Consider the following 144,179-nt stretch of genomic DNA (forward strand, 5'->3'; position numbering starts at 1 on the left):
CTTAATAGCCAACAATTCCCGGTTACCCACGTCATAATTCATCTCGGCAGGCGAAAATTTACGGGAAAAGTAAGCACAGGGATGAAGGCGATTATCAGACACTCCCATCTGAGAAAGCACTGCCCCAATACCCATCTCAGAGGCATCCACCTCCACCACAAAAGGACGCTCTGGATCTGGGTGTCGCAGCACCTTGGCCGAAACAAATGCCCTTTTGAGACGGGCAAAAGCCGCTTTAGCCTCACAAGACCAGTGAGCAACATCCGCCCCTTTCTTAGTGAGTGCCACCAAGGGCGCCACTATAGACGAAAATCCAGCGATAAATCGTCTATAAAAATTCGCAAAGCCCAGGAAACGCTGAAGCGCCTTCAAACTAGTGGGCTGCACCCAATCCAGGACTGCCTGTACCTTGGAACCCTCCATTTGGAAACCTTCTGGGGAGATAATATATCCTAGAAATGCGATTTGCTGAACTTCAAATTCGCACTTCTCCAGCTTCGCCCCAAGCCGGTGGTCTCTGAGTTTCTGGAGGACTAAGCGTACATGCTTCCGATGTTCCTCCAGGGAATGGGAGAAGATTAGGATGTCATCTAAGTATACAACTAAGAATCTATCCAAATATTCCCTGAGCACATCATTCATGAAATCCTGGAAGACTGCCGGGGCATTACAGAGCCCAAAAGGCATCACCAAATATTCATAATGCCCTGAGTGGGTATTAAAGGCAGTCTTCCATTCATCCCCCTCTCTTATTCGGATTAGATTGTACGCACCGCGTAGGTCAATCTTAGAAAAAATGGTGGCAGTACGAAGCTGGTCAAACAAGACCGAAATGAGAGGCAGTGGGTATGAGTTTTTAATCGTGATACGGTTCAATTCCCTGAAGTCGATGCAGGGTCGCAACGAACCGTCCTTTTTACCCACGAAGAAGAACCCCGACCCAACTGGAGACTGTGAAGGTCTGATAAATCCCTTAGCCAAGTTCTCCTGAATGTACTCTGCCATAGCCTGAGTCTCAGGACGTGACAGGGAGTACAACCTGCTCTTGGGAAGCTTAGCATTTGGCAACAAATCAATGGCACAGTCATAGGGGCGATGGGGAGGTAGTACCTCTGCAACTTTTTTGGAGAACACGTCCGCAAAATCTGCATAACACCCTGGCAATCCTGGCAAACTTAGCTGCGAGAGCCTGACTGGAAGGCTCAAGCAACTCCTGAAACAATCAGTACCCCAACTAAGAATCTCCCCAGAGACCCAGTCAAATTGAGGATTGTGGGCCCTTAACCAGGGTAACCCCAACACCAATGGGGCAAAAGTACAGACAGTCACATAAAAGGACAATTTTTCAGAGTGTGTGGCTCCAATAAACAAAGAAATCTGGCTAGTGCAAGAGGTAATTTTACCTTGGGATAATGGTTCCCCGTTTAACCCACAAATCTCAATTTCCGATGCCAAGGGTACTAAGGGAACAGAGTGTTTTAGGGCGAATTGGCGGTCCATAAAAACCCCGTCGGCCCCACTGTCCACAAAGGCCTCAGTCTTGACAGTTTGACCGAGGATCTTCAAGGTCACCGGAATGATAAAAGTCTTCTTGGGAAATTCTGACTTCTGGCCTGACAGGATATTTCCCATCACCCTCAGGCCCTGAAGTTTTCCGGCTTTTCTGGGCATGATACTACCACATGACCTTTATTCCCACAGTACAAACACAACCCCTGCTGTCTCCTCCGCGTCTTCTCACGCGAGGAGAGGCGGGTAGCCCCAATCTGCATAGGCTCCTCAGAAAATTCCTCAGAGTCTGAGGTTCCCTTGGGAAGGAAGGAAATCTCAGTCTCCCTTTCAAGCCTACGCTCTCTCAGCCGTCTATCCACCCGGATGGATAACTGCATGAGCTGATCCAAGCTATCAGGCAAGGGATATTGTACCAGTTGGTCCTTTATCTGGTTAGAAAGACCTCTTCGGTACTGGTGTCTCAGGGCTGGGTCATTCCACTGGGTATCATGGGCCAACCTCCGAAACTCCGTACAGTAAACCTCAACTGGCCTTCGCCCTTGCTTAAGGATCGAAATCTGAGCCTCGGCTGAGGCCGTCTTGTCAGGGTCATCATACAACATGCCCAGTGCCGTAAAAAAAGCATCAACACTTTTAAGCGACGGACAGTCAGGCTGCAACCCATATGCCCAGACCTGTGGGTCTCCTTGTAGCAAGGAAATCACTATGCCCACCCGCTGAATCTCCGACCCAGAAGACTGAGGCCTAAGCCGGAAGTATAGCTTGCAGCTCTCCTTGAAACAAAAGAACTGCGAGCGATCTCCAGAAAAACGATCCGGGAGATTTACTTTCGGCTCCTTAACCCCTGCAGGTGCTGCTGCTGCGGGAGCTCCGCCAGCAGCCTGGGAGGTGTGCATTTTAATGGACAAATCATTAAATTGCCGAGTCAGGACCTGCACCTGATCGACCACCTGTTGCAACGTATTTTGAGGGGTATGCTCCATATTCCCACAAAATTTCAACAGGAGTATTAGGCTGCTGAATATGTTGTGCACACCAGTGCCTGCAGGAAAGTACTAGTGTCAGAACTGTTATGCACTCCAGTGTCTGCAGGAATGTACTGGTGTTTGAACTGTTATGCAAAACAAATGGACTCACAGACAAACTGGGGAATATGACATAACGTACACAGAAGGTGATAGGGTAACAAAATACACACACAGTGAACAGAGAAGCCCAGAGGCTAAGGAACTGGGTATCTCCCTTGTATTAGAACTGCTCAGATGTAAAAAGCAAGATGTTGTGTTTTAATACGTAGAGAACCCGAAATGCTGTTGCTAAGGGCAACAGCAAAACCCTAAAGGGTTACCAACGGGTGTGGCAGTAAACTCCTTGGTCAGAGATGGAATGATAGACACAAGGAGAGCCTCCACAATCCTGATTCTCACTTGCAGTGCACAGGTTTAAGCTTACTGCCACTAAACTGACCCCTGACACCTAGCACAGTGAGACAGGATTAGACAGGCAAGTGTTAGAATACAGCCGCAAACTTGCTAAGTTCTCAGAGTAATAACAGAACCCCAGCAAGCTAAACGACTGACTCCAGTCTTACTGCTAGGTCTGGATTGGCAGAGTGTAATACCAAATCCCCAGGCCTATTTGCAGTAAGCAACAAACAAATACAAAGCTACACAGTACTGGCTAACTTTCATGAACTGACTAACCAACAGAGATTCAGCAGCATCTGCTTACCCTGAAAAGAGGCCTTATAAAGCAGGTGCTGTCCACGCCCCACTCAGACCTCACAGACTGTGAGCACAAAAACCAGCACCGGATCCCCTGCCGTGCACAGAGCCTATAACCACTGCACAGCAAAAGACCCGAACCGGAGTATCAGCTGCGCTCAGGTTACTCCACTAGCACTTGTCTCCCGGTTGCCATGACGACGTGGCAGCACAGGGCAGGAGACCCTAACAAGCGCCAACTTTGTTGGCTGCATACAGGACAAACAGTGCTTCTGTTTTCCTAACTCGAGCTGTCCTGGCTACATATATTTTTAAGGCCCTGACTACATCCAGGAACTTGGAATCCTCCAAGTCACACGTAGCCACAGGCACCACAATAGGTTGGTTCATATGAAATTAAGAAACCACCTTAGGCAAAAATTGAGGACGAGTCCTCAACTCTGCTCTATCCACATGGAAGGTCAAATAGGGGCTCTTGTGAGACAAGGCCGCCAATTCGGACATCCGCCTTGCAGATGACAAGGCCAACAACATGACCACCTTCCAAGTGAGAAATTTAAATTCAACCGTTTGAAAAGGTTCAAACCAGTGAGACTTCAGGAACCGTAACACCACGTTAAGGTCGCAAGGTGCCACTGGGGGCACAAAAGGAGGCTGGATGTGCAGTACTCCCTTTACAAAAGTCTGGACTTCTGGGAGAGAAGCCAATTCCTTCTGAAAGAAAATAGATAGGGCCGAAATCTGTACCTTAATGGAGCCTAATTTTAGGCCCATATCCACTCCTGTCTGTAGAAAGTGGAGAAAACGGCCCAGATGTAAATCTTCCGTAGGAGCATTCTTGGCTTCACACCAAGAAACATACTTCCTCCAGATACGGTGATAATGTTTTGCCGTCACCTCCTTCCTAGCCTTTATCAGAGTAGGGATGACTCCCTCTGGAATATCTTTCCCAGCTAGGATTCGGCGTTCAACCGCCATGCCGTCAAACGTAACCGCGGTAAGTCTTGGAACATGCAGGGCCCCTGTTGTAACAGGTCCTCCCTGAGAGGAAGAGGCCATGGTTCTTCTGTGAGCATCTCCTGAAGATCTGAATACCAGGCCCTTCGAGGACAATCTGGAACAATGAGTATTGTTTTCACCCTTTTTTGTCTTATGATTCTCAATATTTTTGAGATGAGAGGAAGAGGAGGGAACACATAGACCGACTGAAACACCCACGGTGTCACCGGGGCGTCTACTGCTACTGCCTGAGGGTCCCTTGACCTGGCACAATACCTCTGAATCTTCTTGTTGAGGCGTGATGCCATCATGTCTATTTGAGGAAGTCCCCAAAGACTTGTTATCTCTGCAAAAACTTCTTGATGAAGTCCCCACTCTCCTGGATGGAGATCGTGTCTGCTGAGGAAATCTGCTTCCCAGTTGTCCACTCCCGGAATGAAGACTGCTGACAGAGCGCTTACGTGATTTTCCACCCAGCGAAGAATCCTGGTGGCTTCCGCCATTGCCACTCTGCTCCTTGTCCCGCCTTGGCGGTTTACATGAGCCACGGCTGTGACGTTGTCTGATTGAATCAGAACCGGTAGGTCGCGAAGAAGATTCTCCGCTTGTCATAGACTGTTGTATATGGCCCTTAATTCTAGAATGTTGATGTGTAGACAAGCCTCCTGGCTCGACCATAGTCCCTGAAAATTTCTTCCTTGTGTGACTGCTCCCCATCCTCGGAGGCTTGCGTCCGTGGTCACCAGAACCCAGTCCTGAATGCCGAACCTGCGACCCTCTAGAAGGTGAGCACTTTGCAGCCACCACAGGAGAGACACCCTGGCCCTGGGGGACAGGCCTATTTTCTGATGAATTTGAAGATGGGACCCGGACCACTTGTCCAGAAGGTCCCACTGAAACGTCCTCGCATGAACCCTGCTGAAGGGGATCGCCTCGTAGGTTGCCACCATTTTTCCCATTACTCGAGTGCATTGATGAACTCTGTTCGGTTTTAACAGGTCTCTGACCATGTTCTGGAGTTCCTGTGCTTTTTCCATCGGGAGAAAAACCCTCTTTTGTTCTGTGTCTAGAATCATGCCTAAGAACGATAGCCGAGTTGTTGGAACCAACTGTGACTTTGGTAGATTTAGAATCCAGCCATGCTGCTGGAGCACTCTCAGGGAGAATGACACGGTTTTCAGCAACTGATCTCTCGATCTCGCTTTTCTCAGGAGATCCTCCAAGTATGGGATAATTGTGACTCCCTGCCTGCGCAGGAGCACCATCATTTCCGCCATTACCTTGGTGAAAATCCTCGGGCCGTGGTAAGCCCAAACGGCAACGTCTGAAACTGGTAATGACAGCCCTGTTCAGAGAATCTCAGGTACGCCTGATGAGGGGGATATATGGGGACATGAAGGTATGCATCCTTTATGTCCAGTGACACCATAAAATCCCCCCCTTCCAGGCTGGAGATAACTGCCCAGAGTGATTCCATCTTGAATTTGAACTTTTGCAAGTACAGGTTTAGGGATTTTAGATTTAGAATGGGTCTGACCGAGCCATCCGGTTTCGGAACCACAAAAAGGGTTGAATAGTACCCCTTCCCCTGTTGAACTAGGGGAACCTTGACAATCACTTGCTGTTGACACAGCTTTTGAATTGCAGCTAAAACTATCTCCCTTTCTTGGGGAGAAGCTGGTAAAGCCAATTTGAAAAATCGGCGCAGAGGCACCTCTTCGAATTCCATCTTGTAGCCCTGAGATACAATTTCCATCACCCAAGGATCCATGTCTGACTGAACCCAGACGTGGCTGAAGAGTCGAAGACGTGCCCCCACCGGCGCGGACTCCCTCAGTGGAGCCCCAGCGTCATGCTGTGGATTTAGTAGAAGCCGGGGAGGACTTCTGCTCCTGGGAACTAGCCGTGGCAGGCATTCTTTTCCCTTTACCCTTACCTCTGGCGAGGAAGGAAGAGCCCCGACCTCTTCTGGATTTATGCGACCGAAAGGACTGCATCTGATATTGTGGTGTTTTCTTTTGCTGTGGGGGAACATAAGGCAAAAAAGTAGATTTACCCGCGGTAGCTGTGGAAACCAGGTCCGCGAGACCTTCCCCAAATAACACCTCACCCTTGTAAGGCAAAACTTCCATATGTCTCTTTGAGTCGGCATCACCCGTCCATTGGCGGGTCCACAGGGCTCGCCTAGCAGAAATCGCCATGGCGTTGGCTCTTGAACCTAGTAGCCCAACGTCTCTCTGAGCGTCTCTCATATATAAGACTGCGTCTTTAATGTGACCTAAGGTCAATAAAATGGTATCCCTATCTAGGGTATCAATGTCAGCTGACAAGGTATCTGTCCAAGCTGCTACCGCACTACAAACCCAAGCTGATGCTATTGCCGGTCTGAGCAAAGCACCCGTATGTGAATAAATTGATTTTAAGGTAGTTTCCTGTCTGCGATCAGCAGGATCCTTGAGGGCCGCAGTGTCTGGAGACGGTAGCGCCACCTTCTTGGACAAGCGCGTTAAAGCCTTGTCCACCCTGGGCGAGGATTCCCACCGTACCCTGTCCTGTGCAGGGAAAGGATACGCCATAAGAATCCTCTTGGGAATCTGCAGTTTTTTGTCTGGAGTTTCCCAAGCTTTTTCAAATAACTCGTTCAGCTCATGAGATGGGGGAAAGGTTACCTCAGATTTCTTTTCCTTAAACATGCATACCCTCGTGTCAGGGACAGAGGGGTCATCTGTGATATGTAAAATATCTTTTATTGCAATAATCATATAATGAATACTTTTGGCCACCCTTGGGTGTAACCTTGCATCATCGTAGTCGACACTGGAGTCAGAATCCGTGTCGGTATCAGTGTCTGCTACTTGGGACAGGGGACGTTTTTGAGACCCTGAAGGGCCCTGTGACACAGTCAAAGCCATTGATTGACTCCCTGTTTTATCCCTGGACTCTGCTTTGTCCAATCTCTTATGTAATAAAGCCACATTTGCATTTAAAACATTCCACATATCTAACCAATTAGGTGTCGGCGTTGCCGACGGAGACACCACAATCATCTGCTCCACCTCCTCCTTAGATGAGCCTTCCGCTTCAGACATGCCGACACACACGTACCGACACTCCCACACACTCAGGGATATATCTATATGGAGACAGTCCCCCAATAAGGCCCTTTGGAGAGACAGAGAGAGAGTATGCCAGCACACACCCAGCGCCACCGGACACTGGAATAAAATCCCAGTTAGTACAGCGCTTTTATATAAATATATAAATACACTCACTGCTCCAATGAAATGTGCCCCCCCCCCCCCCTATTTTTTGCCCTCTGTAACCTTGTTCAGCAGGGGAGAGTCCGGGGAGCCAGGTTCTCTGCAGTGTGCTGTGGAGAAAATGGCGCTGGTTAGTGCTGGAGGACCAAGCCCCGCCCCCTCACCGGCGGGCTTCGGTCCCGCTCAAATTATTTATACTGGCGGGGGTTTATTAATATACTGCCTCCGCAGTATCTACTTTATATGCCAGTGTCCCTAGAGGTTTTTATTGCTGCCCAGGGCGCCCCCCCTGCGCCCTGCACCCTTACAGTGCCCGCTGTGTGTGTTTGTGTGGGAGCAATGGCTCAGAGAAGATCTGAAGTCTTCTGCCGCCTGTGAAGTCTTCTTTTCTTCTTAATACTCACCCGGCTTCTATCTTCCGGCTCTGTGAGGAGGACGGCGGCATGGCTCCGGGACGAACGGCGAGGGTGAGACCTGCGTTCCGACCCTCTGGAGCTAATGGTGTCCAGTAGCCTAAGAAGCAGAGCCTATCATTCAGGTAGGTCTGCTTCTCTCCCCTCAGTCCCACAATGCAGGGAGCCTGTTGCCAGCAGTGCTCCCTGAAAATAAAAACCTAACAAAAAGTCTTTTTCAGAGAAACTCAGGAGAGCTCCCCTGCAGTGCACCCAGTCTCCTCTGGGCGCAGGATCTAACTGAGGTCTGGAGGAGGGGCATAGAGGGAGGAGCCAGTGCACACCCATTCTAAAGTCTTTAGAGTGCCCATGTCTCCTGCGGAGCCCGACTATACTCCATGGTCCTTACGGAGTCCCCAGCATCCTTTAGGACGTAAGAGAAACAATGAGTAGCTGAGTCTGAAGGATAAAAAACTTATCTCAGTGCACGGTGGAGGTCAATTTAGGGGAGCCCAACGCGTTTCGTCCTATCTGGACTTCATCAAGGGATCCAGATAGGACGAAACGCATTGTCCTATCTGTCTTTATCCGTACAACATTAAACATTATCACCGCATATGGCGAAAATATGTTGCGTGGTGTGAGGCCAGGAAGGCCCCAACGGAGGAATTCCAGCTAGGTCGATTTCTGCACTTCCTACAGTCAGGGGTGACTATGGGCCTAAAACTGGGTTCCATTAAGGTCCAGATTTCGGCTCTGTCGATTTTCTTCCAAAAAGAACTGGCTCCACTGCCTGAAGTTCAGACATTTGTCAAGGGAGTGCTGCATATTCAGCCTCCTTTTGTGCCTCCAGTGGCACCGTGGGACCTCAACGTGGTGTTGGGTTTCCTAAAGTCACATTGGTTTGAGCCACTCAAAACCGTGGATTTAAAATATCTCACGTGGAAAGTGGTCATGCTTTTGGCCTTGGCTTCGGCAAGGCGTGTGTCAGAATTGTCGGTTTTGTCATGTAAAAGCCCCTATTTGATTTTCCATATGGATAGGGCAGAATTGAGGACTCGTCCCCAGTTTCTTCCTAAGGTGGTATCAGCTTTTCACTTGAACCAACCTATCATGGTGCCTGCGGCTACTAGGGACTTGGTGGACTCCAAGTTACTGGACGTAGTCAGGGCCTTGAAAATGTATGTTTCCAGGATGGCTGGAGTCAGGAAGACTGACTCGCTATTTATCCTGTATGCACCAAACAAGATGGGTGCTCCTGCTTCAAAGCAGACTATTGCTCGCTGGATTTGTAGCACAATTCAGCTTGCGCATTCTGTGGCTGGCCTGCCGCAGCCTAAATCTGTAAAAGCCCATTCCACGAGGAAAGTGGGCTCTTCTTGTGCGGCTGCCCGAGGGGTCTCGGCTTTACAACTTTGCCGAGCTGCTACTTGGTCAGGGGCAAACATGTTTGCAAAATTCTACAAATTTGATACCCTGGCTGAGGAGGACCTTGAGTTCTCTCATTCGGTGCTGCAGAGTCATCCGCACTCTCCCGCCCGTTTGGGAGCTTTGGTATAATCCCCATGGTCCTTACGGAGTCCCCAGCATCCACTAGGACGTCAGAGAAAATAAGATTTTACTCACCGGTAAATCTATTTCTTGTAGTCCGTAGTGGATGCTGGGCGCCCGTCCCAAGTGCGGACTGTCTGCAATACTTGTATATAGTTATTGTTAACTACAAGGGTTATTGTTGAGCCATCTTTTGAGAGGCTCTGTTGTGTTCATACTGTTAACTGGGTATATTATCACGAGTTATACGGTGTGATTGGTGTGGCTGGTATGAGTCTTACCCGGGATTCAAAATCCTTCCTTATTGTGTCAGCTCTTCCGGGCACAGTATCCTTACTGAAGTCTGGAGGAGGGTTATAGTGGGAGGAGCCAGTGCACACCAGGTAGTCCTAAATCTTTCTTAGCTGTGCCCAGTCTCCTGCGGAGCCGCTATTCCCCATGGTCCTTACGGAGTCCCCAGCATCCACTAGGACGTCAGAGAAAAGGGTGCATCCCCAGTGCGGTGCTCTGCATCCTGGGTGGCGATGAACACTTGGAGTGTTGGAGGTGGCAGAAGCGCTGCAGCTTGGGGTGAGAAACCGTTGCAACCCTTCCGCTGCTAAACTCTGCAATTAGTCAATCAAGGGGGTAGGCTCCCCTCACCACAGTGCCCCGCAGGATTAGTTAATTAAGGGGGTATGCTCCCCTCACCACAGTGCCCCACAGGCCTTGTTGTTTAAGGGCGTAGGATCCCCTCACTCTATAATGTGAATTTTGGCTCATACCATGTGCTATAACGTGAATTTCGGCTCATACCATGTGCTATAACGTGAATTTCGGCTCACGCCGTGTGCTATAATGTGAATTTCGGCTTATTCTGAGTGCTATAATGTGAATTTCGGTTCATACTGTGTGCTATAATGTGATTTCGGCTCATACCGTGTGCTATCATATGAATTTCGCCTCATACCGTGTGCTATAATGTGAATTTCGGATCATACCGTGTGCTATAATGTGAAAGGGGCACCAGTACTAGATAGTATAAGGTGTCCTACGACACTGAAGGACACGCCCCCTTTTGAGTGACCATGCCCCCTTTTCCGGAGCATAATTGCTACCTTCACTATTTAATTCCCCCTTCAAAAATTCCACTTCAACCACTGCACCTACATACATACACACCCTTACATCCTTATATACAGTGACACCGGTGGCGTGTGCACATACTTTCCTCTTATGGTTTTTTTTTTTTTTGGGGGGGGGGGGAGGCGCGCCATTATTGATCTTGCCCTGGGCTCCAAAAACCCTAGTTACGCCTCTGATGGACATGCTATTGTCTATATAATAATCAAGGGCAGTTCTATGGGGATAAACATTAACTAAGGCACTACTATAGATCAGTAAGTAAACTAGGGCACTATTTTGGGGCTTACATTAACCAACTCTTGCAGAGTGGTCAGGGCCGGTTCCGGGGCTTCTTGCGCCCCGGGCGGCATTAGGGGGCGTGGCTTCATACAGGGGGCGTGGTCAGTTACGCCCCCTGTACTGTAGTAGGATGTACGATGCGCGATGACGTCATCGCGCACCGCACAGCAAAGGTCCTCTCCACGAAGGAAAACTAGACGCTAAGCGTCTAGTTCTCTTCGTGGAGAGGACCTTTGCTGTGCGGTGCGCGATGACGTCAACGTGCACCGCACATCATTACAGTTAAGATCCTCTCCAGGAAGGGAAACTAGACGCGTAGCGTCTAGTTTCCCTTCACAGCGGGCAGCCCACGAAGGGAAACTAGACACGTAGCGTCTAGCTTCCCTTCACAGGGCAGCGGGGGGGCACCACAGCAGCAGCGGATCTTGCCATGGTGCGGCGCCCTCCGGAAGGCGGCGCCTCGGGCAAAAATCCTGCTTGCCCGTGGCAAGATCCGCTACTGAGAGAGGAGTCTCTCTGGAATCACTTCAAAATGGGCCCCACAAATTTCTGGCTACGCCCCTTGACTGCCAGTTACGGGTACATGTTTCAAATGGTACACAAAATAATCATGAAACTGAAAATGTAGCATACAGTCATCTCAAGAATGAATGGACAAATCTGTGAAACCTGTGATACTCCTCGGCAAAGCTGGCAACTACTAATCTGAAACACATACATGCTGCAATATTGCACCTAACAGTATTTACAAACGTCAGTTATATCTATTTTGTAATGTCTATGTAGCAGCTACGGATAAGAGCATAAAACAGACACTTCCTTGTACGGTTCCTGGTTACACTGCACAATATGTTCCGGGAGCAAACGTTTTGTTTACACTTTTCCCCCCTACGTCACACATCGCTCAGACCTGACTCTGGACTGGCAGCGAGGCGAGCAGCTGTACACCCCCTGCGCATGTGCACTGGCACTCGGCAGTTTCCGCTGAGAGACTCGGCAATTTACGGGACTCTCTATCTGCAGTAGTTGAGCAGTGTGTCTGTCAGCATTAGCTGCTGCTGCACAGACAGAAAGGCTGTTGCCTGAGGAGGATGGAGAATGGGGGCCACGGGTCCAGCTGTTACCCCAAATGGGCGGAGCCTGCAGCACTGCCTGCACGTGGTGGGCTTCTTGGTGAGTGGTGTGAGTGCTGCAGTGGCCTAGTTAGTGACAGCAGGTGGACTGGGATGAATGCTGTGGCGTGACGTGGGTGAGGGTTATTTTTGGGCAGGTTTGTTTGCATCATGGTGGCTGTGATTGTGTGTTACAGTATGTGTTATTGTGTGTTAGTGTTGCTATGCGATAGTGATAATGTCATATTGACTTTGCGTCTCTTCTGGCACTGTGCATTTATTATTAGTGTGTCCTACTGTATCTCAGTGCCCTGTATGTATTTTACATACTGTAAGTTACAACTTTAGATGTTGTATTTTATAACATGTAGACATAAATTAGTGAATGCAATGTATCCTGATTTCTGACCACTTTACTGGCCCCTTAATCTGGAACATATTCAAACAGGTGGCAGTCATTAGGTCGGCATGAGTTGGTAGACATACATTGGGTCAACCACGTTTGGTCGACATGGTCATTAGGTCGACATGGAAAAAGGTTGACATGAGATTTTCCCAATTGTTTTCATTTTTTTACCTTTTTCATACTTTACGATACACGTTGACTACGATTGGGAACGGTAACCTGTGCCGAGCGCAGCGAGGCACCGTGCCCGAAGCATGGCGAGCCATGTGAGGGGACACGGTGCACTAATTGGGGTTCCCGGTCAATTTACGAAGAAAACGACACCCAAAAAAGGTTAAAAAAAGGTGTGTCGACCTTTTTCCATGTCGACCTAATGACCAGGTCGACCTTATGCATGTCGATCAAACATGGACAACCCAATGTATGTCGACCTAACTCATGTCGACCTAATGAGCCACACACATTCAAACATCAGACCCTCTAAGATGACCCCATTCATCAGGGTACAACATTCTTTGCTCTTGGACTTCCCTCTTCAGAAGCACAGGTGGTGAAGGGGGAAGGGACACAGTGGGGAGAATGCAGAGAAACAGGAAGGGGGCAAGGACACAAATGGGGAATGAGGCAGAGGCACAAGTAGGAAGGCACAGGTGGCAAGAGGGGTGGGCACACAGGTAGTTAAGGTGGCAGAGAGACACAAGTGGAGAGGTAGGCAGAAGCACAGGTAGAGAAGAGGCAGAAACATATGGAGAGGGGTCAGAGACACAGGTTGGTAGGGGGTAGAGATACAGGTGGAGAGGGGCAGAGACACAGTTGTGGAGGAAGGCAGAGACACAGTTGGAGAGGGGGCAGAGATGCAGGTGGAGAGGGGGCAGAGATAGAGGTGGGGCAGAGATACAGGTGAATAGGGAGGAAGAGACACAAATGTGAAGAAAGACAGAGATGCAGGTGGAGAGGGGGCAGATATGCAGGTGGAGAGGGAGGAGGAGACATAGATGTGGAGGAAGCAGAGATACATATGTGGAGAGGAGGCAGAGATGCAGGTGGAGAGGAGGCTGAGATGCAGGTGGAGAGGGAGGAGGAGACATGGGTAATTCCAAGTTGATCGCAGCAGGAAAGTTTTTAGCAGTTGGGCAAAACCATGTGCACTGCAGGGGAGGCAGATAAAACATGTGCAGAGAGAGTTAGATTTGGGTGGGGTGTGTTCAAATTGAAATCTAAATTGCAGTGTAAAAACAAGCAGCCAGTATTTACCCTGCACAGAAATGAAATAACCCACCCAAATCTAACTCTGCAAATGTTATATCTGCCCCCCCTGCAGTGCACATGGTTTTGCCCAATTGCTAACAAACTTGCTGCTGCGATCAACTCAGAATTACCCCCATAGATGTGGAGGAAGGCAGAGATATATATGTGGAGAGGAGGCAGAGATGCAGGTGGAGAGGGAGGAGGAGACATAGATGTGAAGGAAGGCAGAGATACAGATGTGGAGAGGGAGCAGAGATGCAGGTGGAGAGGGAGGCAGAGATGCAGGTGGAGAGGGAGGCAGAGATACAGATGTGGACGGAGGCAGAGATACAGATGTGGAGAGGGAGGAAGAGATGCAGGTGGAGAGGGAAGAAGAGATACATATGTGGAGGAAGGCAGAGATACAGATGTGGAGAGGGGTCAGTGATGCAGGTGGAGAGGGAGGAAGGGACACAGATGTGGAGGAAGGCAGAGATACAGATGTGGAGGAAGGTAGAGATACATATGTGGAGAGGGAGCAGAGATGCAGGTGGAGAGGGAGGCATAGATACTGGTGGAGAGTAGCAGATGACAGGGTAGCAGCAAAAATTGTGTCAGGGGGCGGAGCATGTTCACAGGAAGAGCTGTGACCCCTGTGATAACTGCTGTATTGTGAAATTCCTGGCAACCAAGTAGTAGACCTCTGTCCTAAACGGTCAATTACTCACCACCACCACCTCACTTTCCCCAGTAATACTCTACTCACCTGCTGCCGATCCAGCTTCCAAAGTTTTGAACTTTTGACATGGTTATTGTGCCTGTGGAGCTGCGAAAGTTCCAATGGTTACAGAAGGCGAGGCTTTGTTTGGATGAGTCCAGGAGGCAGGGTTTCTGACGGGTGCGGGAGGCGGAGCTTCTGACGGGTGCGGGAGGCGAAGCTTCTGCCGGTTGCGGGAGACAGAGCGTCTGATGGGTGCGGGAGGCGGAGCTTTCGCAATAACGGGGGCAAAGCTTCTTACAGGTCCAGGAGATGGTGCGGATAGGCCAGAATCTGACATATGAGGAGGGTCTTGTGGTGACAGGAACATTTTTTACTGTCAACACTGGCAGCACTGGCTCCGGCAGATGTCAATATTCTTATCTGGCCGGCAGCTTCACTTGCGATGATTAGTAATTCCGTAGCCTGACAAATCGCAGTTGTGTAGGTATGTGCGGGCAAACATGAATTAGACTCCATGGGGTATATTTACTAAGCTCCCGATTTTGACCGAGATGGTGTTTTTTCTTCAAAGTGTCATCTCGGGAATTTACTAAACTCAAATCACGGCAGTGATGAGGGCATTCGTATTTTTGTTGAAGTCAAAGAAAAAAAATACTAATGAATACACCATCGGTCAAATACGCCTGTTATTTGATAGAACTCTGTAATTTACTAAAATTTGTATTTCACAAACACTGCCGGCAATAGCCAAACACTGCCGTGAATAAATACAAATCGTTAAAAAAAGCAGTTTTCAAATAGACCTGCTTTTTTTTACCGTGTTCTGATAGGCATGCACGGATCCGTGAGATCCGTGCATGTTTATCAGTGGTAAGGGGTGGGAAAGTGTTAAATGTAAGAAAAAAAAATGCGTGGGGTCCCCCCTCCTAAGCAAAACCAGCCTCGGGCTCTTTGAGCCGGTCCTGGTTGTCAAAATATGGGGGGGAAAAATGACAGGGGTTCCCCCATATTTCATCAACCAGCACCGGGCTCTGCGCCTGGTCCTGGTGCAAAAAATACGGGGGACAAAAAGCGTAGGGGTCCCCTGTATTTTTGGAACCAGCACCGGGCTCCACTAGCCAGGTACATATTGCCACAGCCGGGGGACACTTTTATTATGGTCCCGGCGGCCCTGGCATTACATCCCCAACTAGTCACCCCTGGCCGGGGTACCCTGGAGGAGTGGGAACCCCTTAAGGGGTCCCCCACCTCCAGCCACCCAAGGGCCAGGGGTGAAGCCCGAGGCTGTCCCCCCCCCCTCCCCCCATCCAAGGGCGGCGGATGGGGGGCTGATAGCCAAGTGTAAAAAATCAGAATATTGTTTTTTAGTAGCAGTACTACAAGTCCCAGCAAGCCTCCCCCGCAAGCTGGTACTTGGAGAACCACAAGTACCAGCATGCGGTGGAGAACCGGGCCCGCTGGTACCTGTAGTACTACTACTAAAAAATACCCAACAAAAAACAGGACACACACACTGTGACAGTAAAAGTTTATTACATACATGCACACCTCCATACATACATACTTACCTATGTTCACACGAGGCTCGGTCCTCTTCTCCATGTAGAATCCTCGGGGTACCTGTGAAAAAAATTATACTCACATAATCCAGTGTATCTTCTGTTCTTTGTATAATCCACGTACTTGGCAAAAAAACAAACCGGAAACCCGACCACGCACTGAAAGGGGTCCCATGTTTACACATGGGACCCTTTTCCCCGACTGCCAGGACCCCCCCTGACTCCTGTCAAAGAGGGTCCCTTCAGCCAATCAGGGAGCGCCACGTCGTGGCACTCTCCTGATTGGCAGTGCGCTCCTGTAGTGTCAGTGAGGCTGCACACGGCAGAGATACAATGTAGCGCCTATGCGCTCCATTGTATCCAATGGTGGGAACTTTGCAGTCAGCGGTGAGGTTACCGTATTATTTGCACCAGGACCAGGCGCAGAGCCCGGTGCTGGTTGATGAAATATGGGGGAACCCCTGTCATTTTCTTTCCCATATTTTGACAACCAGGACTGGCTCAAAGAGCCCGAGGCTGGTTTTGCTTAGGAGGGGGGACCATACGCATTTTTATTTTGGATTTTTAACACTTTATTTTTTTTTACGAAAGATGCACAATGAAGCCCTGCACGGATCTCACAGATCCGGCCGAGATTCATTGTGTTAATGTCGGCAGTGTTTTACTATTCACTCCCGTAAAACACTGCCAAAAAATACGAATGACATCGACATCGGAAAACACGAAAATGCAGAATACGACAGCATAGTAAATTAGTCGTAATAAATTCAAAAAGTTGCAATTTCACACATTCGATGTCATTCCTGTTTGAACTTTAACCTCATTCTGAAAATTACGAATTTTAGTAAATATACCCCTATGTGAGCAGAAGCAGTCGGAGCTTTGTGCATGTGCACCAGTTTTGGAATGGGCACTGTAAAGCAGCATCTGATGGCTGGCAACCATTAAATACCCGCAATTCGATGGAAAAAGTACTTCTGTTGGTTTGGAAACATTGATGGTTGCTAACCACTGGCTTCCAGTGTCCATCCCTAGTTTCAACACATTGTGCATACACATACTTTATGCAGATTTATGCATTTTGGGTATATTTGTACTGTTACGAGTCGGACGGACCTCTGCCAGACCTCGCTTTGCATAAAATGGGCATTTTAGACGGGAACTAGGGGCAACAATATGATCAGACTGAACTGTTCTGTTTTATGAGTGTGTCGCGATCTTGAGTTCTGTGCTGGTGAGTCCTGTGTACTGAGGGGGTCATTCCGAGTTGATCGCTCGCTAGCTAGTTTTAGCAGCCATGCAAATGCTATGCCGCCGCCCACTGGGGAGTGTATTTTAGCTTAGCAGAAGTGCGAACGCATGTGTAGCCGAGCTCTGCAAAAACAGTTTGTGCAGTTTCAGAGTAGCTCTGAACCTACTCAGCGCTTGCGATCACTTCAGCCTATTCGTGTCCGGATTTGACGTCATCACCCGCCCAGCGAACGCCCAGCCACGCCTGTGTTTTTTCAGACACGCCTTCGTTTTTGCAAACCCTCCCTGAAAATGGTCAGTTGACACCCAGAAACACCCCCTACCTGTCAATCTTCTTGCGACCGTCAGTGCGCTTGAAAACTTCGCTAGAACCTGTGCAATACAACATATGCCTTTGTACCCGTACGTCGCGCGTGCGCATTGCGGTGCATACGCATGCACAGAAATGCCGATTTTTAGCCGGATCGCTGCACTGCGAACAACGGCAGTTAGCGATCAACTCGGAATGATCCCCTGAGAGGGAAGGGGGGCCTGGACTGCACACCCTAGCTACTTATAGTGGGATGTGCTACCTAGCAGTGACATAGCACTACAACATAGGAACAAGAGAGCAGGTGCACCATACAACCAATAGAATTATATTAAATGTAAAAATGATACATCATATCTGAGGTTTTTGGCAAAAAGTTGGCCAATACTATGAGGCTGCCCACTGATTGCCAAGGTAACCTTGATAATATCTGATCCATCAGTATACTGCTTCCTCAGTTGATACATCACACAAATCTGTATTTTTATTTCCCCTGCTCTTATTGCACTGCTAAAAACCTTGGGAGTCTGGTGTTAAAAAAAATAAACACTTTATTTACAATATTTTTTTATCTACAGGAAAAATTTTGGATCGTGAATATGTAGCTAACGTGTGAAGAGAAACTTGTCCCTGTGAACATGAGCTGATATTTATTTAAGGCATATTCAATTGTAATTGGTATAATGTTTCTTAAGCTTTCCCAAAGTCATGTCAGGAACAGTACCTTACTAATATACAGTACTAGCTGTTAGCATAGGCTGTGTGTGGTTTACAATGAAATGATGACTGCTGCTCAGGGGTTTTGAAGGACATGGGAATTGTGACATTTACTGCAGCTTAAAGAAGGTTACATAGGAGGCAAGTACAGCTCCCAGTGGTTGTGTTCATGTCAATTATTTTTCCTATTGCATGCCATAGGTTTGACATATACTGTTGTATGACCTTACATGCATTGCTATTTTTACAGTTGCTCTTTGACACTGAAAGTAATGCTTAGACTTTAATTCATTTATTTTTGTAGGGCACATAGCCTCAAAATTAGTTGTGGTGGATAAATATGCACTAAAACAATATAATACAGACATTAGACCTATGCTTTTGTTAAAGTTTACTGGCCACACATTTATGTTGTTACCAGTTATCCGCTCCCCAACAAAGTTCTGGTGGTTGAGGGGACCAGATGCTAGGGTAAAAAAAATAAGTGGACATTTCTGCAGCGGGGTACACTGGGATTCCTCAGGGAATACATCGGGGTGTAGAGTTGGATCTTGATCCGAGGCACCAACAGGCTAAAGCTTTGACTGTTCCCAGGATGCATTGCACCGCCTCCTCTATAACCCCGCCTCCAAGCACTGGAGCTCAGTTTGTAAGTTGGTGCATGCAGAGCAGGTCACTAACAGGTAAGGCTGCGCTAGGCAGCCCTGAAAAAAGCTTTTAAGAAGACTTCAAGGGCCGCGGCACTTTTTATGTCTTTATGACATGCGGCTCCATCGCCTCCCCCAGCAGCGCTACATACTCCCGTGGCTGGGTTCCCGGGTACTTGCAGCGGAGGCGCACAAATATCTCTTTGCGAGAGGGAATTGGATTACACATCCACCCAAAAAAAAAATCATAGGGGAATATACATGGTGACATACAGTTTTTTATTAACAATAAACCTATAGCAGTATTTCTCCGCATGTAACAAACAAATTAAATTACCAGATTGGTTTGAACTGAGTAAAACAGTTCAGAAACAGCATGAATATGTGAGACCCGGGCTCCCACGGATGTTAAATGTGCTGAGTCCGCCTTCCTGGGTTCACTTGGGACGGTCCCCTCTGGCAAGTCCGCAAGTGTGTCCGCTTCCAACGCGTTTCTACCCCGGCGCTGGGGTCTTTTTCAAGGAATCGTCAATGTGTCACAATCTGGTAATTTCATTTGATCATTGCCCAGGGCGTATCCGCGACAGGCTCATGCTTCCAAAACCACTAGGCCTAAATCTAAATAATCTTGTGCCGCCCGTCAGCCTGCTTCCAAACAAGACAGCATGACGGGACGGGTCTCCTCCTGGGGGACCCCAGGGTGGGAGGCGACTTCTGCAGTTCGCCCAGGCCTGGTTAAAGACCACTTCGGACGCCTGGGTGCGAGAAGTTGTCTCTCACGGGTACGCAATCTCTTTCAAAAGACCCCTCACCAGTTTTGCACAACGGTTTTCCATGCGGATCCGTTAAAAGCGCAAGCTCTACACTTGGTTGTACAATCCCTCCTGGATACAGGAGTGGTAGTGCCGGTACCTCTGTCTCAGAGAGGCAGGGGATACTATTCAACCCTGTTTCTAGTTCTGAAGCCAAATGGGTCCTTTCGGCCTATACTCAACCTGAAATCATTGAACAAGTTTGTGAGAGTATCCAAATTCTGTATGTAAACTCTACGCTCTATAGTGCTGGCCGTGGAACCCAAAGACTATATGGTATCCCTGGACATACAGGATGCTTACCTGCACATACCTATTGCCATGTCGCATTAGCAATATCTGTGGTTTGCTATTGGCAACCTACATTATCAATTCCAGGCACTGCCTTTTGGATCTTCACCAAGGTCATGGCCATGATGACGGCTCTTCGCCGCCGTCAGGGAATCAGGATCCTGTCGTATCTGGATGACTTGCTGACCCTGGCGAACTCCCAAGAGGTTCTTCTCAGTCATCTGGAACTGACGGTCCAATTCCTACAAGCCCACGGGTGGCTTATCAACTGGAAAAAGTCCTCGCTGGTCTCTGCTCGGAGCATGGTGCACCAGGGGGCACTACTGGACACACACAGCCAACGATTGTTTTTGTCTCCAGAGAAAGTAGGACAGGATCAGATATTTCCTCTTTCTCTAACGTCCTTGAGGATGCTGGGACTCCGTAAGGACCATGGGGAATAGACGGGCTCCGCAGGAGATAGGGCACTTTAAGAAAGCTTTGGACTCTGGGTGTGCACTGGCTCCTCCCTCTATGCCTCTCCTCCAGACCTCAGTTTTACCTCCCCCAGCAGCGCTACATACTCCCGTGGCTGGGTTCCCGGGTACTTGCAGCGGAGGCGCACAAATATCTCTTTGCGAGAGGGAATTGGATTACACATCCACCCAAAAAAAAAATCATAGGGGAATATACATGGTGACATACAGTTTTTTATTAACAATAACCCTATAGCAGTATTTCTCCACATGTAACAAACAAATTAAATTACCAGATTGGTTTGAACTGAGTAAAACAGAGCAGGATGGGTGCACTGCAGAGAGCTCTCCTGAGTTCTCTGCGTAGAAGCATTTTTGTTTGGATTTTTTTCTACTTTTTTACAGGGAACACTGCTGGCAACAGGCTCCCTGCATCGAGGGACTGAGGAGAGAGGGGCAGACCTTCTTGTCTAAGATAGGCTCTGCTTCCTCGGACACCATTAGCTCCAGAGGGGGTGAACACAGGTTCTTATTGGGCGTCCACCCCCAGAGCCGCGCCACCGTTCTCCTCACAGAGCCAGAAGAACCGAAGTCAGAAGACGTCAGGCGGCAGAAGCCTTCAGCTTCACTGAGGTAACGCACAGCACTGCAGCTGTGCGTCATTGCTCCCATACACCTCACATACTCCGGTCACTGTAAGGGTGCAGGGCGCAGGGGGGGGCGCCCTGGGCAGCAATATAACACTTCTATTATGGCAAAAGACAATATACATGTACAGGTGGGCACTGTACATGTATATAAAAGAGCCCCCGCCATATTTTAGTAAGTTTGAGCGGGACAGAAGCCCGCCGCCAAGGGGGCGGGGCTTCTCCCTCAGCACTCACCAGCGCCATTTTCTCTCCACAGCACCGCTGAGAGGAAGCACCCCGGACTCTCCCCTGCTTACACACGGTGAAGGGGTGTTTAAAAGAGAGGGGGGGGCACATAATTGGCGGATAACATATTATACAGCGCGGCTGGGGGAAAAACATTTTGTGTTGGTCTCCAGGGTCATTGCGCTGGGGTGTGTGCTGGCATACTCTCTCTCTGTCTCTCCAAAGGGCCTTGAAGGGGATACTGTCTTCAGAAAAGAGGTTCCATGTGTGTGTGAAGTGTGTCGGTACGCGTGTGTCGACATGTTTGACGAGGAAGGCTCGCTTAATGTGGATGGGGAGTGCTTGAATGTCATGTCTCCGTCGGCAACACCGACACCGGAATGGGTGGATATGCTGAATGTCTTGAATGCAAATGTCAATCTATTGCATAAAAGGTTAGACAAGGCTGAAGCTAGGGATCAGTCAGGTAGCCAGTCCATGCCTGTCCCTGTTGCACCAGGCCCTTCGGGGTCTCAGAAGCGCACCATATCCCAGATCGATGACACAGATACCGACACGGATACTGACTCTAGTGTCGACTATGTAGATGCAAAATTACAGCCGAGGGTGGCAAAAGGTATTCGGTACATGATTATTGCCATTAAAGAGGTTTTGCATATTACTGAGGAACCCCCTGTCCCTGACACGAGGGTACACATGTATAAAGGGAAAAAGCATGAAGTCACCTTTCCGTCCTCATTTGAACTGAGTGAATTGTGCGAAAAGGCTTGGGAATCTCCGGATAGGAGACCACAAGTTCCCAAAAGGATTCTTATGGCGTATCCTTTTCCACAAACGGATAGGATACGATGGGAATCTTCGCCTAAAGTGGACAAGGCGCTGACACGCTTGTCCAAAAAGGTGGCACTGCCTTCTCAGGATACGGCTTCCCTCAAGGATCCTGCTGATCGCAGGCAGGAAATTACCATGAAGCACATTTACACTCATTCAGGTACTATTGTTAGACCGGCTATGGCGTTGGCCTGGGTTTGTAGTGCGGTTGTGGCATGGGCAGATTCCTTATCTACGGAGATTGACACCTTAGATAGGGATGCCATTCAAATGACCATAGAGCATATCAGAGATGCTGCCTTGTATATGAGAGATGCTCAGAGAGACATTTGTTTATTAAGCTCCAGAATAAATGCTATGTCTATTTCTCTAACGTCCTAGTGGATGCTGGGGACTCCGTAAGGACCATGGGGAATAGACGGGCTCCGCAGGAGACATGGGCACTTTAAGAAAGAATTTAGATTCTGGTGTGCTCTGGCTCCTCCCTCTATGTCCCTCCTCCAGACCTCAGTTTGAATTTGTGCCCGGACGAGCTGGGTGCTTTTCAGTGAGCTCTCCTGAGCTTGCTGTGAGAAAGTATTTTGTTAGGTTTTTTATTTTCAGGGAGCTCTGCTGGCAACAGACTCCCTGCATCGTGGGACAGAGGGGAGAGAAGCAGCCCTACTCTCTGAAGATAGGTCCTGCTTCTTAGGCTACTGGACACCATTAGCTCCAGAGGGATCGTACACAGGATCTCACCCTCGTCGTCCGATCCCAGAGCCGCGCCGCCGTCCCCCTCGCAGAGCCGGAAGACAGAAGCCGGGTGAGCATGAGAAGCAAGAAGACTTCGAAATCGGCGGCAGAAGACTCCGGTCTTCACTGAGGTAACGCACAGCACTGCAGCTGTGCGCCATTGCTCCCACACACCTCACATACTCCGGTCACTGTAAGGGTGCAGGGCGCAGGGGGGGGGGCGCCCTGGGCAGCATTTGGACCTCTTTTTGGCAAAAGTGAACATATATACAGTTGGGCACTGTATATATGTATGTGCCCCCGCCAAGAAAATACATATTTGAGCGGGACAGAAACCCGCCGTCGAGGGGGCGGGGCTTCTTCCTCAGCACTCACCAGCGCCATTTTTTCTCCACAGCTCCGCTGAGAGACCCTGCTTTGCGACCAACCGGTTCTGATTCAGTCAGACAACATCACCGCTGTGGCTCATGTAAACCGACAAGGCGGCACAAGGAGCAGGGTGGCGATGGCGGAAGCCACCAGAATTCTTTGCTGGGCGGAGAATCACGTAAGCGCACTGTCAGCAGTGTTCATCCCGGGAGTGGACAACTGGGAAGCAGACTTCCTCAGCAGGCACGACCTCCACCCGAAGAAGTCTTCACGCAGATTGCAAGTCGGTGGGGACTGCCACAGGTGGACATGATGGCATCCCGCCTCAACAAAAAGCTACAGCGGTATTGCGCCAGGTCAAGAGACCCTCAGGCGATAGCTGTGGACGCACTGGTGACACCGTGGGTGTTCCAGTCGGTCTATGTATTTCCTCCTCTTCCTCTCATACCCAAGGTGCTGAGAATCATAAGAAAAAGAGGAGTGAGAACAATACTCATTGTTCCGGATTGGCCAAGAAGGACTTGGTATCCAGATCTGCAAGAAATGCTCACAGAGGACCCGTGGCCTCTGCCTCTAAGAAAAGATTTGTTGCAGCAGGGGCCCTGTGTGTTCCAAGAATTACCGCGGCTGCGATTGACGGCATGGCGGTTGAACGCTGGATCCTAGCAGAGAAAGGCATTCCGGATGTGGTCATTCCTACGCTGATAAAGGCTAGGAAGGACGTGACAGCTCAACATTATCACCGTATATGGCGAAAATATGTTGCTTGGTGTGAGGCCAGGAATGCCCCTATGGAGGAATTCCAGCTGGGCCGTTTCCTTCACTTCCTACAGTCAGGAGTGACTTTGGGCCTTAAATTGGGTTCCATTAAGGTCCAGATTTCGGCCCTATCCATTTTCTTTCAAAAAGAGCTGGCTTCTCTACCTGAAGTTCAGACGTTTGTAAAGGGAGTGCTGCATATTCAGCCCCCTTTTGTGCCTCCAGTGGCACCTTGGGATCTTAATGTGGTGTTGAGTTTCCTGAAATCCCACTGGTTTGAACCACTCAAAACGGTGGAATTGAAATATCTCACGTGGAAGGTGGTCATGCTACCAGCCTTGGCTTCGGCTAGGCGTGTGTCAGAATTGGCGGCTTTGTCACATAAAAGCCCCTATCTGGTTTTCCATGCGGATAGAGCAGAATTGAGGACCCGTCCACAATTCCTGCCGAAAGTGGTTTCATCTTTTCATATAAACCAACCTATTGTGGTGCCTGTGGCTACTACTGACTTGGAGGATTCCGAGTTGCTTGATGTGGTCAGGGCTTTGAAGGTTTATGTAGCCAGAACGGCTAGGGTCAGGAAAACAGAGTCTTTGTTTATCCTGTATGCTTCCAACAAGCTTTGTGCTCCTGCTTCAAAGCAAACTATTGCTCGCTGGATCTGTAACACGATTCAGCAGGCTCATTCTGCGGCTGGATTGCCGCTGCCAAAATCAGTTAAGGCCCATTCCACTAGGAAGGTGGGCTCTTCTTGGGCGGCTGCCCGAGGGGTCTCGGCATTACAGCTGTGCCGAGCGGCTACTTGGTCAGGTTCAAACACTTTTGCAAAGTTCTATAAGTTTGATACCCTGGCTGAGGAGGACCTTGTGTTTGCTCAATCGGTGCTGCAGAGTCATCCGCACTCTCCCGCCCGTTTGGGAGCTTTGGTATAATCCCCATGGTCCTTACGGAGTCCCCAGCATCCACTAGGACGTTAGAGAAAATAAGATTTTACTTACCGGTAAATCTATTTCTCGTAGTCCGTAGTGGATGCTGGGCGCCCGTCCCAAGTGCGGACTTCTTCTGCAATGCTTGTATATAGTTATTGCTTAAATAAGGGTTATGTTATGGTTGCATCAGGGTTGAACTGATGCTCTGTTGTTGTTCATACTGTTAACTGGGTAAGTTTATCACAAGTTATATGGTGTGATTGGTGTGGGTGGTATGTATCTTGCCCTGGATTATCAAAATCCTTTCCTTGTACTGTCAGCTCTTCCGGGCACAGTTTCTCTAACTGAGGTCTGGAGGAGGGACATAGAGGGAGGAGCCAGAGCACACCAGAATCTAAATTCTTTCTTAAAGTGCCCATGTCTCCTGCTGAGCCCGTCTATTCCCCATGGTCCTTACGGAGTCCCCAGCATCCACTACGGACTACGAGAAATAGATTTACCGGTAAGTAAAATCTTATTTTCTGCTAGGCGGCTCTTGTGGACCCGACAGTGGACGGGAGACGCCGATTCAAAGCGGCATATGGAGTCCTTGCCTTACAAAGGGGAGGAGTTGTATGGAGACGGCCTCTCGGACCTTGTCTCTACTGCTACGGCTGGTAAGTCGAATTTCTTACCTTATGTCCCCCCGCAGCATACAAAAAAGGCACCTCATTATCAAATGCAGTCCTTTCGTTCCTTTGTTGCCAGAGGGAAAGGCAGGGGAAAGAAGCTGCACACAGCTAGTTCCCAAGAGCAGAAGTCCTCCCCTGCGTCTGCAAAGTCCACCGCATGACGATGGGGCTTCCCGGGGGGAGGCAGATCTAGTGGGGGCTCGTCTTCGGTTTTTCAGCCATGTCTGGGTTCACTCGCAGGTGGATCCCTGGGCATTAGAGAGTGTTTCTCAAGGATACAGGCTGGAATTCGAAGACTTGCCTCCTCGCCGGTTTTTCAAGTCGGCTCTGCCGGCTTCCCCGTCAGAGAGGGAGCTAGTGTTGGCAGCAATCCAAAAATTGTATATTCAACAGGTGATTGTCACAGTTCCTCATCTCCAGCAAGGAGAGGGATATTACTCAACCCTGTTTGTGGTCCCGAAACTGGACGGTTCGGTCAGACCCATTTTAAACCTAAAATCTCTGAACCTGTACTTGAAGAGGTTCAAGTTCAAAATGGAATCACTCAGGGCGGTCATCGCCAGCCTGGAGGGGTGGGATTGGATGGTGTCCCTGGACATAAAGGATGCTTACCTTCATGTTCCGGTATTCCACCCTCATCAGGCGTTCCTGAGATTTGCAGTGCAGGACTGTCACTACCAATTTCAGACGTTGCTGTTTGGGCTTTCCACGGCCCGAGAATTTTCACCAAGGTAATGGCGGAAATGACAGCGTGTCTCTGTCCATGAAGACGTTGCAGTTACACGGATGGATTCTCAATATACCGAAGTTCCAGCTAGTCCCGACAACGCGTATAACTTTTTTGGGCCTGATTCTAGACACAGACCAGAAAAAGGTTTTTCTTCCAGTCGAAAAGGTTCAGGAGCTAATAGCCCTGGTCAGGAACCTATTAAAACCAAAACAGGTTTTAGTGCATCATTGCACGCGGGTCCTGGGGAAGATGGTGGCTTCATACGAGGCCATCCCTTTCGGCAGGTTCCATGCGAGGACTTTTCAATGGGACCTCTTGGACAAGTGGTCCGGGTCCCATTTACAAATGCATCGAAGGATCACCCTGTCTCCCAGGACCAGGGTATCTCTCCTGTGGTGGCTGCACAGTGCTCACCTACTTGAGGGTCGCAGGTTCGGCATTCAGGACTGGGTCCTGGTGACCACGGACGCAAGCCTCCGAGGCTGGGGAGCAGTCACACTGGGAAGAAATTTCCAAGGTCTCTGGTCAAATCTAGAGACTTGTCTCCACATCAACGTCCTGGAGTTGAGGGCCATATACAACGCCCTGCATCAAGCGGAGGAATTGCTTCGGGAAAAACCGGTTCTGATTCAGTCAGACAATGTCACGGCAGTGGCTCATATAAACCGCCAAGGCGGAACGAGGAGCAGAGTGGCCATGGCAGAAGCGACCAGGATTCTACGCTGGGCGGAAGGCCATGTAAGCGCGCTATCAGCAGTGTTCATCCCGTGGGTGGACAACTGGGAGGCGGACTTCCTCAGCAGGCACGACCTGCATCCGGGAGAGTGGGGACTTCATCAAGAAGTCTTCGCACAGATCACGGGTCGGTGGGGACTGCCTCAAATAGACATGATGGCATCCCGTCTCAACAAAAAGCTAAAGCGGTATTGCGCCAGGTCAAGGGACCCTCAGGCGGTAGCGGTGGACGCTCTGGTGACACCATGGGTGTTCAGATCGGTCTATGTGTTTCCTCCTCTTCCTCTCATACCCAAAGTGTTGAGAATAATAAGAATAAGCAGGGTCAGAACAATCCTCATTGTTCCAGATTGGCCACCGAGGACTTGGTATCCGGAGCTGCAAGAGTTGCTCACAGAAGATCCGTGGCCTCTTCCTCTAAGGCAGGACCTGCTGCGGCAGGGGCCCTGTCTGTTCCAAGACTTATCGCGGCTGCGTTTGACGGCATGGCGGTTGAACGCCGGATCCTAGCGGAAAAAGGGATTCCGGAGGAGGTCATTCCTACCCTGATCAAGGCTAGGAAAGACGTGACGTTAAAACATTATGGCGAAAATATGTTTCTTGTGTGAGGCCAGAGCTGCTCCTACGGAGGAGTTCCATTTGGGCCGTCTACTTCACTTCCTTCAAACAGGAGTGACTTTGGGCCTAAAATTAGGGTCCATAAAGGTCCAAATTTCGGCCTTATCCATTTTCTTTCAAAGAGAATTAGCCTCTCTTCCTGAAGTACAGACTTTTGTGAAGGGTATGCTGCATATTCAGCCTCCCTTTGTCCCTCCGGTGGCGCCTTGGGATCTTAACGTGGTGTTACGTTTCCTCAAGTCACCTTGGTTTGAACCACTCAAAACTGTGGAGTTGAAATACCTCACGTGGAAAGTGGTCATGTTGTTGGCATTGGCTTCGGCAAGACGTGTTTCAGAATTGGTGGCTTTATCACATAAAAATCCATACTTGGTTTTTCACGTAGATAGGGCAGAGTTAAGGACTCGTCCTCACTTTCTGCCAAAAGTGGTCTCATCTTTTCATGTGAACCAACCTATTGTCGTGCCTGTGGCTACACGGGACTTGGAGGATTCCGAGTCCCTGGATGTGGTCAGGGCTTTGAAGATTTATGTGACCAGAACGGCTAGAATCAGGGAGACTGAAGCTCTGTTTGTTCTGTATGCGGCCAACAAGGTTGGCGCTCCTGCTTTAAAGCAGACTATTGCTCGCTGGATCTGTAATACGATTCAGCAGGCGCATTCTACGGCAGGTTTGCCATTGCCTAAATCGGTTAAGGCCCATTCCACTAGGAAAGTGGGCTCTTCTTGGGCGGCTGCCCGAGGGGTCTCGGCATTGCAATTGTTCCAAGCTGCTACTTGGTCGGGTTCAAACACCTTTGCAAAGTTCTACAAGTTTGATACCCTGGCTGAGGAGGACCTCATGTTTGCTCAATCGGTGCTGCAGAGTCATCCGCACTCTCCCGCCCGTTTGGGAGCTTTGGTATAATCCCCATGGTCCTTACGGAGTCCCAGCATCCTCAAGGACGTTAGAGAAAATAATAATAATAATATAATAATAATAATTTTATTTATATAGCGCTCTTTCTCCAATAGGACTCAAGGCGCTTAACAGATACATAGCATAATATAGTACAGAAAATAATGAAGTACATTTTCATAAAATACAGAAGCATGAAGATACTAAAATGGACACTATGGAAATGCTTTAGTAAACAGAAAAGTCTTGAGTCTACTTTTGAAGGATTCTATAGTTGGGGCCTCTCGCACTGTGCGGGGAAGTGAGTTCCATAGAGTCGGAGCCGCATGACTAAAAGCTCGACCCCCAGATGAATTACGGTAGATTCTAGGTACTGCTAAAAGTCCTTCATCTACAGATCGCAGTAATCGAGTGGGGCAGTATGGGGTCAGAAGCTGTTTCAGGTACCTTGGGCCTTGGTCATGTAATGCTTTGAAACTCAGTAAGCCAATCTTGAAGATGATTCGCCATCTTACAGGCAGCCAGTGAAGGGAGTAGAGGATGGGTGTTATGTGGCTAGAACGGGGCTGGTTGGTTAATAGCCTGGCAGCTGTGTTTTGCACCAGCTGTAAGCGTTGCAATTCTTTTGCTGGTAGACCAAGGTAGAGGGCATTACAGTAGTCTAAACGAGATGATACAAATGCATGTATGACTTTTGGCATGTCATCTGAGGGAATTAAGTGCTTGATTACCGGTAAATCTATTTCTCGTAGTCCGTAGAGGATGCTGGGCGCCCGTCCCAAGTGCGGACTTCTTCTGCAAGTCTTGTATATAGTTGTTGCTTACATAAGTGTTATGTTATAGTTTATCGGTTGAACCGAGGCTATGTTGTTGTTCATACTGTTGACTGGGTAGTGTATCACAAGTTATACGGTGTAATTGGTGTGGCTGTTATGGATCTCGCCCTTAGATTTACAAAAATCCTTCCTCGTACTGTCCATCTCCTCTGGGCACAGTTTCCCTAACTGAGGTCTGGAGGAGGGGCATAGAGGGAGGAGCCAGTGCACACCCAGAGACCAAAGCTTTCATAAAGTGCCCTATCTCCTGCGGAGCCCGTCTATTCCCCATGGTCCTTACGGAGTCCCAGCATCCTCTACGTACTATGAGAAATAGATTTACCGGTAAGTAAAATCTTATTTTCGCCCATGAGTGTCGATACACTCGACGATGCAAGTACCTCATGGTGTAGGCTTTCGACATGGTAGAGTACGCTCAATTTCATTCCCGCCCTCTGCAGAGGTTAACATTTCCAAGTGGGATGGCCTGCCTCATCGTATCAGGTCTCAAATGATCTCTTTTACGCTGGAGGTTTGTCACTGAGCTGGTGGCTACAGGACCAACAGTTGAGCAGGGGCCGTCCCTCCTGGATCTCCAACTGGGTCCTCCTGACAACGGATGCCAGTCGGCTGGGTTGGGGCGCGGTGTTGGAGCAAGACTCTCTCCAGGGTCGATGGACCAGGGAAGAGTCTCTCCTCCTGATAAACATTCTGGAATTGCGGCCGGTGTTCAGTGCGTTGACACTGGCCCTCCCTCTAGTACAGAACAGGCCTGTTCAAGTACAAACCGACAACGCCACCACGGTGGCGTACATAAATCTTCAAGGCGGTACTCGAAGCCGCATGGCAATGCTGGAAGCATCAAAAATCCTCCGTTGGGCGGAACGCCATCTGCCAGCAATATCGGCGGTGTTCATCCCCGGAGTCCTCAACTGAGAAGCAGATTTCCTCAGTCGTCAGGACGCTCACGCCGGAGAGTGGAGTCTTCATCCGGAAGTCTTTCAACTCTTAGTGGACAAGTGGGGCCTACCAGATGTAGACCTGATGGCGTCTCGACACAATCACAAAGTTCTGGTCTTCAGATCAAGGATAAGGGATCCTCAAGCAGCGTTCGTGGACGCACTGGCAATTCCATGGACCTTTCGGCTGCCATACGTGTTCCCTCCAGTGTCACTCCTGCCCAGGGTACTACAGAAGTTCCAGCAAGAAAGAGGTATACTACCTCTAGTCGCTCCAGCGTGGCCCCGATGGCATTAGTTCTCAGACCTGCAGCCTGCAGGGTCTATCAATAGAGCTTCCTCTTCGTCCTTAACGCCCAGATCTCCCTGTTCAGGGCCCTTGTGTCTATCCGGACCTGGCCAGGTTGGCTTTGACGGCGTGGCTCTTGAAGCTTCACTCCTGAGGGCCAAGTGATTCTCTGAGGCGATTATTCAAACTATGTTGAAGGCCCGCAAACCGGCTTCTGCATGCATTTATTACAGGGTTTGGAACTCTTACTTCACATGGTGTGCTGCTAAGAATTATGATGCCTATTCGTTCAGAACCTCTAGGCTTTTGGCTTTTCTGCAACAAGGCCTAGATTTAGGCATCGTCTGGCCTCCCTCAAGGTTCATATATCTGCCTTGTCGGTGTGGTTACAGAGGAAAATTACGTCTGTTCCTGACGTTCATACTTTCACTCAGGGCGTTTTACGGATTCAGCCTCCCTATGTCCCTCCTGTGACTCCATGAGATCTGTCTGTTGTCTTAAATGCCCTACAAGAGTCTCCATTTGAACCTCTTGAGTCTGTGGATCTTAAATATCTTACACTTAAGGTCATGTTTTTACTGCCCATTGCCTCTGCTAGGAGGGTGTCGGACTTAGATGCTTTGTCCTGTAGTCCACCCTTTCTGATTTTTCACCGTGACCGGGCATTTCTTCGAACTCGTCCTGGTTATCATCTTTTCATCTTAACCAAGAGGTTGTGGTTCCGACCTTTATCTCTTCTGGTTTGTCCTCCAAAGAGCGGCCTTTAGATGTGGTACGGGTTCTCCGTATTTACGTAGAGAGGACTGCCTCCCTCAGGAGGTCAGATACCCTCGTTGTAATTTTTGGTTTTCTCAAACATCGCTGGCCTGCGAATAAGCAAACCTTGGCCAGGTGGATTAGAATGGTGATTGCACAAACCTATATTTGTTTTCCAGCTCCTGCTGCTATTAAAGCCCATTCTACTCGGTCTGTTGGACCCTCTTGGGCGGTACGCCGAGGCGCGTCTGCTGAACAGTTGTGCAAGGCGGCTACATGGTCCTCTGTGCACACATTCATCAGGTTCTATGCCTTTGATACTTCCGCCTCCCAGGATGCTTCCTTTGGACGCCAGGTTCTTGTGCCCGCTACGGTGCATCCCCTCCCATGAGGAACTGCTTTAGGACATCCCTGATGTATTCCCTTTGGAATCCCATTGTACCCCACTGCAGAAAAGGAGATTTATGGTAGACTTACCATGGTTAAATCTCTTTCTGCGAGGTACGCTGGATTCTACAAGGCGCCCACCCTGACGCACTTAGCTTCTTTGGGTTTGTATGGCATTAGCTGCTAGTCCTTTCTCATATCGTGAGAATGTGGTTCTATGTGACTAACATCTACCATCTCTTTTACCTGCTACTTCATTGGACTGGTTAACGAAACTGATCTCCAGTGCCTGGAGGAGGGGTTATAGAGGAGGCGGTGCAATGCATCCGGGGGAACAGTCAAAGCTTTAGCCCGTTGGTGCCTCGGATCAAGATCCAACTCTACACCCCGATGTATTCCCTGTGGAATCCAGTGTATCTTGCAGAAAGTGATTTAACCATGGTAAGTCTACCATAAATCTCATTTTTTTATTTAAATTTTTTCATATAAACCTACAGCATTTTTGGTATTAACCACTTAACTGGCATGGTCAGATCACATGCCACTGTGCCGCCCCACTGTGTCCCCCAGTATTTGACGAGGAGATCTGTTCTGCAAAAAAATACTTTTTAAACTATATTGAATAAAAAGTTTTGAAAAACGTCATGAACGGTTTTGAAAGGAAAAATTGTCAGCTAAGTGGTTAAAACAGCTCATGTTAATGCAGTGCACTGGTCGCTTTGATAACTTAGCTGGACATGAGGTCAGAATTCGCTCCATTTTTACGATTCTGTATTCAAATACAGAAATTTAAATAACTTGTATGTTAATGTAGTGTAGGTGCAATGTTGGACTTCGCCTACTCTTCTGTAAAATGTTATTTTAATTGTTTAATAAGGAATGTTGGTAAGAACTATTTTTTAATAAAATGCTGCTTTTCTATCTTATTTTATCAAGGTTATACAGTTACAGTAGGGCTATATATATTTGGACATTGACACATTGTTCTGCACGCCATCACAATTGATTTGAAATGTAACAGTGAAGATGTAATTAAAGTGCAGACTTTCAGTTTTAATTCAAGGGCTTTGTACAAAAATATTGTGTGAAATGTTTAGGAATTTCAACCATTTTTATACACTGACGCCTATTTTCCGGGGCTCAAATGCAGTTTGACAAATTCAACATAATCATAAATAAAATGTTAATTTTTAATACTTTGTCGAGCATTCTTTGCAGGCATTTACTGCAGATGTCTTCAGCAAGTGCACTGCATGCTTGGTTGGATTGACATCAGGTGATTGACGCAGCCATTGAAGAATATTGCACTTTGATGCCTTAACTCCTGGGTTGCCTTTGCAGTCTGTTTTTTTTACCCTTGTCCATCTGTACCATTAAGCACCATCCAATCAAATTGCAGGATTTGTATCTAAGCAGACAGTATATCTCTATACACTTCTGGATTCATCCAGCTGCTTCTGTCTTCTGTCACATCTTCAATAAACACTAGTGACCCAGTGCCATTTGAAATCATGCAAGGAACATGCCATCACACTGCCTTCACCGTGTTTTACAGATGATGTGGTATGCTTCGGATCATGAGCCATTCCAAGCCTTCTCCATACTTTTTTTTTTTTTTCATCCGATCGTTCTGATACAGGTTGATCTTAGTTCCATCTGTCCAGAGAATGCTGTTCCAGTATTAGGCTGGCTTTTAAAAAAATTTTTTTTGGCAAAGTCCAATCTGGCCTTTCTATTTTTGATGCTTATAAATGGTGAATCCCATTGTATTTGCTTTAGTGAGGTCTTCACTGTATGATAGACTTGAATAATAATATCCCTGCTCCTGAAGAGTGTTCGTCACATGGCTGGATGATGTGAAGTGTTTTTCTCTTTCAATGGCAAGTATTCTGCGATCATCCTCCACTGTTGTCTTCCATGGACGTCCAAGCCTTTTTGTGTTGCCAAGCTCACCAGTACTTTTTTTTTTTTTAAATGTTGATTTGGCCACTCCTAAGGTTCCTGCTCCGATGGCTTTTTTTTGCCTTTTCAGCCTAAGATAGCCTGTTTCACTTGCATTCATTTCCTTTGATTGAGTGTTGTGGGTTCACAGCAAGAGCTTGCAAATGCCACTCTTGGATTCAACTCCAGACATTTTACCTGCTTAATTTCTGAAGACATAATGTTGACCTGTCCATGAAAGAGTTTTTGAGTCAATGACAATTCCTTTTGGTCCCTTGAAAAAGAGGGGGCTACATATTAAACAGCTGCAATTATAAAAACCTTCCTCCAAATTGTATGTGAATACGCTCAAATTAAAACTGAAAGTCTGCACTTTAAAACCAAATTCATTATATATTGTAACTTAAATATGGTAAACAGTTAAAATGCCAAACATTGTGTCAATGTCCAAGTATATATGGACCTAAGTGTATATGGGTATGTGTGAAACAACATCCTTTTTTTTTTCCTAGGACCTCTTTGGTGTGAGCATGATTGTGCCATTACTAAATCACCACATGAAATCTCTTGGTGCAAGTCCAACTACAGCAGGTATAATAGGTAAGGATTATGTTGGTGACTGCATTCATGAGCCTCACTACTCAATTACAGCACAACATGGGTATTGTCAGCAGAGTAGTTATCCTCCTGCCATTTGTTTTATTGTCGTTCTAACATTAGGTGATTCACCTTGACTTCATCCTGTTGCATCTATCACTATATTACCATCTCTAACTGGGATCTGATCTTGTTTAAACATTATTTTGTTTGAGCTAAATTATGTATCATCTGTACAGTTTCTTCCATGGCTGGACTGGCCATCTGGAACTTCAGGCTGCCGGCCTGATGGGCCGGCCGGCAGCCTGAAGGTCCTGCCGAGCAGCTCCCCCTATGCAGGGGTAGAAAGTTGAGACGGAACTCTCTATTACATATGGCCATGCCCTTTGTCCTTTGTGCACACGTACAAAGAATGATTGGCCGTTTAACCTAGTCCGCCAACTGATTGGAAGTTTTCTTGTTAGCTGTTCTTAAGGTAAGTAATAGTTTTACCTGGCAATAGAAGCACAATACAGGTTGAGTATCCCATATCCAAAATGCTTGGGACCAGAAGTATTTTGGATATGGTATTTTTTCCGTATTTTGGAATAATTGCATACCATACTGAGATATCATGGTGATGGGACCCAAGTCTAAGCACAGAATGCTTCATATACGCCTTATACACACAGCCTAAAGGGGATTTTAGTCAATATTTTTCATAACTTTTTGCATTAAACAAAGTTTGTGTACATACACACAATTCATTTATGTTTCATATACACCTTATACACGCAGCCTGAAGGTCATTTAATACAATATGTTTAATAACTTTGTGTATTAAACAAAGTTTGTGTACATTGAGCCATCAAAAAACAAAGGTTTCACTATCTCAGTCTTACTCAAAAAAGTCTGTATTTCGGAATATTCTGTATTTCGGAATATTTGGATATGGGATACTCAACCTATAATAGAACATGACCTAGATAACAATTTAATTCCAGGGTGTTTCTGGTGGAATAATACAGGTTGAGTATCCCATATCCAAATATTCCGAAATACGGAATATTCCGAAATACGGAATTTTTTGAGTGCGAGTGAGATAGCGAAATTTTGTTTTCTGATGGCTCAATGTACACAAACTTTGTTTAATACACAAAGTTATTAAACATATTGTATTAAATGACCTTCAGGCTGCGTGTATAAGGTGTATATGAAACATAAGTGAATTCTGTGAATGTACACATACTTTGTTTAATGCACAAAATTATTAAAAATATTAGCTAAAATTACCTTCAGGTTGTGTGTATAAGGTGTATATGAAACATAAATGCATTCTGTGCTTAGACTTAGGTCCCATCTCCACGATATCTCATTATGGTATGCAATTATTCCAAAATATGGAAAAATCCGATATCCAAAATACCTCTGGTCCCAAGCATTTTGGATAAGGGATACTCAACCTGTATAACATTTTATAAATACAGCACAGTACAGATGTAGTAGAAATGCTGCGATTGCCTGTGAAATGTGACACTTTAGACAAAACGTATGCTCATATAAGGGGATAGTTATAGTGACCCTTGGATCTCAGTTACATCTCAGGATTCTATGTTAGAGTCCCCATCACTAGGCTGTATACTGTTATATTGTTCCACCAACAAACTCATCAAAAGGAATTAGTAGGCAGTGCCCCCTCTTTGGACTCTACTGCTCCCATTAAAGCCTTAGGGCAGAGGTTCCCAAACTGTGTGCCGTGGCTCCCTGGGGTGCCTTGGGACACTTGCAGGGGTGCCCTGGGTTGGTGGTCCAGGACCAATTCAAATTATTCATGGTCAATATAATAGGCAAAACCAGTGAAGGTGGCTGCCAGTCATAAAATATGTGGCCAAACAGAAGCAAATCCTGTCCCTCACCACACAACTGACCCTAAGGATGACATATAAACGCGATCTACATAATGTATTATTTCTTTCGAAATTTCTCAATAAGAAATTTTTGGCCTAGGGGTGCCATGAAAAAAATTCTGATATTCTAGGGCGCCGTGATTCAAAGAAGTTTGGAAACCACTGCCTTAGGGACAGATGTAGAGTTGCACAGCAGTCTGCCGCATTGCATCCTGGGAAATAAATGCTGATTTTGCCTTTTTTTTTTTAGAGTTAGCCTCATCTATGTGTCTGTACCGGCCCTATCCATCAGCTTGTGAAGCAGCAGTCTTCACTGTCAATGAGCATTTGCATGAATAATATTATATGCCTGGTGCAAGAGATCGGTCTGAAATGAGACCGATTAATATCCTTTATTTATATATTGCCACAAGGGATCCCCAGGGCCTTGCAAAGAACTTAAGCAGAGACATTGCAAACAAAAGAGTTGCAGTACAAAAGATTGCAGAATATGAGGTATAAACTATATAAACGTTGCTACATATTGAGTCATAATCTTAACAAAAAAAGCACTGACTGAACCCAAGGGTTTGGTGCCATTGTGTCAGTGGGGAGGAAAAACACATGAGGGAAGAGGGCTCAGCTCATGAGGGCGCACAGTGTAAAGGGGAGCAGCATACAGGGGTGACGCTGTGTATGCTCATTATGTAACATCTTTGATCACTTAGCCTATGTGCGAATGTTTAGTTTCTGCCAAGTTACACCCATTCAGTTAGAAGTGGATCTGCGGCTGAGTTGCGTCACTACGGAGTGTGCATAGTGCAAAACATCACAAGATCAGTCTGCAAAATGGTCTTACATGCAGCTCTAAATCATTCTCTTAGTATTTGGCTGATATAGCTGTAAGCTCAACCACAGTAGGTATGTGTTACTTCTGGATCCCCACCACACAAAGTATATTGAAGTTCGAGCACATTGCTGTAGAGTGGTAGTTCTTCATAGTCCTTCCTTTAGCAGGGACCCCAGTTCTATTTTTCTGGCTGTGAAATTGCTCTTATCTCCGAAGAACTAGGGTAAGCAATGGGCCAAATTCCCACTGTACTAAGGATATTCATGCTAGAGCTGCATTCACTAAACTAATGGACCAATCATATATCTGGAACGTACCCTACATATCAACTTTTAAAGCTTAAATAACTGGTAAAGTTAGATGACAGTCTGCTAGTATAGTCTAGTGAGTCTGGTTACTGTTACAGCTAATTTTTACTAAGTTTTGCTAATGTGATCGATCTATTATTGAACACCTGATACATTTTTAGTACAGTACTGATGTAACTTTTGCCCTTTTTCTTAGGTTCCTGCTATGGCATACTGCAACTCTTCTCTAGCTCAATTGTGGTAAGAGTCACATTGGTTCATACATTGGTTAATAACAGGGTACTTTGCAAGTCCTCAACGCTACAGCAATCCTGATAATCTCATTCACATCTCTCCCACAAACTCATACCCCCTATCTTGTGCACTCTGGAATGCCCGATCTATTTGCAACAAACTGACCCCCACTCATGACCTTTTCATTTCCAACTCCCTGCACCTCCTGGCCATTACAGAAACCTGGATTACTCCTCATGACACCACTTCTCCTGCTGCTCTCTCTGCTGGGGGCCTCACATTCTCACACACACCCCGACCCGGGGGTCGCCATGGGGGTGGTGTTGGGATCCTTTTACCCTCAAGCTACACATACCAACTTATACCTCCAGAACCTTCTCTTACATTCTCTACATTTGAGGTCCATGCATTACGCCTCTACCAACCAACTAATCTTCGAGTTGCTGTAATTTACCGTCCACCTGGCATTTCCTCCAAATTCCTTGACAACTTTGCTTCCTGGCTACCTCACTTCCTCTCTTCTGACATTCCCTCCATTATTCTAGGTGATTTCAACATCCCTATCGATAACCCCACAAAATCACCTGCCTCTAAACTCCTTAACCTCACCTCTTCACTTGGTCTCTCCCAGTGGACCACCTCACCCTCCCATGTGAACGGGAGCTCACTGGATCTGGTTTTCACTCACCGCTGTGATATTTCTGATTTCTCCAATTCCCCTTTTCCCCTCTCTGACCACCATTTGCTCTCTTTCAACTTATCTATCTCTGCTTCCCCATCTCTCCCTCCTAAGGCTACCATCACGAAGCGTAACATTGAGGCTATTGACACCTCATCCCTGTCCTCCCTGTTTGACTCCCTTCTCTCTCCTCTTCTCTCTCTCACATGCCTTGAACAAGCCACATCCCTATACAATGCATCTCTTACTTCTGCCCTTGACTCTGTTGCTCCGCCAACCACTATTCACCCTCGCAGATCAACACCTCAACCCTGGCACACCAAATGCACCAGATACCTACAAAAATGCTCACGTACTGCCGAGCGACAGTGGAGGAAATCACGCTCTAAAGCAGACTTCCTCCATTTCAAATTCATGCTCTCATCCTTCAGTACTGCCCTTTCCCTTGCTAAACAATCATACTTCAAAATCCTCATTTCTACACAGTCTTCCAACCCCCGGCGCCTCTTTGCCACTGTTAACTCCCTCCTCTGCCCACCACCACCTCCTCTCCCTTCCTCATTGTCTGCTCTTGACTTTGCCACTTATTTCACATCCAAGATTGACTCCATACGTCAGGATATCACTTCCCACCAGACCAGCAACCAGCCACCACCCATCCCTTGCCACCCCTCCCCTTCCCTCTTACCAACTCTGACATCTTTCTCCCATGTATCTGGCGAGGAAGTCATGGCCCTCATCCGTTCCTCCCCCCCCACAACCTCCCCGCTCGACCCTATCCCCTCCCACCTCCTCCGTTACCTCTCCCCTTCTGCCTGTTCCCATCTTGCCCACCTTCTCAATCTCTCCCTTTCATCAGGCACTGTCCCCTCTGCCTTCAAGCATGCTCTTGTCTCCCCTATTCTTAAAAAACCTACCCTTGATCCTAACACTCTCTCCAACTATCGACCCATCTCCTCCTCCTTTGCCTCCAAACTTCTTGAGCGTATTGTCTATAATCGCCTCACTGCCTTTCTTTCCTCTCACTCACTGCTTGACCCATTCCAGTCTGGTTTCCGTTCTCTCCACTCCACTGAAACTGCCCTCACAAAAGTCTGCAATGACCTCCATGCAGCCAAATCTAAGGGCCACTACTCTCTGCTTATTCTTCTTGACCTCTCTGCTGCTTTTGACACTGTGGACCATCCTCTCCTTCTGCAAATCCTTCACTCTCTTGGTCTGCGTGATACTGCCCTCTCCTGGCTGTCCTCCTACCTCTCTGATCGTTCCTTCTCTGTCTCCTCTCATGATGCTACATCCCCCCCACTTCCACTAACTGTTGGTGTCCCCCAAGGCTCTGTTCTTGGTCCTCTCCTTTTCTCTCTCTATACGTCCTCTTTAGGTGAACTCATTAGTTCTTTTAACTTCCAATATCACCTCTATGCTGATGACACTCAAATCTACCTCTCCTCCCCTGATCTCTCCACGGCTCTCCTCACTCGTACCTCAAACTGTCTTTCTGCTATCTCTTCCTGGATGTCTCAGCGCTTTCTTAAACTCAACATGTCTAAGACTGAGCTGATCATCTTCCCACCCTCCCGCACAGCCTCACCTCCCACAATCTCATTATCCATTGATGGCACAACTATCTCCCCTAGCCCCCAAGTACGCTGTCTTGGCGTAATCCTTGACTCCTCCCTCTCCTTCAAACCACACATTCAGCACCTCTCACAAACCTGTCATTTTCATCTCAAAAACATTTCTAGAATCAGACCTTTTCTCACACAGGATGCCACTAAGATCATTATTCACTCACTGATTATTTCCAGACTGGACTACTGTAATCTCCTCTTAACTGGCCTCCCTGACAATCACCTCTCTCCACTCCAATCTATCCTCAATGCTGCTGCCCGGCTCATCTTCCTCACCAAACGCACTACGTCTACCTCCCCCCTCCTACAGGCCCTCCACTGGCTTCCCTTCCCTTTCAGAATCCAATTCAAACTTCTCACACTCACTTACAAAGCACTCACCCACTCCTCTCCCATCTACATCTCTGACCTTATCTCCCTTTACTCTCCCACCCGTCCTCTTCGCTCTGCTAATGCACGCCGTCTCTCCTGTCTTCTGATTACTTCCTCCCACTCCTATCTCCAAGATTTTTCACGTGCTGCTCCATTTCTCTGGAATTCTTTACCTCTCCCCCTCAGACTCTCCACCTCTCTACAAAACTTCAAACGGGCTCTTAAGACCCATTTCTTTACCAAACGTAGCCAAATCTCAACATAACCCTCTGTTCCACGCTCTCTATGTACCCCATCTGTGTCATCCCTGTCTGTCTACCCCTCCCCTTAGAATGTAAGCTCTCACGAGTAGGGCCCTCTTCCCTCATGTGCTTATACTTTTCTTACTTTAATAATCCTCAACCGCCCAGATCCCACAGTTTTTTGACCACCTGGAACTTATCTCTATGTTTACTGGTGTAGTTATGCTTAGCTGCCCTGTACTTGTCCTATATTGTATTCAACTGTAAGTCACTGTTTTCCTATTTTTTATGTGCATTTGTACTCTGTAATCGGGCGCTGCGGAACCCTTGTGGCGCCATATAAATAAAGGATAATAATAATAATAATAATAAGCAGCACTGTCTTTTTGTTATAATAAGATGTTATTTATCATCACATATTCCCCTAATTATATTTATATTTAAAGACCATGTAAAGTACAATTTGAAATGTAAATATATCAAAAGCTGTGTATGACTAAGCTGAATAACATAACAGAACTCACTGGCATATTTATACTTATCTAAATCAGTCCATCACACTACAGATGTGTCCTCATACATCTAGCCTCAATACACCATGCTCCGCAAGATGCCTGGCCTGAGTGAGCAGGCAGTTCCTGGGCAGCTCTGCTAATGCCAGGTGTCTTTTTTTATTTTTTATTTTTTGCCGAAAAAATGCATTTTTTATTTGCATCACTATGCAAACAAGATGCACAAGCAGACTTTTAAAATAATATGCAGCATGCCTATATTATGTGTGTGACTTTGTCTATATGTACATACGAAATGCTACGTTACAGTGTTTTTTGTTTTAATCAGTCTGCTTGTGCGTCTTATTCACATAGAGATATGAATAAAACGCAATTTCAGTGGGAAAAATGCACAAGATACTCGTCGTTAGTAAATGCGCTCACGACTAGAAGTGCTGTTTAACTTGACTGCAGCAACAATGTAGGAGGACATATCTGTATACTGGGGTTGGGTTCGATATGCCGGCGGTCGGGATGCTAACCTTCTCCCAATGCAAACAAGAAAAAATTCCAGGCGCTATGATTTAAACAAGTGCGTAAGCAGCTCTCTTAGGGGCAATTGGTATTTCGCCCCTGAAATTGAAACAGAAAAACCAAAAAAAAGAGAGAAAGCGCTATTCACATTTGATGTGGATTTTTATTTTTCCTTAATTAACAATTTTCATTAAAAGCACATTATATGTATTCAAATGCCGGCCGGCAATGCACAGACAATAAAAATAGATATATTAGTATATTACAATAAACTCAGTAATAATATTCAGGATATATCCTTTCACCTGTATGTTATAAGTATAATGACTTTAATTTATGGTCTATCTATACTATGACAAAATGTAACAACCTTGTAATCTTCTCACATGAGTATATTGTTACTATTGTAGCTACACAAATATTGATCCTTTGCCTTTGTAACAATATTTAGACCATACAGATGTCCATGGCTCCTGTATTAATGGAGTGCATGTGTTCACAGACAAACTTGTAGTGGGTATGTTTTAAAAGTGTTTAAAGGCAGTTCATATATGAGGTTAGTGCATGGATAATGATTATACCACTGTGTGGATGATAAATGAAAGTACCGTGCAGATGTCTCTGTTAAACCACAATGGTTATGATGCTCCTCCTGGCTGTTGTCCCGTAAACGCCTTTGTTTGGAGTTTAAACGGCTTTCATCCACGGTGTACTCTCTCTTTCCCCCCTTCCGGTAAGCACTATCCTCGGCCTTATCCGGAGTCCGTGAATGAGTGATGTTTGAGAGTTTTCTCCTCTCCACAAGGACTGTGCTCAGTTTTTCCTCCCGGCCGGTAAGCACTCCCCTCGGCCTTATCCGGAGTCTGTGAGCAGGTGATGGTGAAAGTTTCTCCTCTCCACGAGGACTGTGCTCCGCTGGCTGACTGGTGAACTCGGTCTACATGTCAGCATCTCCGGTCACACTGCATTGTAGACCGAGTTCACCAGTCAGCCAGCGGCATGGCGGTTGAACGCCGGATCCTAAAGGAAAAGGGCATTCCGGAGGAAGTCATTCCTATGCTGATTAAAGCCAGGAAAGATGTAACTGCAAAACATTATCACCGCATATGGCGGAAATATGTTGCTTGGTGTGAGGCCAGAAAGGCCCCAACAGAGGAATTTCAACTGGGTCGATTTCTGCACTTCCTACAGGCAGAAGTGACTATGGGCCTGAAATCAGGCTCCATTAAGGTACAGATCTCGGCTCTGTCGATTTTCTTCCAGAAAGAACTAGCTTCACTACCTGAAGTTCAGACACTTGTAAAAGGAGTGCTGCATATTCATCCCCCTTTTGTGCCCCCAGTGGCACCTTGGGATCTCAATGTGGTGTTGAGTTTCCTAAAATCACATTGGTTTGAGCCACTAAAAACCGTGGATCTAAAATATCTCACGTGGAAAGTGGTCATGTTATTGGCCTTGGCTTCGGCCAGGCGTGTATCAGAATTGGCGGCTTGGTCATGTAAAAGCCCTTATCTGATTTTCCATATGGATAGGGCAGAATTGAGGACTCGTCCTCAGTTTCTCCCTAAGGTGGTATCAGCCTTTCACTTGAAACAACCTATTGTAGTGCCTGCGGCTACTAGGGACTTGGAGGATTCCAAGTTACTGGACGTAGTCAGGGCCTTGAAAATTTATGTTTCCAGGACGGCTTGAGTCAGGAAAACTGACTCGCTATTTATCCTGTATGCACCCAACAAGATGGGTGCTCCTGCTTCTAAGCAGACTATTGCTCGCTGGATTTGTAGCACAATTCAGCTGGCGCATTCTGCGGCTGGACTGCCGCATCCTAAATCAGTAAAAGCCCATTCCACAAGGAAGGTGGGCTCATCTTGGGCGGCTGCCCGAGGGGTCTCGGCTTTACAACTTTGCCGAGCTGCTACTTGGTCAGGGGCAAACACGTTTGCAAAATTCTACAAATTTGATACCCTGGCTGAGGAGGACCTTGAGTTCTCTCATTCGGTGCTGCAGAGTCATCCGCACTCTCCCGCCCGTTTGGGAGCTTTGGTATAATCCCCATGGTCCTTTCGGAGTTCCCAGCATCCACTAGGACGTTAGAGAAAATAAGATTTTACTCACCGGTAAATCTAGTTCTCGTAGTCCGTAGTGGATGCTGGGCGCCCATCCCAAGTGCGGATTGTCTGCAATACTTGTACATAGTTATTGTTAACAAAAGGGTTATTGTTGAACCATCTGTTGAGAGGCTCAGTGTTTTCATACTGTTAACTGGGTATAGTATCACGAGTTATACGGTGTGATTGGTGTGGCTGGTATGAGTCTTACCCGGGATTCAAAATCCTTCCTTATTGTGTCAGCTCTTCCGGGCACAGTATCCTAACTGAGGCTTGGAGGAGGGTCATAGTGGGAGGAGCCAGTGCACACCAGGTGACCTAAATCTTTCTTTAGTTGTGCCCAGTCTCCTGCGGAGCCGCTATTCCCCATGGTCCTTTCGGAGTTCCCAGCATCCACTACGGACTACGAGAAATAGATTTACCGGTGAGTAAAATCTTATTTTTTATTTTACAGTGAGATCTGCTGGCAACAGACTCACTGCAGCGAGGGACTAAGGGGAGAAGAAGCGAACCTACCTAACAGGTGGTAGTTTGGGCTTCTTAGGCTACTGGACACCATTAGCTCCAGAGGGATCGACCGCAGGACCCGACCTTGGTGTTCGTTCCCGGAGCCGCGCCGCCGTCCCCCTTACAGAAGCATGAAGAGTCCGGAAAATCGGCGGCAGAAGACTTCGGTCTTCACCAAGGTAGCGCACAGCACTGCAGCTGTGCGCCATTGCTCCTCATGTACACCTCACACTCCGGTCACTGAGGGTGCAGGGCGCTGGGGGGGGCGCCCTGAGGGCAATATAAGACACCTTGGCTGGCAAATAATCACAATATATAGCCCCAGAGGCTATATATGTGATAAATACCCCTGCCAGATTCCATAAAAAAGCGGGAGAAAAGTCCGCGAAAAAGGGGCGGAGCTATCTCCCTCAGCACACTGGCGCCATTTTCTCTTCACAGTGCAGCTGGAAGAAAGCTCCCCAGGCTCTCCCCTGTAGTTTTCAGGCTCAAAGGGTTAAAAAGAGAGGGGGGGCACTAAATTTAGGCGCAATATATGTATACAAGCAGCTATTGGGGGAAAAATCACTCAGTTATAGTGTTAATCCCTGCATTATATAGCGCTCTGGTGTGTGCTGGCATACTCTCTCTCTGTCTCCCCAAAGGACTTTGTGGGGTCCTGTCCTCAGTCAGAGCATTCCCTGTGTGTGTGCGGTGTGTCGGTACGGCTGTGCCGACATGTTGGATGAGGAAGGTTACGTGGAGGCGGAGCAGAGGCCGATAAATGGGATGTCGCCCCCTGTGGGGCCGACACCTGAGTGGATGGATAGGTTTAAGGTATTAACCGACAATGTCAACTCCTTACATAAAAGGCTGGATGACGTAACAGCTGTGGGACAGACGGCTTCTCAGCCCGCGTCTGCCCAGGCGTCTCAAAGGCCATCAGGGGCTCAGAAAAACGCCCGTTACCTCAGATGGCAGACACAGATGTCGACACGGAGTCTGACTCCAGTGTCGACGAGGTTGAGACATATACACAATCCACTAGGAACATCCGTTACATGATCTCGGCAATGAAAAATGTGTTACGCATTTCTGACATGAACCCAAGTACCACATAAAAGGGGTTTTATTTTTGGGGAGAAAAAGCAGCCAGTGTTTTGTTCCCCCATCAGATGAGTGAATGAAGTGTGTAAAGAAGCGTGGGTTCCCCCGATAAGAAACTGGTAATTTCTAAAAAGTTACTGATGGCGTACCCTTTCCCGCCAGAGGATAGGTCACGTTGGGAGATATCCCTTAGGGTGGATAAGGCGCTCACACGTTTGTCAAAAAAGGTGGCACTGCTGTCTTAGGATACGGCCACCTTGAAGGAGCCTGCTGATGAAACGCAGGAGGCTATCCTGAAGTCTGTATATACACACTCAGGTTATATACTGAGACCTGCAATTGCCTCAGCATAAATAGTGCTGCTGCAGCGTGGTCTGATACCCTGTCAGATAATATTAATACTCTAAGACAGGGATAATATTTTGCTAACATAGAGCATATTAAAGACGTCGTCTTATATATAAAGGATGCACAGAGGGATATTTGCCGGCTGGCATCCAGAATTAATGTAATGTCCATTCTGCCAGGAGGGTATTAGAAACCCGGCAGTGGACAGGTGATGCTGCCTGTAAAAGGCACATGGAGATTCTGCCTTATAAGGGTGAGGAATTGTTTGGGGATGGTCACTGGGACCTCGTATCCACAGCAACAGCTGGGAAGAAATTTTTTTTTACCTCAGGTTTCCTCACAGCCTAAGAGAGCACCGTATTTTCAGGTACAGTCCTTTCGGCTTCAGAAAAGCAAGCCGGTCAAAGGCGCTTCCTTTCTGCACAGAGACAAGGGAAGAAGGAAAAAGCTGCACCAGCAGCCAGTTCCCAGGATCAAAAATCTTCTTCCGCTTCCTCTGAGTCCACCGCATGACGCTGGGGCTCCACAGGTGGAGACAGGTGCGGTAGGGGCGCGTCTCGGGAACTTCAGGGTCCAGTGGGCTTGCCCACAGGTGGATCCCTAGGTTCTGCAAATAGTATCACAGGGATACAGGCTGGAGTTCGAGGCGACTCCCCCTCGCCGTTACCTCACATCAGCCTTGCCTGCTGCCTCGGAGAAAGGTAGTACTGGCGGCAATTCACAAGCTGTACTTCCAGCAGGTGAAATCAAGGTACCCCTCCTTCAACAAGGCGGGGGTTACTATTCCAAAATGTTGTGGTACCGAAACCAGACGGTTCGGTGAGACCCATTCTAAAATTGAAAGCCTTGAACACTTATATACGAAGGTTCAAGTTCAAAATGGAATCGCTCAGGGCGATTATTGCAAGCCTGGAGAATTTCAGGGTATCACTGGACATCAAGGATGCTTACATGCATGTCCCTATTTACCCTCTTCACCAGGAGTACCTCAAAATTGTGGTACAGGATTGTCATTACCAATTCCAGACGTTGCCGTTGGTCTGTCCCCGGCACCGAGGGTATTTACCAAGGTAATGGCCGAAATAATTATCCCGTACTTGGACGATCTCCTCATAAAGGCGAGGTCCAGGGAGCAGTTGTTCGTCGGAGTAGCACTATCTCGGGAAGTGCTACAACAGCACGGCTGGTTTCTGAATATTCCAAAGTCGCAGCTGGTTCCTACGATGCGTCTACTGTTCCTGGGTATGGTTCTGGACACAGAACAGGATAAAAAGGGTTTCTCCTGGAGGAGAAGTCCAAGGAGTTGTCGTCTCTAGACAGAGACCTCCTAATACAGATACAGGTGTCGGTACATCAATGCACGCGAGCCCTGGGAAAGATGGTAGCTTCTTACGAAGAAATTCCATTCGCCAGGTTCCATGCAAGGATCTTCCAGTGGGATCTGTGGGACAAGTGGTCCGGGTCGCATCTGCAGATGCATCGGCGGATAACCCTGTCTCCAAGGGCCAGGGTGTCGCTGTTGTGGTGGCTGCAGAGTGCTCATCTTCTAGGGGGCAGCAGATTCGGCATACAGGACTGGGTCCTGGTGACCACGGATGCCAGCCTTCGAGGCTGGGGGGCAGTCACACAGGGAAGAAACTTCCAAGGCTATGGAAAAGTCAGGAGACTTCCCTACACATAAATATTCCGGAACTAAGGGCCATTTACAATGCCCTAAGTCAGACTAGACCCCTGCTTCAACACCGGCCGGTGCTGATCCAGTCAGACAACATCACGGCAGTCGCTCATGTAAACCGACAGGGCGGCACAAGAAGAAGGATGGCGATGGCAGAAGCCACAAGGATTCTCCGATGGGCGGAAAATCATGTGTTAGCACTGTCAGCAGTGTTCATTCCCGGAGTGGACAACTGAGAAGCAGACTTTCTCAGAAGATACGACCTCCACCCGGGAGAGTGGGGACTTCATTCAGAAGTCTTCCAAATGATTGTACACCGTTGGGAAAGGCCACAGGTGGACATAATGGCGTTACGCCTCAACAAACAGCTACAAAGATATTGCGCCAGGTCAAGGGACCCTCAGGCGATAGCTGTGGACGCTCTGGTAACACCGTGGGTGTACCAGTTGGTGTATGTGTTCCCTTCTCTGCCTCTCTTACCCAGGGTAATGAGAATAATAAGAAGGAGAGGAGTAAGAACTATACTCATTGTTCCGGGTTGGCCAAAAAGAGCTTGGTACCCAGAACTCCAAGAAATGATCTCAGAGGACCCATGGCCTCTGCCGCTCAGACAGGACCTGCTGCAGCAGGGGGCCTGTCTGTTCCAAGACGTACCGCGGCTGCGTTTGACGGCCTGGCGGTTGAACGCCGGATCCTGAAGAAAAAGGGCATTCCGGAGGAAGTTATCCCTACGCTATTTAAAGCTAGGACAGAAGTGAACGCAAACCATTATCACCGCATATGGCGAAAATATGTTGCGTGCTGTGAGGCCAGGAAGGCCCCAAAGGAGAAATTTCAGCTAGGTCGATTTCTGCACTTCCTACAGTCAGAGGTGACTATGGGCCTAAAATTGGGTTCCATTAAGGTCCAGATTTCGGCTCTATCGATTTTCATCCAAAATAGAACTGGCTTCACTGCCTGAAGTTCAGACTTTTGTTAAGGGAGTGCTGCATAGTCAGCCCCCGTTTGTGCCTCAAGTGACACCGTGGGATCTCAACGTGGTGTTGGATTTCCTGAAGTCGCATTGGGTTGAGCCACTTAAATCCGTGGAGCTACAATACCTCACGTGGAAAGTGGTCATGCTGTGGGCCTTGGCGTCGGCCAGGCGTGTATCAGAATTGGCGGCTTTGTCATACAAAAGCCCTTATCTGTATTTTATATGGCTAAGGCGGAATTAAGGACTCGTTCCCAATTCCTTCCTAAGGTGGTATCAGTTTTTCATGTGAACCAACCTGTTGTGGTGCCTGCGGCTACTTGGGACTTGGAGGATTCCAAGTTACTGGACGTAGTCAGGGCCCTGAAAAGTATATGTTTCCAGGACGGCTGGAGTCAGGAAAACTGACTCGCTATTTATCCTGTATGCACCCAACAAGCTGGGTGCTCCTGCTTCTAAGCAGACTATTGCTCGCTGGATCTGTAGCACGATTCAACTTGCACATGCTGCGGCTGGACTGCCGCACCCTAAATCTGTATAAGCCCATTCCACGAGGAAAGGGGCTCTTCTTGGGCGGCTGCCGGAGGGGTCTCGGCTTTACAACTTTTGCCGAGCTGTTACTTGGTCAGGTTCAAACACTTTTGCAAGAGTCTACAAGTTTGATACCCTGGCTGAGGAGGACCTAGAGGTTGCTCATTCGGTGCTGCAGAGTCATCCGCACTCTCCCGCCCGTTTGGGAGCTTTGGTATAATCCCCATGGTCCTTACGGAGTCCCAGCATCCACTTAGGACGTCAGAGAAAATAAGATTTTACTCACCGGTAAATCTATTTCTCGTAGTCCGTAGTGGATGCTGGGCGCCCATCCCAAGTGCGGATTGTCTGCAATACTTGTTTATAGTTATTGCTTAGCTAAAGGGTTATTGTTGAGCCATCTGTTGAGAGGCTCAGTTATATTTCATACTGTTAACTGGGTATAGTATCACGAGTTATACGGTGTGATTGGTGTGGCTGGTATGAGTCTTACCCGGGATTCAAAAATCCTTCCTTATTGTGTCAGCTCTTCTGGGTACAGTATCCTAACTGAGGTCTGGAGGAGGGTCTTAGTGGGAGGAGCCAGTGCACACCAGGTAGTCCTAAAGCTTTCTTTAGTTGTGCCCAGTCTCCTGCGGAGCCGCTAATCCCCATGGTCCTTACGGAGTCCCAGCATCCACTACGGACTACGAGAAATAGATTTACCGGTGAGTAAAATCTTATTTCTCTGACGTCCTAGTGGATGCTGGGAACTCCGTAAGGACCATGGGGATTAGCGGCTCCGCAGGAGACTGGGCACAAAAGTAAAAGCTTTCTGGCTAGCTGGTGTGCACTGGCTCCTCCCCCTATGACCCTCCTCCAAGCCTCAGTTAGATTTTTGTGCCCGGCCGAGAAGGGTGCATGCTAGGTAGCTCTCCAGAGCTGCTTAGAGTAAAAGTTTTAAATAGGTTTTTTTTATTTTCAGTGAGACCTGCTGGCAACAGGCTCACTGCATCGTGGGACTAAGGGGAGAAGAAGCAAACTCACCTGAATGCAGAGTGGATTGGGCTTCTTGGCTACTGGACATTAGCTCCAGAGGGACGATCACAGGTTCAGCCTGGATGGGTCCCGGAGCCGCGCCGCCGGCCCCTTTACAGAGCCAGAAGAGCGAAGAGGTCCGGAAAAATCGGCGGCAGAAGACGTTCCTGTCTTCAATAAGGTAGCGCACAGCACTGCAGCTGTGCGCCATTGCTCTCAGCACACTTCACACTCCGGTCACTGAGGGTGCAGGGCGCTGGGGGGGAGCGCCCTGAGACGCAATAAAACATGTTTTAAACCTTATATGGCTAAAGAAATGCATCACATATAGCTCCTGGGCTATATGGATGCATTTAACCCCTGCCAGTTTTCCTAAAAAAAGCGGGAGAAAAGGCCGCCGAAAAGGGGGCGGAGCCTATCTCCTCAGCACACAAGCGCCATTTTCCCTCACAGCTCCGCTGGAAGGACGGCTCCCTGACTCTCCCCTGCAGTCCTGCTACAGAATCAGGGTAAAACAAGAGAGGGGGGGCACTAATTGGCAGAAAATACATATACAGCAGCTATAGAAGGGAGAAACACTTATATAAGGTTATCCCTGCATATATATAGCGCTCTGGTGTGTGCTGGCAAACTCTCCCTCTGTCTCCCCAAAGGGCTCGTGGGGTCCTGTCCTCTATCAGAGCATTCCCTGTGTGTGTGCTGTGTGTCGGTACGATTGTGTCGACATGTATGAGGAGTAAAATGATGTGGAGGCGGAGCAATTGCCTGTAATAGTGATGTCACCCCCTAGGGAGTCGACACCTGACTGGATGGTAGTATGGAAGGAATTACGTGACAGTGTCAGCACTTTGCAAAAAACTGTTGACGACATGAGACAGCCGGCAAATCAGTTAGTGCCTGTCCAGGCGTCTCAAACACCGTCAGGGGCTCTAAAGTGCCCGTTACCTCAGATGGTTGACACAGACCCAGACACGGATACTGACTCCAGTGTCGACGGTGACGAGACAAACGTAATGTCCAGTAGGGCCACACGTTACATGATCACGGCAATGAAGGAGGCTTTGAACATTTCTGATACTACAAGTACCACAAAAAGGGGTATTATGTGGGGTGTGATAAAACTACCCATAGTTTTTCCTGAATCAGATGAATTAAATGAGGTGTGTGACAAAGCGTGGGTTTCCCCCGATAAAAAACTGCTGATTTCTAATAAATTATTGGCATTATACCCTTTCCCGCCAGAGGTTAGGGCGCGTTGGGAAACACCCCCTAGGGTAGATAAGGCGCTCACACGCTTATCAAAACAAGTGGCGGCCGCCCTCAAGGAACCAGCTGATAGAAAGCTGGAAAATATCCTAAAAGGTATATACACACATACTTGTGTTATACTACGACCAGCAATCGCCTCAGCCTGGATGTGCAGCGCTGGAGTGGCTTGGTCGGATTCCCTGACTGAAAATATTGATACCCTGGATAGGGACAATATATTATTGACTATAGAGCATTTAAAGGATGCATTACTATATATGCGAGATGCACAGAGGGATATTTGCACCCTGGCATCAAGAGTGAGTGCGTTGTCCATTTCTGCCAGAAGAAGTTTATGGACACGACAGTGGTCAGGTGATGCGGATTCCAAACGGCATATGGCAGTTTTGCCGTATAAAGGGGAGGAGTTATTTGGGGTCGGTCTGTCAGACCTGGTGGCCACGGCGACGGCTGGGAAATCCACCTTTTTACCCCAGGTCACCTCTCAGCAGAAAAAGACACCGTCTTTTCAAACTCAGTCCTTTCGTCCCCATAAGGGCAAGCGGGCAAAAGGCCACTCATTTCTGCCCCGGGGCAGAGGAAGGGGAAAAAGACTGCAGCAGGCAGCCTCTTCCCAGGATCAGAAGCCCTCCCCCGCTTCTGCCAAGTCTTCAGCATGACGCTGGGGCTTTACAAGCGGACTCAGGCACGGTGGGGGCCCGTCTCAAAAATTTCAACGCGCAGTGGGCTCACTCGCAAGTGGACCCCTGGATCCTGCAGGTAGTATCACAAGGGTACAAATTGGAATTCGAGACGTCTCCCCCTCGCCGGTTCCTGAAGTCTGCTCTACCAACGTCTCCCTTCGACAGGGAGGCAGTATTGGAAGCTATTCACAAGCTGTATTCCCAGCAGGTGATAATCAAGGTACCCCTCCTACAACAGGGAAAGGGGTATTATTCCACGCTGTTTGTGGTACCGAAGCCGGACGGCTCGGTGAGACCGATTTTAAATCTGAAATCATTGAACACTTACATAAAAAGGTTCAAATTCAAGATGGAATCACTCAGAGCAGTGATAGCGAACCTGGAAGAAGGGGACTATATGGTGTCTCTGGACATCAAAGATGCTTATCTCCATGTCCAAATCTACCCTTCTCACCAAGGGTACCTCAGGTTTGTGGTACAGAACTGTCATTATCAGTTTCAGACGCTGCCGTTTGGATTGTCCACGGCACCACGGGTCTTTACCAAGGTAATGGCCGAAATGATGATTCTTCTTCGAAGAAAAGGCGTCTTAATTATCCCTTACTTGGACGATCTCCTGATAAGGGCGAGATCCAGGGAACAGTTAGAGGTCGGAGTAGCACTATCTCAGGTGGTGCTACGTCAGCACGGGTGGATTCTAAATATTCCAAAATCGCAGCTGATTCCAACAACACGTCTACTGTTCCTAGGGATGATTCTGGACACAGTCCAGAAAAAGGTGTTTCTCCCGGAGGAGAAGGCCAGGGAGTTATCCGAGCTAGTCAGGAACCTCCTGAAACCAGGACAAGTGTCAGTGCATCAATGCACAAGGGTCCTGGGAAAGATGGTGGCTTCTTACGAAGCGATTCCATTCGGAAGATTCCATGCAAGAACTTTTCAGTGGGATCTGCTGGACAAATGGTCCGGATCGCATCTTCAGATGCATCAGCGGATAACCCTATCTCCAAGGACAAGGGTGTCTCTCCTGTGGTGGTTGCAGAGTGCTCATCTTCTAGAGGGCCGCAGATTCGGCATTCAGGACTGGATTCTGGTGACCACGGATGCCAGCCTGAGAGGCTGGGGAGCAGTCACACAGGGAAGAAATTTCCAGGGCTTGTGGTCAAGCATGGAAACGTCTCTTCACATAAATATCCTGGAACTAAGGGCAATTTACAATGCCCTAAGCCAAGCAAGGCCTCTGCTTCAGGGTCAGTCGGTATTGATCCAATCGGACAACATCACGGCAGTCGCCCACGTAAACAGACAGGGCGGCACAAGAAGCAGGAGGGCAATGGCAGAAGCTGCAAGGATTCTTCGCTGGGCGGAAAATCATGTGATAGCACTGTCAGCAGTGTTCATTCCGGGAGTGGACAACTGGGAAGCAGACTTCCTCAGCAGACACGACCTCCACCCGGGAGAGTGGGGACTTCATCCAGAAGTCTTCCACATGATTGTAAACCGTTGGGAAAAACCAAAGGTGGACATGATGGCGTCCCGCCTCAACAAAAAACTAGACAGGTATTGCGCCAGGTCAAGGGACCCTCAGGCAATAGCTGTGGACGCTCTGGTAACACCGTGGGTGTACCAGTCAGTGTATGTGTTCCCTCCTCTGCCTCTCATACCCAAGGTATTGAGAATTATAAGACGGAGAGGAGTAAGAACTATACTCGTGGCTCCGGATTGGCCAAGAAGGACTTGGTACCCGGAACTTCAAGAGATGCTCACAGAGGACCCGTGGCCTCTACCTCTAAGGAAGGACCTGCTCCAGCAGGGACCTTGTCTGTTCCAAGACTTACCGCGGCTGCGTTTGACGGCATGGAGGTTGAACGCCGGATCCTGAAGGAAAAAGGCATTCCAGATGAAGTCATCCCTACCCTGGTCAAGGCCAGGAAGGATGTAACCGCAAAACATTATCACCGCATTTGGCGAAAATATGTTGCGTGGTGTGAGGCCAAGAAGGCCCCTACAGAGGAATTTCAACTGGGTCGTTTCCTGCATTTCCTGCAAACAGGACTATCTATGGGCCTAAAATTAGGGTTCATTAAGGTTCAAATTTCGGCCCTGTCGATCTTCTTCCAAAAAGAACTGGCTTCAGTGCCTGAAGTTCAGACGTTTGTCAAAGGGGTACTGCATATACAGCCTCCTTTTGTGCCTCCAGTGGCACCTTGGGATCTCAATGTAGTGTTGAGTCTCCTAAAATCACATTGGTTTGAACCACTCACCACTGTGGAATTGAAATATCTCACATGGAAAGTGGTCATGCTGTTAGCCCTGGCTTCAGCCAGGCGTGTCTCAGAATTGGCGCCTTTGTCATATAAAAGCCCTTACCTAATTTTTCATTCAGACAGGGCAGAACTGAGGACTCGCCCTCAATTTCTCCCTAAGGTGGTTTCAGCGTTTCACATGAACCAGCCTATTGTGGTGCCTGCGGCTACTAGGGACTTGGAGGACTCCAAGTTGCTGGACGTAGTCAGGGCCCTGAAAATATATGTTTCCAGGACGGCTGGAGTCAGAAAGTCTGACTCGCTGTTTATCCTGTATGCACCCAACAAGCTGGGTGCTCCTGCTTCTAAGCAGACGATTGCTCGTTGGATTTGTAGTACAATTCAGCTTGCACATTCTGTGGCAGGCCTGCCACAGCCAAAATCTGTAAAAGCCCATTCCACAAGGAAGGTGGGCTCATCTTGGGCGGCTGCCCGAGGGGTCTCGGCTTTACAACTTTGCCGAGCAGCTACTTGGTCAGGGGCAAACACGTTTGCAAAATTCTATAAATTTGATACCCTGGCTGAGGAGGACCTGGAGTTCTCTCATTCGGTGCTGCAGAGTCATCCGCACTCTCCCGCCCGTTTGGGAGCTTTGGTATAATCCCCATGGTCCTTACGGAGTTCCCAGCATCCACTAGGATGTCAGAGAAAATAAGAATTTACTTACCGATAATTCTATTTCTCGTAGTCCGTAGTGGATGCTGGGCGCCCATCCCAAGTGCGGATTGTCTGCATTACTTGTATATAGTTATTGTTACAAAAATCGGGTTGTTTATTGTTGTGAGCCATCTTTTCAGAGGCTCCTACGTTTATCATACTGTTAACTGGGTTCAGATCACAAGTTGTACGGTGTGATTGGTGTGGCTGGTATGAGTCTTACCCGGGATTCAAGATCCTTCCTTATTATGTACGCTCGTCCGGGCACAGTATCCTAACTGAGGCTTGGAGGAGGGTCATAGGGGGAGGAGCCAGTGCACACCAGCTAGTCAGAAAGCTTTTACTTTTGTGCCCAGTCTCCTGCGGAGCCGCTAATCCCCATGGTCCTTACGGAGTTCCCAGCATCCACTACGGACTACGAGAAATAGAATTATCGGTAAGTAAATTCTTATTTTTTTACAAGTTTAGTGGTTATTAAAATCCTCCAAAAAGTAGTGGCCTATTAGCTGTGTTGCCACTAATTATCTATATCATAAAGACTTCCTTGGCTGACCAGCGATGACGATCTAAGCAACAGAACCACTCTTAAATGCTTTCTATTCTGCTTTCTCCGATGAGATTAGCCCAGTGGTGGTGTCCTTGTTTCACGTGACAGAGTACTTCTAAGTCACTCACTCCTGTTTGTTTTTCACTTGTTAACTACTGTAAAAGCAGAGAGTTGTTGATATACATTAATGTCCCAAAGCTTCCTCATAACCAGGGCATCCTTCAGATACCAACTCTGGTGACCATCACGGCTGCTGAGCTCTCCTGTTCTCCTCCCCATTTGTGACTGCAAATGTAAGGGCACATGTGCTGACATATATTCTAGTCATTGGGTATGCTTGGGCAACAAGGGTGCCCACCAAACTTACAAGGTAAAACAGCGACTGTTTTGCCTTGTAAGTAATCGAGTCATGTTCTGAATTGTAAAGTTGACTTTGGCTATGTCATTCTCTATATTAGCATAGGACTGCAAATGAACCCAGATCTGACTCGTGCAGTTTAATCTAAAAACCCTTCGCTATTAATCCTGTCCTGCCAGAACTTCCTTCTTACTTTCCAGAATCTCTAATCTCGCCCTGACAAAAGTATTATTCCAGTGCAGATATTGTTTTCATATAGTCACACTTCATAGTGAAAAACATATACTGACAGTATGTGTTGTCCAAACATACTCCATGAAGGTTAGAAAACTACATTGATGTATGAAGTCCATTCCATATAGAGGTGCATTTGACCCCCCTGCAGTCTTCTTGCACCAGTTTGATAGAGCCTCACATCACTACTCTGCTGTCTACAGTATTTCTGTCTGTGGCTTCCTGCTTACCTCTGCTCCCGTCTTCCTGACACTGCCAGTCACACTGCAACACTGTCCTCATTATAATCACCTATATGGACATATCACTGCCTCCCACAGTATTTGCACACTCCATATTACATGGATATGTTTGTCTATCTTTCATTGTATTCTCATACACTTCAAAATGGAGTAAGAGTTGAACATTGAAAGCAGTGCACAGACACAAATAGAAAAAAAATGTGATTTGTTTATAATTGGCATTTTACACCAAATTCTATCTTTGGAAAACTGATGCCCTAAGCATCAGTTGTTGCAAATATACTATACAGTGATGTGAAACACCAGAGCTTGGATTAAAAATCTTTCTCTTTGCAGGAAAACTGCCTTTTACCAAGTTAATGAGAGCTGAGTACGGTATATCCCCCGTTTTGCTATAGTAGGGGATGTAAATGCCTAGACTTGTTTAAAGCATGAAATCGGAAACGACACTACGGCCACTGTAAAATGTTTATGTTCTTTTGTGCAGGGAAGCTGGAGCGATATCGTTGGAAGACGCTATTCCCTAATTACTTGTATTATTGTCAGTGCCTTCGGCTATGGTCTCCTTGGCATATCCATTAGCATTTACATATATGCTATTGCAAGAATACCAGTGGGTAAGTAGCTATAAAAGGTTGCTCACTAAAATCTTAAATGTACCTCCCGCTTACTCTGTTTAGGCAGCCATTTTGTGAGTGGAGCTAATATTCATGAGGACGCAGCCTATCAAATCTACTAATGTCTCAGTCATGTTCATAGGTGCAGCCCATACACTATCTGCTTCAGGTGTGTGTAGGCAGGAGGTAAACTTTTTTTTTCTTTAATGATATCCTATAGTTTGCTAATAATTTAAAATCAACTTATCTGTTCCTACAGATTTGTTAATATACATTTGGTCTTAAATCATGCTGTAACCTAATTGTATGTGTAACACCTGCTTACCAGGTACTTGCAAGGAGGTGGTAGGGCTACAAAGTACTGAAACAGTTCTCTTCAGTCTTGCAGATTGGCGGTGTCTCCAATCCGAACTTCCCAGGGTGCTCCTATGGCATATAGTGCAGGGGTAGTGGACAATGTTCCTTTCTTCTACGCTACTCCATGGCAGTCATTACTCTGGGATTTATCCCTACTCCTAGATTTTAGACAGGAAGTTTTTTCTATTTTAGGCTCCGCCCCCTCTGGGAATATAGGTCCGTCCGCCTCTGGCTTCCCCAGTCTTTTTCCTGTCTCCTTAGATAGTGACAGGGTAGTCGTTTGTTATTTTAAATTCAAATATGAGGCTTACCAGGAATTTTCCCGGCCTAATGCGCCTCTGTGAGCCGCGGCTGGAAGGGGTTTGGCACCCGGGACCCATGGAGGAGCATTGTATTACTGCCTGTGGCAGTACAAATGCTGGAAGAAAAACCATAATAATTGCTGCCTGTGGCAGTACAAATATGGAAGAAAAGAAAAACCATAATAATTGCTGCCTGTGGCAGTACAAATATGGAAAGGCACTGCTTATCTATGTCCTGTTGCACGGAATATTTTGCATTGGTGACAGTGTGAAGTACCTGGCTGATTGCTGTGAGGTCCCCCCCGCCTGTTGCCGCTGGTGACCGCCGGAGACTGGAGGGCGGAAGTCGCGCTGTGCCTGGAGGGCAGCGCTGGACGCGGCGGGCGGAAGTGCGCGGCCGAAAACCGGAAGTGCCGCGTATCGATCTGCGCATGCGCCGCCCGGAGGCTGAGAGTCAAGGGAGGATAAAAATGGCGCGGTCCACCGCTGAGAGTGAGAGAGGAGCAGTGTATAATATTACTAATAATAAGGAGCAGTATTGGAGAGAGGATTCTGAGGATTCAGCAGACATGGACAAAGAGATGTCCCCCTCCACGCCTACATGTGCCCAGGAATGGTAAGCAGCCTCATTTAGGGCACTTATTATTACTTTATATAGTTAGGGTGCTTAGTGTATCATCTGCTTTGGTTGCAGTGTGTCTGATGTGCCTAGGAAAAGATCACATAAAAAGAAACATCATTTGGCTTGTTCTGGCTGTAGAAAGAGTCTTTCTGGAAATAAACATAGCAAGTTATGCGATGATTGTGAAGCATCCCAGGGCCAATCCAAGCAGATTCAGGATCTAATGGAATGGATGAAAAAATCATTTGTGACAAAAGATGAATTAAAGGAGCTTCAAGGGGCTAAAAGATCCAGGTCACAGACCAGCCTAGATGCTGCTGAGGATTCAGATAGTCTTGTTGTATTGGATTATGCTGATAGTCCCTCGCCGGCAGAGTCAGAGGAAGCTCAGGAGCCAGATAGATCATTTAATCTGGATATAGTGGATGGCTTATTAAAGCATATGTATAGAGCTTTAAATATTAAGGATGAAGCACAGGAGGATGGCGCTCAAGATCCTTTATTTGAAGACAGAATTAAGAAAAGCCGATGTTTTCCAGTACATAAGGTGTTAAAGGAGATTATGTCAGTGCAGTGGCAGACTGCTGACAAGCGTCTCAATTATATGAAGAGGTTGGAGCGTATGTTTCCGATACAAGATGTAGAATTCACTAAGTGGTGTGAATTACCTAAAGTGGATGCAGCTGTGGCAGAAGTAGTTTCCAAAACCACAATTCTGTTAGAAGACGGTGCGGTGCTTAAGGATGCGATGGATAAGAAGGTTGAGAGTTCCTTGAAAAAGGTCCATAAAGCATCAGCAGTGACGCTGAAGGCCGGGGTAGCGATGGCGTCAACAACCAGGACCCTAAGGCTATGGGGGAACAACCTGCACCGTGACTTGGAGGATCAGGTATCCAGACATCACCTGCAGAAAGACCTGGCTGTGATGATGAAGGCAGTGGAGTATCTGTGTGAGGCCTCTCTTGAGGTAGTAGAATATGCAGCAAAGTCATTAGCGGCAGGTGTTGCAGCTAGAAGGTCATTGTGGCTGCGTACCTGGACAGCAGATGTCCACTCAAAAAATAGGTTGGTAGCTCTTCCGTATGAAGGATCTCGCCTCTTTGGAAGTAAGCTAGAGTCCATAATTAGTGTAATGTCAGGCGGTAAATCCGCAAAACTGCCATTTGATAGGAAAACAAAGTTTAGGGCTTCTTCACCTAAACAACAGTTTAAAGAGGCCAGGTCATACAGGCCAGGTAGGCAGTATGGCAGATACAATTCAACAACCACCAGGCAGTCCTTTCGTCAGTCTGGCAGAAGAGGAAATAGGAAATTCTGACTATATGATGCCCCAGAATGCTGCGCCAGTAGGAGGCAGATTAATGAAATTTACAGATCAGTGGCAGGAGTCAACTCAAGAAGCCTGGGTATTAAAGGTAATCTCCCAGGGTTACCGTATAGAATTCATAAAGAAGCCGATAGGACGGAATTTTGTGAAGTCAAAAAGCTTAACATCAAAAGAACAGATAATAGCCTTTCAGGGTATTATAGAAAACCTCATCAAAACACAGGCAGTCGTGAAGGTGCCGAAGGCAGAAGAGAGAAGAGGTTTTTATTCCAGGATGTTCCTGATTCAGAAACCATCAGGCGAATTCAGGGCCATTCTGGATTTAAGAAGTTTGAACAAATTCCTTATAAAGAAAAGGTTTCACATGGAAACATTGAAGACCATATTATTAGGGATAAAGCAGGAAGACTTTATGGCTTCTATAGATCTGAAGGATGCATACTTTCATGTGCCAATTCACCGGGACGACCAGAAGTTTCTAAGGTTTCACGTCCTTGGAGAACATCTTCAGTTTACCTGCCTGCCGTTCGGCCTGTCTTCCTCGCCAAGAGTCTTCACAAAAGTGCTTCTAGCTCTAGTAGCACATATGAGAGTGATGGGCATAGCATTATGGCCGTACCTGGACGACTTGCTGATCTGTGCGAGCACAAAAGCAACTCTGATAATAGCCGTACAGAAGACTCTTCAGATTCTTCAAGCTCATGGTTGGCTAGTAAATTGGAAGAAGAGCAAGCTAGATCCAACACAAGGGCTGCAGTTCCTAGGTGTTTGGATAGATTCGAAGAAGTACACGGTGGCATTATCAGAAGACCGATGCAAAAAGATTCAGGATCTTTCATCCCTGGTTCAGGTAGAGGACAGCATTTCACTCCGTCTGGGTCTGCGTCTTGTGGGGATGTTGTCTTCTACAATAGATGTAGTACCCTGGGCCAGGTGGAAAATGAGAACGTTCCAGTGGGACATAATCAGAGCGGTCCGTATAGGCAGAGACCTAGACCACAAGATAATACTTACTCAAGGAGCAAAGAAGTCCCTGGATTGGTGGATGGACCAGAGTTTGAGGCAGAGGTCGGTGTCCTTAGCACAACCCAAGTACGCTGTCTTGACAACAGATGCAAGTGCCACAGGTTGGGGAGGTCATCTGTTAAGTCACACATGCCAGGGGTCATGGTCCACCCAAGAAAAACTCATGTCTTCCAACAAGCGAGAAATGAGGGCAGTGTGGAATTCGATATGTTGTTTTCAGATGCTGCTGGTACAGTCTCATCTGAGGGTGTTCTCGGACAATGTGACAGTCGTGGCATATTTAAACCGACAAGGAGGCACCAGAAGTCGAGATCTAGGGCTGGAAGTAGCGAAGATCTTGGATTGGGCAGTACAAAATCTAAAGTCCATAACGGCCCTTCATGTTCCAGGAGAATCCAATCTAGTGGCGGATTACCTGAGCAGACACGAGGTATTACCAGGAGAATGGGAGCTAAATCCTCAAGTGTTCCACTTGATAACACAGAGGTTTGGGTACCCTCAGATAGACCTGATGGCTACATCCCAGAATACGAAAGTGGAGCATTTCTTTTCAAGGTACCAGTCCCCAAATGCCAACGGGACAGATGCTCTCTCCCAGAGGTGGAACTTCAGCCTCAGCTATGTGTTCCCTCCACTACCGATGATACCCCGAGTTCTACGGAAAATCAGAGAGGAGAAAGCGGTAGTTATAATAATTCTACCTCACTGGCCAAACAGAGTGTGGTTTCCCACGGTACTCAGAATGGCAATACAGGGTCCATGGGTCTTACCAGTAGAACCAGAGCTACTACGTCAGGGACCAGTCTTTCACCCAAACCCACAGAGTCTTCATTTGACGGCGTGGAAGTTGAAAGGTCGATCCTGAGAACTAAAGGCCTTTCAGAACAGGTTGTCACCTTACTTATGAAGGCAAGGAAGAGCACCTCTTCGAAATCCTATTATAGAGTGTGGAGAAAATTTGGAGATTGGCTGGGAGATGACGCCGAAATCTCTAAGGTTGAAGTTCCTCAGATACTGCAGTTCTTAAGCGAAGGTTTCCAGATGGGTTTGGCAGTATCAACCATTAAGGTACAGATATCAGCCTTAAGTGTATTGCTGGATAGGAAGTTGTCGGAGGATAACCTGATACAGAGATTCTGTCAAGCCATCAAGAGGGAACGTCCCAGAGTTAGATCAGTTATGCCAACCTGGGATCTGAACCTTGTTCTGAACACACTCATGGATTCACCCTTCGAACCTCTGCGGGAAATTCCGTTAAAGATGCTTACCTGGAAGGTAGTTTTCCTCACGGCAATAACTTCAGCGAAAAGGGTTGGGGAACTACAGGCTCTCTGGGCTGAGGAGCCCTACCTGAATATTCTTCCAGACAGAATAATATTGAAGAATAATCCGGAATTTCTGCCAAAAGTAGTATCAGACTTTCATATGAGTCAAGAAATCATTCTGCCATCTTTCTTTCCGTACCCAACGGATGATTACGAAGAAAGACTACATATGCTGGATGTTTTGCGGGCAGTCTCTATATACTTGGAGAGAGTAAAGGACTTCCGGAAAGTTAAGAATTTGTTTGTTCTACACTCTGGAGTCAAAAAAGGTGAATCACCTTCTAAAAACACGATCTCTAGGTGGATCACGGAATTGATTGCATTCACCTATCAAGAAAATGGCCGACCAGTTCCAGACCACATTAAGGCACACTCTACGAGGGCTATGGCTACATCCTGGGCAAGGAAAGCGCAGGTGTCGATTAAAGAGATATGTGCGGCAGCGACGTAGTCGTCCATCCATACATTCACCAGACACTATGGCTTAGATGTTTCTGGTGGTCACTTTGGTAAAGCAGTACTGAAGGAAGCAACTGCATAAAAAAAAAAAAAAATTTACTTTAAGCATCATTTGGGTTCTGTGTGGATTATTTCCCTCCCTACTAGGATGCTTTGGTATATCCCAGAGTAATGGCTGCCATGGAGTAGCGTAGAAGAAAGTAGCAAATTATACTTACCGATAATTTCATTTCTTCAAGATACTCCATGGCAGCCTAGTTTTTCCCACCTCAATATATCTTTGTTTTCTATTAGGCTCCGTCAAGGAGACACTCAAAGACTGGGGAAGCCAGAGGCGGACGGACCTATATTCCCAGAGGGGGCGGAGCCTAAAATAGAAAAAACTTCCTGTCTAAAATCTAGGAGTAGGGATAAATCCCAGAGTAATGGCTGCCATGGAGTATCTTGAAGAAATGAAATTATCGGTAAGTATAATTTGCTACTTTCCCTCCCATTAAACCAATACACAGAATGAAAAAATAATAACTTAAATTGGTGTTTGTAATTTTATTTAAAAAGGAATAGAAGGAGGTTATTGCAAATAAATACGGTTATCAGATAGCTATAACTCAAATGATCCCTTTTAACTACCTACAATACTAAGGCTGGCTATTTGAACTAAGCAAATGTTAGAACTCTAACACCCTGCTCTCAGGATTTACTATGGATAATCACAAGAACTTGGTAGGCACACAATATAAATGATACATCCTAACAATATCTCTACCCAACTGCATTTGACGATAAGATACAGGTGTGGCCATGTTTATCCGTGCTGCGATGCGGTATGCTGCACGGCGTGCCAGGCTGCATCTATTCGCAGCCAGCGATCACTCCGTTGTCACAGCCTGGTGCGCCATGCAGCAAGCTGCATCACGGCAAAGATAAACATGGCTACATCTGTATCACATTCTAGTTTGAGTACAACAGAGGCTACTGCTATTCAGGACACTCCTCAGGAATAGAGAATGTCTGTAGAGTTCTATAGAATAATAGTTTACAACACCTTATCTCATCTTTCTCATACATAGTAGAGGATGCTGGGGTCCACTTCAGTACCATGGGGTATAGACGGTTCCGCAGGAGCCATGGGCACTTTAAGACTTTTTCAGAGTGTGAACTGGCTCCTCCCTCTATGCCCCCCCCCCCTCCAGACCTCAGTTTAGAAAATGTGCCCAGGCAGACTGGTCGCACTCCAGTGGAGCTCTACTGAGTTTCACTGAAAGACTTTGGTAGGTTTTTTTATTTTCAGGGAGAACTGCTGGCAACAGTCTCCCGGCTTCGGAGGAAGAAGTAGGAACCAACTTCCTAAAGAGTTTCATGGCTCTGCTTCTTGCTGACAGGACACCATTAGCTCCTGAAGGGAAATGAACACTACCTGCGGCTACGCGCTCACTCCCACAGCATGCCGTCACCCCCCTAACAGAGCCAGAAGTCAGAAGACGCGTGAGCATTATTACCGGAGATCTGCAGCGAGGGACCTCCGATCATCGTAACGGCTTAAGGTACCGCGCAGCGAGCGGGAACGCTGCACGAACATGCTATCCATAACACAGTGCACAGCAGCATGAAACCTACTCTCACTGGCAAAACGTAGCATACTTTGTATTTACACTGTCCTACACCTCCGCCAGTATAAATATCTATTCTAAAGCTGAGGAAAAACACGCCATTAAAGGGGGCGGGGCTTCTTCCTCAGGCAGCCAGCACACTGCTTAGCGCCATTTTCTCCCAGCAGCTGCTGGACAAGAAACGCTGATCCTCCTCTCCACCTCTGAATCAAACATCAGGGTGCAAAAGAGGAGGGGGGAATGCAATATTTGGTGCTAAAACATATTATTCGTAGTATAAAGCGCTTGAAGATCTCTGTGTAAAAAGTACGTGACACAGGGATTTTGTCTCTGTGTACAAAGTACGGCACACAGGGATTTTTTCTTTTGGCGCTGAGTTGTGAACTGTCAATTCCTTTCTGTGTCCTTCTGACAGACTTTACTGTGGGTCTGTGCCCATTAAGCCCCAGAGTGTCTGTGGTGTGATTGTGCACGTGTGTGACATGTCTGAGGCAGGGAGCTCTTCCCCTGAGGGAGCCATTTTATGGACACAGAGTTGTAATGTGGTGGCATTGCCGACACACCATGAGCCTGAATGGGTGAAAGAATTACGTGATAGTGTGAATCATATCAGTAAGAGATTGGATAAGTCTGAGTCTCATGCAGAAAACTGGAGAAAATCTGTTGAAGATGTGATTTTTAATAGTTCTGCCTTTTCTTCCACAGGGGACCCCTCTGAGTCACATAAAAGGTCATTTACACAGGTTGTACAGACTGATACCGACACGGACTCTGATTCCTGTGTCGACACTAGTGATTCCAGGGGAATAGATCCAAAGTTAGCAAAAAAAAAAATTCAATACATGAATGTTGCTATAAAGGAGGTGTTAGAAGTTACGGAGCCCCCTCTTTTACCTCAGAAGAAAATTAACGTAACTTTTCCTCCATCTCATGAGCTGAACACTCTCTTTGAGGGAGTCTGGGTAAACCCTGAAAAGAAATTTCAGATTCCCAAAAGAATTCAGGTAGCTTACCTTTTCCCTGCAGAGGACAGGAAAAAGTGGGAGTCACCCACCGTTTTAGACAGTGCCCTGGGACGGTTAACAAAAAACGTGATTCTCCCTGCGCCTGGGACGGCTTCATGGAAGGAGTCGGCAGACCGCAAGTTGGGGAATACGTTGAAATCTATTTATGTGGCCAATGGGACAGTACTCAGGCCTACCATTGCCTGTGCGTGGGTGAGTAATGCTATTGAAAAGTGGTCAGAAAACTTGTCATCAGACATTGACACAATAGATAGAGACGAGATACACTTCACGTTAGGTCATATCAAAGACGCTGCTGCATACATGCTAGAAGCCATGAAAGATATTGGTCTCTTGGGATCAAGAGCCGCTACCATGGCAGTCTCAGCACGGTGGGCGTTGTGGATTCGCCAATGGAATGCTGATGCAGATTCCAAAAGGAATATGAAGGCTCTCCCGTATAAAGGTGAGGCCTTGTTTAGAGATGAGCTGGATGCTTTAGCTTCTGCGGATACCGCAGGTAAGTCGTCATTCTTGCCTAATGCTCCTGCGCCGGCAAAAAAGACACATCACTCTCAGATGCAGTCCTTTCGGCCCAATAAATACAAAAAGGGTAAAGGTTCCCCGTTCTTTGCGGGTAAAGGAAGGGGAAAAGGAAAAAAGTCTGCAGCGTCTACAGGATCACAGGAGCAGATATCAACTTCTGTTTCTGCCAAATCTTCAGCATGACGCTGGGGCTCCGTTGTGGAAGTCCGCTCAGGTGGGGGCACGTCTGAAGCTCCTCAGTCAGTTCTGGGTTCAATCTGGCCTGGACCCGTGGGTCTTACAAATAGTGTCCCACGAGTACAAACTGGAGTTTCAAGACATTCCCCCATGCCGATTTTTCAAATCGGCCTTACCAGCTTCTATCCCAGACAGGGATGTGATAGCGGCAGCAATACAAAAATTGTGTCAGGATCAAGTTATTGTCCTGGTTCCCTTGTTACAACAAGGAGAAGGGTTTTATTCAAGCCTATTCGTAGTTCCGATGACGGACGGCTCGGTCAGACCAATTCTAAACCTGAAAACTGTGAATCTCTACCTGCAAAGGTTCAAGTTCAAGATGGAATCTCTGAGGGCAGTGATTTCCAGTCTGGAGGAAGGGGACATTATGGTGTCAGTGGACATAAAAGATGCCTACTTACATGTTCCCATTTATCCTCCACATCAAGCTTATCTGAGATTCGCGAAACAGGTTTGTCATTACCAATTTCAGACGTTGCCGTTTGGACTCTCCACGGCACCGAGGGTGTTCACCAAGGTGATGGCGGAGATGATGGTCCTCCTTTGACAGAAAGGAGTCAATATAATTCCTTACCTGGACGATCTCCTGATGAAAGCGAGGTCCAGGGAAAGGTTGGTGCAGAACATTGCACCCTCCCTGACAGTATTTCAACAACACGGTTGGATCATGATTTTCCAAAATCACAGTTGGAACCGATGACAAGATTGTCTTTTCTGGGGATGATACTGGACACAGAAGTACAGAGTGTATTTCTTCCAGTAGAAAAGGCTCTGGAAATCCAGAGAATGGTCAAACAAATTCTGAAACCAACAAGAGTGTCGATTCATATGCATTCGGTTGTTGGGAAAGATGGTAGCGGCCTACAAGGCTATACAGATTGGCCGATTCCATGCCATAATATTCCAGTGGGACCTGTTGGACAAGTGGTCCGGATCTCACCTCCACATGCACCAGAGAATAATCCTGTCATAAAAAGCCAGAATTTTGCTCCTGTGGTGGCTACACAGTTCTCACCTACTAGAGGGACGCAGGTTCGGGATTCAGGAATGGGTCCTAGTAACCACGGATGCAAGTCTCTGAGGCTGGGGAGCAGTCACACAGGGGGAAAACTTCCAAGGAAGATGGTCAAGTCAAGAATCTTGTCTTCACATAAATGTTCTGGAATTGAAATCCATTTACAATGGCCTTCTACAAGCTGTGCATCTTCTTCAAGATTAACCCGTACAGATCCAGTCAGACAATGTAACAGCAGTCGCGTACGTAAACCGTCATGGTGGAACGAAAAGCAGAGCAAAGATCCTTCTCTGGGCAGAAAGACATACAAGAGCTCTGTCGGCAATTTTCATTCCGGGAGTAGACATCTGGGAAGCAGACTTCCTCAGCAGACACGATCTCCATCCAGGAGAATAGGGCCTCCACCAAGAAGTCTTCGCAGAGGTGACAGGTCTTTGGGGAGTTCCTCAAGTAGACATGATGGCATCTCGTCTCAACAAGAAGCTTCAGAGATATTGTTCCAGGTTGAGAGACCCTCAACCAATAGCAGTGTATGCACTAGTGACCCAGTGGGTGTTTAGGTCGGTGTATGTCTTCCCGCCACTTCCACTAATACCAAAAGTTCTCAAGATCATAAGAAGAACAAGGGTTCAAGCGATCCTCATGGTCCCAGACTTGCCAAGGAGGTCTTGGTATCCAGATCTTCAGGAGTTACTCATAGAAGATCCTCTTCCTCTTTGCTAGGACCTGCTGCAGTAGGAGCCATGTGTGTATCAAGACTTACCGCGGCTATGTTTGACGGCATGGCTGTGGAGCGCCGGATCCTAGCCCGGAAGGGTATTCCCAAGGAAGTCATTCCCACTCTAATGCAGGCCAGGAAAGGGGTAACGTCTAAACATTACCACCATATTTGAAGAAAATATGTGTCTTGGTGTGAATCCAAGAAGGCTCCATTTTCTTCAGGCGGGTGTGGATGCGGGACTACGATTGGGTTCAATCAAGGTCCAGATTTCGGCCTTGTCCGTTTTCTTTCAAAAACAATTGGCCTCCTTTCCAGAAGTTCAGACCTTCGTGAAAGGGGTTCTGCACATCCAACCTCCATTTGTGCCTCCCGTGGCACCATGGGATCTTAACGTGGTGTTGCAGTTCCTTCAATCGGATTGGTTTGAACCTCTACAGGAGATAGAATTGAAGGTTCTCACTTGAAAAGTGGTCATGCGGTTGGCCTTGGCATCCACAAGGGTGTCTGAGTTAAGGGACTTGTGTCACAAGAGCCCGTACTTGATTTTCCACTTCCTAAGGTGGTTTCTTCTTTCCATATAAACCAACCAATTGTGGTGCCAGTGGCTATTGACACCTTAGCTGGTTCAAAGTCTCTGGATGTGGTCAGAGCTTTGAGAATTTATGTTGCAAGAACAGCTCGAATACGGAAAACAGAGGCTCTGTTTGTCCTGTATGTTCCCAACGAGATTGGGTGTCCTGCTTCTAAGCAGACCATTGCGCGCTGGATCAGAGGTCCGATTCAGCGCGCTCATTCCACGGCAGGATTGCCGATACCGACTTCGGTGAATGCCCATTCTACTAGGAAGGTGGGCTCATCCTGGGTGGCTGTTCGGGGGGTCTCGGCATTACAACTTTGCCGAACAGCTAATTGATCAGGGACAAACACGTTTGCTAGATTTTACAAGTTTGACACCTTGGCCGATGATGACCTCAAGTTTGGTCAATCAGTGCTGCAGGGTCATCCGCACTCTCCCGCCCATACTAGAGCTTTGGTATTACCCCATGGTACTGTAGTGGACCCCAGCATCCTCTAGGACGTATGAGAAAACAGGATTTTTATACCTACCGGTAAATACTTTTCTCCTAGTCAGTAGAGGATGCTGGGCACCCAGCCCAGTGCGTACTTTACCTGCAGTTGTTATTTTGTTAAAAATGTTTTCAGCAGGGTTGCTGAGTTGTTCATACCCGTTGGCATGTGTTTTGTTGAATGCCATGTGTGCGGCATGGTTGAAGTGTGAGCTGGTATGAATCTCACCGTTAACTTAAAAGTAAATCCTTTCCTTGAAATGTCCATCTCCCTGGGCACAGTTCCTATACTGAGGTTTTGAGGAGGGGCATAGAGGGAGTAGCCAGTTCACACTCTAGAAAAGTCTTAAAGTTCCCATGGCTCCTGCGGAACCGCCTATACCCCATGGTACTGAAGTGGACCCCAGCATCCTCTACGGACTAGGAGAAAAGGATTTGCCGGTAGGTATAAAAATCCTGTTTTTCTTAGCTGGCATTCTCTAATCCTGAAGAGTCTCCTGAATAGCAGTAGCCTCTGTTGTACTCAGACTGGCTGAGTCACACATCACACAGTCACTCATTACAGGTCTGCCCCCACCTACACTACAAATTTGGGGTAGCTATCGGGGGCAGTGCAGCAGCAAAAATGGAGTTGGGACTTGACAAGCAAATTATGAAAGTGCTGTTAGTCATTGATGGCAAACTCATTGACCATTGGTGGCCAACAATAGATCGAAGTTAACAGTCGATGGCCATTGCTACTGCAAAGCCACAGAGGATGCAAATGAAGAGATAAGTGTGAGTCTGTGCATGTATATAATGAGAAAGGGAGTGTGTATAGATGTGTCCTCATGCATCTTGGCTCAATACGCCACGGAGCAGGAGATCCTGTTAGCGGCACGCGTCTTTTTTTTTGCCGAAAATGCATCTTATTCACATCGCTATGTGAATAGGACACAAAAGCAGACTGCTGATTAAATTTACAGGGCATCTGGAAAGTATTCACTTTTTCCACTTTTTGTTATGTAACAGCCTTATTCCAAAATGGAATTTATTCATTTTTTTCCCTCAAAATTCTACATACAATACCCCTTAATGACAACGTGAAAAAAGTTTGTTTGTGATTTTTGCAAATTTATTACAAATAAATAAGAAATAACGTGTACATAAGTATTCACGCTCTTTGCCATGAAGCTCAAAATTGAGTTCATGTGCATCCTGTTTCCACTGATCATCCTTGAGATGTAACTACAGCTTAATTGGAGTCCACCTGTGGTAAATTCAGTTGATTGGACATGATTTGGAAAGGCACACACCTTTCTATATAAGGTCCCACACTTGACAGTGCATGTCTGAGCACAAACCAAGCATGAAGTCAAAGGAATGGTCTGTAGACCTCCGAGACAAGATTGTCTCGAGGCACAAATCTGGGGAAGGATACAGAAAAATATCTGCTGCTCTGAAGGTCCCAATGAGCACAGTGGCCTCCATCATCCTTTAATGGAAGAAGTTCAGAACCACCAGGACTCTTCCTAGAGCTGGCCGGCCGTCTAAACTGAGCGATCAGGGGAGAAAGGTCCTAGTCAGGGAGGTGACCAAGAACCCGATGATCACTCTATCAGAGCTACAGCATTCCTCTGTGGAGAGAGGAGAACCTTCCAGGAGGACAACCATCTCTGCAGCAATCCACTAATCAGGCGTGTATGGTAGAATGGCCAGACGGAAGCCACTCCTTAGTAAAAAGCATATGGCAGCCTGCCTAGAGTTTGCCAACATGCACCTGAAGGACTCTCAGACCATGAGAAACAAAATTCTCTGGTCTGTTGAGACAAAGATTGAACTCTTTGGCGTGAATGCCAGGTGTCACCAGGCCAATACCATCCCTACAGTGAAGCATAGTGGTGACAATATCATGCTTTGGGGATGTTTTTCAGTGGCAGGAACTGGGAGACTAGTCAGGGTAGTGGGTAAGATGAATGCAGCAATGTACAGAGACATCCTGGATGAAAACCTGCTCCAGAGCGCTCTTGACCTCAGACTGGGGTGATGGTTCATCTTTCAGTAGGACAACGACCCTAAGCACACAGCCAAGATATCAAAGGAGTGTCTTCAGGACAACTCTGTGAATGTCCTTGTGCGGCACAGCCAGAGCCCAGACTTGAATCCGATTGAACATCTCTGGAGAGATCTGAGAATGGCTGTACACTGACGCTTCCCATCCAACCCGATGGAGCTTGAGAGGTGCTGCAAAGAGGAATGGGCGAAACTGCCAAGATAGGTTTGCCAAGCTTGTGGCATCATATTCAAAAAGAATTAAGGCTGTGAATACTTTTGTACATGTAATTTCTCTAGCATCCATAAGGGATATTGGGGACACATTAGTACGATGGATATAGATGGGGTCCAAAGGAGCCAGTGCACTTTAAATTTCTTCCACTGGGTGTGCTGGCTCCTCCCCTCTTTGCCCCCTCCTACAGGCAGTTTGGAAAAAAGTGCCCTCAGGAGAGGATGCACACTCTGCTAGCTCCAGAGTTTTTCTTCAATTTATTTTAAACTTTTGTTTATTTCAGTATGCTGTTGTTTGGGCAACAGTATACATGCACCATGGGAGTAAGGGGTGGGGATGGTCACTGGCCTCCTGAGGTGCAGAGCCGTTTCCCTGCTGCAGGACTACCATCCTGAGGGGTTGTTTGTTCAGCGGGGCACTGCGCCTTGGCTGTCGCAACCGCAGCACACCGCACACCCCTAACATAGCTTGAAGGTGATCGTCGGTGGTGAGTACACACCGGGGGCCCTGCTAGGGGGGTCCCCCGGTTCTTTGTGTGGCAGCAGCGTGGGTGAGGCATACGGGTCCTGGGGGAGATCTGCTAGAGCCCCTGCGTGAGACTGGCAATGATGGCTGTGCCTAGCATTCATGTATAGCTACAGCAGGTTTAGGAGACAGGGCCAGTATAAATATATATATATAGGTAGCTCCGGCGCCATTACGGGGGGGGCAGCGCTACATCAGAGCGGGCTCAGCAGCATTTTGGCGCCTTCCTCTGTATAAGCAGCAGCAGTCTTACACAGCTCCTCCAGACTGTCACACGCTGAATCACTGGTACAGGGTGTTTAGTTAGGGGGAGAGCCGCTATTTGTGCACAGATTAATTCCTCTGAGGGATTTACATTCTAAAAACAGTTCTCACTGTTAGATTGAAACGCTGACAACCTCACTGGGGCTCTGCAGCGTGTTGTGTGCTGGGTCCTCTCTTATTTGTCTCCTCTCACATGCAATAGGGCAGGCTTGCATTGTTGTCAGTCTGTTGTTGTATGTGTACTGTGGGTTTTCATAATGGTAAAACAAAAGTTATGCAGTGTGTGTCATACCAGATTTACCCCTCTCATATGATTCCATATCATGTAAGCAGTGTAGTCAGTCCTCACAAAATGCTGAGGACCATGAGGGGAGAGTCATGAGCCCACCTGGCTCAAAACTATGATGTCCGATATGTCCTCTCAGCTCACTGCCAATGCTAATAGAACACAACAACTGCAAAAAGCAGTAGCAGATCTAGCTGCCAGGGCTGATTTTCTCCATCCCCCTTCCTGTCTTATACAGGTGCACAAAAAACGTGCTTTGCCTGCACTTCTATCAGATTCTGATGATGAGATACAGGATGATGGGGACTGTGTTGGAGTGGAATCCCCTTAAGTGGGGATTCCACTCCTACACAGGGTATTGAACTTTAGCTATTAGGGATGTACTAAAGCTCCCCCTAGAGAACGCTGCAAATCAGAAGTCGTTTTTCCTCTCTCAAGACAATCTTACTGTCACATTTCCTGATTCTAAAGAATTAGATGATTTATTTAAGTTGGCCTGGAAGAATCCAGATAAAAAGTATCAAATGTCAAAATGGTTTTTGCATACATTCCCCTTTGCCACTGCGGGTAGAACATTTTGGGAAGAATCTCCGGCTGTAGACGTTTCAGTCTCACGCCTCTCTAAGAAGGCTGTACTCCCAGCTCCGGGCTCCTTTACGGTAAAAGACTCGGGGGATAGGAAAATTGAAGCTACACTGAAATCCATCTACTTTGCTGTAGGCGTATCTCAAAGACCGGTTATTGCAGGTTGTTGGATGACACATGCAATTCACTCCTGGGCTACTCAAATTCAGGAGGGTCTTTCGGGTGACATGACCCTAGTTACTACAGTGACTTTCCTAAAACACATTCAGGACACGGCAAGAGTCCTTTATGACTCCCTAAAAGAGATTGGCAATATTAATGCTAGGGCTACTGCTATGGCCGTGTCAGCACGCAGAGCCATATGGTTACTTCAGTGGATTGCAGATGCAGACTCCAAACGCAATGTGGAATCTCTTCCCTTTTCAGGTGAATTACTTTTCGGAGGCGAATTAGAAACATGGATCTCCAAAGCTACTGCTGGCAAATCCGTGTTTCTTCCTTCGGGGGCTCCGCCTGCTAGATGTACCTACGCAAGACCGTCTACTCCGTCCTTTAAGTCCACCAGATTTCGATCTAGGGCCAGAGGTGCATCAAATGCAGCTAGAGGCACCAGGGGTAAACCTAAGAAACCAGCCATTGCCGGCTCTCAAGAACAGAGCACCAGTTCAGCTTCTGCAAAGACCTCACCATGACGGTGCCCACCCACCCCGGGAGGATCTCGAGGTGGGAGCCTGGCTACGTCACTTCAGCCACATCTGGGTAAGTTCCTGCCAGGACGCCTGGGTAAGGGAACTTATTTCTCAGGAGTACAAGCTGGAGTTCGTTGGTGCTCCTCCCCAATGATTTTTCAAATCAAGCTTATCAGCTTTGGAAAATATGCGTGTTACGCTACTACAGGCCATCATAAAGTTGGTCCGGTCCAAAGTCATTGTTCCAGTTCCCCTGCAACAGCAAGGGAAAGATTACTACTCCAGTCTGTTCGTTGTGCCAAAACCAGACGGGTCTGTGAGGCCGATTTTGAACCTGAAGTCTTTGGATCCTTACCTAAAGGTTTTCAACTTCAAGATGGAATCTTTGAGAGCAGTGATCGCAGGCCTGGAACGTCAGGAATTCCTAGTGTCCTTGGATATCAAGGACACCTACCTTCATATCCCAATTTGGCCTCCCCATCAGGCCTATCTGAGATTTGCCCTGCTGAACGATCACTACCAGTTCCAGGCATTACCGTTTGGCTTGTCTACAGCTCCGAGAGTGTTCACGAAGGTGATGGCGGAAATTATGTTCCAGCTCAGGGTCCAGGGGGTCAATGTGGTCCCTTTCCTGGACAATCTCCTGATAAAGGCGAGTTCCATTGAGCTCCTACTGCTCCATATAGATCGCACTATACACCTTCTGTCACACCACTGGTGGATCCTCAATCTACAGAAGTCCCACCTGGAGCCATCTCAGCGGCTCCTGTTTCTGGGAATGCTACTGGATACTGTAGTGCAGAAAGTGTTCCTCCCAGAGGACAAAGTGAGAACTCTCCAGGAAATGGTTCGCATGGTTCTCCGACCGACTCTGGTTTCCATTCATCTTTGCATAAGATTATTGGGAAAGATGGTAGCCTCGTATGAGGCCATTCAGTATGATGGTTCCATACCAGATACCTTTCAACTGGACATACTGAACAAGTGGTCTGGTTCCCATCTTCAGATGCACCGGATGATTCAACTGTCACCCCGGGCCAGGATTTCACTCGCTTCAGTCTTCCAATCACCAAGAAGGTCAACGCTTCGGAATTCAGGATTGGATTCTCCTCACGACCGATGTGAGGATGGGGAGCTGTCACCCAAGGTGTACAGTTCCAAGGAAGGTGGTCTGCCCAAGAGGCCCTAATTTCGATCAACGTCCTGGAACTTCGGGCTATCTACAATGCCCTGATTCAGGCTCCCCTTCTCTTGGATCAAGCAATCCAGGTACAGTTGGACAACGCCACGGCTGTGGCGTACATCAATCGACAAAGAGGGACAAAAAGCAGGGCCTGTATGAGAGAAGTATCAAGAATACTCCTATGGGTAGAATGAAATGGAATGGTATTGTCCACAATCTTCATTCCAGGAGTAGACAACTGGGAAGCGGACTTTCTGAGTCGCCACGATCTCCACCCAGGAGAGTGGAGCCTACATCCTCAAGTGTTTCAGCTGATCATCGACCGGTGGGGTTGCCCCCAGATCGACTTGATGGCGTCTGGCCTCAACAAGAAACTTTGCTCCTATTGCTCGCGAACCAGAGACCCTCAGGCGTGCGCAGTGGATGCACTGATGTCGCCTTGGCCTTACTGGCTGGTCTACATATTTCCTCCAATTCCGTTGATCCCGAAGTTGGTCAAGAGCATCCGGCATCAAGAATTACAAGCAATTCTGCTTGCCCCTGATTGCCCCGGAGAGCATGGTACACGGATCTTCTGGACATGTCCGTCGAAGACCCTTGGCCTCTACCACTCAGAAGAGATCTTCTTCAAAAAGGACCGTTCGTCTACCCGGACTTACGGCATCTTCATTTGACGGCATGGAGGTTGAGCAGAACATCCTAGCTCAAAAGGGCCTTTCCAAGAAGGGTATTGCAACCATGGTTCCGGCCAGGAAACCTGTGACGTCAAAACACTATCTTCATATCTTGAGGAGATATGTCTCTTGGTGCAAGGAACGCACGTATCTGCCTGCAGTGTTTCACTTGGGACGTTTCCTGCAGGCTAGTGTGGATAAGGGCTTACGTCTGGGTTCATTAAGGTCCAGATTTCAGCTCTCTCCATTTTCTTTCAGAAGAAATTGGCAGGGTTGCCAGAAGTTCAGACCTTCTTGCAAGGAGTATTCCATATACAACCTCCCTTTGTGCCGCCTACAGCACCCTGGAATTTGGATGTAGTGTTGAAATTTCTACAGTCCTCCTGGTTTGAACCTCTGATGACGGTAGTAGACAAGTACCTCACGTGGAAGACGGTGATGTTACTGGCCCTGGCTTCGGCTAGACATGTCTCAGAATTGGGGGCCTTATCGTATACAAGTCTGTACTTGGTCTTTTACGAGGACAGAGCGGAGCTCCGGACTAGACAGTAGTTCCTGCCGAAGGTTGTTTTGGCGTTTCGTCTGCATCAACCTATTCTGTCCTGTTCTGACGCTTCTGCTCCTCCGGAGACATTGGATGCTATGCGTGCGTGCCTTGAAGATCTACGTCAAGCGTACAGCTCGGATCAGGAAAACGTATTCCTTGTTTGTGCTCTTTGATGCGCAGTAAACGGGTTGCCCTGCTTCCAAGCAGTCCATTGCTCGTTGGATTCGACTTACTATCCAACAGGCCTATATATCGGCAGCCTTACCTGCTCCTAAGTCTCTAAAAGCCCACACTACAAGATCGGTGGGCTCTTCCTGGGCAACTGCCCGTGGAGTTTCGGCCTTGCAACTGTGTCGGGCCGCTACCTGGTCGGGGAAGAACACCTTTGTGAACTTCTACAAGTTTGATACCCTGGCCAAAGAGGATACCCAGTTTGGGCAGACGGTGCTGCAGATGTCTCTGCACGTTCCTGCACGTTCTGGAAGCTTTGGGACATCCCCATCGTACTAATGTGTCCCCAATATAACCTTATGGATGCTAGAGAAAATAGGATATTGGTCGCCTGCATCTGTGCGGTGACTTTCTGCAGGTTCTCTGTTAGATGTTACATGTTCAGCCGCTGTTGTTTATGTTGCCAGTTGTGTTAGGGTGTGCTCGTGTGTAAATCTCGCCACACTTCTCGTTGTGTTCCTTCTCTCAATTATGTAATTTCTCCTTTGGGCATTGTTTTACCTGTAACTGCCTGTAGGAGGGGGCATAGAGGGGAGGAGCCAGCACACCCAATGGAAGAAATTTGAACCCCGTCTATACCCATCTCTAATCTGTCCCCAATATCCCTTATGGACTACGAGAAAAGGATTTACCGGTAGGTATTTAAAATCCTATTTTTCTTAGTTTTTTATTTTTTATAAATTAGCAAAAATCTCGTTACGTTGTCATTATGGGGTATTGTGTGTTTAATTTGGAGGGATTTTTTTTATTTATTCCAGTTTGGAATAAGGCTGTAACATAACAAAATGTGTAGCAGTTTGGAATAAGGCTGTAACATAACAACATGTGTAGCAGCATGCCTATATTCTTTGTGTGTCTGCGGCTGTAACTGCATATGTGTTTTCTAGGTAAACAGTGTAACGTACCATTTTGTATGCAGATACACAGAATATAGGCATACCACATATCATTTTAATCAGCGTAAGCTGTTTACGCGTCAAATTCACATTGTTTAGCAATTATGATGCATTTTAATGGAAAAAGTCGCACATAAAGACGCTTGGTGCTACCAAGCCATGACACGTTATGGCGTGACTAGGAGAGCTGTTTAACGTGCAGGGAGGCTAGATGTAAGTGGACACATCTGTATATCAAAACATAAAAAAGAGCACTACACAGGGACATTATACCATTTCCTTATATCAAAAACAAGCATAAAAGAAAAACTATTTTTATTGTATTAAAAACAGTTTGACTGAATATAAATGATAATAACACTTTATCCCCTATGCTGCAGAGCCTTTTTTGGCACTTTTTGGGATGGCCCCATCACAGCATTAATATCGTAGTTATGCAGCAAAATCACCAAATCATATCTTGGGCGGGATCTAGTGGAGTCCAAGTTCGTCCCAAAATGCTTTGCAGCTCTTGCTTTGGCATTAGTCCACCTTTCCAAATCACCAAAAATCTGTATTATATTTCTTGGCTTTTATTATTCAATCTGCACTTGAAAAAGACAAATCCCATCTCTCAAACGAGGGTGACCCTGCGTTTGTAGGTGCTATGATGGGCACAATCGTACATGTTTAGTGTCCTGACCATTGGGCTGATTCAGACCTGATCGCTGCTGTGCGTTTTCTCACAGGCTGCGATCAGGTCTGAACTGCGCATGCACTGCAATGCGCAGGCGCGACAGACCGCAGCAATGCGGATCGCTGGTCAGCGACGGGTGGTGCAAAAATTCCAAACGCACCGGCGATCGCAAGGAGATTGACAGGAAGAGGGCATGGGTGGCAACTGACCGTTTCTAGGGAGTGTCCGGAAAAACGTAGGAAGAACCCGCCGTTTTGTGGGATGATTTCTGACCTCAGCTCCGGTTCCGATCATCGCAGCGGCTGAGTATGTCCTGGGCCCGTGCAGAGACAACGCAAACTGCTGGTTGTGCAGCTCTCCAGCACAAGCAATCGCACCCCTGCACACACACAATACCCACCCCCTGTAGGCGGTGACTATCTGAATGCAGGGATGCAAAAAACGCACTCTAGCGATCTGAATTACCCCCCATATGTACCAGGTCTATTATTATAGGGTTGATCAAAGATGATGACCTGGCAATAAGCACTAATGGGCCACATCATTTGAAAGAATCAACTCTCCTTTTAAAAAAATATTGGTGCGGACTTCCGGTTCCGGTCTCATGCTGTGAGGACGCTACACAGCAGAGCTCCGGTGAATCCTGACTCCAGGCATCGTTATAACGACTGCACAGTCAGTCTCCAAGGGCTTCAACTTTCCCCACAGCTTAGGCGGTCTCACCCCGCGAATCCCCGCCGACTTCTGATACCTCCGGCGAGCCGCTCTGTGACTTCAACAGACGCTCGCCGCTCGGCGCTTGGCGGCGGAGCCCGCCTTAGACAGTGCAGAGTCGCGGGTTGAACGCATCGGTCTGTGGTGCTCCCAGCTCCTGTACTTACGGAGAACACCGCCAGCAGATCTCTTCATAGAGAAACATTTACCCGTTCCACGAGCAGGATTGGTAACCATAGCAACCGCAGCACGGTAATAACTGCTACACTGTCCCTCCACACTACAGCTGGGATCTCCCTGCCTGACAATCAAATACTATAGCACCACACCAAGTGCTATTCTTAGCTTAAGCCATTCCTAGCTTATTTTGTTCACATTATTCCAGAGTCTCACGGCTGCTCAATCTCACAGCTCACACCAGTGGATGAAACAAGGCATGATTTGCATTGCAGAGCACTATTTATCAATCTAAATGATGGTCATCCTCAGGATTTAACTACAAGCCCAGTCCTTGCAGCTCACAGACGCCTCACTTCATTATACCAGAACAATCCTTCTTCACACGACGCCCAGCCTGTACTTATTTCACCGACAGGGAGATTTATTATCTGATCCTTCCTTACCCCCATTTGTCAATGGACCGTTTCCTTTCCCCCATCCCTGCAGCCACAGCAATTCCTTCCTCCATCCCGGTCAGACAAGAAAAGCGGAGAGCTAACACTGCCATGGCTCCTGGCATTACTACCCCTCCCTCATCTCCAGCCCCCAAAAAATTAATTGCGTCTCAATCTCCTTCACGCAAGACTTCTAATAGCCGATCTCCTGATTCTCCTATCACATACGCTGACCTAACCGAAGCCATAACCCAAGCTATCTCTCCATTGCTGTCAAAAGCAGTCTCAGATATCTCACTCCAATTGCAACACCTCTCGCATAAAGTCTCTGTTAATGAGAATAGAATTGGGGGGCTTTGTCATGATATGGCTGATGTTCAGGGCTGTGTTAAACGTCTTGAAAAAGAGAATTACCAGCTGTGGATGAAGCTAGACGACGCAGAAAACAGGTCCAGACGGAATAATATTAGGCTGGTAGGGCTGCCAGAATCGGTAAAAGGAGATGAATTATCTCACTTTGTACAGGTAACACTCCCTTCACTTCTTGGTATTACCGAATCATGCAAAGATCTAGTAATTGAACGCGTACACCGTGTTGGTCCTCCGCCTCGATCCGCAGAAGGACGTCCCAGGGTGACTCTTTTCAGATGCCTCAACTATCTCCACAAGGTTGCCATATGGACTGCGTCTAGGAAAACCCGGCCCTTACAATGGGAGAATAATCGCCTTCTCATATTCCAAGACTTTTCCGCCGAGTTATCAAGAGCAAGGAAAGCCTTCAACCCAATCTGTTCTAGGTTGGTATCCTCCAAGCGTAAATTCTCCTTACTCTACCCAGCGAAACTTCGGATATACGATGGAGATAAACACCTGGATTTCTCCACTCCAGAAGACGCAACTTCATACCTCCAAGAAGGGTCTACAGAGGACCAGGATGACATCGCTGATGCCGCCTCATCCCCTAATACCTGATCTTAAGGTTTATATTATAATGCTGTTTTATTGAGGGCTACTCCCTCTGTTCGTTTCTATCTATCTCACTTCACCTAATGCAGATTTACTATGCTTTAAATTTTATGTTAATTCTCAGCTTGATGGTCAGTCCCCTCCTTGGTTTTAGAACCATTATATTTTCTTGTAATTCATATTAACGAACAACCGTCACCAACATTGAGCCTCACTCGCAGACCATCTAATAATCTACTACTGACTATCACAACACTTATGTTTATTGGCAGTCATCATTTAATATTGATGTGTATTTTTATATATCCTATGCATACCGTTTCTTTTCTTAGAATAGCCCTACCATACTATATAGAGTAATTTTTTCCCAGATGCCAGAGTCGGGATATCATCTGGAGCGTTAATCCGGAATAGTAGTAATGTTTGGAATAATTTTAGTTACTATTGTGAATTTTTGGCCCGGAAGTTTGTTTGCATGCCAAACGTTAACCAATTTTATTTGTATGTATTTGTTTTTTCCCCATGCTCCTCCCCCCCCTATCCCCAAGCCCGACTCCCTTCTTCGAATCCAATCATTTGACACACGGTTGATCTTTATATTCTTTTACCTCTCCTGGTTATTTAAATGTCTAACCTAAAGATTGGCACCCTGAATGTAGGTGGAATTAACTCCCCGTCTAAACGTCGCAGGATCCTCATGTATTTATCCAAAATGAACATCAATGTTGCATTTTTGCAAGAATCTCATTTGACTCTCCAGGAATCCATGAAATTACAGATGTCACATTGGTGCCTAATAGCTGCAGCCCCATACAATTCTAAATCTAGAGGGGTTGTCCTTCTAGCAAAACGTAATCTTAATATCATACTACTATCCACTGACATTGACCCCAACGGCCGTTATTTAATTGTCAGTCTCTCTATTGAGTCATTTAGATTAGTCCTCTGTAATGTTTACGCTCCCACTACGTACAAAAGATCCTTTTTTCAGATGTTAATAGCCAAACTAACCCCATTTTCTAATGATAACCTCATTGTATGTGGAGACTTCAACTTAGTGTCTTCTAATTATTTAGACCGCTCTAACACTTCTAGAACTCCCCAACGCCTCCCTAAACTTGGTATTCCTGCCTTTTCTGAAGCCTTGCAGCTAATTGATATTTGGCGTGCTCTAAATCCCATAGAAAGGGAGTTTTCCTGCCATTCCTCTGCCCATGATACATTTTCTAGAATTGATTATGCGTTTATCACCCAAAAGCTTTTTCCCTCAGTCACCGATCCAACCATCGAACCCATTATTATCTCTGATCACGCCTTGATTTGGTTTTCCCTCACTCTACGTCCCCCTCAGTCTCTTCCCCCCCAATGGAAATTCCCCTCTCACCTTTCTAACTCCAAAAAATTTTGTGACTTCCTGCAGGCATCTTGGGATACCTTTTTCTTCTTAAATGAACAACACTCAGAATTAGACCCCTCTTTATTTTGGCAAACAGCCAAATCAGTCCTTCGGGGCAATATTATTTCATACTCCTCTGCTTTAAAGAAAAATCATACCAAATCTTACCTAGAAATGCAACGTGCTCTTTCCACTGCCTTCCAAGTATTTAAATCCCACCCCTCCCCGTCTAATAAATCCTCGTATTTAACAATAAAACTCCAGTTTAACGAATTTCTCTCTCAGACGGGTGATAAATATAAATATAAAGTCGACTACCGGTTCCACAAATTTGGAAATAAAACAGGGAAACTCCTCACAAACATGCTGAAAGGTACCTCTCCCCCCATGTTAGTTCATCCTCTAAAACTCCCTGATGGGTCCTTAACTAACGACCCCCAAGCCATCACATCTCTCATGAAGTCATTTTATGAAACATTATATTCCAATCCTTCTCCCCCCACTGATAAGCCCCCCCAATCTTGGTCTTTCCCCCTTTTACCCCAAGTACCGTCTACTTTTCTTGATTCCCTAGATGAACCTATCACATTAGAAGAAGTTCGCTCAGCTATTACTCACTTGAAACATAACAAAGCTCCAGGCCCAGACGGTTTTTCAAATGAGTTTTATAAACTCTTGATTGATAAAATAGACAAACATCTTCTGGCATTACTCAACTCAATAATTAGATCGAAATCCATCCCTCTATATTTTAATAGCGCTACAATCAGAGTTCTTTTGAAGCCTGGTCGAGACTCTTCCATCCCTAGTTCCTATCGCCCAATTTCACTATTAAATTCCGATTATAAAATTTTTACAAAAATCTTAGCCAACTGTTTAAAACTCTCTCTCCCTCACATAATCCATCCAGACCAAACCGGGTTTATATGGGGCCGTCACTCTGTAACTAATGTCCGCAAAGTCCTCTCGATAATCCAACATTTAAAACTTCATCCTACTTTAACAAATAATATCGTTTTAGCTCTAGACGCAGAAAAGGCGTTTGACCTTATAGAATGGCCACACCTTTTCAGTTCCATGAGACTTTTTGGTTTTCCTTCATCCTTCATTTCGGTTATCCAATCCATTTACTCCTCTCCATCCTCGCAGCTCTATTGTAATGGCCACTTATCTACTCCTTTCGCAATTTCTCGAGGCACCCGTCAGGGATGCCCCCTTTCCCCACTACTCTTCGCCATTGCTATTGAACCATTGGCAATCTCTATTAGAAATTCCCCTAATATTCACGGGATCCAAATCGGTAATATCCCATTAAAGCTTGCGCTATATGCAGATGACCTATTAATTTTCCTATCTAATCCCTCTTCTTCTTTACCTAATTTATTTTCATTAATAAATAATTTTGGCTCCCAAGCAGGATTCAAAATAAATATGTCTAAATCTGAAATCCTACAACTTGAAGGCCCCACTACTTTAACTCTTCATCCCACATCCCCTCTTCTCTCTCCTATACTCAAAACGGAAATTAAATATTTGGGCTTACATATCCCCTCTGATCTCTCCTCCTTATATAAACTGAATTTTACTCCGTCTCTCATCAAAATCTCCTCACTATTTGACTCATGGCTAAATCTCCCACTATCTATCATTGGAAGAATAGCGGTAGTTAAAAGTATAATTTTTCCTAAGATATTTTATTTACTACAAATGCTTCCTATTAGCCTCTCTGTATCTGACTTGAAACGCTTTAACCAAATTACCTCTCGATTTATATGGCAAAATAAACGCCCTCGAATTGCTTTCCAAAAACTACAATCTCACAAATCTCATGGAGGGATGTCCCTTCCAAACCTGAAATTATATACTTTAGCGATTCATTTCAGATATATTTCAGATTGGCTTCTCTCTAAATCCACTTATACTTCATCTTCACTAGATACTGCCCTTTTCAGTCCATATTCTCCAAGTGCCCTTCTTCACTCCAATAAATCTGATATTCCTTCTAGTATATTGCACCATATCATGTTTCACGACACTTACTCAACTTGGATTACTATCAATAAAAAATTAACGAGACATGCGACTTCTTCTCCCTATAATACACTCTGGGGCAATCCCTCATTCCATCCTTCATTATCCAATCCAATTTTCCACACATGGAAAAATAAGGGCCTTTCCCTTACCTCCCAGGTTTTCGATCCAGGAGGCCAGATAATACCTTTCTCTACTCTTCAAACGCAATTTTCCCTACATACCTCTAATTTCTACATGTACCTACAGTCGCGACATTATGTCCATTCCCTAGATCCCAAAACTAGATATCAAAACTCTCCTGATCCTATTAACTCCCTGCTTCGCCTATTACATTCTTCCCCCTACTATATAAAATATATTTATACCCTATTATTACCAACTTCCAATACTAATACTTGGCAAACACTGGCTCTAACTTGGCGAAATGACATCCCAGACATTGACTCCCCCCCGATTCTTTTTGCACATAGCTCTAGCACCATGAAATTCTTGAAATCCTCTTACCTACAGGAAGTTCACTGGAGAACTTTACACAGAGCCTATATTTCCCCTGCTCAAAGAAGTCATATGGTTCCAAACTCACCAGGCTCCTGTTTTAAATGTCGTAGCTCTCACGCTAATTTTTTCCACTGCTTCTGGGAATGCGGGAAAATAAAACGCTTTTGGAATAAAATAATTGTCTACCTAAACTCTTTATTCACTACACGTATTTTCCCTGACCCATTAGCATGTATATGTGCAAATTTTAAAAATTGGCTTCCCAACAGCGATATCTCTCCATATATTCCGCTTCTGACCACCATCGTGACTCTTGCAAAGAAAATCATTCTCACCCATTGGATCTCTTCATCATCTCCCTCTCTACAAGAATTAAAGTTAAAACTCCTACAATTGCTATATTTTGATAGAAATAGCACATTCCCCGACATAGATAAACATGTTGATCGATTCTATTCCAAATGGTCCCCACTCATACTTTCTTTAGACTCGCCCACTCAAGACAGAATTATGAAAGTTTACGAAAATACTGATTGGCACCATTTACGTACCATTGCAAACTCCTAATTCCACTACATGACGTTATACAATTGAAACTGCTTATGTTTATGTGATTACAAACCATTATGATCCTCTCCTGAAGACAATGATTGGACCCTCCTTCTCCCCCCTCCCACCTCCTCTACCCGTATTCGTCTTATTCAACAATTTCTTTTATTTTTCCTATTTCTCTTTCATTTTTCCTATTTCTCTTTTGTCTATCATCTTTCTTTAATAAACCCTAGTTACCAACATCGTCTCAGTTTTATGTGGATAATTTTAATTGAATCCACATTTTATATTCCACTCTACACCATAGTTATCATTATATGTTTTTATCTCAATGCACAATAAGTGGAATTGTTTGTCATGTTAAGAGACTATGTCTGATTGGAATTCTGTTCTGTACATAAATGACGATGTATCCTCTGTTTGTATGTATAATTTTCCTTACCTTTGTACAACAACAAAATAAAAATTGTATAATTAAAAAAAAAAAAAAATATTGGTGCCCATGAGTTTATTGAAGCCAGCATGGGAGACTCAGTACTGTGCAAAAGTTTAAGGCAGGTGTGGAAATAAAGCTTCAAAGTAAGAATGCTTTCAAAAATAGAAGTTTTAATAGTTTATTTTTAGCAATGAACAAAATACAAAGTGAAAGAACAGAAGAGAAATCTAAATCAAATCAATATTTGGTGTGACAACCCTTAGCCTTCAAAACAGCATTAATTCTTTGAAATACACTTGCACACAGTTTTTGAAGGAACTCGGCAGGGAGTTTGTTCCAAAGATCTTGGAGAACTAACCTCAGATCTTCTGTGGATGTAGGTTTGCTCAAATCCTTCTGTCTTCATGTAATCCCAGACAGACTCGGCAATGTTTAGATCAAGGCTCATCCCTTATTCTTTATGCTGAAGATAGTGTTGTTGTTTTTTTGTTGTTTTTTTTTAAAAACACATTTTATTGAGAAGATCACAGAAATATAACAGTAGACAAGTCATACCAAGAAGATAGGCTGAAGATAATTCTTAATTACATTGGCTGTATGTTTGGGGTCATTGTCCTGCTGCAGATGCTGATGCTGTTGTGAAGTCAAAGGGTGGTCACACCAAATATTGATTTGATTTAAATTTCTCTTGTTCGTTCACTTGCCATTTTGTTAATTGATAAAAATAAACTAATAACACTTATATTGTTGAATGCATTCTTTCTTTGCAGCATTTTTTCCACACCTGCCTAAAACATTTGCACAGTACTGTATATTCCTACAGTCCTGTACTAGGCAAGTATATTATGTTATATTACATTTCTATATTTTCTCAGTGTACAATTAGGAAATACTAAACCTTCCTTTTTATTTTTGTTTTTTACTAGCTGGTTTGTTTTGTATTTATTCCTTACAGCTAATTCTATCGTTGGATACTTGTCTCCCAAATGCAATTTCTTTTAACTGAATTTTATTAACATGGTTACTTTGCTTAATATGATTAAATAAATATATTTTAGTAATACATATTTCCCAGTCTTTTGTTGTGTCTTATGAATTATATACAGTAAAGCTTTTACTAATGGCATAGACATGTTTTTTGCTTTATGAAATTAATTTGATAAAATATTAGGAGCACTGTGATAAATTGTTTTTTAAGAGTTCCCAGCAATGTATCTCACTCCTGCAGTTCCCTGAGTTGGTTACAATTTTGGGATTTATGACACTGTTCAAATGTATCCAATAAAGGGATGTATCATACAGCAGTGTGACTTGTTATGTGACATTACAACGTGGGGCACTACTGTGGGGCATAATGTGAACTGGGGGCACTATTGTATGGTATACAGTATGTGTGGGGCAGTGTACAATGCACCTCTAACAGCCACATAAACATGTCCATTAGGTACCTGTGTTCTTATCACTGGGCTAGACACATAAAAAGAAGATACATATTTTCTACTCCCAGTAAAGTATGAGTTCATTTGATGTTTCAGTTTTGTAAAAAAAAAAAAATTTTTTTTTTTTTTTTTTATGTTTCCACCCTAACAGGAGTTTTTAAACATTCGCTCTCCATTTCAAAAGCATTCCTCTCAGACCTTGTATCTGAAAAAGAGCGCCCCCATGTAATGGGAAGGTTCAATGCAGCTTCCAGCATGGGGTTTATCCTGGGGCCTGTTGTTGGTGGTTACCTTACAGAGTTACATGGCGGTTTTTATATTACCTCTTTCCTCTGCACTGGTATTTTCATAATAAATGCAGGTATGTAACATAACACTATAAACCAATATGCTGAATAGTTTTGTAGTATATTATTTAGGTCATATAGCTTGATTGTATATTTAACTTTATTTTAAAGTAGGCTAATTACTGCAGTATAACAGGTCTGTGTAGTTTTAAATTTGTATGTTTTAATTTTGACTTTCTCCTGTCATAGTATTTGTACACTTCCCTGCCTCTGTCTCCCCTATGACTGCTTTAAAATACCTGCTCTTGTATGCAGAGCACTACTCTGCAATAAGATACAATACTTTTTATATTGTTCATAAACATAGAGGTCCTTTTTAAAGGGTGGTATTCATGTGACCGGCGGTCGGGAGACCGACAGTCACATGACCTCCTCCACCATCCCGACCCCTCACTATCCCGATGGTCGGCATGCCGACCAACAGGGACTATTTCCACTCGTCGGTGTCCACGACACCCATAGAGTGGAAATAGAACCCGTGGTGACCGCAGGTCGCCACCGAGCCCGCAGCGTGGTGAGTGCAGCGAGCCCGCAAGGGGCTCGCTGCACTCGCCCCTCCCCGCCAGAATCCCGGCGTCGGTATGCTACCGGGATCCCGACGTTGGTAAGCTGACCTCCGGTCAGCCATACTACACCCTTTTTAAAAGGGTTCTCCACCTAATCATGTAAGTAAGCAGTGTATTGTTTGTGTGCAGTGCATAGTAAATTAGTGGTACACACCCTCCGTATTTAGTTACTTCCCGAAACTCAGATTTGATGTTGTTGCCACTCGAATCATGCCTTCACAAGACAAGATACCGCAACACTGGCCTAACACTGTGAGACCGCCAAATGCGGTAGTGGCTTTAAAAATATCAGTCTAATCTAAATTGAAGCAATTTATTTGGATAACAAATATGTGACCCTGAGTAATTTATAGTCAATATTTTTTTCCCAAACTTGTTGCTTGGAGCCGCTGTAATATTAGCGATAAACTGGAGCTACGGTGTCACAGACGTTACATTCACTAATTTTCTATCTTGTACAATTATCATTGAAACATCTGAGAAAAAGAGTGCTGTGAATATTTGAACTTTTCGTTTTTCGTTTCCCTCATTTACAATTTACAGGTCTAGTTTGGATTATGCCACAGACTGAGAAGTTGAGTGCTGTGACACTATCTAGCAGCAGTGTATGTTTACAGAATAATTTGGCATCAACACTTGGTATTGGATTACACACATCACAGGAAGACAGTGGGAACAATCCAAATCCACTTGCACAGACATTTTGGGCACAAATTGTCTCAGTTTTTAAGAAGGTTACAGATGTGGCTTTTTCTCAGATGTGGGACATATTTTTGGTTCGTTTACTAACAGCAATTGCGGTGATGCTGTATTACAGCAACTTTGCCTTGGCTATGGAAGAAAGATTTCATATGACTCCGCGGATGACGGGCTATTTAATAAGTTACGGCAGTACCCTTGGAGCTTTGGCTGGTTTTTCACTGGGACCTCTTGCTAGACTTTACCAATATAATACTTACACAATGTTGTTACATTCCAGTGTTCTCACATTCTTTTCCATCCTGCTATATTCTGTAGCACCTAAAATGTGGATAGTTGTTTTGTCTTCAACGTTTTTAGCCTTTTCTACAAATATAGGGAGGACGTGCATTGTGGACCTAGAACTTTCATTGGGGGAGAAACATGGAAGTGGTACACTTATAGGAGTTGGACAGTCAGTAACATCGGTGGGACGCATACTCGTTCCCCTCTTCTCAGGAATTGCACAAGAATATAGCCCTTGTGGACCGCCTCAGCTTGGTGCTGTTTTGGCATTAGCATCTATATTTCTGATGTACAAAAGTAGATCACATTATCATAGCTCAACACACAGCAAACACAAAAGGGAATGAGAAACTTCTTCCTGAAAAAAAAACTGAGGAGAAATATGAAGATCCTTTAATTGAGGCATGTGCAATCACTACCGTTAAATATACAGATGTGTCCTCATACACTGTGGCTTCAGTCATGCTAAACGGACCCTTTCTGTGCCCCAGGTCCCGGACAAATCGGCTGCGCCTAGCATATGTTTCTCTGACGTCCTAGTGGATGCTGGGTACTCCGTAAGGACCATGGGGAATAGACGGGCTCCGCAGGAGACTGGGCACTCTAAAGAAAGATTTAGGTCTACCTGGTGTGCACTGGCTCCTCCCCATATGACCCTCCTCCAAGCCTAAGTTAGATTTCTGTGCCCGGCCCAGCTGGATGCACACTAGGGGCTCTCCTGAGCTCCTAGGAAGAAAGTATATGTTAGGTTTTTTATTTTCAGTGAGACCTACTGGCAACAGGCTCACTGCATCGAGGGACTAAGGGGAGAAGAAGCGAACCTACCTAAGTGGTGGTAGCTTGGGCTTCTTAGGCTACTGGACACCATTAGCTCCAGAGGGATCGAACACAGGACCGGACCTCGTCGTCCGGAGCCACGCCGCCGTCCCCCTTACAGAGCCAGAAGCAAGAAGGTCCGGAAAATCGGCGGCTGAAGACTTCTGTCTTCTCCAAGGTAGCGCACAGCACTGCAGCTGTGCGCCTTTGCTCCTCATGCACACCACACACTGCGGTCACTGATGGGTGCAGGGCGCTGGGGGGGGGCGCCCTGAGCAGCAATATTAACACCTTGGCTGGCGAACTGGCACCATATATAGCCCCAGGGGCTATATAGGTGTTTATTAACCCCTGCCAGAACTTTTACAATAGCGGGAGAAAGCCCGCCGAAAAAGGGGCGGAGCCATCTCCCTCAGCACACTGGCGCCATTTTCCCTCACAGCTCTGCTGGAGGGATCGCTCCCTGGCTCTCCCCTGCAGTCCTGCACTACAGAAAAGGGTTAAAAAGAGAGGGGGGGCACAAATTATGCGCAGTATAAATATATTATGCAGCTATAAGGGGAAAACACGTTTTATAGGTGATATCCCTGTGATATATAGCGCTCTGGTGTGTGCTGGCATACTCTCCCTCTGTCTCCCCAAAGGGCTTTGTGGGGTCCTGTCCTCTGTAAGAGCATTCCCTGTGTGTCTACTGTGTCGAACATGTATGAGGAGGAAAATTATGTGGAGGCGGAGCAAATGCCTGTAAATGTTATGTCAACCCCTGCGGGGTCGACACCTGTGTGGTTGGACTTATGAAAGGAATTGCGTGAAAGTGTCAACTCCTTGCACAAAAGGTTTGACGACATAGGACAGCCGGCTACACAGCTTGTGCCTGTTCCAGCGTCTCACATGTCATCAGGGGCTTTAAAACGCCCGCTACCTCAGGTGACAGATACAGACGTCGACACGGATACCGACTCCAGTGTCGACGATGATGAGACTAGTGTACCCTCCAATAGGTTCACCCGTTACATGATTGAGGCAATAAAAAATGTTTTACACATTTCTGATAATACCCCAGGTACCACAAAAAAAAGGGTATTATGTTTGGTGAGAAGAAAAAAAAAAAATACCTGTAGTTTTTCCTGCATCTGAGAAATTGATATGAGGTGTGTGAGGAAGCGTGGACTTCCCCCGATAAGAAATTGATCATTTTCTAAGCAGCGTACCCTTTTCCGCCAGAGGATAGGTCACGTTGGAAAACACCCCCTAGGGTAGATAAGGCACTGACACGCTTATCAAAGAAGGTGGCACTACCGTCTCCGGATACGGCCACCCTGAAGGAACCTGCTGATAGAAAGCAGGAAGCTACCCTAAAAGCTATTTACACACACACGGGCATTATATTGCGACCAGCGATTGCATCAGCTTGGATGTGCAGTGCTGCTGCTGCGTGGTCAGATTCCCTGTCGGATAATATTGATACCATGGATAGGGACAATATTTTGCTGACGATTGAGCATATAAAAGATGCAGTCTTATACATGCGTGATGCACAGAGGGATATTTGCCGGCTGGCATCAAGAATAAGCGCTATGTCCATTGCCGCCAGAAGGGGGTTATGGACTCGGCAATGGTCTGGCGATGCCGACTCTAAGCGGCACATGGAAGTTTTGCCCTATAAAGGGGTGGAACTGTTTGGGGATGGTCTTTCGGACCTCGTGTCCACAGCTACTGCTGGGAAATCGACCTTTTTGCCACAGGCTGCCCCACAGCAAAAGAAAGCACCGTATTATCAGGTACAGTCCTTTCGGCCCCAGAAAAGCAAGAGGGCTAGAGGCTCATCCTTTCTGCCGAGAGGCAAAGGTAGAGGAAAAAAGCTGCAATACACAGCTAGTTCCCAAGAGCAGAAGTCCTCCCCCGCGTCCGGTAAGTCCGCAGCATGACGCTGGGGCTGCTCAGGCGGACCCGGGGACGGTGGGGGCCCGGCTCAGGAATTTCAGCGCTCAGTGGGATCTCTCACAAGTGGATCCCTGGGTTTTTCAAGTAATATCTCAGGGGTACAAGCTGGAATTCGAGACGTCTCCCCCCCCGCCGTTTCCTAAAATCTGCCTTACCGGCAACTCCCTCCGCCAGGGAGGCGGTGTTGGTGGCTATTCAAAAACTGTATTCACAGCAAGTGATTGTCAAAGTACCCCTCCTTCAGCAAGGAAAGGGTTACTATTCCACAATGTTTGTGGTACCGAAACCGAACGGTTCGGTGAGACCCATCTTAAATCTAAAATCCTTGAACACTTATATCAAGGTTCAAGTTCAAGATGGAATCGCTCAGGGCAGTTATTGCGAGCCTGGACGAGGGGGATTACATGGTCTCCCTGGACATCAAGGATGCGTACCTCCATGTCCCCATTTACCCCCCTCACCAGGAGTACCTCAGATTTGTGGTACAGGACTGTCACTATCAGTTCCAGACGCTGCCGTTTGGTTTGTCCACGGCACCGAGGGTCTTTACCAAGGTAATGGCCGAAATGATGATACTCCTTCGCAAGAAGGGAGTTTTAATTATCCCGTACTTGGACGATCTCCTGATAAAGGTGAGGTCCAAGGAACAGTTGGTAGTGGGAATAGCGCTTTCTCGGGAAGTGCTACAACAGCACGGCTGGATTCTCAATATTCCAAAGTCACAGCTGGTCCCGACGACACGTCTTCTGTTCCTGGGAATGATTCTGGACACAGACCAGAAAAGAGTGTTTCTTCCAGTGGAAAAAGCAGAGGAGTTGTCATCTCTAGTCAGAGACATCCTAAAACCGGGACAGGTGTCGGTACATCAATGCGCATGAGTCCTGGGAAAAATGGTAGCTTCGTACGAGGCGATTCCATTCGGAAGGTTCCACGCAAGGACTTTCCAGTGGGACCTGTTGGACAAATGCTCCGGGTCCCATCTCCAGATGCAACAGTGGATAAACCTGTCGGCAAGAACCAGGGTGTCGCTGCTGTGGTGGCTGCAGAGGGCTCATCTACTAGAGGGCCGCAGATTCGGAATACAGGACTGGGTCCTGGTGACCACGGATGCCAGCCTTCGGGGCTGGGGTGCAGTCACACAGGGAAGAAATTTCCAAGGACTGTGGTCAAATCAGGAGATTTCGCTTCACATAAATATTCTGGAGCTAAGGGCCATTTACAATGCCCTAAGCCAAGCAAGACCCCTGCTTCAGAACCGGCCGGTACTGATCCAATCAGACAACATCACGGCGGTCGCCTATGTAAACAGACAGGGCGGCACAAGAAGCAGGAGGGCAATGGCAGAAGTCACAAGGATTCTCCGATGGGCAGAGAATCATGTGTTAGCACTGACAGCAGTGTTCATTCCGGGAGTGGACAACTGGGAAGCAGACTTCCTCAGCAGGCACGACCTCCACCCGGGAGAATGGGGACTTCATCCAGAAGTCTTCCAGATGCTGGTAAACCGTTGGGAAAAACCACAGGTGGACATGATGGCGTCCCGCCTCAACAAAAAGCTAAAAAGATATTGCGCCAGGTCAAGGGACCCTCAGGCGATCGCTGTGGACGCTCTAGTGACACCGTGGGTGTACCAGTCGGTTTATGTGTTTCCTCCTCTACCTCTCATACCCAAAGTACTGAGAATAATAAGAAAGCGAGGAGTGAGAACTATTCTCGTGGCTCCGGATTGGCCAAGAAGAGCTTGGTACCCGGAGCTTCAAGAGATGCTTGCAGAGGACCCTTGGCCTCTGCCGCTCAGACAAGACCTGCTGCAGCAGGGACCCTGTCTGTTCCAAGACTTACCGCGGCTGCGTTTGACGGCATGGCGGTTGAACGCCGGATCCTAAAGGAAAAAGGCATTCCGGAGGAAGTCATCCCTACCCTGATCAAGGCCAGGAAGGATGTCACCGCAAAACATTATCACCGCATTTGGCGAAAATATGTTGCTTGGTGTGAGGCCTAGAAGGCCCCAACGGAGGAATTTCAACTGGGTCGATTCCTGCATTTCCTGCAAGCAGGTGTGACGTTGGGCCTCAAATTGGGGTCCATTAAGGTCCAGATCTCGGCCCTGTCGATTTTCTTCCAGAAAGAACTGGCTTCACTGCCTGAAGTTCAGACTTTTGTCAAGGGAGTACTGCATATTCAGCCTCCTTTTGTGCCCCCAGTGGCACCTTGGGATCTCAATGTGGTTTTGGAGTTTCTGAAATCACATTGGTTTGAGCCACTTAAGACTGTGGATTTAAAATATCTCACGTGGAAAGTGGTTATGTTGTTGGCTCTGGCTTCGGCCAGACGTGTGTCAGAATTGGCTGCTTTGTCCTGTAAAAGCCCCTATCTGATTTTGCATATGAATAGGGCAGAGTTGAGGACTCGTCCTCAGTTTCTCCCGAAGGTGGTATCAGCTTTTCACTTGAACCAACCTATTGTGGTGCCTGCGGCTACTAGGGACTTGGAGGATTCCAAGTTTCTGGACGTAGTCAGGGCCCTGAAAATTTATATTTCCAGGACGGCTGGAGTCAGGAAAACTGACTCGCTGTTTATTTTATATGCACCCAACAAGCTGGGTGCACCTGCTTCTAAGCAGACTATCGCGCGCTGGATTTGTAGCACTATTCAGCTGGCGCATTCTGCGGTGGGACTACCGCAGCCTAAATCTGTAAAAGCCCATTCCACAAGGAAGGTGGGCTCATCTTGGGCGGCTGCCCGAGGGGTCTCGGCTTTACAACTTTGCCGAGCTGCTCCTTGGTCAGGGGCAAACACGTTTGCAAAATTTTATAAATTGGATACCCTGGCTGAGGAGGACCTGGAGTTCTCTCATTCGGTGCTGCAGAGTCATCCGCACTCTCCCGCCCGTTTGGGAGCTTTGGTATAATCCCCATGGTCCTTACGGAGTACCCAGCATCCACTAGGACGTCAGAGAAAATAAGATTTTACTCACCGGTAAATCTATTTCTCGTAGTCCGTAGTGGATGCTGGGCGCCCATCCCAAGTGCGGATTGTCTGCAATACTTGTAAATAGTTATTGTTACAAAAATCGGGTTGTTATTGCAAGCCATCTGTTCAGAGGCTCCTTTGTTATCATACTGTTAACCGGGGTTCCTATCACGAGTTATATGGTGTGATTGGTGTGGCTGGTATGAGTCTTACCCGGGATTCAAAATCCTTCCTTATTGTGTCAGCTCTTCCGGGCACAGTGTCCTAACTGAGGCTTGGAGGAGGGTCATAGGGGGAGGAGCCAGTGCACACCAGGTAGACCTAAATCTTTCTTTAGAGTGCCCAGTCTCCTGCGGAGCCCGTCTATTCCCCATGGTCCTTACGGAGTACCCAGCATCCACTACGGACTACGAGAAATAGATTTACCGGTGAGTAAAATCTTATTTTCTCTCAAAATGTGTGTCTTATTCACACAAACCAACTGTTTGCGGCAAAACTACTTTTCTTAACTGTACTGATCAATTTGTCATGCGACATTTGTACATTTATGTTCAAATGATTGTGAATCTGTATGCAAAATGCTATGATGCCGCCACTATTTTAATGTCAAGTTCCTTTTTCTGCAACTGTACATGTTGAAAAGATTGAGATGCGGTTAAAGTCACACCCAGCGTCTCAAGACTCAACACACAACGTCTCTGAGTGTTGTTTTGTTGAGCCTGCGATGCGAATAAGATGCAAAGTTTTAAAGAAAGACGCTACAATACTCAGCAGCTCAGTCTTGCCCGGCTTCTCACACCGTATGGTGTATTGAGGCTAGGAGGACACGTGGGATTGTCATTCCGTTAATACATAAGGCAATTTTAAGATTTCTGTAGAAACCTTAACTTTATATAGCTGGGATTAGGACTAATAGTTTTATTGATAATAGTAATCATAACCACTGTTTAAAAAAAGTGTACAATGTTTTATTATTTCTTTTTCTTTTTTTCTTTTCAAATGGCCAGTCTACTGTTCTAGACTACCAAGTCAAAAATATTTGCTCTGATTCATATATTTCCACACAGGTCACAGTTATCTGATAATGTTTTTAGTGCATCTGTAGATATCCTCCTAATTTTAAAATATTGAAGTAAAATGTTAGTAGGATATTGATTCAAGATCATAGAGAAATAATTTCTGTAACAACTGGCATGACGCTTAAGGGCATTCAAGGTTAGAAAATATATTAATGTATTATCTATACATTACTCTACTAATATAATGCTTTTATCTCAAATAGTAGCACAAGTTGTTGAATAATTAAAATACTGTAATTCTAATTATTATGCAGTAATCTATAATTTGAGATACTGTATGCCATTGTGCTACTGAGCTGTGTGTGGAGAGCATTTTCTCTTCCATGTTGCACAGTGTTCATGTATGTGTGCTTGAGTAGAATACACTTAAGGATATTACAGAAATATTTGTAACAAGACTACTCTGAGAATAATACTCTTAAATGGAACCTGTCTTTATATTCCTGACATTGCAATGCTATCCACGGTGAGACTGCGGACTATTTTAATGTAATAGGCTTTATTCTAAAATATCATGTAGCTAGGATTTCATTTATTTGAAATGGGAAGTAAATCATATGGGCTGAGCATGTTAGGCATAGGACATATGAAGACTAATACTGCACAGGTGTATACATGTCTTTGTCACACATTCTGGGGACAGATAGTGTAACGTATTCTAGCAATACAAGCAAATAATAAGTAGCATTTGTGATTCAAAATATGTAAACGTATACATAGTTCCATGAGAACATTACACGTATCTTTTGCACAATCAGTGTGGTGAGGTGAGGGCAAGAAACAAATTTCCGATAAGTATTTTGTATAAACAGTATTAGGATCTATACATGTTCAGGAACGTGTCCAAATAAATAGTGATTTGTGGATACAATCTCTAGTGTGCAGTATCAGGCTGGGGTATATAAGGCCCATAAGCTCGCTGAGGGGCTGTCACCAGCTGCCAAAGTGAGTGTAGCAGTGAACAGAGGCATGGCCAGACATTAGAGAAGGCATGTTCAATCTGTGGAGTAGTAGATGAAGTATAATAGGAGTAATATACAATAGTATGTGCAAATATATATATATAGAGATATAATATATAGTGGTGGAATTAACTAACCTCGGAAAGCATAAAACCTGGGTTGTCACTGGATCGTAAACGGGCTTCACAGAGAGAAGTTAATAAACGTAGGGTGCTTATAGGATTATATAAATTGAACTACTGAAAATAATATTTAACTACTGAGATTAATCCTGTTTTTAATGCATGTTATTTTTGTTTTTTGCTTGTATGTGTTTCACTATGTTTAGTGAAAATTAGGCATTACCCCATTGAATTCATGAGGGCTATATTAAATACAATTACATAATGTGAGATAAAGACAATTTTAGAATGAAGTACATGGCTAGGGTTTATAGATTGACACACCACAAGGCAGAAATCAACAAAGGGCAAAGGTACAGTAGGCACAGACAGTAATAAAATAAATGGCAGAAGAGCAGCATACTGAACTCCTGGAAGGACAGCACACACCCTCCACATACCCCTTTTATGTCATCAGACTCCTCCACGTGCTCGTTATATGCTACCAGACCTCTCCAAGTGCCCTTATATGCAATCAAACTACTCCACATGCCAATTATGTGCCACATATATGCTATCAGACCCTTTAAAATGCCACGTATGTGCCATGAGACGTTCCCATATGCCGCTTATAATCCAAATATGCCCATATCATATCATAAGTAAAGCTGGGTACACAATAGTGTGTATCCATGATATGTGCGCTCCCGCAGGTCACAAGCGACATCCCCAATGGGCTATGCAGCAGATCTGATGAATGATGTTGCTAGCGATGACATTCTGCAGAATGGAGCATGTTGCGTGTCTCTCCCCTTCGGACTCGGCATCGGCAAGTCTGTATGCACATGCCGCATTCTGGGTCCCATCGGATCAGCTGGGTACACACGTCTAGTGTGTACCCAGCTTAAAAGTGTGTTGTCACTTTAAATCTGCTGACTTCTAAAACATTTGTCTTTAGCTTGTTCTAGGCATCAGGGAACCTAACGTGGGTTTCTTGTTCCTCCTGGATGTTTCTTCTCAGCTCCTCCCATCTGCCCTTTTCTTCATACCACCTACAGCACTGCTGCGGCATCATTATTTGAGGAGCAGTGATTGCGGCTACTGGTTTAAATGCAGATACGGCCTACAGCCTGAGTCTCACCCACTCATGGTAATGGGGGAAGGGCTTTGAAGTAGTGGGACAAACTGGGAATAGATGGACCCCGCTGGGCCTGACCAAACATTTTAGTATGTAGAATGAAGTATAATATACAGGAGTCGTTTAGAACTGATATACATCACAAAACCGCCTTGGTTTTGTACTGGTGAATGATGTTGATCCACCCAGTGACCATCACATGCACACAAACCCTCCATTTTGGAGCTTCCCCCAAACCTGGAAGTGCGCCAAGTTACTTGGACAGACACAGTGTGTACAAATACAGATGTCACAGCTAACTCCCACCTTCTACATCTTTAGAAGCAGTGCTTTTCAATAACATAAAATTCAATGTCAAAAATATAGCTTGGTTTAGTCTCATTTATGGATTAAATGAATTGTGAGTTGGCACCATTGACTGTATTTATTAAATGTGCTGATTTGTGAATATTTTTTTCGCTTTTTAAAATCTCTTCAAGTATCCTTGCAATGTGCTTCTCTGCTGAAATTCCAAACAAGCCCTATTAAAAATACAGCATGAGCCCTGAAGACCTCCAGGACTTTGCCCATCCATCTGGTAATGTGCTCGCTCCACCCCAAATATTGGGCCTGATTGAGACCTGATCGCTGTTGTGCGAATTCGCACAGCAGCCGATTATCGAATTACTGCGTATGCACTGAAATGCGCAGGTGCATTGCCAAACAGCGACAGGATGATGCGAAAATTTAGATCGCAAGGGGTTCGCAAGGTGATTGACAGGAAGAGGACGTTGGTGGGTGGTAACTGCCCATTTTCAGGGAGTGTCGAGAAAAACGCAGGCTTTCCCAAGCATTTTCAGCGAGGGTGTGTGACGTCAACTCCGGCCCCGAACAGCCTGTTTCTTTCACACTGTAGGAATAAGTCTTGGGCTACGCACAGACTGGAAAAATCATTAGATGGTGAGTGAGTTGCGAATGGATTTGCAGCTGTCCGCTGTCTAGTAGAATTTTTTCGCGTGGCGTACACATGCATTTGCAAACGTGCACGGGGCGGATTTTCACTCTCCTTGGGCGGCGACTATCTGATCACAGACCTCTGTAAATTTGCAGCACAGCGATCAGGTCTGAATCAGTCCCATTGTTCTGCACTGATCCGCAAAGCTAAACTCGCTTGTGCATGTGCTCCACACATACTGTGTACACCTTCACTCTGCCCCCAACTCCCCCCAACTAGATTTGCAAGCTCGAATATTTTGCTCAGTGGAACATCAGGTACACTTGCATAGATTTAAAGCTAGTTTCTCTTACGTCCTAGAGGATGCTGGGGTTCCATTTAGTACCATGGGGTATAGACGGTTCCCTTGGGAACCATGGGCACTTTAAGAGTTTAATAGTGTGGGCTGCCTCGTCCCTCTATGCCCCACCTACCAGACTCAGTTTAGAAAATGTGCCCGGAGGAGCTGGTCACAGCTAGGGGAGCTCTTAGGAGTTTTTCTAGTTTTATTATTTTCTGAGTATAGTTAGGTACAGGCAGGCTGCTGGTAACAGCCTACCTGCTTTGTGGGACTTAGTGGGGGAGTAGTAGCCGACAGATTGCTCTTCATAAATGACCTCCAATATCTTGCAATGTCTGTTATGAGTGTGTTATCAAGTAATCTGAAATATGTATTTTTTTTATATAGAACTATTGAAATTCTATGTTACAATGTGCAATGAGATTTATTTTTTGGGCAGAAACACCTAATGTTTTTTTTTGTCTGCAAATAAAATACTAAGAAGTGTCCTATTGCATATCACTTTTATTATGTATTGTCACATATCCCCCAATAGTCCTGTGTTTGTCAAATCAAAATTTTCAGTGTCCCTGAAGGTGTGGTGAAACTCTGTTGTTCTCTTGTCTGGACTGAGGGCATTGTCATATTTCCACTTTATTTCCCCAACAATGTTCAATTATTTTATTCAACCAATTCTCTAGTACAATCAAATATAATGTATGTGCATTTCAGAAGGGCTATGCTTGCTAAAAGCATGTATTTCTATTACTATATTATATTATATTATGTTTGGGCGCCATGATTAACTATTAACTGTAGTCTTTTTTGAAACAGTGTCCTTATTGCTGTGAAGCTGAAGGTAGAAAAATATAATCCTTGGAAGCAATACTTTAACAAATCATCTGTATCTTTTCAGTATAATAAACACTTATTGGGTGTGGTATGACATGTCAGCATTCATTATACCCACAAGTGACATGTCTACTCTATTTTAGCCTAACCCTAATTTCTTGTGTCAACGTTCTTAATGTTAAAATTTTGAATATGTCAACATAGTGAATGTCAACATTCTGAACACGTTGGCATTATATTGTCCACATTCTATTGTTAACATTCTGACTATGGGCCTTATTCAGGTTTGTTAGCAAACCAAAAAAGCACACTAATGGGTAAAACCATGATGCACTGCAGGTGGGGCAGATGTAACATGCAGATTTAGATTTGGGTGGGGTATATTGTTTCTGTGCAGGGTAAATACTGGCTGCATTATCTTTACATTGCAATTTAGATTTCAGTTTGAACACACCCCACCCAAATCTAACTCTCTCTGCACATGTTATATCTGCCCCACCTGCAGTGCAACTTGGTTTTGCCTGTTAGTGGAGCTCGGGCAAACTACCCGGGTCTCATGTATGTCTGAAAGGCACCAGCCAGTGATAATGCTGATTTATCCTTAGGAATGAAAGCTATACCTTAAATACACCTTAAATACACTTTACCATGGAGCCGCTGCGGCCGCTGTACTTAATACACACTCTACGTACTTTGTACGCTATTAGCGTACAAAGTCCCGTGCTGTGTACGGACTTAGCATACAAATGCCGCGCTGACGGTACAAAGTACACACAGCGCGTACACACCCAATGAACACACTTTAAACCTTATACAGCAATGTGATGCGTTACTAATACACTTTAAACCTTATACAGCAATGCAATGCGATAGCAATTCACCTTTAGACCTTAGCAGGGAAAGGAAGACAAAACACTGGTTTGTAATTTAACGCTGGGTTCCGACACCACAGCGTATTATTGCTGAAAGGGGGTTACAGTACAATCAATACAATATATAACAGAGTAAATGGCTACAGTCATTGTTACATACGTGAGTGGATTCGCCGCGCTACCCAGTCTGGTCCTCCGTCATCTGATAGATAACGTTGTGAGTCTTGTGTCTGACCAGGCCTGCTGCAGGCTCTCTTTATACACTTCATCCAAAACATAACACAATGGATGCCGGTTCCGGCTTCATGGAGTGAGGAGCTCCGTGTCTGAGCTCCGTCTCTCACCCCACGGCACATACCTTTTACAAGGCTCTCAAGCCTCCATTCGGCCCCGGTGTCCTCCACACTGCCTCCGGCTTCACCAACGATCCGGATGGATCGATCCGCAGCACCGCAGACGCTGCCCGCAATGTCTCCCCAGCAACCGCCGCAGCCGCCTCAGCCTCCACGCCAGGAGTAAAAGCGCGCTGCGGAGAACATGAAACGGGACACTGCTGCAGAGAGCGCTCTCCCTCTACATAAGAAGCCCGCAGCAGAGGGATACTCCACAAGCGGTCATGTGAGTCTGGGCTCTGATGCCCCAGTTACTTATAAGGATGTGGTAGACGCCATTACAGCCACAATGTCCCCACTATTGTCTAAAGCAGTGGCTGATATAACTGGTCAGCTGCAGCAACTCACACACAGGGTATCTGAAACAGAGCAACGCATTGCTGGAGTCTCCCATGAGGTTGAAGACCTACACCATTCAGTTAAACGCCTTACCAATGAAAATTATCAGCTTTGGAACAAGATCGACGATCTAGAAAATCACTCGCGTCGTAACAACATTAGATTGGTCGGCCTCCCTGAATCTATCAAGGGGACTGCTTTGTCCCATTTTGTCCGCAACACCCTCCCCTCGCTCCTAGGCATAGAAGCGGTTTGCCAAGACATGGTTATCGAGAGGGTCCATAGGGTAGGACCGACACCGTCCCCTAACAGGCCGAGACCACGTGTTACCATGTTCCGCTGCTTAAACTATTTACACAAAACAGAAATCTGGTCAGCATCTCGTAAGACGAAATCACTATCCTGGGAAGGTCACAAACTTCATATATTTCAGGACTACTCTGCCGAGCTATCTAGAGCCAGAAAATCTTTTCCCCCTGTTTGCTCCCGCCTCGTAGCGGAAGGGCGCAAATTTGGCCTTTTGTACCCTGCAAGGCTACGCATATACGATGGTACTTCTTTTAAGGATTTTTCCAATCCCTCTGATGCTATGGCGTTTCTTCAAGAGCTTGCTCATGCGACAGTCTCTGATATAAATGACATTGCGGATTGACGTACAAGAAACCCTCTGGCTACTCTCTATATGCTGAAGTTACTACCTGCATGCTAGATGCTCTCTCGGATTATCACAGCTTATCCTTACTACTCTGCAAAGATATGAACATCTTCACAATATCTTTTCTGCTTTTTTCTTTTTTATATGCTCAATCTTCATACTGAAGCAAGATGTTATGTAGCGGAATTCATTTTGCTACTTATTTCTTTCATTGTATTTGTTACAGTTAATAGTGTGGAGGCCGCCGAGCCTCAGTTACCTTTATCAAGTGCCGGAGGGAGAGGAATGGGGCGCCTACTCTCCCCTCGGATGTTTCGTAACAATGTTTTTCTGATGTTTTTTCTAAGTTTAGGAAGTCTAGCGGCACCTCGCCTGGGGTGCCGACTTTTTCTCTCATTGGTATCTATTCCCCCTTTCTTTTCCATTTCCAGTCTCCCTCCCTTCTCTTTCCCTCTCCCCCTATGCGCTGTCCAATGCCCTCCAGATAATCATGATATGGATGGAACATGCTGGCTCTACGTTATGGCGGTCTATTTACATTTCCCACTAGTTCCTTGAATCATGCCTGATCTACGCTGCGCCACTTGGAATGTTGGAGGCATAAACTCCCCGGCCAAGAGGAGAAAGCTTCTGATGTTTATACAGAAGAGCGGAGTGGATGTTGCATTCCTACAAGAAACGCACCTGACCACTGTGGAAACTGCTAAGCTGAGCATGTTTGGGTGGTCTGTTATGGCTTCGTCCTCTTACAATTCCAGAGCCCGTGGTGTAGTTACTTTAATCCGACGCTCTCTTCCCTTTGAGATTACACACAATACCCCTGATCCCAAAGGCCGATACGTTATAACGTCTGCCACAATACTGGGTAAACAACTCACACTAGCCAATATTTATGCCCCCACCCCATATTCTAGGACCTACTTTCGACAATTGATGACTCTCCTGACCCCCTTCATGGGCGATAATTTAATAATTGGGGGATAATTTTAACCTGGTCTCCTCAGCTTTGTTAGATAAATCCATGTCACGCGGAACTCCATCATCACTCCCTAAAGTAGGCGTTCCCTTCTTCTCAAAAACATTGCAGGTTGTAGATTTATGGCGAGCCTTACACCCCACCGATAGGGATTACACCTGTCTTTCAGCGGCCCATGGCACCCTTTCCCGCATAGACTACCTCTTTGTCTCCCATGCTCTGTTCCCCCTCATCACCGATTGCAACATAGCTCCCATCTCTCTCTCTGACCATGCATTGGTCTCCGCCACAATTCACTTCCCTGACGAGCAGAGCTCCCCTAAACTATGAAAGTTTCCCTCCAGACTCAACCGCTCCTCCACGTTCAAAACCATGTTGGAGGCTGCGTGGGATGACTTTAGCGCGTCTAATTCTGAGCACATTAAATCCGACCCTTCTTTATTCTGGATGTCGGCAAAGGCTGTGCTCTGGGGGGCGATCATCTCGTTCACCGCAGCCTCTAACAAACGATACTCGACCCGTTATCTCTCTCTGCAGGATGCTCTGTCTGCGGCGTTCCAAACCTATAAACTGTCTCCATCTGCCTATACAAAACAAGCCTATCTTTTGTCCAAAACTAACTTCGAGGAATACCTGACCGAAATGGGTGACAAATATCTCTTCTCGATCCATCACAAGTTTCACAGATTCGGAAATAAGACGGGGCGTCTGCTCTCTAACTTACTAAGAGGGACCTACTCCCCATCCACAGTGCACCCCCTACGCAATCCCCAGGGTTCGTTAACCACAACCAACAAGCAAATAGCTCACGTCATGAAATTTTTTTATAAACAGCTATACTCCCCCACGCCCCCCGCCGACGCACCTTCTACTCTTCCTTCCACCACGGATACCCGATCTCTACCCTCTTTTTATGACAGCCTCCCCCACCCCACCCTCGGGACTGACATGATCTCAACACTCCAAGCCCCTATCACCTCCATTGAGGTCCAAAAAGCGATTACGCAATTAAAACTCAACAAAGCTCCAGGCCCTGATGGTTATAGCGGTGACTTTTACAAGCTGCTGCTTACCCGCCTCAGCCCTATCCTTGTCGCGGTTTTCAACTCAATATTAACATCGAACTCCCCTCCCCTGCATTTCAACTCGGCCGTTATCAAAGTCCTCCCTAAACCAGGCAGAGACCTTTCACTCCCGGGCTCCTATCGCCCATTATCACTACTAAACCTCGACTACAAACTCTTGGCGAAGATACTAGCGGAACGCCTCAAGGTACTACTTCCCCACATTATCCTCCCAGACCAGACTGGTTTCATAACGGGCAGACACTCGGTAGTAAATGTACGAAAAGTGATCGCGGCCCTCCATACTTGCAACAAGCATGCGTCCCCCGAAGGGTATGCCATACTCTCCCTGGATGCCGAAAAGGCCTTTGATCTAGTTGAATGGCCTCACCTTTATGCCACCATGCGTCAATTCCTCTTCCCAGACTCCTTCATCCAAGCAATCAAAACCCTTTACTCTAACCCCACCTCATATGTCTCTTGCAATGGGTTTCTCTCTGAAGCCTTCCCCATAGGAAGGGGCACGAGACAGGGTTGCCCTCTCTCTCCTCTTCGCCATTGCACTAGAACCTCTAGCCTTGGCCCTCAGGCAGTCTAAATCTTATAACGGCATTCATATTGGTGACATTGAACTAAAGGTCGGCCTTTTTGCAGACGACATGCTGCTATTCATCTCTAAACCGATCTCCTCCATACCTGAAATTATGCACCTGATCTCAGATTTCGGGAAGACGGCAGGCTACAGAATCAATGTCACTAAATCTGAAATGCTACCAATTAACATCCCCCTTCCAGACCTCTCCTCCCTCACACTTACCACCCCATTCAAGATAACTCAGTCACATTTTAAATACTTAGGTGTTAACGTACCCTGTGATCTATCTAAGATCTACGATCTCAACTTCTCCCCAGTCATTAAAGATACACTTACCAGATTAGAGGGATGGCTTAATTTGCCCCTCTCACTGTTGGGCAGAGTCGCGGTCCTTAAGTCTGTTATTTTCCCGAAAATATTCTACATCATCCAATCCCTCCCGATACGCCTACGAGATACGGACGGGCACAGACTGCGGAAGGCGATGACCCACTTTTTGTGGCAAGGGAAGAAACCTAAAATTGCTTTCCTTAAACTTGTGATGGATCGAGCTGTGGGTGGAGCGGGCGTCCCCGACCTCCTCTCATATTCCTTAGTGGTGTTTCTCCGGTACGCTGCAGACTGGCTTTTTGGACGAAGCACATATACTGATTTAGCCCTGGACTCTGCCATCTTCCATCCCTTCTCCCCTTGTGCTCTACTACACTCTAAACGACCCTGTATCCCACCCTCCATAATGGAACACCCTCTCTTCAAAGACACTTACCTTAGCTGGGTGAAACTTCACAAAAAACTGCGCAGCGACCATACAGCCTCTCCATATGTAACCCTATGGGGAAACCCTTCATTCACCCCATCCCTTCACAACTCCCTTTTCACCCGCTGGAGGGAAAGAGGGCTATGTACAGCTACCCAATTATTTGACCCTGGGGGCCACAGTTCACACTGAAAGACAGGTACTCCCTCCCCTCCTCACACTTCTTCATGTTCCTACAAACTAGACATTATATATCTTCCTTGCCTCTCGAGTCATATATCCCTACCCCCACTTCCCCTTAGCAAAAGTCCTCAGATACTGGGAATCGCACCCCTATAAACTGAAAAACATATACACTCTTATAGTAAATGACCCCGCCACGCCTTACATACAAAAATTGACTGCCTCCTGGAAGGCAGATATTCCTGAAATGCCTCCATATGAAATTGTCACCCAACATTTTCTCTCTACCATGTCCACCCTGGGATCAGCCTACCTGCAAGAGGTACATCTCAAATCCATACACAGAGCTTACCTCCCTCCCTGTACCCAATCCTACATCGACTCAAATGTCTCTGACAGATGCCCAAAATGCAGGGGAGCAAGAGCTGATTTCTTTCACTGTCTCTGGAATTGTACCAAGATTAGGCGTTTTTGGAATAAGCTTTTTGGGTTTATCAACAGCCACTTCTCGCTCTCCCTGAAACCCGACCCCCTGGCGTGTCTCTGCATAAATTTCAAAATATGGCAGGACGTCAAGGGCCTCAAACCCTTGTTCCCCATGATCACTATGCTCTTCACGGTCGCGAAAAAGACAATCCTGAAACACTGGATTGTTAGCTCTGCCCCATCATTACGTGAAGTTTTAAAAATTATGCTACAAAACCTCTACCTAGACCGTAGGACCGTACAGCTTCCTGATCACCCAGGTCTTGTGAGCTACCATAGGAAATGGGACCCCTATATCACCACCTTAGACCCCCCGACCTACGCCACGTTTACTCAGTCCTTCGAAAACACTTCCTGGACAATGGCCAGATAACTTCAGAGCCTCAGGCCCCCTCATTTCTCTCCTCTGTCTCCTCTATCCCTTTTCAATATTTATCTATCTATCTCTCCCTCCCCAGCGGATCCTTGCCTCCCACAATCCTGTCACAGGAGATATGCAATGTCACTCAAACTTAGGTAAAATTGTATTGATTCCCCTCCAGAGCTTCCTCCTTTCTCTTTCCTTCCACTGAATTTGTGGTTTCAGACTGACTCCCGTATTACAGATGCTTGTTTAAATTTTTTGCCTTCAATATGTATGATTAATGCACATGTTGCTATCTTCATTATGATATTACTCACCGTGCACACATACTCTGGTAGCGCCATCTCCCCCCCCTCCTCCTCCCCATCCCCCCACCCCCTCTCTCCATCCCTTCCCTTACCCTCTTTTTCAGTTTAGTATTGTGCTTGTCTTCGCCAAGACAGCCCTAGTTGTACACTATTGATATTGGCCAGGTGTGGCCCAATCTCACTCAGTATTCGTTTATGTCTGTTATGATCTCCTTTATTTACTGTCAAAACTATCATTATGTATAAGTACTCATTCAACCTGTCAAAAAACTATAATAATAAAATCAGTTTTTGAAAAAAAAAAAACATAGCACAATGGATAATGAAATCTCTTTGTCTATTGGACACAGGGATGGCCATTTACAGTACAGGAGAGGTCATAGGTCGGTTTGAATAGGTGGGCGATGTCTGTTCCAACTGCTCTTGTGGGTGGTTTCCTCTGGATTCCCGCCGCATACATAATGTACAGTAAATACAGTTTATATCTATATTCTGCTCCTGCACATAACTATCCGCAGGAACATGCGATCTTTCTCAAACCAACACCGGAATGTTACCCTTAAAATACCCTACAGCTGGATACCAAACATCACCTTGTAACCTTGTTCTGTCCCCTCCTATCCTGTAAAGGTGAATCCCTTTGTTCTGTTACCATTAAAAACTGCTGTTACTTTCTGGTGTGGTGCAGGGAGACTGTGTACATTGTGCACTATTTGGATTAAATATGTAATGTGTTTTGATAGCCTTCCATGCGTTCACAAACTCTACCATAAATACTCATACCACGCGCTAATGCGCAGGACCGCGGGAGCAACCATACGCAAATTGCGAATATGCGCACGCACAGCAGAGCTAGTATGCTCACGGAGGCCATCTGTGTGTAGTTTGTACATGATGTGTGTACTGCAATATTTTTCGACTTTGACAGTCCACCCTTTGGTAGTCACCAATAACTGCCACTATCTAATCACTAAACAGAAAAATATCTATACAATATCTACAGAAGTTTTGGACGGTCGGGGGAGAGTTGTAGGTGGGAAATGTATGACCTAGTGGGATAGTAGAAAGCATGTATGTATGAATCCATGTATGAGGGGCATGTATCATCGTGCCGTATATGTTCTAAATAAGCTTCGAGGTATTGCGAAGTATACATTAAATCCTCCTCATCCCGTACTAAGGGTCTGTAAATGGGCCAACAAACACTACCGAGCTCTTTTCGGCTTCTTGTTCCAACAAATGGGGTGCACATTTAGTTGATGATACATGGAGGGGGAAACATAAGTGAGTGCTAGTATATGTGGATATCACCTGTTGACTATGTGTGCTATTAACTGAAGGTTGCAGATATGAAGATAAGACATATAAATAAAATACATTCACATAAACATTTTGGGTAGGGCTGATGTCTTTTTCCGGATGGATGTATCTGGGCAGAGGGGGAGACAAAAGAAAAACGTGTGCGCACCTCAGTAAAACTGTAGAACTGAAATTGAACTTTTTTAGGAAATTGGTGACCATCCCGGCTGGTGGATTGCAGCACCTTTGAATTGAAGCGCCATCTGTACACTTTTCTGTTTACGGTTATTATTGTTTGGTCACAAGTATAAGATTGGCAGCATCATGCTGGGTTATAGGGGACAAAGAAATTTACTTGTAAATTCAGTATTTACGTTGAACACAGTAGATGAAATTTCCACAAATAAAGAGAAAGAAAAATTAGATTTGAAAGATATAGAGAGCAATATGAAAAAATTGGAGTACATTCTTCTTAAAGAGAGCAGGGTATGGTGGGAAACTACGACCCTAGAAAGATATAATACAGAGAAACTTATACCAAGAGGTCTAAGAATAGATAAAAGACCCTCTTCAGATCAGGAAAGTAGGGAATTTTATGATCAATGGGACACAATTTTAGAAGAATGTTCATCTGCACTGATTAATTTAATAATAAATGAAAGGAAAAAGAATTTAGCTCAATTAGAGACCCAGATAGAACAATATCCAGAGTTACTAACACCGTACAGGGACTTGGATGAGTATATCCGAATAGAAGGGGAAATGGAAAGAAGGATAGTTAGAAAAGAAAAAGAGACTATACTAAGAAAAAAAAGGAAGTTCATTAGGGATAAATACGATAAAAAAAAGTGAAAATACCAAAAAAGATGAAGGAACACGTGAATCAGTTGAAGTGGTAAGAGAATATAGAGAGGAAACACCCTGCAATTGTGAATACAACCCTACTCCAGAAAGATCCACTAAACTAAGGTTTGAAAGTAAGACACACTATAATAGAAATCTAACCCCTGAGAGATTTGTGACTCCTCAATATAGAAGAAGAACTAATAATCCAGGCACCAATAGAAGAAGAAACTACCCGATGAACAGAGATTTTAACAGAGAAGAGAGAACACGATACAACACAGAAAAACAATACAGGCGAGATCAACCTGATCGGAGGAGATTCTATATAAAAGATGAATGGAGAGGCAGTCAGGAAAGACGGTATACCCCACCCCCGAGAATGGAGAATAGATACCAACCACTCAACAGGAATGATTTTTTAGGTGGGAACAGGAGGAAGCAAAGAAGGTTTTAGTTTTTAAACGTACCACTAAGAAAAGGGGAAAAAGAGGGAAGGGCCTGACCAAAAATAAAGATACAATTGACAAAATTCCGACTCCAGAAAAAATTGCCGTTTTTAATCTGAGTAAACATCAACTTTCCAAAGATGAGAAGGATGTTCTTGAAAAAGGCCTTAAGTTTGCTCCTGACAATAAACTCAATAAATTCCAAACTTATTTGGACATACAAAAATTTGTCAGGAAAGTTTCTCTAAAGAAATACTTCTTAACACAAAAAGGGGAAACTACATCGGCACGAGACCCCTTTAGGCCTAAATCCACGTTCAATCCCACATATAATCGTGGTTGTATTATAGAAAGCTTTAATAAAGCTGTGACAACCGATTTGGAAGATACTAACTTTAAGATGAAAGTTCAACACAACATAACAAAATCTCAAAAATCAGCTATAGAAAGTTTAAGTGAAAATACCAATATTGTGATTAAACCAGCAGATAAGGGGGGGGGGCATAGTCAACATGGATGTGGAGAAATATGATGAAGAAATAAAAAAACAGCTGGATGACAAAGAGACCTACATGACACTAAGAGGGAATCCTAGTGAAAGAATAGAAAAGAATTTGGCGCATCTATTGTCGAAATATAAAGAACAAAAAGCTATTACTGATAAAGAGGAACAATATATGAGAATCAAGGATCCCAGCCTTCCAGTCTTCTATGTACTTCCTAAAATACATAAGGATGTAAAGAATCCCCCCAGGTAGACCTATAGTTGCAGGTACGAATTCAGTAACATCTAATTTATCCCATTTTATTGACCACTACCTGCAACCAGAGGTGATAAAAATTAAGTCGTATATCAAGGACACCGCGGATGTTTTAAATAAATTAAAAACTATCTTGGAATGAGAACTCTTTTCTTTGCACTGCGGATGTCCGGAGTTTATATACGATTATAGACCACGAGAAAGGTATCCAAGCAGTGAAATATCATCTTGAGAAAAACGAAAATATCGGCACTCTAATTCCCTTTTTAGTGGAAAGTATTAATTTTATTTTAAAAAACAATTTCTTCTGGTATAACGGAATTTTTTTCCAGCAAATAAGAGGGACTGCCATGGGAACCCGTTTTGCGCCATCATATGCGAACCTCTTCATGAGCCTATGGGAGGACAGTCACATTTGGGGCAATAACATGTTCCTTCCGCAGATTAAACTCTGGTATAGGTTTATTGACGATATTGTATTTATTTGGGAAGGAGAAAAAGAGTCACTAGATGAATTTTGCAAATCTCTTAATTCTAATGATTTTAATATTGACCTAACCTTTAATATAAGTAAGGTAGAAATTAACTTTTTAGATCTGACAATATATATCAAAGAGGGACATATGCATACGAAATCCTTTTTTAAGCCCACAGATACCAATTCTTATATTCCTATAGGAAGCAATCACCATCCCAACTGGATTAAAAACATTCCTAAGAGCCAGTTTAGGCGTATGAGGAGAAACTGCACGGAAATAGAAACATATAAGAAACAGGCAGATGATGTAAAGAATAAATTCCTTGCGAAAGGATACCAGAAAGAATCTATGAACACACATATTGAAGAAATAGCAGGAATAGATAGGGAGGACATTTTGAGACCCAAAACACATAGAGAAGAAGAGGGGGTCATGTTACCTTTTATTACTACTTTCAATAGTCAATATAAAGAGATGGAAAAGATCATTAGAAGACATTGGCACTTGTTGTCTAGGGACCCTGTTTTACAACCTTTGATAAAGCCACAACCTAAATTTATTTATCGAAGGGCCCCAAATCTTAGGCAGAGAATCGTGAAAAGTGCCATTCCCCCAAAAAAATCCAACAGAATAAAGACGAAGGGTTTTCACAGGTGTGGCTTGTGTAAAATGTGCCAGACCCATACAACACAGGTATCAAAAATTGAACATTATCAATCTGCATCTACAGGAATAAAATATGATATTAAAGAGTTCATCACTTGTAATACAAAAAATTGCATATATTTAATGGAATGTAAGTGCGGCATGCAATACATTGGACGTACTTCTAGATCATTAAAAATAAGATGGGCTGAGCACGTCAGAAATATAGAAAAGGGGCTTGTTACCCATTCTGTATCCAACCACTTTAAGGAAGTCCATAATAGTAAATGTGAGGGTTTAACTAAAGTGATAGGGATTAGAGCTGTGCAAAACCATTGGAGAAGGAACAATGGAGAGGAAATGTTAGCACAAACAGAAATGAAACTTATATATGAAATGGGTACCCTCAACCCAAAAGGGTTAAATATGGACTTTGAATTGAAATGGTTTTTATGACTTGTTAATTATTCCTTTTATATGTATTTTATATTCCAGTCCATATTTATGATTATAATCACATTCTGTATTTTATATGTATTCTATATTCAAATCCATGTTCATAAATGTGCTTTTAATAAGGGCAAAAATATGAATGAAGTGATGAGCCCGCAAGGATAATAAGTAATACCTCCCCCTTGTGTATATGTTTGAACAGTAGGAAACATTGCTGTACAGTGGAACGCAGGCCGTCTATGCGTTCCACAATGCAATGTAAAGAGACCTATATCACGGAGACCCGCAGCGCTACACGCGGCGCTTCCGGTAAGAGGATTGAACAGGAACAGGAAGCAGCGTGCGTTCCACGGACAGTGGAACGCACACGCTCGGGAACAGGAGGTAGCGTGCGTTCCACTGACCATGGAACGCACTTACTCGAGGAAAATATAAACAACGAATACCTCCTTTAAAAAAATGAAGTTACAAACAAAGGGGTATTGCTTATAAAGCTATTGTAAACAGGATATAAACCCAGAAGTATATTAAAGTAATTTTTAGGTTATCTTTTACCTGTAAGGATCCCTCCAATCAGGACACACAGTGGGGTTTATAAAGACCTCACCACACACATACACCACACATCTTGACAAAGGCCCCTATAGGGCAGAAACGCGTTGGTGACTGGAGGTACCTGCAGAAGCCAGAGGGAACACGCCGATTGTTGCTACATACCCCGGGGAGCAATATTGCAAGCGTTTTTGGGTGGGCCACTGTGACACCCTACAAACTCTGGTACGTGGGTCCACTAATCTGTGGTGGATTACAGTTTTTTATCTTTGTGAATTTGCACTTTGTGATTAAGACGCCCATTGTTTTATGTTGCACTTTAAAAATAAATCAATTTTGCACTTTACAACAAGCAGTACTTCACTATATATTGCTATTTCCTCCTATCTCCGGACACACTATATCTGAACGGAGAGGTGAAGGATTGGGAGAAAAGAATTGCTATTGAAGTCTGCAGGAATAAAGGGAGCGATATTACAAGCGTATTTGGGTGGGCACTATTGACACCCCACTAATTCTGGTACGTAGGTCTGCCATATTAAGGTGGATTCAAGTTTTTCTGCTCTACACCATACCATATATATGATCAAAATTTTTGTAAACCCATTTGAGCCCTACGGTACTTCACTATATACAATTCTCTCTTTTTTTCTTTGGGGACATCGTTTAAAATTGGAACGAGGAAGTACTGCTGAAAAATCACCTGTAGATGTAAACTCTCCTTTTTGAATAAAGAACATTACCCGTAGTGACCCAGGGAGCGCACCTCAGCAAAACTGTAGAACTGGGTGAAAGAAACAGGCCATGAAATTCGTTTGCAATCCTTATCATAACACTTTCTCTATGGATGGGTCATAAATTAAATCTGCTGCTATAATAGCGCCCTCGCTCCTTAGACTCATCAACTTTGTGCCGTGCTTGCGCAGAATTCGAACACACCTAAATATCAAACCAATAATTATGATGACTCCCAGGATACAAAGGAGAAACTTCCCTACACTCATAATAACAGTTTGAGCCCACTCTCCTAAACCTGAGAACCAATTTCGTGGGTTCAACCATGAGACCCAGCTGGTCAGTTCATTACTCACAGTCGCCAAGGTAAGGTTGTGTTTCCTCCTGAACTCCCACTTCAACTGCTAGATATCGGCCATCTTTTGATCGATGATCTCCGTTGGGTCATCAGTACTGTTCGTAATATACGTACAGCACTTCATCCCATATTGAGTTGCCAGAGTAACACAGTACCCACCTGTCACGGCTGTGATATAATTTAGGACCATCCTGTGCTGAATCAGTTCCTTCTTGTAAGCTTGTAACTCCCTTCCCGTGTACTTGAAGGTGTCGTCATACATCTCAGTGATATTATCTATCAAGTTCGCTAGCGCATGGATATACCTATAATTTATAATTCCTCTGGCAGTACGGGTGATATCTAATGCGAGAAGGAATTGAATCCCAGTGGATTCGTGGATCAAATCAGAGGCTGCGTGCTCTGTCCTATCTATGAGGTGTCTCTTGATGATGTGTTCATAGTGAGTATGAGTATAAGGAGCCTGAGCACTGTGGTGAATGTCTTTCATCTTATCATGGGTTATGGTCATGACCTCTGGTAATACTCTCCCAATATAACACAATCCCTCTGAGCTCGGGGCAAGCCACTTGTACGCCTTCCTCCCACATATGAAATAGGCATCATCTGGGAGAACATGGGGGACAAAATATAACATCACCATATTACAAACTTTCCAAGTGAAGAAACCAATCCCTAGTTCTCCCATCTGCTCATCACAAGTATCGGGCTGGATGATATGAGCACAATACCCTGGCGATACTTTTCCAACCCACATGGTCTTGCTTCCACGAGTATACCTATACTGAAAATACCTCCCACTGTTGGCTATTTGGCGTACAAGTTCAGAGTCTATGGGTATCCTATCAGCTCTGTGTGAAAAGGTCATTGGTTATTCCACGTCACTTCCCAATTTCGCGGTTTTCGGTATTGGAAATATTGAAACACAATAAGGACCTGTCTACATGATATTGGTGGAGCTTCAAACTAGGGGCCAAGAGATATTGAATTTCTTGTCCACCGGTCTCCCACCCCATAATTCGAGTACCTCATCTATTGCTAAAGGGTACAGTACCAATCCTGACCTTGAGGTACCTGTGAGCACACCCAGCATTCTGTCTGGTTTAAGACCTTACCCACTAGTGAGTGGTAATCACTCAACGGATGACGGTCCATGTCGATATTAAGGTTGGACTGACATCTCTGGATGCACCCATCCTCAACTATATTCTCACAATTCCTACAATATTCATATTCATCAGACAATAACCCCTCACAGTGCCTCCGAGCCCCCTGACTACCAGAGCGCTTACTGATGCCAGCCTTTACTAAAGTGATGCGCTGATCCTGAGATCCTACAAATTCATACTTGCCATCAGAACCCATTCCAGATCCCTGCTCGACCTCTCTGGGACCCTCACCAAAACACACTGTCCTTATCAAAACCAGAATTACTAACAGAACCCGAAACGTAGTCTCTTGTGATCGATCCATTTCGTTAGGGGAAAGGAGGAAAATAAGAAGGAGAAAAGAAAGGAAAAATGCAGGGGGAGGTGAAAAAAGAAAGTGGTACGACAACCGTTCTACCTCTTGTTACTCTCTGTGCTCAGATGCCTTTCAACAGTCCTGCCTCTCAACTTTCCCGGAACAAACACTCTAGTGTCTCTTTGCTTTGCTCTTTGAACACACAGTTACCACACCACACAAACTTGATGAAACTGCACGAGTTCTCTTCGGGTCAGCGACCTGCTTGCAGTGGGACGAGTGGATCCAAGTCTCTCTTTCGGCGACCTTCAATGCTGTTGTGCTGGTTAACAAGACTTGATATGGTCCTTCCCACCTGTCTATGAGGCAACCTGAGCGTAAGAAATTTCGAAACATCACATAATCCCCAGGTTCAATGTCATGACAATTACTGTTCGGTAGGTCAGGAATCACCAGCTTTAAATTTCTTTGTTGATTTTTCAGCTGCTGGCTCATCCCAACCAAATATTTCACAGTCACTTCATTATTATATTTCAAATCATCCTGGGGGTCTATCATTACATGAGGTTGTCGACCAAAAAGAATTTCAAAGGGTGATAGGTTAAGGGGAGACCTGGGAGTGGTTCTGATGCTGCGCAACACTAGTGGCAAAGCTTCTGGCCACGACAATCCAGTTTCAGCCATTAATTTGCTCAGCTTGTTCTTAATAGTGCTATTCACTCTCCACCTTTGCACTCGCCTGTGGACGGTACGGAGTATGCAGCTTGCTATTAATACCCATCAGTTGGCACATGACCTGAAAGACTTCACCTGTAAAATGGGTACCCCTATCACTTTCAATTATTCTAGGGATACCATATCTACACACAAATTCCTGCACAATTTTCTTTGCAGTGAACGTAGCAGTATTTGTGGCAGCAGGGAACGCTTCTACCCAGTTAGAAAATACATCAATACAAACTAACACATATTTTAAATTCCTACAGGGTGGTAACTGTATGAAATCGATTTGTATTACCTGAAAAGGTCTGTCTGTCGGAGGGATATGGGATGGCTCTGTTGGTATTGACTTTCCAATATTCTTCCTCAAGCAAGTAAAACATGTCATTGCTCTCTTACCTGCATGAGAAGAGAATCCTGGCGCACACCAGTAGGTTCTCACCAGCTTACACATACCCTCTTTACCCAGATGAGTCAGACCGTGTGCCGCCTCAGCTAAGCTTGGAAGATATGCTCTGGGGGCCACTGGCTTACCTTGTCCACCTGTACACAGTCCCGAGGATTCCTGGCCATATCCCTTTGACCTCCAGACTGCCTTTTCCTGTAATGAACACAAATCTTGCATTTCAATTGTGTTTAACTGTTGTGTATTATCAGTTGTGTGAAGTAAACCGTCCGTGGAAAATGAAAAGAGAGGGGAAATAATAAAAAAAGAAAATTTATCAGATTTGCATTCACCATGAGGCTGTCACACCATCATGCATATCGGTGTCTATGCACAGTCTCCCTTCACCAGTATTCTCATTCTCCACCCTTTGTGCATGACCAGGCACACTGTGTTAATACTGGTGTCCCTATGCTGGTGATATATACTGGATTTGGGCAGAGCTCTGAAAGACTGAGTAGGCATGTGGCGTTTGAACTGTAATCCTGTCGGTGAACATAAGAGATGAAGAGGAAACTTTGAAGACAAATCACATAGAGTTTAGTAACAGATAATTTTGTAGAGGCAAAGAATATTTTACAAAATTTTACATCTGGATTGGGCACTACGGGGGAATGATTCTCTACTCGGTCTGCTCCCCTAAAAGAAATTCTATGTGTGTTATATCTCTACTGGGACTATCCCAGCCATCAATCCAGTGTCCTGTCCATTCTAAGTTCATAGGGAACCCGGTATCTTTGAGATAATTTCCTCTACCTGTGATGGACATGCATCTAGAACAGTGAAATGCAATGTTAGTCTTCGTGGGTATCCCACATACTTTGTGCTTCCTGGGTGGGAGCACTCTATATGTATACCATCTCTAACAAAACTCCTGTTAAGTTAATTAGAGGTCACTTCTGCTAGAGTGGGAAGCAGAAGTTTAGAGACCTCCTCCTAACCCCAGTAAGTTCTTTCAAAAGAGTAAAGTTGCATTTATTCTGTTCTTCCCATTAACCGAATCTATGTTTTCTATATGGCTCGTGATTCCTTACTATATGTCCCTTGATCCCGTCTATGTGTTTAATAACGTGGCTTGTTTTCTCTGTCTAGGGGTCTATATTGACTGTGTTCTACTATACCTACAATCTCTGGCAAAATGCCCTTCCTTTTTACAACTGTAACATATTCTCGGTCTTTTCCAAACAGCAGGGGTCTGGGGTTTAGGCTGATGAGACTTTGGTGTAAGAGCCTGTATACTTTCAATCCTCAGCCTCTCCTCCTGTTGTTTTCTACGCCTAACAATATTCTTGTGGTGTACAATTGCGCACTCTCTAAGACAAGCTACTTTGACCCCTTTCCAATTAGGCAAAGATGTTTGTACCCTGTCCCTTACTGTTTCATTGAGTCCGTCCATTAGCACAGAGACAGCCACTTCCCTATAATTCGCATCGTTCCCTGTATCTGATACCCCAATGTATCTATCCATTATTTGCAGGGCCCGATGGAAATATTCAGATGTCATTTCATTTTCCCTCTGTTTTATGGAGAAAATTCTTCTCCACTTAACATTAATGGGGAAACACAACTCTAGTTGTCTATTAATTCGTTCTGAGTTCTCCTGATTGTGTTTGTCAGTCATAAGACTATCCGACTCTAACCTACAATCAGTGATACATTTTTGGGTGTCAATATTAGGGGGTAGGCACGCTTTCAAAAATATCCGCCAGTGTTTGTTTGTCGGTTCATACGCATTACCCAGATCTCTGATAAATTTCTGACATCTGGCTAAATGCTTCCGAGGGTCGGGGAATTCTGAAATGATTGATCGCAGCTCATCTCTGGGCCACGGGCAATACATTGCATTATTCCTAGTGAGGATTACTACCTGACTATCGGTTCCCCCATTGGGAGTTACTATTTCCAAGACAGGGTGTAATTCTACCATTCCGTTCCTAATCTGTTTACTGTGAGGTGTTGTTGTCTCTGTGCAATGAACTGTCTCACACTTACCGGTAGCTGTGACCTCACCAGTTCATTCATTGGGGAATATTGTTACTGCTCTACCTGGTTGGACAGGCCCCACCTGAGTTTCCTGCAAAGTGACTGCTTGGAGGAGAGCTGCGATTTGGCTGGATCCTTCATCTTCCTGTGACCTATAACCTTGAAAAGACTTCAAAACAGGATACATCTTGCAAAAATTAGGGTTAATACATTGTTTTTGCATACTACTATCATTTACAGATATACCATTGATTGTAGCCATCTCTTCCCCTTCGACCTGTGTCGACAATGGTGTGTTTGTGTTCTCATTCCCGCTAGGTTTTGAACCTGTTTTGCGAATTTGTTCTCTTTGCATATCCCCCTCTTGCTGCCATAATTTTAAACAATCATTATGTCTAATCCTTTGTTTTCTGGATTTAAGAAGCCATATTTTACTGCTTACATTCTGCAGTACCTCTGGTTCAAAGCTGCCCACCCTAGGGTATGGTACCCTATCTTTGTCAGTCACACGTTCCCATTCAGACAAAAAGTTTTCAATACTTTTTCCTTTAAACTTCGCTGACCCACTGGGCCGCGGCTCTTCAACCTGAACCCTGGTTACAAAACGTCCCTTACTTGAGCAACTGGCTCCCATTATTGTGGGCCTTTTCCCACAAACACCAAAATACTCAATATAAGGCAACGGTGAAAGTTCTCCGAGCGCTCTTCACCCGCTCACCGACCACGTTGGCCAGTAATACCATACACTGTCGACAGCGAAGGCAGGGTGGTATTCATGTGACCGCCGGTCAGCTGACCGATAGTCACATGACCTCCTCCACCAGCCCGACGGGTCACTATCCCGATGGTCGTCATGCCGACCAACAGGGACTATTTCCACTCGTGGGTGTCCACGACACTCATAGACTGGGAACAGAACCCGTGGCGACCGTAGGTCACCACCGAGCCCGCAGCGTGGCGAGCGCAGCGCAGCTTGCTGCATTCACCCCTCCCCGTCGGTATGCTGCGGGATCCCGGCGTCGGTAAGCTGACCGGCGGTCAGGAGACCGCCGGTCAGCAGTACTACACCCCGAAGGCAATGTACCCAACTTAGGGCCCTATGTGACCTATATTTACTGGAAGTTTTTAGGAATAACTTACCCTTTCCAGTAAAGTATCGGCCATTGGAGATTTTCCTGAGAGAGACCAGCGAAAACTCCCTATGCACTTTATTATACACAAATCACGCTTCCGTATGCTCTATACAGCGCTGATGATACAGCGATTTTACGCAAAAGCTCGTAAAAAGGATATCACGTTGCGCTATATATCGCACCCACAAACACGCGGTCCAATCGCACAGCATATAATTACTTGTTACTTATCTGCCGTACGACCACTGGAATCGAATTTCAAGCTGCGAAATCTCAGCCGGAGCGTATAAAAAAAACTATATGGGTCACAACACAATTCACAATTCCCTACCACGCTCCTGTAAGTCTCCTCATGACTTACGTATTAAACCTTATAATAACGTGAGTCAGCCTTCTCACGCCACCAAGTCTCCACTCACTTGATGTACCAAACAACGGGATCCCGAATTACTGGGTTCGAATTTCACTCACTACTACGTTCGCTCACTCAGGTATACTTTGTTTTTTTCTGTACAGAAAATTAGGATTCATTCAAGTTGGCAGCTTTACCCCAGGGGCAATTTAAAAAAAATATTTATACTAAATTTTGTTTTTATACTAAATTTATACTAAATTTCTTTAGAAACCGGGTAGTTTGGTGCTGTTGTAGCGTAGCTACTGTCCCACCTTTAAACTAAACGAACTATTGTGTAATCTGTACTTAGCGACCGTACTCTTATGCAATTTGCGTAAACACACGACCGTGCGTGTCTCTTACGCTGCGTGTGCAGTTCCGTACTTTGTCCGAGACACGTGTACAAAACCGTACGTCCGCAATAGCACAAATCATACAATTCTATAAATGTGAGCAATAAAACTACTATTGCCCACTAAACACAATCCACACTTTTTAACCCTCTTACTACTGGGCCAGAACTGCGTTTTGTGATTTTACTCTTACTTCCTTAAATACTTATTTTAGTTTTAACTATATAGCAACAAATATCTCCGGTTTCACACAGGTCTAAATGAATCTAGCAATCTGAATGTTATGGCAACAACGTGAGAGAGTATGCAAAGTATGGGTGCCGTGTACGCTTTTGGCGCCAAAAAAAAATTCACAGATTTTAAATAGCGTTTTTCCTGTTTACCTTACGAGTTCTACTAGCATCTCTACAAACCATACAGAGCAGATGCCATCTAATCAGCAATCAAGTAGGGTTTTCAGTGCACCGACCAGGAAAAGGATACGTAGGATACTTTCTGTCCACCCTTTGCTGATAGATTAAGTCTGCTGTGACCTGTTAGGTAGTACGTATGTGGAAAACCGGAGGAGCCCCCAATTGATAATGCTGATTTATCCTTAGGAATGAAAGCTATACCTTAAACACACCTTAAATACACTTTACCATGGAGCCCCTGCGGCCGCTGTACTTAATACACACTCTAGGTACTTTGTACGCTATTAGCGTACAAAGTCCCGTGCTGTGTATGGACTTAGCGTACAAACGCCGCGCTGACGGTACAAAGTACACACAGCGCATACACACCCAATGAACACACTTTAAACCTTATACAGCAATGTGATGCGTTACTAATACACTTTAAACCTTATACAGCAGTGCAATGCGATAGCAATTCACCTTTAGACCTTAGCAGGGAAAGGAAGACACAACACCGGTTTGTAATTTACCACTGGGTTCCGACACCACAGCGTATTATTGCTGAAAGGGGGTTACAGTACAATCAATACAATATATAACAGAGTAAATGGCTACAGTCAATGTTACATACGTGAGTGGATTCGCCGCGCTACCCAGTCTGGTCCTCCGTCATCTGATAGATAACGTTGTGAGTCTTGTGTCTGACCAGGCCTGCTGCAGGCTCTCTTTATACACTTCATCCAAAACATAACACAATGGATACTGTAATCTCTGTCCACTGGACACAGGGATGGTCATTTACAGTACAGGAGAGGTCATAGGTCGGGTTAAATAGGTGGGCGATGTCTGTTCCAACTGCTCTTGTGGGTGGTCTCCTCTGGATTCCCGCCGCATACATAATGTACAGTAAATACAGTTTATATCTATATTCTGCTCCTGCACATAACTATCCGCAGGAACATGCGATCTTTCTCAAACCAACACCGGAATGTTACCCTTAAAATACCCTACAGCTGGATACCAAACATCACCTTGTGACCTTGTTCTGTCCCCTCCTATCCTGTAAAGGTGAATCCCTTTGTTCTGTTACCATTTAAACTGCTGTTACTTTCTGGTGTGGTGCAGGGAGACTATGTGTACATTGTGCACTATTTGGATTAAATATGTAATGTGTTTTGATAGCCTTCCATGCGTTCACAAACTCTACAGTAAATACTCATACCACGCGCTAATGCGCAGGACCGCGGGAGCGACCATATGCAAATTGCAAATATGCGCACGCACAGCAGAGCGAGTACGCGCACGGAGGCCATCTGTGTGTAGTTTGTACATGATGTGTGTACTGCAATATTTTTCGACTTTGACACCAGAGAACATGTTCTCGGGTCAGCACCCCTGATATTTACCAGGAACTTTCATCCTGGGTAGACAACCCAGCTTAAGTGTGAATGGTGCAACCCTGGAATTTTACTCCTGGGTCGTACCTAAAAGCCTGTGATTGACGTTTGGGGCTGCCTGTAAGGGACGGGCACTCTGCTGAAGTCTGTGCTGCACTGTGTAGTAGAAGCAGCTGGCGAAGCCTAGCACCAGAGACACCTGTTGTGGAGAGGTCTTGGTGGCTGGTGTATGATATGTATGTGTATGTATTAGAGATGAGCGCCGGAAATTTTTCGGGTTTTGTGTTTTGGTTTTGGGTTCGGTTCCGCGGCCGTGTTTTGGGTTCGACCGCGTTTTGGCAAAACCTCACAGAATTTTTTTTGTCGGATTCGGGTGTGTTTTGGATTCGGGTGTTTTTTTCAAAAAACCCTAAAAAAACAGCTTAAATCATAGAATTTGGGGGTCATTTTGATCCCAAAGTATTATTAACCTCAAAAACCATAATTTCCACTCATTTTCAGTCTATTCTGAATACCTCACACCTCACAATATTATTTTTAGTCCTAAAATTTGCACCGAGGTCGCTGTGTGAGTAAGATAAGCGACCCTAGTGGCCGACACAAACACCGGGCCCATCTAGGAGTGGCACTGCAGTGTCACGCAGGATGTCCCTTCCAAAAAACCCTCCCCAAACAGCACATGACGCAAAGAAAAAAAGAGGCGCAATGAGGTAGCTGTGTGAGTAAGATAAGCGACCCTAGTGGCCGACACAAACACCGGGCCCATCTAGGAGTGGCACTGCAGTGTCACGCAGGATGTCCCTTCCAAAAAACCCTCCCCAAACAGCACATGACGCAAAGAAAAAAAGAGGCGCAATGAGGTAGCTGACTGTGTGAGTAAGATAAGCGACCCTAGTGGCCGACACAAACACCGGGCCCATCTAGGAGTGGCACTGCAGTGTCACGCAGGATGTCCCTTCCAAAAAACCCTCCCCAAACAGCACATGACGCAAAGAAAAAAAGAGGCGCAATGAGGTAGCTGTGTGAGTAAGATAAGCGACCCTAGTGGCCGACACAAACACCGGGCCCATCTAGGAGTGGCACTGCAGTGTCACGCAGGATGTCCCTTCCAAAAAACCCTCCCCAAACAGCACATGACGCAAAGAAAAAAAGAGGCGCAATGAGGTAGCTGACTGTGTGAGTAAGATAAGCGACCCTAGTGGCCGACACAAACACCGGGCCCATCTAGGAGTGGCACTGCAGTGTCACGCAGGATGTCCCTTCCAAAAAACCCTCCCCAAACAGCACATGACGCAAAGAAAAAAAGAGGCGCAATGAGGTAGCTGACTGTGTGAGTAAGATAAGCGACCCTAGTGGCCGACACAAACACCGGGCCCATCTAGGAGTGGCACTGCAGTGTCACGCAGGATGGCCCTTCCAAAAAACCCTCCCCAAACAGCACATGACGCAAAGAAAAATAAAAGAAAAAAGAGGTGCAAGATGGAATTGTCCTTGGGCCCTCCCACCCACCCTTATGTTGTATAAACAAAACAGGACATGCACACTTTAACCAACCCATCATTTCAGTGACAAGGTCTGCCACACGACTGTGACTGATATGACGGGTTGGTTTGGACCCCCCCCAAAAAAGAAGCAATTAATCTCTCCTTGCACAAACTGGCTCTACAGAGGCAAGATGTCCACCTCATCATCATCCTCCGATATATCACCGTGTACATCCCCCTCCTCACAGATTATCAATTCGTCCCCACTGGAATCCACCATCTCAGCTCCCTGTGTACTTTGTGGAGGCAATTGCTGCTGGTCAATGTCTCCGCGGAGGAATTGATTATAATTCATTTTAATGAACATCATCTTCTCCACATTTTCTGGATGTAACCTCGTACGCCGATTGCTGACAAGGTGAGCGGCGGCACTAAACACTCTTTCGGAGTACACACTTGCAACTTAGGTAGAATAAAGCCAGTTTGTGCAAGGGCCTCCAAATTGCCTCTTTTTCCTGCCAGTATAAGTACGGACTGTGTGACGTGCCTACTTGGATGCGGTCACTCATATAATCCTCCACCATTCTTTCAATGGGGAGAGAATCATATGCAGTGCCAGTAGACGACATGTCCGTATCCGTAATCGTTGTCAGGTCCTTCAGTCCGGACCAGATGTCAGCATCAGCAGTCGCTCCAGACTGCCCTGCATCACCGCCAGCGGGTGGGCTCGGAATTCTGAGCCTTTTCCTCGCACCCCCAGTTGCGGGAGAATGTGAAGGAGGAGATGTTGACAGGTCGCGTTCCGCTTGACTTGACAATTTTCTCACCAGCAGGTCTTTCAACCCCAGCAGACTTGTGTCTGCCGGAAAGAGAGATCCAAGGTAGGCTTTAAATCTAGGATCGAGCACGGTGGCCAAAATGTAGTGCTCTGATTTCAACAGATTGACCACCCGTGAATCCTTGTTAAGCGAATTAAGGGCTCCATCCACAAGTCCCACATGCCTAGCGGAATCGCTCCGTGTTAGCTCCTCCTTCAATGTCTCCAGCTTCTTCTGCAAAAGCCTGATGAGGGGAATGACCTGACTCAGGCTGGCAGTGTCTGAACTGACTTCACGTGTGGCAAGTTCAAAGGGCATCAGAACCTTGCACAACGTTGAAATCATTCTCCACTGCGCTTGAGACAGGTGCATTCCAGCTCCTATATCGTGCTCAATTGTATAGGCTTGAATGGCCTTTTGCTGCTCCTCCAACCTCTGAAGCATATAGAGGGTTGAATTCCACCTCGTTACCACTTCTTGCTTCAGATGATGGCAGGGCAGGTTCAGTAGTTTTTGGTGGTGCTCCAGTCTTCTGTACGTGGTGCCTGTACGCCGAAAGTGTCCCGCAATTCTTCTGGCCACCGACAGCATCTCTTGCACGCCCCTGTCGTTTTTTAAAAAATTCTGCACCACCAAATTCAAGGTATGTGCAAAACATGGGACGTGCTGGAATTTGCCCATATTTAATGCACACACAATATTGCTGGCGTTGTCCGATGCCACAAATCCACAGGAGAGTCCAATTGGGGTAAGCCATTCCGCGATGATCTTCCTCAGTTGCCGTAAGAGGTTTTCAGCTGTGTGCGTATTCTGGAAACCGGTGATACAAAGCGTAGCCTGCCTAGGAAAGAGTTGGCGTTTGCGAGATGCTGCTACTGGTGCCGCCGCTGCTGTTCTTGCGGCGGGAGTCCATACATCTACCCAGTGGGCTGTCACAGTCATATAGTCCTGACCCTGCCCTGCTCCACTTGTCCACATGTCCGTGGTTAAGTGGACATTGGGTACAACTGCATTTTTTAGGACACTGGTGAGTCTTTTTCTGACGTCCGTGTACATTCTCGGTATCGCCTGCCTAGAGAAGTGGAACCTAGATGGTATTTGGTAACGGGGGCACACTGCCTCAATAAATTGTGTAGTTCCCTGTGAACTAACGGCGGATACCGGACGCACGTCTAACACCAACATAGTTGTCAAGGCCTCAGTTATCCGCTTTGCAGCAGGATGACTGCTGTGATATTTCATCTTCCTCGCAAAGGACTGTTGAACAGTCAATTGCTTACTGGAAGTAGTACAAGTGGGCTTACGACTTCCCCTCTGGGATGACCATCGACTCCCAGCAGCAACAACAGCAGCGCCAGCAGCAGTAGGCGTTACACGCAAGGATGCATCGGAGGAATCCCAGGCAGGAGAGGAATCATCAGAATTGCCAGTGACATGGCCTGCAGGACTATTGGCATTCCTGGGGAAGGAGGAAATTGACACTGAGGGAGTTGGTGGGGTGGTTTGCGTGAGCTTGGTTACAAGAGGAAGGGATTTACTGGTCAGTTGACTGCTTCCGCTGTCGGCCAAAGTTTTTGAACTTGTCACTGACTTATTATGAATGCGCTGCAGGTGACGTATAAGGGAGGATGTTCCGAGGTGGTTAACGTCCTTACCCCTACTTATTACAGCTTGACAAAGGGAACACACGGCTTGACAAATGTTGTCCGCATTTCTGGTGAAATACTTCCACACCGAAGAGCTGATTTTTTTGGTATTTTCACCAGGCATGTCAACGGCCATATTCCTCCCACGGACAACAGGTGTCTCCCCGGGTGCCTGACTTAAACAAACCACCTCACCATCAGAATCCTCCTGGTCAATTTCCTCCCCAGCGCCAGCAACACCCATATCCTCCTCATCCTGGTGTACTTCAACACTGACATCTTCAATCTGACTATCAGGAACTGGACTGCGGGTGCTCCTTCCAGCACTTGCAGGGGGCGTGCAAATGGTGGAAGGCGCATGCTCTTCACGTCCAGTGTTGGGAAGGTCAGGCATCGCAACCGACACAATTGGACTCTCCTTGTGGATTTGGGATTTCGAAGAACGCACAGTTCTTTGCTGTGCTTTTTCCAGCTTGAGTCTTTTCATTTTTCTAGCGAGAGGCTGAGTGCTTCCATCCTCATGTGAAGCTGAACCACTAGCCATGAACATAGGCCAGGGCCTCAGCCGTTCCTTGCCACTCCGTGTGGTAAATGGCATATTGGCAAGTTTACGCTTCTCCTCCGACAATTTTATTTTAGGTTTTGGAGTCCTTTTTTTACTGATATTTGGTGTTTTGGATTTGACATGCTCTGTACTATGACATTGGGCATCGGCCTTGGCAGACGACGTTGCTGGCATTTCATCGTCTCGGCCATGACTAGTGGCAGCAGCTTCAGCACGAGGTGGAAGTGGATCTTGATCTTTCCCTAATTTTGGAACCTCAACATTTTTGTTCTCCATATTTTAATAGGCACAACTAAAAGGCACCTCAGGTAAACAATGGAGATGGATGGATACTAGTATACAATTATGGATGCACTGCCGAGTGCCGACACAGAGGTAGCTACAGCCGTGGACTACCGTACTGTACTGTGTCTGCTGCTAATATAGACTGGTTGATAATGAGATGTAGTATGTATGTATAAAGAAGAAAGAAAAAAAAACCACGGGTAGGTGGTATACAATTATGGACGGACTGCCGAGTGCCGACACAGAGGTAGCTACAGCCGTGGACTACCGTACTGTACTGTGTCTGCTGCTAATATAGACTGGATGATAATGAGATGTAGTATGTATAAAGAAGAAAGAAAAAAAAAACCACGGGTAGGTGGTATACAATTATGGATGGACTGCCGAGTGCCGACACAGAGGTAGCTACAGCCGTGAACTACCGTACTGTGTCTGCTGCAACTGGATGATAAATAATGATATAAAAAATATATATATATCACTACTGCAGCCGGACAGGTATATATTATATAATGACGGACCTGCTGGACACTGTCTGTCAGCAGAATGAGTTTTTTATAGAATAAAAAAACACCACACAAGTCACACGACGAGTGTTTAACTTTTTCAGGCAATCACAATATAGTATACTATACTGGTGGTCAGTGTGGTCAGGTCACTGGTCAGTCACACTGGCAGTGGCACTCCTGCAGCAAAAGTGTGCACTGTTTAATTTTAATAATATGTACTCCTGGCTCCTGCTATAACCTATAACTGCTCCCCAGTCTCCCCCACAATTAAGCTGTGTGAGCACAGTCAGATATTATACATAGATGATGCAGCACACTGGGCTGAGCACAGATATGGTATGTGACTGAGTCACTGTGTATCGTTTTTTTCAGGCAGAGAACGGATTATATTAAATAAAACTGCACTGGTGGTCACTGGTCAGTGGTCAGTCACTAGTAAACTCTGCACTCTCTAGTACTCCTAAGCTCCAGTAAATCAAGTGTCTCTGTCTCAATCTCACTCTCTCTCTTCTAATCTAAATGGAGAGGACGCCAGCCACGTCCTCTCCCTATCAATCTCAATGCACATGTGAAAATGGCGGCGACGCGCGGCTCCTTATATAGAATCCGAGTCTCGCGATAGAATCCGAGCCTCGCGAGAATCCGACAGCGTCATGATGACGTTCGGGCGCGCTCGGGTTAACCGAGCAAGGCGGGAAGATCCGAGTCGCTCGGATCCGTGTAAAAAAAGCTGAAGTTCGGGCGGGTTCGGATTCCGAGGAACCGAACCCGCTCATCTCTAGTATGTATGAGTGTGACATATACAGTATGTGTGTGAGTGTGGTGTGTGAGTATGAGTGTGATGTGTGTGGATGAATGTGTAGGACATGTATAAGTGTGACATAAGAGCAGCCTGGCAGCCCTGGCTTGTAGAATGCCAGGGCAGACCAGGCTTATGTCTGACAGAGTTCGACCTAGGAATTTCCCAGGTCTAGGGTGTAGTATTAAAGGGGGTCTCAAGCAAACACCCAGGATGTTCAGAGGTGAAAAACCCGGGTCTGACCAGGGAAATTCCCAGGTCGTATGTCTGAAGGTGGCATAAGTAAGGTTTATCGGGCCCATACATCTGCCGGGGTCGGGGTATCAAAGAAATTCAACATGTTGGAAATCCCTGGTTCACCGATTCTGACCCAAAAATTAACAGGACTTATGAGTCAGAGATTTTTAACATGCTGAATTTCCCCAAATAAAAGTGGAAGAGTCAGATGAAGCAAGTAAGGGAGTACTTTAAGATGAAGTAAAGAAGAAATTAGAAAACCGAGGTGGAAGGAAAGGAGCAGAAGGGACAGATGGAGTGTGTGGAGTGATCTTTCCAGGACAAGGTGGGAGATCTAGTCAGATGAGGTAGAGAGTTCCATAGGTGCGTAGCAACATGTATATCCTGAAATCCATGGGGGTTGTGTGGGGTAACAATATTGGAAAAGTGTAAAGATGGGATTAGGGGAGTTGTCCTTTACAAAGTTGGAGATGTTGGAGGGTGTGGTGATAAAAAAAAAGTGCTTTGTAGGGGAGTGTAAGCATCTTGTATTATATTCTGGAGGATATGCAGAGCAAGTTCTGGGCTTTGCCAAATGGCACAATATAATCAGTGGGGTAGAATTTGTGCTGCAGCTCAACCTACCATACTTAGAAGGCTTGACGTGCTGTGTGATAGCGCTACTACACCATGCCACCAACAACTGCTGCTTAATCTGGATTGTTACATGTTTTATAGCAAAATTGTCACTTGAGAGTGGACACAAATGTAACAGTATGTGAGTCGTGGGAAGCTGCAAGATTTAAAACAGCAATTCTTTTTATTATTAATAATAATAATAATTTAATTTATATAGCACTTTTCTCATACGTCCTAGAGGATGCTGGGGATGCTTCAAGAACCATGGGGTATAGACGGGATCCGCAGGAGACATAGGCACACTTTAAGACTTTGATTGGGTGTGAACTGGCTCCTCCCTCTATGCCCCTCCTCCAGACTCCAGTTTAAATTCTGTGCCCAGAGAGACTGGTCACACACAGGGGAGCTCTACTGAGTTTCTCTGAAAATACTTTATGTTAGGTTTATTATTTTCAGGGAGACCTGCTGGCTACAGGCTCCCTGCTTCGTGGGAGTGAGGGAAGAGAAGCAGACCTACTTCTTAAGAGTTCAAGGGCTCTGCTTCTTAGGCTACTGGACACCATTAGCTCCAGAGGGTTCGATCACTTGGTACGCCTAGCTGCTTGTTCCCGGAGCCACGCCGTCACCCCCCTCACAGAGCCGGAAGAAAGAAGCCGGGTGAGTATAAAGAAGAAAAGAAGACTTCAGTGACGGCAGAAGACTTCAGTGTTGAGGTACCACGCAGCGGTCGCACTGCGCTCCATGCTCCCACACACACAGCGGCACTGACAGGGTGCAGGGTGCAGGGGGGGGGGGGTGCCCTGGGCACTGAAGCTTCTAAAACTGGTATTATAAGTGCCTAGGCACTAAAATATAGACCCCCGCCAGTATAAAGATGTGAATTTGAGCGGGACTGAAGCGCGCCGGTGAAGGGGCGTGGCTTAGAGCTCACAGCACTTCCAGCGCCATTTTCTCCTCACAGAGACGCTGGTCCTTCCTAAACACTGCTGCATGGATCAGAGTGGAAAACGAGGGGGGGGCACAGTGGTTTGGTGTGATATAAAGTGAAATAAAAACACTATATCATGGGCGCTGGGGAAAATGAGCTGTTAAACTCCTTCTGTGTTTCCATGACAAAATGTACTGGGGTCTATCCCTTCTAGCCAGTGAAATGTCGGTGGGTGTTTGGTACACGTGTGTCGGCATATTTGAGGCTGAGGGCTCTGCCACAAAGGGAAGGACTATGTCGGTGCTGTCGACTCCTAATGGTACTTAGTACATGTAAATATGTCAATATGTCAGTAGAGGTATATTTTTCCCAAGAGAAAACTATATGGGAAACACAGACGTGGGGGGTGTCCCTGTCGGCACCAACAATATCTGACTGGGTGGATATGGACATGATGCATATCAGATAGATCTATACCTATATGTAATATGTATGTATAGTATGATTATATAGGTCTGTGGCACGATCACAGACGTGATAATTTTATGGAGGGAGTCATTCATAGAATAGATTTCTCTCAGACCCTTCAGGGTCGCAAAAATGTTATTTTGCCCAGTTACTACTCCCTGAGATCGACTCGAAAATCTTTCTTAGGTCGACCATAATGTTTCCTGATCAGATCCTCAAAAATTGACATTCAGTACCTGTTTATACACATTAGAACGTATTAACGTCACTAGGGACCTTGCTGTTCCTGACAAAAAATATGTATATGTAGATATATATATTTAGATATATGTAGGCATATATATATATATATATATATTTATATATATATATATAGATATATGTGTGTATAGGTGCATTGGAAGGTATATATGTATATAAAGATATTTATAATGAATGCTGAGGTAAAGTTTGTCCTTCTCAGTGGATAGAAGGTGAGAGTCACCCCCTGTTCTGCACGGGGACCTGTCACAAAGGATCGTATGCAGGAAGATATGTGATGGGGGAGTAGTTGTATGCAACTTATGTTGAGTTATGTCTACATCATTGCAGCATACCGCCGTGCGACTACAAGGGATATAGGACTCTTGTGTTCGCGGGCCACTTCCATGGCGGTCTCGATTAGGAGGGCGTTGTGAATTCACCAATGGAATGCTGAGACTGACTCAGAGAAGAACTGGAGTATCTTCCCTATGAAGGTGAAACCTGGTTTGGGGATGGCTTTGTTAAGTTGATCTCGGCAGATACCACTGGTAAGTCTACCTTCTTGATCTATGTTCCCTCACAACGGTTGGTGAAGCATTTTGGTACGATGCAGTCATTTAGACCGAATGGATACGGTTTTCCCTTTCTTTGCAGGTAGAGGAAGGTGAAGAGGTAAGAGGTCAGCAGCCTTTTCAAGTTTGCTGAATCAGAAATCGTCCTCTGTTTCTACCACATCCACCACATGTCGCTGGGTCTATCTTGCGGGAGCCCAAACCGGTGGGACCACGCCTAATACTCTTCAGTCGGTCCTGGTACGGACTTGGACCAGTGAGTTTGAGAATAGAGTCTCTAGGGGAACATACTGGAGTTTCCAGACGATTCCCCTCACTGATTTTTTCAAATATACCTTTCCAATTCTCCCCTGGACGGGGAGGTAGTAGGCGACACCATACAAGAGTTGGGTCAGGATCAGGTCATTGTCCTGCTGTCCCTGTCACTAAAAAAAAAAAAAAAAAATTATAAAAGCTGTTATTCAAGCTTTTTCGTGCTCCTGAGGCCGGAAGGCTCGGTCAGCACAATTCCAAACAATTTCTACTTAAGAAGTTGAACTAGATGGTGGAATCACTCTGCGCAGGGATCTCAAATCTGTTAAGGAGAAAGAAGGTCTAAATACGGTTCTTCCGCATTAGGCTTACCTGGTTGGCTATTCAGGATTGTCAGTGCCAATCCACCGGGTGATGGCGGTATGATTGTTTTCTTTAATAGTACAAGAGTCATTATTACTCTGTACTGGGATGCTCTCCTGCATACGGGGAGGGCAAGAAACAAGTGGTGCAAAACGTTGTTTTATCCCTGACGGATCTTCAACAAAGTGGTCGGCTCCTGAACTGCCAGAATTACGATTGATCCCAACGACGCGGAGTTGGGAAGAATGTTAGATACAAAACTGTTGAGAGTTTGTTTTCTTTCAATGGAAAGAGCTCTGAAGATCCAGAGTCGGGTCAGATCTACAACAGTGTCAATCCATCAATACGTTCCATTGATGAAAGAGAGGGTTGCGGCCTACGAGGCCATTCAGTGAGCAGGTTAATTGCCAGGGTGTTTTGTAGCGGGACCAGTCCGGGTCTCACCTGCACATGCACCGGAAGATAATCTTATCTTCCAAGACCAGAATTTCTCTCCCATGGTGGCTGCTCAGTTCTCACCTCCTAGAGGGACGAAGGTTCCCGATCCAGGATGGGATCCTGGTGTCCGTGGATGCAAGTCTCCAGGGCTGGGGAGCAGCTATTCAGGGGAAAACGAATTTCCAGGGAAAATGGTCAAGCCAGGAAGCTTGTCTGCACATAAACGTTCTGGAACATCTTGTTCGTTATCTGCCCATCTTAATTCAGTCGGACAACATACAGCAGTGGCGTACGTAAACCGCCAGGGCGAATCGGAGAGCAGAGTGGGGATGGCACAAGCCACAAAAGTTTCCGCTGGGCGGAAAGGCATGTAAAAGCGCTGTCAGCGATCTTCATTTCGGGTGTAGACAACTGGGAAACAGGCTTCCTCAGCAGACACGATCTCCATTCAGGAGAGTGGGGTCTTCATCAAGAGGTCTTTGCAGAAATGTCAAGTTGTTGGGGAATTACTCAAATAGACATGTTGACGTTTCGCCTCAACAAGAAATTTAAAAGATATTGTTCCAGGTCGAGGGACCCTCAAGTAATGGAGGTGGACGCCCTGGTGACACCGTGGGTGTTTCAGTCGGTCTAGGTGTTCCCTCCACTTCCGCTCATTCCAAGGTGATAAAGATCATAAGAGGAACAATGGTTAAGGCGATACTCATTGTTCCGGCCTGGCCAAGGAGGGCCTGGTATCCAGATCTTCAGGAGTTGCTCATAGAAGATCCCTGGCCTCTTCCTCTTCGAGAGGTCCTGTTACAACAGGGGCCGTGCGTGTATCAAGACTTACTGCGGCTGCGTTTGATGGCATGGCGGTTGAACGCCAAATCCTAGCCCGGAAGGGTATTCCCAGTGAAGTCATTCCCACACTTCTTCAGGCTAGAAAAGAAGTAACGGCAAAGCATTACCACCGTATTTGGAGAAAATAGGTGTCTTGGTGTGAATCCAAGAAAGCTCCTACGAAGGATTTTCTGTGAGGGCGGTTGCTCCATATTTTGCAAGTAGGTGTGGATGTGGGCCTAAAGTTAGGCTGCATTAAAGTACAAATGTCGGCCTTATCAATTTTCTTTCAGAAGGAATTGGCCTCCCTTCTAGAAATACAGACCTTCTTGAAAGGCGTGTTGCACATCCAACCTCCCTTTGTGCCCCCTGTGGCTCCAGGGGATCTTAATGTGGTGTTGCAGTTCCTGCAATCTCATTGGTTTGAACCTTTACGTAAGGTTGCATTAAAAAATTTTACTTGGAGAGTAGTCATGATGTTGGCCTTAACATCCGCAAGGCGGATATCTGAATTGGCGGCTTTGTCTCACAAAAGCCCCTTTTTGAATCTTCCAGGCTGATAGAGCGGAGTTGAGAACTCGTCAGCAATTTCTGCCAAAAAAGTGGTTTCACGTAAACCAGCCTATTGTGGTGTCAGTGACTACTGACACCTTGGCGGAATCGAAGTCTCTCGATGTGGTCAGAGATTTTAAAATCTATGTCGCCGGAACGGCTCATGTTAGGAAAACAGAGGCTCTGTTTGTCCTGTGGGCTCCCAACAAGATTGGGGCTACTGCTTCCAAGCAGACTATTGCGCGCTGGATCCGTACTACGATTCAGCAGGCTCCTTCTACGGCAAGATTGCCGTTACCGAAATAGGTGGAGGCCCATTCTACTAGAAAGGTGGGCTCATCCTGGGCGGCTGGCCGAGGGATCTCGGCATTACAGCTTGGCCAAGCTACTACTTGGCCGGGATCAAACACCTTTACGAAGTTTTACAGGTTTGATACCCTGGCTGATGAGGACCTCTTGTTTGGTCATTCGGTGCTGCAGAGTCGTCCGCACTCTCCCGCCCGTTCTAGAGCTTTGGTATAAACCCCATGGTTCTTGAAGCATCCCCAGCATCCTTTAGGACGTATGAGAAAATAGGATTTTAATACCTACCGGTAAATCCTTTTCTCTTAGTCCGTAGAGGATGCTGGGCGCCCGTCCCAGTGCGTACTGTATCTGCAGTTATTGGGTATGTTTACACACATGGGGGTAAATTTACTAAGCTCCCGATTTTGACCGAGATGGCGTTTTTTCATCAAAGTGTCATCTCGGTAATTTACTAAACTGAAATCACGGCAGTGATGTGGTCATTCGTAATATTTTGGAAGTTCAAGTTAAAAATCACGAATGAATACACCATCGGTCAAATTACGCCTGTTTAGATATGAATCTCGGTCATTTACTAACCATTCGTAATTGTAATTGCTGCCGTGAAAATGCATTTGCGGCCGCGAAAAATTACACATCGTAAAAAATTCCTAAAAAAAAAACGCGCCAGCATTTGAAAAGCGTGTTTACATGTGTACTCAATTATCCATTACTCACACCTGAATGTTTGGCCCTATAAAAGTGTTCCAGGCACATTTTGAATTTCTCTCACTCTGAAATGGCGGCTGTGGTGTGTGCCAATGAATTTATGTTTGCTGTGGGATACCTTAGACTGCTCCATGAGGCTTCCAGGAATCAGGCCCAGGTAAGTGAACATGGTCAACAGGTTGTCCAGGTGCCGCGGAGGCTGCGCCAGCCTCGTTTTTTTAGAGGGCGTTTAAACTTAAACGCATTGTCCGATGATAGGGTCATACAGATGTTCCGCCTAAATAGAACCAACATTTTCCACCTGTATGACCTTGTCAAACTGGGCCTAGACCCTGAGACAGCACGCTCTCGCTCTGTCTCAGGCCTACACAAACTCCTGGCTGTGTTACACTTTATGGCTACTGGGAGCTTCCAGGCTGTGGCAGGCGACGTCATTGGTATCTCACAGCCCACCTTTTCAAGATATTTGAATCAGGTGAGTCTAAAAATACATATGCGGTTATGTGTAAGTGTTGCTTCTGTAAGTACAAACAACACAGTATTGTATAGAATACCTAACATGACACTCACCTTAGCTTCTTTAATGTCCACTCAGGTTTTGGATGTGTTGGATCCACACATTAATGCCTCAATCTGCTTCCCTACCGAGGAGTCGGAGTGGCGTGCTGTCAGGGTAGCTTTCTATGAGCTTGCTGGCATGCCCAATGTGCTGGGGGCCATAGATTGCACACACGTTCAGCTGAGATCACCTAGGGGCCGGCAATACATATATATAAATAGACATCTGGCACAATCAACTAATGTCCAGGTGGTCTGTGATGCAAACTTTAAAATTATGAGTGTTGTTGCAGGTTACCCTGGTGGCTGCCATGACTCCTTCATCCTCAGTCAGTCATCGCTCTTCGATAAATTTGAGGCCGGACAAATGCCTGATGGCTGGCTGTTGGGTATGTTAAAAATGTTTTGTGTGTATGTCTTTTAACCACAAACTCTAGTTTTGAGTAGGGGAAAGAATAATCTAACACATGTACTAATGTTGACTATATCTGTTTTTCAGGTGATGGGGGTTACGGCTGCTACTCTTGGCTCCTTACTCCATTGTCCCAACCTGATTCTCCTGCTGAACACAGTTACAATCATGCACATAAGGCTACGCGGAATGTGATAGAAAGATGTTTTGGTGTGCTGAAGTCACGGTTTCGGTGTCTGGATAAATCTGCAGGCCTTTTGTTGTATAGTCCCTCAAAGGTGACTAGAATTGTGTTCTGCTGCTGTTTTCTCCATAATCTGTGTTTAAGTCAACATCTGGCACATGATGAGGGAGAAAGCAGTCAGCAAGCAGAGGAGTTAGAACCATCTGGTGACAGTGTGAGTACATATGTAGGGAGGCAGGTACGGCAAGAAGTGATCCTGCGGTATTTTTCAGGTAAGTTTTTGTAGGATGTAATTATCCTTGACTAAACACTTTGCAATACTTTCTATTGTGTGTTTTGTTACTTACTGTTTGTTGTTTATAGTGGTGTGTACATTGTACTTAGTTTATGTTATAAATACCTTTTCAGTCATTACCCATGAAAAACATACATACATACATAGTAGCTTCAACAATGTTTGAGACGGACACAGGAAGTTGTGTGTTTGTCAAATCCAAATTTTTATTGTTTAAATAACATTTGTCAAAATTGTTATTTTTTTCGCTTGTGTGTGCTGGGTGCTGTGCTTTGTGCTGGCTCACTGGCACGTGCTCTGGAGGAACGCCGAACAGGGGAGGTTACTGGCGTTTGGATAGGGGTCGTGGTCCCAGAGCTGGAGGTCACTTGTTGAGCTGCCATCAATGTTATGTTGTTGCTCAAATTATTAATGCTAGCATTCAGTTGTGTGTTGGTTGCAGTGTGGCTGGCTACAATCCGGGATAACGACTCATTCACAACCTGGTTGTGCTGAATGAGTTGAACGAGTGCCTGCTGATGGCGCTGTTGCTCATCAATGATGCGCGTTAAATGAGCCAGCATTTGGTTGTTGTCAGCCCTTATTTACTCCATCGATGTTGCGATTCGGCCTACTTGTACAATCAGTCTGCCTGAGTTGCGACTAATGCGCGGTAGATGATGGGGCAGACTGGCAAGGTGTTGGGTATGTGCGGTCAGGCTGGCATTGCTTTGGGCCTGTTGGCTTGTCCAACTGGCCCAAAAGTCATCTGGTATTTGTGTTTGGGGTGGAGCTTGTGCCAGTTGTGGACTCATGGAGGCTTGGGGGGTATCCTGCAGCTGTATTGGCTGGCTCGGGTCAACAGGTGTAAGTTGCAGTGTGATGGTTGCCTGTTGGTCTTGTCCCTGCTGGTCCACGTCGGCCATCAAGCTGGGCTCTGTATGGGGTGGCCAACATGCAATGTTTATTTTTCTATTAATTTATTTGCTAGTTCTACACATTACTACATTCATAATACTCCATTTTACAAGTTTTTGGACTTGTTTTTGTAAACTTATAATGTGTTTTTTCGCCAAAAACATATATACCATCACAGGCGTGCACATAGACAGACTTGAGTAATCCTCACCTAACTACCTCCCCTCCACAGCATTACAGTGTTATGTCACCTCCCCTGGCCACGATATAGACTGCTTACCTGGATAGTCCAGAGGAGCGGAGCAAGTAAGCAGTCTACATACCGGACAGGGGAGATATAATGTTGTGGAGGATTTTTATTTTTTTTTTTTGTTTGTTTTTATATTTATTTTAATGTGCACGTGTGTGGCCTAAATTTTGTACAAATGTATGTTCTTTTTTAATAATGATGTTGGCGATATCAACCACTAAGACCTTGAAAAATTAAACATTTTCACCTTTAGCAATTGAAGACGTAACATCACATTGCTTGTTATGTCAAACATGTAATCTCAACTCCAACTCACAACATAGTAACTGTACTGTGTAGATTATTTGCTATGTGTTTAGTTTCTGTTTTGACTCACCAGATAACTGAGGTGATCGGGGCTCATCACTCTGTGGACTCGCCAATAGTGCCAGTGGTGGCTGGGGTGACACTGCAGAAATGCGCCGCCTGGGTGGGGAAGATGGAGCCGCAGATTCCGTGCCAAGACGCCGTGTCTTACTTGGCCTCCTGGGTAAGTGGCCCGAGCCCTGTGATGGGCGCCTTACAGGAGGTCGGCTTACAGAAGCAGAACCTATGAGAATATATAAACATTAATATTTTGTACTTCTATGTGTTTGCAGAATATGTGACTACAGTGAAGTCTTACCTGCAATCCCAGCATCATCCTGAGTTGTCTGAGGCCTGTCTGGCCGGCTGGTCTGTCGGACTGTTGAAAAAGTGGAGTAAACATTATTACCATGCTTTGTGTAAAAATTACAACTGCAAAGCCTTAGTGTACTGTAACCATCTATTAGGTATTCGAAAATAAACTAATTTCTGCTTAAGATCTTCGTGCTTCCTTAATTTGTGGTGTATAACAAAATGTACATGGTGTTGCACAAAATAAATCTGTTACATTTGAGAATTATGCGTCAGATATTGCATAGATTGACTACTTGCAAATGTTACCAAAATGTAATTTTGAATTAATAGAACCTTTTTTAGGAAGTAAATAAATCAAATATTTTAAAAAACAATTAGATACAACACCGATGTCCAAGCAATATCGCAAAATTATTATGGCAAATACACATACCAGCAGGCATTGCACCTGTTTTAGCGCAAAATTTTTAAAAAAAAACAGCCAAGGCAAGATGGAAAATGCCATTTCTAAACACAAACACACCTTAAGGGTGCATAGGCCTGCAATATCTGACCAACAATTTTTGCATCCTTTACCCTTAAAAAATGAATTTAAAAACATTTAGAGGACATTTAAATAAAAATATAACAAATCAAATTCACCATCCTGCGTGGGTCGGTCCGAATCCCGGACATGAGTAGCAGACACCACTTCTGCAGGAATCAATGCCCGCACAGGCTCCTCCCACTCCCGATAGGTTGCCCGGAAAGGGGGGCCACCTCCGGTTTTTCGGGCTGATTTTGCCTCTTTGGCCATCTTGGCCTTGACACGCCGCTTTATGTCATAGAACCTCTTGCGACACGTGTCCTCAGTCCGCCTCCCCACACCCTCACTATTGACGGCAACTATTACTTGCCCCCACAGGACAGACTTCCTGCGGGAGGACACCTTGCCAGCATCCTGACCAAACAATTGGCGATGGTGCTTCATCAGCTCACGCACCAACGCCATGTTTTCAGCATAGCTGAACTTAATATTCCTGCCAGTCTTGGTAGTGGTGCGTGGCTGCGGAGCCACAACACCATCACTATCACTGGAGAATACAGCAACAGGCACCCCCTCCTCCTCCTCCTCACTACCCCCCTCCACCTCACTAACAGCCTCCACCTCACTAACAGCCTCCACCTCACTACCAGCCTCCACCTCACTACCAGCCTCCACCTCACTACCAGCCTCCACCTCACTAACCTCCGCCACCACACTGACCTCTGAGTCTGACATGATGACAAACGACAAAAAACACTGAAAAATCAAAACACAAAACACACTCCTCCACTACTACTACTACTACTACACACCACACAGCCAACACACACGCTCACTCACTCACAAACAATGACAAAAGACTTAAAAAAAAAAACAAGGACAAAAAAATTGACAAACTGAGAAAAAACAATACGACAAATATGACAAGACTACTTACACACACAGTACAGCACTCAACAATCACAAAACTCCTCTCCAAAACCTCCAAAAACTCCACCAAACTCACCAACTCCAAATACACCTTCCTCTCTCCTCTCCACTAGCTAAACCCACGAGGTGCGGTGTGTTTGGGGCGGTTTTATAGTAATATGCACAGACACTCCTCCTTCACGAATACAACCAATCACGGACGCGTGACAAAAACGAAACTTAGGACTAAAAACGCGGCAGCAATTTCTAAATCACTGCCGTAACAGACATGTGACGCAGTCGTAAAAATAATCAAAAACGCGGCCGCGAAACAACAAACGCGGCCGCATTATACAGCAGAAAACCACGAATGACATCGACATCGGAACAACAGAAAAACACGAATACGACAGCTTAGTAAATGAGTCGTAATCAATTCAAAAAGTTGCAATTTTACACTGTCGATGTCATTCGTGATTGAACTTTGACCTGAATCTGGAAAATACGAATCTTAGTAAATTTCCCCCATGGTGTGTTGTGTTTCAGTCAGCCTGTTGCTGATGAGGTTCATGCCATGGCATGCGTTATGCTGTTATTGGTTGTGTTTACACACACAGGTTGTGTTACGCTTTATGTCAGCGTATTGCTGCATATTCTTCATGCCGTCGGCTGGTGTTCTATTGAATGCCAAGTTCTGCGGCATACTGAGGTGTGAGCTGGTAAGATGCTCACCGTGGTTTAACAATAAATTCTTTCCTCGAAATGTCCGTCTCCCTGGGCACAGTTACTTAAATTGGAGTCTGGAGGAGGGGCATAAAGGGAGGAGCCAGTTCACACCCAATCAAAGTCTTAAAGTGTGACTTTGTCTCCTGCGGATCCCGTCTATACCCCATGGTTCTTGAAGCATCTCCAGCATCCTCTACGGACTAAGAGAAAAGGATTTACCGGTAGGTATTAAAATCCTATTTTCTCCCAATAGGACTCAAGTCACATTATAGATAGTATGAACATAATACAGAGGTTTAGATTTGCATAAGATACGGAAACCATGAATATAGCACAAAGGTGTAGCAGCCATTTTGGGTTATCTTTTTCAAGGATTAATTATCCAACCCGTGAAAGATCCAGATAAAGCAGCCATTAGGCACACTACATATGATTACACTTAATAGAATAGGCAATATCTGGAAGAAATGACATAATAGGGGAAATAATATTAGGTGAGATCTTTAAAAAATCATCAGAACTATGCATTGCTCAGACAGGAGAGTATCAGGCGAAGCAGCCACATTGGTTAGAATGCAATATATGGAAATAAGACATACAAAGGTAAAAATGAAAAGTGACTAATGATATAAATAGTTCAAGTTGTTCATCCTGTCCTTGAGAGTACCAGGCAGCTATCTTAGGGTTTACAACATAGCTTACAGTGGGCACGATGAACAGTTAATAGAAGTTTAACATACAGTGGAAAATGAGTGTAAAGAAAAAGTACAGTAGGTGGATGTGGTCATAGATACTGATACCCCTTTCACACCAGATATGCAGGGGTCTTACCCGGGAATACGGTCCCTGGATCATGCAGGGACATTCCCGGGTAAGACCCCTTGCATACCGCAGTCAGTAGCCCGTCATATTGCCGGGTTGCTGACGTCAGCGGTGACGCGGCGGGGGCGGCGCAAGAGATCACATGATCTCCAAGCGCCGCCTGCTACATAGAAAGTGAACAGGAGCCGGGGCGCATTGACCCGGCTCCCGTTCACACAGACCAGGTTCCCGGGAGGATCCCGGGACCAACCCTGGTCGATTGCAGGGTTGAAATGCCGGGGCAGGAATCCCGGGATTTTGACCCTGTACCCTTTCACACCGAGAAATTTCCCGGGTTGGTGCGCGTTCATGTGCAATAACCCGGGAAATTTTGGGCTGTGTGAAAGGGGTATGAGTAAGTGGGAGTGGGAAGACGAGGGACAGAGGAGAGATGGTAGTGTAGGGAGTCCATGATGTGTCAGTACTGAGCCATTCAAAGCAGTCACTGCATTGCATATAGATGTACAAGTTAAATGGATTCATAATAGAGATGGCATTCTACAAAATGTGTAAATAAAGAATGCAGTAACAATAGTCAATGTATAAAATTACCAGGTGAAACTGCAGAAGGGTGGAATTGAGTATAAGTGTGCAGGGCTTGTAGTGCTTATGGACTGCCAGTATTTTTTAAATGAACGAGTGTGGAAAGATCCAGTTTAAACTCCATTTCTAACTGGAAATGACATCCTTGGAATGCAGTCTTCCAATAGCAGGCCAAGGCCTGACCACAGGTACTGAAAACTAAACATTTAGTTATTGAAAACTACACACTGTTTCTGCTGCGGGGTACACTGGGCTCCACAAGGAATGGATAATGGGGTGTAGAGTAGGATCTTGATCCGAGGCACTAACAGGCTCAAAGCTTTGACTGTTCTCAAAATGCATAGCGCCGCCTCCTATATCACCCCGCCTCCATGCACAGGATCTCAGTTTTGTAGTTAGTGCTGCAGTAGCAGGCACTTAACAGAGGGGCTGCTCCAGGCATCCCTAAGAAGAGCTTTTTTTCTGAGGAAAAAAGTGAAGACTTCAAGGGCAGCAGCAGTGTTACATGTCAGTGGACATTCACGGCTGCAGCTTCGGCTCTCCCCAGCGGCGCTGTACACTCCCGAGCCCTGGTTGCCGGGTAACTACACCTGGAGGCTCCGGTTTTCTTCTTGTCAGGCATATACGACGGGGGCTCTCCGGGATCACGTGGCCGCGCTTTGGGAGGTGGTAAGTGGGTCCCGCTTGCGGGACCCGGTCTTTATCGCGATCCGGCGCGGTCAGTGGGAGGCGGGCTGCGCGCGCTGGCGGTGGACACTGTGGCAGTACAGGTGATCCCACTAGATCACCAGGGCATGGGACAGGTAAGGTTTTCTCTATAAACCGTTTTATTAGAGCCCGCAGTACCCAGTGGTTTTGCCAGTAGGGGGATAGAGCTTGGACCTGAAGCCCCTCCCCCAGCTCCAGGGCGCCATTTTCTGCAAATGTTCCAGCCCTGGAGCTGCATATCTGTCTCTCCCTCACTCCCTGGCAGTGTCTGCGGCGCCATTATCCCTCAGCTCACTGTTCCTGGGAATGCTTGGGCAAATCCTCCTATGTAAATCCGCCTGGTTGTCAGTGCTGTGACTTTACAAGACACTTAAGTATTCTACCTGCCTTTTTTAGTCAGTGTTAGTTAAGAAAGAGTGCATTTAGTCAGGGTTTCCTAGTACAATTACCCTGTGATATACATCCAGTTCTTACTGTGTACTGTTATATCTATTGTTATATAGCTGTGTAAGCTAGTCCAGTGCAGTATTATTGTTAGTAATAACCTCTGCATTGTACAAATTGTGACTATTTGTGTGTGCATTTGATAGCTGAGTGGTGTCCATTTTGTGTCTTTCACTCAACCTGCTATCCCTATATTCTATAACCTGAGGGGGCTTGGTGCGTCAGGTTTTATCTAATATAGGATTTTCACAAAGATATACTGTATTACATATTTTTCTCTGTGATTTAGTCACCATATCTCTCCTTTATCTCTGCTGGTGCTGACTACACTGCGCAGGGGTTTGGGCTAGAGGTATCGTGCTGCTGACAAATTGTACTGTGTTACCTGATACTGCAAGTTATATCATGTCTGCTTCTGAGGGTAACGGTTCTGGGGCTGAACACACTGCCGGTGTTGCTGAAGCCGCAGATACCTATGAGGAGAATATAGCAGCTTTGGGCTCTGGTTCTGGGGGCTCCTTGCCCCCCAGTGGGATGGTGGCAACGGGGGTAAATAATGACCCGCCGTGGGACGCTTTTTCCATGCTTCTGCATACGCTAGTACATAAACTAACCCCCCCCCCTCCCATGGGACCCCCAATGCCGGTACAAACGTTTGTGGTCCCTGCAGCTAACCCGCCGTGAGCGGACGGTTTATCTGCTCAAATAAAGAAGTTGAATCAGTCCCTGACTACTAAAAAGTCTGACCGTCGCTTGCCTACGTCCAAGGGGTCCTCTAAGCGAGCGCTTGTCTCCTTACAATCCACTGCTGTCACTGACACCTCGTCGGATGAAGACGGCACTTACACTGACCCCACAGGTTCTGACTCAGATACGGCTGATGGGGAGGGTGGTTCACATGTGGATGTTCCTAATCTCTTGGAGGCTATTAATTTAATTTTACAGATTACGGATTATCCCGTGCCATCCGTTCCTCCTAACAAACCAGATAGGTTCAAGCGTCAGAAGGTGATTAAACAAGTTTTACCTCACTCTGACCACCTAATTGATATACATCAGGAACCCTGGGAAAACCCGGGTATGAAGTTTGTGCCTCAAAAGAAGATGCTGGCTCGCTATCCCCTCGCGCCGAAGCTGTCTAAGAATTGGGAAACGCCTCCTCCAGTGGACTCACATGTGGCTAGGATGGTGGTTTCCTCAGCTCTACCGGTCACCACCGTCACGTCTCTAAAAGAGCCTACGGATAAACGTGTGGAGGGTTGTCTGAAAGCGATTTACACCCACACGGGTGCTGCACAAAGGCCCACTATTGCAGCTACTTGGGCTGCAGAGGCCATTGAAGCATGGGCCTTGGAGTTAGATGCTGAAATCTCCTCTGACCATGCTAGACAATGCTTGACTTATATTGTCACAGCTTCTCGTTATATTAAAGAGGTGGCTTCTGATGCCGGTATCCTGGCAGCCAAGGCCTCTACTACATCAGTCCTGGCTCGCCGGATATTGTGGCTGAGATCCTGGTCTGTGGCTCTGGACTCTAGAAAAACCCTGGAGGTACTCCCTTTTAAGGGAGATATTCTATTTGGGGAGGATTTAAATAAGATTGTGGCTGACTTGGCTACTGCCAAAACTGCCTGTCTGCCAAGTACTGCTCCTTCTGTGTCGAAGGCTAAAGGTACTTCCTTTTGCCCTTCAGGTAAAGCAAAAGGTCAGGTGTACAACAAGCAGGCCCGCACTTCCAAACCTGGTAAGCCTAAGCCCAAAAGAGCCTGGGCGGCCCGTCAGCCAGCTTCCAAGACAGATAAGCCTGCTGCATGACGGGGCGGGCCTCCCTCTGGGGGATCCCAGGGTGGGGGGACGGCTTCTAGGGTATACCCAGGAATGGTTGAAGACCACTTCAGATGCCTGGGTACGGGAAGTCGTCACACGAGGTTACACCATAGCCTTCAAAAACCGACCCCCTCATCGATTTTGCCAGACAGATGTCCCGTTGGACAAGACAAAGGCAAACACTCTACATTCGGTGGTACAGACCCTCCTGGATACAGGAGTCGTAGTACAGGTGCCTCTTGCGCAGAGGGGCCAGTGGTACTATTCTCCGCTGTTTCTAGTCCCGAAACCGAATGGGTCCTCCCGGCCCATTCTCATCCTCAAGGCATTGAACAGGTTTGTGAAGGTTTCCAAGTTCCGGATGGAAACCCTTCGCTCTATAGTTCTGGCCTTGGAACCTGGGGACTCCATGGTCTCCCTGGATATACAGGATGCTTACCTGCATGTTCCTATAGCAGTGTCTCATCAGCAATACCTGAGATTTGCGATTGGCAACTGCCATTACCAGTTTCGGGCGTTACCTTTTGGTTTAACAATGGCTCCGCGAGTCTTTACAAAAGTCATGGCGGTGATGACGGTGGTACTCCGCCGTCAAGGGGTCAGGATACTGCCGTATTTGGACGACTTGTTAATCCTGGCAAATTCCCCAGAACTTCTCCTGTGTCATCTAGATGTGACGGTCCGGTTTCTGCAAGCCCACGGGTGGCTCATCAACTGGAAGAGGTCATCCCTGATCCCTGCTCAGAGCATGGTGCATCTGGGAGCACTATTAGACACTCACAACCAGCAGTTGTTCCTGTCTCAGGAGAAAGTCCTGAAACTTCAGGACAGGATTAGTTGCTTCTTATGTTGTCTGCAAGTGTCGATACATTCGGCGATGCAGGTGCTGGGCCTCATGGTGTCAGCATTCCACATGGTGGAGTACGCTCAATTTCACTCTCGCCCTCTCCAGAGGCTGATTCTAGCCAAATGGGATGGCCTGCCTCACCGGATCAGGTCTCAAATGATCTCATTGACTCCGGAGGTCCGTCTGTCGCTGCTCTGGTGGCTCCGGGACCAACAACTGTGCAGGGGCCGTCCGTTCTGGATATCCGACTGGGTCCTGTTGACGTCAGATGCCAGTCTAAGAGGTTGGGGCGCGGTGCTGGAGCAACACTTCCTTCAGGGGCGGTGGACCAAGGAGGAGTCCCTCCTCTCAATCAATATTCTGGA

The 144,179-nt window shown here is 46.0% G+C and overlaps 1 protein-coding gene across 1 annotated transcript; it reads left to right on the top strand.

Moving 5' to 3' along the window:
* The first annotated feature begins 11,801 nt into the window (after window positions 1-11,801).
* Window positions 11,802-88,152, top strand: MFSD9 (major facilitator superfamily domain containing 9). The gene is made up of 6 exons (XM_063953425.1): window positions 11,802-12,015; window positions 34,156-34,243; window positions 37,460-37,503; window positions 56,472-56,601; window positions 85,842-86,051; window positions 87,147-88,152. Exons 1-6 carry the CDS (start codon window positions 11,941-11,943, stop codon window positions 87,932-87,934), a joined length of 1,335 nt encoding a protein of 444 aa, XP_063809495.1. The 5' UTR covers window positions 11,802-11,940; the 3' UTR covers window positions 87,935-88,152.
* The last annotated feature ends 56,027 nt before the right edge of the window (window positions 88,153-144,179 follow it).

The sequence above is a fragment of the Pseudophryne corroboree genome, chromosome 2 (assembly GCF_028390025.1).
Source record: "Pseudophryne corroboree isolate aPseCor3 chromosome 2, aPseCor3.hap2, whole genome shotgun sequence".
Lineage (NCBI taxonomy): Eukaryota > Metazoa > Chordata > Amphibia > Anura > Myobatrachidae > Pseudophryne > Pseudophryne corroboree.

Bases quoted from the DNA above. Each gene is read 5' to 3' on its own strand.
- MFSD9 (XM_063953425.1), top strand. From the start codon at position 11,941: ATGGGGGCCACGGGTCCAGCTGTTACCCCAAATGGGCGGAGCCTGCAG. The intron at 34,244-37,459 runs GTAAGGATTATG...CCTTTTTCTTAG, and splicing joins AACTACAGCAGGTATAATAG to GTTCCTGCTATGGCATACTG. The intron at 56,602-85,841 runs GTAAGTAGCTAT...CCACCCTAACAG, and splicing joins TATTGCAAGAATACCAGTGG to GAGTTTTTAAACATTCGCTC.